This window comes from Patiria miniata, unplaced genomic scaffold (genome assembly GCF_015706575.1).
Source record: "Patiria miniata isolate m_02_andy unplaced genomic scaffold, ASM1570657v1 HiC_scaffold_2, whole genome shotgun sequence".
NCBI lineage: Eukaryota > Metazoa > Echinodermata > Asteroidea > Valvatida > Asterinidae > Patiria > Patiria miniata.
Genome location: NW_024037058.1, coordinates 7048186 through 7192364, shown reverse-complemented (window position 1 = coordinate 7192364; position 144179 = coordinate 7048186). Strand labels below are relative to the sequence as shown.

Below are 144179 nucleotides of genomic sequence, written 5' to 3'. Positions count from 1 at the left end.
TGGATGTAGGGGCTATGCATTAGGGCAATACAATTTGTTTTTTTCTCCTAACACATATTCAATTTGTATGTTTGTTTTAAAGTAAAGATTAGTTTTTTCCCCCCAATTTTTGATGTTTGCATCCCTCTGAAAAAGGGCTTTCATTTTGCGCATAAATTAACCCGGGCCCTTCGAGATCAGAATTTATATTGTCGGGCTGCAAACAAATTTAAATTTTGTAAGAAATGTTTAAATATTCGTCAGTGGATTTTTTTGGTTCATAATTGAGTAACATACGGTATTGCTTTGAAAATAGCAATTGAACAAACAAATCTATTTTTCAGAATGAAACTCAAAATAGCATGGGGAAATGTAGACATGAATTTATCAGTGACTTGCTCAAACGAAATGAGGATGTGAAGAATTTGCTCTATTTCTAATATATTTCGATTTAACACTAATGATGTGCAGATTTTATGTGGGTGAATAGGTTGATTATTTCCATTGATTTCCACTGTGAAAGACTTTGTGGAAAACCTCAGTACTTAGTAGTAGCTTTGGCAAATTGTGTTGTGTTGGGTCATGTTGAGTTATGAAATTTCATACTGTAATGTTTTACATTTACGATATCTTGTATACATGTACAGGTACTGTTCACCGTTTCTATATTTCAGTATGTTGTACATGTACATATGTATGTATACGTATATATCCCATAGCCTATAATTAGCGTGGGGGAATAGAAAATAGTCTTATTCCTTCATGATTGTACATGCCATATGGCAATTAACTTAACATGTACAGTGTACCAGTATATTAGAATATTCTACATGTATAGAAAATATGTGTACAACCTGACGAAACTTCAAAATTGCATTTTTAGTTAACAAAAAATAGTGAGTGGGACGTAGCTGTGTTGTACAATGTAATAGACCTATGTATATCATGCTTCCACCATTTTATTCATGTTCCCTGTATCCAGTAAAGGTACAGAATGATCAAGTTTGTGTGCAAAAAGGAACCAGACTATTTTTCCCTCCAGCCTCGCTTTGGTTACATTGATCGGAATGGGAAAAAAATCAAATGGCTGCAACATGATAAATTGGCCCGGACCACTCAACCACTCATCAACCATGAACATGATGAAACAACAAGATTGGCTACGACACTAGTGTGTTTGCTCCCTGCATACATTGGGCATGATATTTATGGCTTTTGCAGATATTTGCTGGTAATTTTATTCCAAGCTTATTACATGTATGCGTGCATACAGTAAGTGCTGGTTGTGTGGTAGACATTGCAGACATATACTGGTATACATTGCATGCATTTTGTATGAGAATTAAGATTTAAAAACAGCAGTTGGGAGCCTGTCTGAGTCCAGTGATAAAGTGTACGAGTACAACTCTTTATCAGATGTTACATTCCAACTTTGGTTTGAATAATCAACACAGTTACATGTATACTGTACATCTTTATCACAATTTTGCCAGAAGGAATCATTTTACATGGAGTTTAGTGTCGTTAAACCCAGTAAGCTTTTCAACAGTAATTTTTTCGCTCACTTTTTGGATAGCTGCAAATGGTCCACTCTACATACATTCCAATATAAATGAAAACTATTATTTGTATTTTCAGATTTCCATCCGGACAACTGAACTGAGGCCCAGGTTCAACCGACTCCAGGTGTTATTTTGGTAAAATCTCCCTACTTGTCTTTCCACACATTTGAACGTTAATGCCAGTGAGCAGTGCGTCTGGTATCATGGGAGAATTTGTCGGCGGGAACACAGTGGATCGGTGGACATGCCCAAACGACAGGCAACTGGCTCTCCGGGCCAAGTAAGTAAATTCTGCAAAAAAATTACAATTTAAGTAACCCTCCCTCTCTGCATGCTGGCAAATTGTACTACACCATCACAGCACTCAAAATCAATCAAGGCAGGGATTTGTTTTGGCATTTTTGTGTGTGTATGTATCATATGGAGCTGTCTCCATGTAGTAAAGTGTAATTAAGTAATTGATGGTTTTCTGTTTTTCCCCCTCCTTTTTACCACCCAAAATTATGGTACGGGCTGTCGAAATAGGGTACATGTACATGTACGTAGGGTAACCAAAAGCAGAATTAATATTTTTTTTGGCCTTATACATGGAGTTTAATTTATTGTCCAGTATGAGTTCAGTATTGAAGGAATTGATACAAGGTATGTAATATGTGTACAGTGTAATACAATGTAATACAGTGTAATGCCATGTATACAATGTAATACAATGTACAATGCTAATGGGTGAATTGTTTTCCCCTTTTGTGTAGGCTGGGTTCTGGTTGGTCCTTCCACACCTCAGCCGGCAGCAAATACAAGAAGAGCGATGCCCTAAGCAGGGAGGAACAAGAGACGATCCTGAATGTGATTGAGAGAGCAGACAAACTAGAGACGGCAGAGCAGGAGAGGATAGGGTAAGACAGTTTCATCCTTTGAGAAAAAAGAAAAGAAAACACTCTCAACCCCCCCCCCCCAAAAAAAACACCATTAAACAAAAAAATTAAAAGAACACAATTTTAAAAAATACCAACAAGAATCAAAAATTTGAATAAAAAAGTATTTCCATACATTTTATTCACCCTAACCCCCAGGATTTGTGCTAGTCTGAACCATCCTCATCCTGCAAAATCCTCCAATCACCAGCATGTAAAAATTGGATTCAGCATCAGTCCTCCAAAATCATTTGTTTCATTTCTTGAATTTGTTAATTTGAGGGGTGACCATTGCCTAACATCCGTCAAAATCCTCCAACAATCACTGTTAATGGGTTGATGTATAGTGTCGATGACATTCAGAAGCAGTATGGATAATATCTAGCATAATACAGGGCCGCATGACTGAAAATAATAAGGCTAGGTACAGCCTACAAACTCAACACATTGCATCCTTCAAAATCAACCTCAGCCTTAATGTTAATTCTCCAAAATCCCATTAAACTGCCTGGAGGATAAAGGTGGAGTTGTATTTGCTGTTTTCAGTAGATTCTTTTTTTTTAAATCACTATTTTTCTAGCAATACAAAAGTCATTATTTTGAATGAGACTGACAAAAACATTGACTCACATTTAGCTATTGAATTATTACTTTATTATGCAAATTTTGAACAACTTGGGGCCTGGCAATAATTGCGTTCTTGCGGGAATAGGCTGGTTCTTGCCCCGCAATCAGTATGGATAATGTGCGGACCGCAATCACCAAAAAGTCATTTTTAATTGCAATTCTGTATAGCCTCTGATGTTACACTTCCCCCCGGAATGACTCGCCGGTTATTTACACAACGATTCTTCGTCACGGGCGAAGTGACGAACTAAAAGGCTTAGGGGTTGCTCAGCCGACACAATTAGGTTTAATGTGAAAACAGATTATTATTTGACCGCGGCTGGGAGCGTGCGGTGCATGCGGGCGATGCACGCGTGGAGACATTAAGCTTCCAGACATGCCAGACAGTCGGTCGGGATAATGACTTAATGGAGCCCGTTATAATGGCCTTAATGGGAGAGGGTTTATGCAAAGTGCACTGTGAATGACTTGGAACATTAGAGGATCATTTGATATGATCATACATTCATCAATACCTAAGACAATCAACATACCCATTGGTAGGGAGGCTGTCAGTAGCCAGTTTCAAACGGTTGATAACGGCTGGCTGTTCTTAACTCTTTCAGTGCCCGCGAAATTCGAAAAGTTTAACCCCTAAAGTGCCCAACTTCGAGCGTTTTTGTTAATTGTTCAAAATTCTGTAAAAAAAAAGTAAATAAGTTTTACTCACTAAATTTGTTGTTGTTGCTCTCTGGTATATCCTTGATATATTGGAAAGTCAAAAGTAGTCACAAACATAGTGATACAACCTGAAACACTGGCCTGAACACAGGGAAATTCCGCACTTTTTGCAGAAAATACGAGATTTAGTGCTGCGCCCTCTCGCAAGAACTTTAATGAAAAAATAAATACAGGTCGTACATACATGCATGAAAATGGTACCATTAGAAAGAGCGAGAGCGCCCCCTTTTGATAACATATTTACTCTACCTCGTACATGTACGAGGTTAGGCAATTTTAAGTACGAACATTTAAGAACATTACCTCGTACATGTATGAGGTTGGCGCTTTTGTACTAACAAATATACCTCGTACATGTACGAGTTTGGCACTGAAAGAGTTAAAAGCTTTTCCAGTGTCACATGAAATTCGGACTCCCATGAAACCTGGTTCCAATAAAATCCTATGAAATCCGGTACGACTTTTCGCGAGAGGGCCATACCATAGCGTGTGTGTGCATCGTGTCAACTCTTGCACCCATTCAAGGATTTGCCCAATTACAAACCAACTACATGTACGTGTACACACTGGTACGGGCATTTTTAAAAATGTGCTTTGACGCATTGGTGGAAATGACCTTCTTTTATTGTTTTCTTCACAACAAAAGCGTGCTAGAATGAATAATATCACAGGGAGTTTAGTGCCATAAGTATCTTTATTAAAGTGAAGTACATGTAAGAATTTAAACAATAATTTGGTAGGTTATTTTTTTAAAAAGCTGCAAATATCTATTCTTCCTATCCCTAACAGTCCTGAATCCTCCAATTTCAATATAATTTTGCACACCCCCTAGGGAGTTAGGGTTTTAAACAAGTACTCCCACGTTCAGTTTTTTGAGATATCACTTTACAAATGTACAGTGGAACATGTTGCATTTGAAGTATGCTAAAAATGGCGCAATCTGACTGACAAACACGTCCCAAATGCCATGTTTGTCCTAGTCGCAAGAAAAACACCTCTGCTGAAAAACACATGGCGCGTCAGTTGGTGGTCGCCTAGCAACGGCCTGCGTCCGTTACCATGGACAGATAGTCTGACAGAGGTTATTGGACATTGATTTTGTTCCTGGATGTGAAACAAAAACAACATTTCCCCAATTCTGTCTTGGGATAAAAACTGTTGCTGCGTGTTGATTAAAAAAAAAACCCACACACACACACACAGATTTTGCCGAGATGAACAGTTTCACATTGACAGCATATTGTAGATAATTGCATACATACATGTACAGGTACCATAACTTAGGGTGTGATCCCTGGCTACATGGCAAATTATACAAATCATGAATGTTATGAGTGGTATGGTAAGAACAACCACACCTGAATTGGTCAGAGCCACCAGTAGTGTGACAATGGAACTTCTATTTGGGCATTTCCACACTAACGGGGTACAATTGACTGCAAATTGGGGATTTGAGAGGGGGACACTGGAGGTACAGCAAAGCAAGATATTTTGTTCAGTTGTTTCCTGTACATTCCTGAGGCCTTAATGATCATGTGTACAAACAATACAGAAGACTATTCATATTTAACTATTCTATATTGTGTACAAACAATCTAGAAAACCTTCTCTGTACCGGGTACTTGAGAAATTACAGGGGTCATCGTAAAAATTACGTACGTAACAAAAGACAGAATGTTTGCTACAAATTGACACGACACTAATTATCATGTGCATGAATTCACCCAAATGTCATCTCATTCATATTTATAACCCATTGAGGAGTGCTAACACTTTGTAACAGCAACAATAAACACAATTGTGTCTTTCTTTAAGACACTTGCATGTATAGGTAACGTACGTAACGTGGACATGGAAATGGCACGGAAATGCAACTTTTACACGTGGCAACAAAATGACTTCTTTACAAACGTCGTCAAATGTTAAAATGCAATTCACATCCAGCAACAATTTTGAAATGCAAATTTCGTGACTTTAGTGTTTGATGGAGAAAAACTGCCCAACACGTGTACATATATACACACATGTAATGGGGCTTTTACTTTTCGTATTGGGTCATTCCGTGTCAAATCAACACGCTTTTGGACCCGACCCCCACAGATTGAAACGATATTTGGTGTGTTGATTGGCCTATATGAGAAACCCCCAGAACTGAATTTTTTTGTAAATTGACTCGTTAGTTTTTGAGATACGGGTCAACGAACTTTTGACTAATTAGCATGACCTCCGAACTTTAAATACTTGTATCTCAAAAACTATAGCGCCTACAAAGCCAAGTTGTACATCATATTAAAGCTCTTTGAATGGCCTCCATTTCATAAAATAAAACCAAAATCGTAGCATGAAGTGCAGAGAAAATGCGTAACAAAATGACCTTTGACCTCGAATTACGAAAAACAATATGCTTCAAATTTTGTAATTATTTTTCAAATGTTAGTTTATGATGTCAGCAACAATCTTAAAAAAAAATTGGGATGGGCGCTCTTAAAGTTTTTAGGTTATGATTTTTTGAAGAAAGCCTGTCCATGAAAAAGTATGCATAATATTAAATGTACATGTATGTACATGTACATGTACATGTATACTTGTACTGTGTACATGTACATGTGCACATTTTACCTGTGCATCATGTTTGCCCTTTACAACCATATAGTCTCAACTCATATATATTAAGGGCAGAACAAAATTACTTATAAAAAATATGTTATACCGGTCTACGTTACTTTCATTTTTCGCTCAACCAAAGTCTGTGTTGCAGTGTTCATCTCCTCGGCGGAGATCTTGTATACGCGTCCTGTTTCAGTGAACGGTTCCACTGCTGTTAATACATCCTTGCCATGAATTACAAGTGTGTCTGGTCGATAGGGGAACTTGAAAGATGGAGATGGCCCATGGGGATGAAGGAAACTCAGTTCCACTTCTTGGGATGCTGGAAGGATCTCCTGAACACATGCTAGCCACCAGTAACAGTCATACATCACTGTAACATACCCCTTGATATCTGCAAAATCAATACATGCAGTTTGTCCATGGACTTGGAGACAAACTGGTTCCTCCCTTGAGTCTGAGGAGGAGGAAAAATCATGCACCTTAATTTTGTCTTTAGACATCGGACAAAAACAGTGCAGCTTTTGTGTTCCTGGAATGGTACGTGCAATTTGGAATCTTTGCCTGAGAATATCCGCTTCATTCTTGTATTGCTCTGTTGTTGCAAAAGCGAAGTCAATACTAACGGAGAAGTAGCAAATTCATACAGCTGCCATGGGGTCATAATCTGCTGATCCAAAGGTCGCTGGAGACTAGCTCTTGCTGCAAGGCGTTTAACAGTTTAACACTTGAAACCAAAATTCATACAGTGGATGATTTTTTGGATTCCTTCATGGCTACTCTCCGCAAGTTACTACATCATGACTTTATTGCCAAACAGCAGAGTCACTTTCTCCAGCACACTAAAGACAACATGGAACCAAGCGAAATCTTGGTCATTGCAGATTTTGCAGAAAATTACAGTTTTGTAGTTCAGGATGCTGCCCAGTCATTCCACTGGAACAATCTACAGGCTACAATTCACCCCTTGGTGTGCTACTTCCAACAAGAAGGCAAACTTGATGAGCACCTAAGCTTTGTCGTCATCTCAGACTGTAATACCCATGATACTGTGGCAGTACATCTGTTCCAGAAATTGCTCCTTCAATTTCTCACTAATAAGATTGGAAGTTTCAAGAAGATATTGTACTTCTCAGATGGTTGTGCTGCTCAGTACAAGAACCTCAAGAATTTCATCAACTTGTGCCATCACGAAGAGGATTTTTGTGTACCAGCTGATTGGCATTTTTTTTGCAATCTCCCACGGGAAAGGCCCATCTGATGGAATTGGAGGAACTGTTAAAGGGAATATACATCATTTGCTTTTGCTGTAATTTTCAGAAATGGTTGGAATTAGGGGGTTGGAAATATAAAGCAAATATAGTTACACTGACTTTTTGGAGGTTTTGGGTTCGAAAATGCTATAAAAACCAAGAAAAACGATCATTTTCCTGTAGTCTGGTTCCCTGACTCCATATAAGAAGAAACAGAGCAGTTTACATACATTGGGGAATTGTAAGGTTAGGGAACCAGTCTAGCTGGCTCGTACCCGTTCATAGGTTTGTAATCGATTGTAAACAAGTGCGATGGTCAATTGGGGCCAGTATTTGAAAAAAAAGCCAGTTGTTTCCAACGCTGATCGGCCGATCAGCGTTGGAAATTGATACAAAAATAACACTTTTCTTGAAAATGACAGTATACCAGGTGCCATAATTTTACAGGATGCTTTAGACTGTCATTTACCAACATCCTATTAAGGTATTTCGCAAAAACTTGGTAGTTTTATTTTTCGATGTTTGCAAATGTTGTATATTCCCTTTAAACGCCTTGCAGCAAGAGCTAGTCTCCAGCGACCTTTGGATCAGCAGATTATGACCCCATGGCAGCTGTATGAATTTGCTACTTCTCAGTCAGTATTGACTTCGCTTTTGCAACAACAGAGAAATACAAGAATGAAGCGGATATTCTCAGGCAAAGATTCCAAATTGCACGTACCATTCCAGGAACACAAAAGCTGCACTGTTTTTGTCCGATGTCTAAAGACAAAATTAAGGTGCATGATTTTTCCTCCTCCTCAGACTCAAGGGAGGAACCAGTTTGTCTCCAAGTCCATGGACAAACTGCATGTATTGATTTTGCAGATATCAAGGGGTATGTTACAGTGATGTATGACTGTTACTGGTGGCTAGCATGTGTTCAGGAGATCCTTCCAGCATCCCAAGAAGTGGAACTGAGTTTCCTTCATCCCCATGGGCCATCTCCATCTTTCAAGTTCCCCTATCGACCAGACACACTTGTAATTCATGGCAAGGATGTATTAACAGCAGTGGAACCGTTCACTGAAACAGGACGCGTATACAAGATCTCCGCCGAGGAGATGAACACTGCAACACAGACTTTGGTTGAGCGAAAAATGAAAGTAACATAGACCGGTATAACATATTTTTTATAAGTAATTTTGTTCTGCCCTTAATATATATGAGTTGAGACTATATGGTTGTAAAGGGCAAACATGATGCACAGGTAAAATGTGCACATGTACATGTACACAGTACAAGTATACATGTACATGTACATGTACATGTACATACATGTACATTTAATATTATGCATACTTTTTCATGGACAGGCTGTCTTCAAAAAATCATAACCTAAAAACTTTAAGAGCGCCCATCCCAATTTTTTTTTAAGATTGTTGCTGACATCATAAACTAACATTTGAAAAATAATTACAAAATTTGAAGCATATTGTTTTTCGTAATTCGAGGTCAAAGGTCATTTTGTTACGCATTTTCTCTGCACTTCATGCTACGATTTTGGTTTTATTTTATGAAATGGAGGCCATTCAAAGAGCTTTAATATGATGTACAACTTGACTTTGTAGGCGCTATAGTTTTTGAGATACAAGTATTTAAAGTTCGGAGGTCATGCTAATTAGTCAAAAGTTCGTTGACCCGTATCTCAAAAACTAACGAGTCAATTTACAAAAAAATTCAGTTCTGGGGGTTTCTCATATAGGCCAATCAACACACCAAATATCGTTTCAATCTGTGAGGGTCGGGTCCAAAAGCGTGTTGATTTGACACGGAATGACCCTATTATGTTTAAAAAATATTTTTTAGAATGATCATAAATAAGCCAGATTTTAACATGACAAACAGAAATAACTGACTTGAACAGTGAGGCCTAACTTATTTACATAAATGTTATGTAGTTCACTTACAGTAAAATTTGTTAAAAATCTGCAGTAAAATTTGTTAAAAATCTGCCATGAGAGTCAGTCATGTCAGTGCGTTGGTGTCTTGGCCTTTCAGCATATTGTGCAAATTTACACTGGTTCTTTCTGCTCATAGTGTTGTATTCCTGATCGCCCACCCGTTTTGCAATAACAGATTATCTCTGATGTGAGACGGTTCATGTATTAATGTAACACAAGCTTGGGCCTTACGTCAAAAATTTTCTTCGCCTCCAAAATCATGAAAATTAAAATATATCATTAGGCCAAGAAAAAAAAGCTGTGTTTCCTATTGAAAAAATAGTGGATTTTTCCCCCCTAAATTGTGTACAATTTTTTTTTGCATGCATTCTTAATCAGTGTTCTAGCCAGGGTGAAATTATAGCGTAGGGGTAATTTTGGGTCGGCGACTAATGCGAGCGCGGAGCGCGAAGCCCTTACGGCGTGGGGTCCGGGGCCCGCTGAAGGGCCCCGAAAAATTTTGGACTCTAGATGCTCTGTGGTGCAATCTGAGGCGATTCCCTGCCACTTTCCCCTGATTTTTTTTAGCAGAAGTGTTTAAAATTATAAGAAATTTTGTTTTATTTGTTTCAATGATTAATACTCTTGCTCCTGTAAAGTTTCTTCTGTTTTCAAATTTTAGATTACGTTTACAATATATAAGTTGTTCCAAGATCGATGCTTTCTGATGTTTAACCATTTTTAGTATAGTTCCTCAATGTTTTATTAAAAATTGGGATTTACTTTGTCAATATTATTATTAAGTGTGAGAACAAATCGCATGAACATTTCATATTTCAAGAAGCCTTGTGTTGTGTAGCGCTGCCGTAGTAGCAGTAGTTCCGATTTTAAATTTGTAAAAAAAAACATCCGATCGGCAGGGAGAGAAATTGTAAAACCATGGAGGTCTCAGACATAAAAAGTCGTCGGCGATGGCAATTTTAATATACTACAACACAATGTGAAGAAGAAATCTCATTTTTGTTATGTTAAAAATATAATTGTAGATAATGACGATGAGAAATAATAACCGGGAATTGCTTCCTATCCCGGCCGCGGCCGGCCCCGGCCGGCCCGGCGTGCGGGCGCGGCGCGGGCCAACCCACACCGGCTACGCCGGCGAACTACGCGACCAAATTTCCCTCAGCATTTGAGAAAGCTACGCATTCGTGGAGCGCTAAAAAACTTGTTTTGTTGCAATACTTGCTGATTGGTTTTGTCCTAAGAACAAACAGATCCGTTTTTACTACCAAACTTATTGAACTGTTAATATCAGCAACGAGTAGTGTAGTCAAAAATCCAAATTTTCGACAGCGACATTCTTCGAGAAGAATTCTTCAAATGCGGCCATCTTGGGGGGACGGATCCATTGATATCGTAGGGGTGCTTAACCTTTCTTTGGACATCGTTTCTCGAATAAATCCTTTATGAAAATTATGTTCCGACGTTGAAGGACTTATTTTAAAACAGTTATTTGTTTCGGACTTGATAAAAAGTATTATTTATAATTTTGAAACAGTTAAAATGCTTGTAAATATTGACCTTAGAAAAGCACACCCGATAGCGCAAAATGGTGTGGTCCACCTACGTCTTTACGGAGCGCTGTACTTGCACAGCACAAAACAGCACGTGCTTATTGCTATCATAGCGAATGCGTGTGGCGCAGCATCACGGTAGGGGTATCGTACGGGGTACGTACGGCGGGATCGTTGTTTATTTTTCGCTGTGTCGTACGGCCAGTGCGCAATGCTCAAAGTCGCTGCGCTTGTATACGAACAAACTGCAGATATTTTTTTTCGCAACCAAAATTTATAGCGTAGCGGTAGCGTAGCGGCGCGATTTAAGCGTAGCGCTTATTTCCGAAAGCGTAGCGGGTGCTAGCGCTATTTGATGCCTGGCTAGAACACTGTTCTTAATATCAGTTATATGTGACATATATGTGAATTAACTGTGTTTACTGCATTGCTGTATAGGCTTTGCTGTACAGTTGCTGACCAACTTACAAAATCTTAAAAAAATTAATATATTTTTAATGAATTGTGTAGGGACTGGTTTTACGAAATTTTCAAATTTGATTGCAAGAAAGAAAATCCATGTTTTCATTTTTCATTGCAATGCAATAAACTTGCTGTCTATGAAATTTAGGCAGTAAATTTTGGTGACGCTGAAGAGTTTTTTTAGATTTTCCATAGTACTTTCCATATTTGTTTCAATAGAAAGAGAGCAGATGTTCCTTTTTCAGTATTAAATGTCATTACATGTATAGAAAAATTGAAGAAAAACTTTTTTTTCATGCATCAAAAATACATGTACCGGTATAATATATAAATTAAATTGCAAATGAGTGCTTCATAAATGAACCGTCAGGAAAACATGTTGAAAATTTGTAAGACTTAATAACACAAATGTTGCAAACACAGATCATAAGCAGTTTCATGTTTTCTTTAAAAAAAAAAAGTACAACCTTAAGTGAAAATTTGTGTAATATTAACTACATGTACATATACATACAAAGTACCGGGATGCGATCATGTACATGTACATGTACATGTACAAATGTACGTACATGTACCCTACATCTAGTGTGCATGTACTACATGTAAATTATGCGAGAAGCACTCTGAATACCTTTAATTTAATAAACAGACAAAGCCAGCTCGGATGTTTGGAGTGCTGTTTTGTTTGCAGTAGTGTCAATGAAGCAATTTAATTGTTCTATCGCTCATTTAGTGCTTTTGTAGACTGGCGACACTGCCTAGTACAAATCAATAATGTAATTAAATTTATGCACTCGCTGTACCAGATTCATCCGCTGCACACGTGTGTACACATGATGTTTTCACGTTCTGTGTACATTAGGTGTTTCCCCCTGCAAACACATTCATGTATTTTGTCTCTTTGCTTCAGCTTAGGGTTGTGCTGAATATACAGAAAATAGAATATCCAATTGCCAACCGAATATCCATAAAGCATTTTTTTAAATGGTAATATACACTAGATTTGCTTTTGCTGTAATTATTAGAAATGGATGGATTTGGGGGGGGGGGTAGTATTTTATAGCAAATGTTGTTACACTGACCTGTTTAAAAAGTTTTGTGTTCATAGATGTTCATAGAAAAAAAATGATGTTCTTGTAGTCTGGTTTCCTGACGCTATTTCAGACAAGTTGGAGCAACTTATAGATGTCGGGGAATTGTCAGGGAACCAGACTAGCTGGCTTGCACCTGTTCATGGTTGTGTAACCGATTGCCAACCAAATAAGAAGTAACTAAATTTGATAAATTGGAGGCAGCATTTGAAAAAAAATGTAAAAAAAATTGGACGACGGTCAGCTGACCGTCGTTGGAAATTGATACAAAAATCACACTTTTCTTGAAAATGACAGCACAACAGGTGCCATGATTTCACAGGATGCTCAAGACTATTATTCACTTACAGTCCAGTAAGGTATTTCATAATAATTAGGTAGTTTCGTTTGATGATGTTTGCAGTTGTTGTATATTCCTTAGTACTGATTTGAAAAATATCTTTTGGAGCTATTTCAGGTATTTGATGAAATATATAGACTAACCATATTTCCCCTGCTGTTTTGGTTAAATATCTCTCTAGGCGGCTCGTGGACAAACTGGACAACATGAAGAAGAACGCGCTTGGCAACGGATCAGGGAAGTGTGTCCTGTGTGGGGACGAGTTTGGTCTGCTAGGTGCTTCGCCGCTATCCTGCCATGATTGTTATAAGGTACAAAGAGATCCTAAGCAATTTTGTGGACCTACGTAGAAGAAGAAAATACCGTGTCCCGCCCACGGGGCTCTCAAAACAAGCGCCCTCTCTTGTTGGCGCACCGAGCCCATAGCTTGACTAGCCCAGTGCTGCTCGCGACTGGTTCTGGCCTACATTTTGTGTTTTGTTTGGAAAGAAAATGTGCCAAGCATTCTTTGCTGATAAGCAGATCCGTGTGGTTTATTTGCAGGAATATTGTCCAGTAATTTTTGTGCTTTGGTCCCAGGTTTTGAGCTTATTAATATTTGATTCAATGACTCATTAGATGCTTTGACAATCCCTTTTACGGGCATGTTTTAGATTCATCATCATCATCATCATCATTTCCATTTCATGTCATTTTTCCCACGCTGTGAGGTGAGACATTGTCTTTTGTTAATGGCCCTGTTCCACATAGTCTGATATCTGACATCTACATTGGCGAGGTTTGACAGGCTGAGGTCTTCTGCCAGTGTCTCATCCCAGGTCTTCCGTGGCCTGCCTCGTGGTCTCGGACCAACTATTTCAAAGTTCCATGATTTCTTCAGCCAATGGCTTTCCTCCCTTCTTGCTACATGATTGCTTCCTTTTATTCCTATCTTGTCCTATAATTTACCTACGTGTCATGTTTATTATCAAATTTATGGCATTCAGAAATTAAAGTTGCAAAGATACATGTACATTTTGTGCATATCACCATTTTAAGTTTTTGCTTTTTTTCTGTCATTTTTAGAAATTTAATATCGTAAGCTTAATAAAGGCGTATAAGATCATTTCCTATTGTGCCTTTTCGTGCCTTTTCGTGCCTTTTGCTTATTCCAAATAATAACACCACTCAAAATCCAAATAAGAATTTTCAAAACCTCCTGTATTTGAGATAAGTGTGAAAACCCGTGCACTACCTTTTGATCACGAAACATGATTTTGTCAATTTAGCACTCAGTCAAAATCAATCAATTGACTGACCATTGGAAGTCACCTACATGTACCTTTGTTGATTTCTTCTAAATGACAACAAGCCGTACGAAATAATTTCATGGAGTGTTTAGTACCAGTACGATCTTTAATCCAAGTAAGCTTTTTAATAATAATTTGGTAGGTTACTGTACTTTTGGGATGAATGCAAATGATTTATATGCCTTTAATTTGTAACTACTAAAGATGTATTTTCAATGTATGTTTGTTCAATTGGTAAATTGCTAATTGTGGATAAGTGTTCATGAATTTAATTCTAGCTTCACAGACATGCTGTAAAAATTGAAAAATGTTATTGATGAGTTAAAATAAAAATATGTTTCTACCATACAGGCTGTGTGCACAAAGTGCGGAGTAGACACAACCAACAGTTTCAAGCACCCGATTCTGTTATGCAAAATATGCAGCGAAACGAGAGAGGTAAGACGTCAAGTCCAGATGAAAAGATTAGGAGTGGCCTAAAGTACATGGTTGGGATATTTCAATATGTGAGGCGTTTTGGGAAAATGAGACAGATTTGGGCGCAGGCGTAGGCCTAATGGAGGAAAATTCAAACTACACAAAACTGAGTGGGGATAATTTGTTTTCAATTTTCAGATTTATTCATATTTGTAATCTTTGATATTTCTACTACTACACATATGTTGTTTTTTTTTGTTTTTTTTTAAATATTTTTATTTCCATTAATTACAATATTGCAAATAATTATGACAATGTTAGTTATTACAATGTTTAGAAAGTATACATAAAACAATCATAAATGATATACACAACATTGGTTTTGATGTACTACATGTATATAATGTATGTTAGAACCATAGGTTATAATATATCTACACATAATATATCTACATAATATCTACACATATCTACACATATAATATATCTACACATATGTTAAAGATATAGTATAAAAGATGTGGAATAAAAGTGTTTTTAAGGAGAAATAATTGTCCTTTTTTACGAATACAAAGCTCAAAACTTTAAAGACCTTTTCCTCAGTATTTTCCTTTTTTGACATGTCGATAAATGCCAATTTTAAAACAGTCATACCTTGTCAATGGAATGTCTGATTGGAGTACAACAAACAGTATTGTAAGGAGAATTTGATTCTCTTTCCTAATACCTGCAAACCCTCATTTGACCTCTGCTCAGTTCTGTCTCATTTTGCCAGAATGCCTTACATATTCTTTCCCTGGTAACACACAAAAAAAGAAAAACAAAATGCTTCTTTGCAATTGATTTGTCGCATGAATCTTTTTCACGGCATAAGTTGGCCATTGTTTTTTTTTTTTTTTTAAAGTACATGTAACTTTTGATGATGGCTGTCTAATTTTTTTTTTTTTTTTTTTTTTTTTCAAACGCAGTTGTGGAAGAGGTCAGGAGCCTGGTTTTTTAAGAGCCTTCCAAAGTACGTCATTCCAGAGAAGAAGATGGACCAGTCTCGATTCCTCGGCAGGAGAATCGAGACCAGAAAGTCTGGAAGAAAGTCTACAGTCGGTAGAGTCAACAATACGTGGAACAAAGGTGAGAATATAAATTAGTCTTTGTTCAAGACAGAAATTGTTTTTTGTGCACCTAATGCAGCTGCAGCCGATTTAGGGAATGGCATAACGCCACTTACGGACGGAACATTTTTTTACGTTGCGCCACATTTCAGTCATGATGCATTTCAATAGCCTCCATAGCGACAATAAATAATTGACAGGATTCAGAACCAAAACACAGCTAGTTTTTTTTTAGTGCCCTTGCATATTTTTAAAAATCTTTTCCTGTCAGTTTCTTAAATTAAACAAGTTGTATTTAACTTTTCATTTGAAGCAATCGATTGCCAATTTTGTTTGGGTTTTTTTCCCAGACAAAAAGAAGTTTACCTAGCTCTGTTTTGCTGAGAGATACCAAAGATTTCAACACCATTCAACAGAATTCCCGAAACGAAATAACATGTACATATTAGTAAAAAAAAGGGAAAAACCCCTGATATTTTGGTTACAAATATGTGGAGAATCTGGCAAAGAAACCATATGCTTACAAATGGATACCAATGTACATAAACATGTAATGCATGGACATGCATAGCATATAGCACTTACAGAAATTTGATCCATGAAACAGGTTAATATTTCTTGCACACATGCATCTACAAGGAACGTACATGTATTTGTGACAAGCAACGATAAATCTCCAATGCGTCACTCGCGCAAATTGAAAAAAATGTGTCTCAATACCCCGTCGCAAACAGGAAATTTGTTGCTGTCACACGAAGACAAGTTGTGACGGCAATTGGGATTTATACTCTTGCCCCCGGCAGTGATAGCCGACATACTATCTTCAACTAATGGACGAGGAGTAATATTTTTTTAGGGCAAGGAAGAGTTTACCACAGAGATATATGATCCAGCATCGGCGTAATATTTGTGATTGGTTTCATCTTGTTTCTTTAAAAAAAAAACTCCCTCTCTGACTGGCAAATTCAGCAAAGCCAGCCCAGCAGTCAAAATAAATAAAGTGACTGTTTATAAGTGACTGTAAATAAACTTAACCGTCCCAAATCCTCTAAAATCCTCTTTGCAAAACGGAGGATTTCTAAACTATGTATTATAATTACACATATAGGCCTATCTAGTATTTTTGGTCAAACTTTGATCAAATTTCTCAACGCAAATATTGCAACTACATGGTGTGAAAATTTGTTATACAATTTTCAATGTTAATTGAGTGTCACAAATGTTTTTTTTTCTTCAAAACCTGATGTGTGACGTACATTTACTGAACGACCCTTTAATACCGAAGCTTCATTTTAAACGAAAGCATCAAGTGGAACGAATTTGTAATAGATAGGTGCCCTGCATGTCAGGCTTCATTGACCACATGCTGGCAGATTGATGAGATGGGAATCAATACATGTAAACCTACCGGTATGGTAGGAACATGCAGGTTATGTGTACATATTGTTCTTGTATGTGTTGTACGGGAGCTACAATGTACAAAATGTTTAGTACAAGTGTCAGAAATATTTGAATATTTGGCCTTTTTTGTGATTGTAAACAAAAGTTAGAATTTCTTTCAAGACTAGATACATGTTTATGCCTACTCAAAACTGCCTTTTTTGTACCTTCAAACATATTTTTCTTTTTTTCAATTTGTAGAGCAAGCTTTATAATTGGACCTTGCATTGACTTTTAACAATTTAAACACCAATTTTTGTATACAGGTAACAAGGAAATTGACTTTAACAAAGAATAAGTTGAAAAAAGAAATTTGTTAGATTTTTTTTCAGTTGAATGGGGATGTGAATATGTAGCTTTAGAAAACAAAAACCCTGACTGAATGGCTTGTAAATTAATTTGACCTTCTCATGACTTAAGACCAACATTTGGACCAGAAATCAATGTAAAATGTCACACTTGAAACAGAAAAAGTGCGGCTTGAATTTATAGGTCATTTTGATGCTTAATATGCTGTTGTGAATTTTGTACATGTACCGGAATGACTTGAATATTTTAACAGAACTACAGTTTTCTTATCAGCCAGAAAAACAATCTCCAGTTTTGTTCAGCTCATTCCCTTCCCTAATGTTATAGTCGCCAAGAAAAAAAACCAAGAAGAGTCAACGAAAAAAATATTTCTGTCGCATTTGCAAGACTGACGTGTTGACTTCCTAATGGACAATACTTGATCATCCAGGCGCTGAAAGCAAACAGAAATTGAAATGGCTCCTGGCTATGGCACGCTAAAATGTTGGGGGGGGGGGGGGAACAAAGACCTGGGGCATTACGTCTCATGATCCACCATGGCAACCAATCCAAGACGGCCGACATGAGGAATTACATGTATGTCACATGATCCCACCGTGGCAACCAATCCAAGATGGCCGACAGCCGGTCCCCAAATGCATTGTCCCAGTTTTCATTTGCACTTCTGCAATCGGTTGCAGCAAAGAGCTGGGAACCAGCATTTAATTCCAGGTACCCTGTATTATGTCGTTCCGTTTGATCGGGCAAAAACAGGGATATGAAAACGACAGATCTTGGCAAGGTGCCAAACAAAGATGTCTGGATGGTTACAGACACACAATTTTTTGAATGCCTCGGGCAATAATGTTGGGTTTTTGAAACAACGGATTTGTCTCCAGCTTTGACTTCAGGAGAGGTTTTTTTTTAGGGAACATGGAATCTTGAAGTACAAATATATGTATGTGTATCCATAGCTGGAGACAAAGTCCAAGTTTCAAAAACCTCCTTAAAGGCATTTGCTTTTCATGCATGTTGTTTGTTTCCAATAATAACACCACTCAAAATCCAAAGAAGAATGTTCAAAACCTAACCTGTTGAAGTGTCAGCTTAGTGGATATTACACTTTTTGAGAAAACAGTGAAAAATCATGCACAACCTTTTTCATCCTGAAACTCGATTTTCACTATAACATGTTGCACTCTTTATATCCAAAATCGACAGATCGTTGGAAATCACCTACATTTCTTGATTTCCTCTAAAAACAAGACAGATGGAATTATTTCACGGGGTGTTTAGTACCAGTACGATCTTTAATCCAAGTAAGCTTTTTGATAATACTTTGGTAGGTTACTTTAGTTTGGGGATAAATGCAAATGATCCTACATGTACATGTACATGCCTTTAAATTCATGGATAACTTTTCAAGGGGGTTACATATGTACATGTACATGTAAACAAGACCCTTGATCATAATTTGGTTTGAGAATGTGCAGAGATAACCCGCCCCTATCTTACATTTGAAAAAGCACTCTCTTAAAATTCCATCTTCAAGTAGGTACATCTCACTTAAAATTGTTCAGACTTGTAAACGACTTTGGCCATTGAGTTTTCAATTTCCGTTCGCTCTTTCAGTAATGTTTTTACAAGGACAAGGTGTGAAATTCGTACATGTACGTACATCAAGATTATTACACACAAAAAAAGCGAAATTGACCCTAACTCCCAAGGCTTTTTTGCTATGATGCAACCTCAATCCTGCAAAATCCTCCAAGTTCCATTTAAAAATTGCATACAGCCTCAATCCTACAAAATCTTCCGAGTGAATGTGGTTCTTGGAGGGGTGTCCCACTGCCTCAATCCTGCAAAATCCTCCAGCAATCACTGTCAATATTTTGAGGCAGAGCCAGTGACATCCTGGAGCTGTGTGGAGGATTAAAAGTATAATCTAGGCCTAAATTTATGCACGGCTGGGCATAAACACCACATGGTCCGGCCCAAGACCTTGACACAGTGCATCCTCCAAAATCAGCCACACCTTTTTGCCATACATGCATAGCCTCAATCCTGCAAAATCCTCCATTTTGCAAAGCGGATTTTGGAAGATTTGGGAAGGTTAGGGTTAAACAAATTGCCAAAATACATTTAATGTAAAAAAAAAAGAAAAAGAAGAAATTGGTAGTGTCCATACAAGGGAAGGCCAGCATATGGGCTCCCTGCTCTTGACTGACTCAAAATATTCCACCAGATGCGAGAGTTTGTTACATGTCAAGAGTTAATTCAATGAAGTGTAAAATGCAGTGACACTGCAAATAAGTTGATTGATAAGGGAACGTGCACACTCCAGCACTGCCCCGACATTGTTCGCGGGCGTGTACATACATACGTACGTGTACAAGTGCATCGGTGTGTAGACAGTTAATGCCAAAGCTGTTTAAACACTTCCATTTTAAATCTGAAAACAGGTTGAATATATTAGTGCTGGTGTGAAGGAACGTGTGATACCTAATCCAGAAGACAAGAATTGCAAGGTTTTTTATGATTGCGTGTGTGCCATATGTGCAGTAGGCATTAGGGGTGTGCACGGGTAGTACGGGAATTGGGTACCCGCTTGAAAAAAACTACGGGTACCCGTTAAAGAAACCAACCCCAAAATTTAAATCTCAGAAGTTGCTGTACAGATCGTCCCTAAAGGTCTGCACGATAATCTACTCTATGTATCAGTGCATCGATACAGCAAGATAAAAGTGTGTACAGTGAGCTCAATAGGCCTGCATGTAGCATTAATTTGAATTTTCGCAAACATAAACGTGAATGTGTTTTGTTTTCCTATGTTGCCTGGTTTTCATCTTGACAATTCTCCACAAATGACATTCAAAACATTTCTTTTTCATTGTCTGAGAAGTTACCAAGTATAAACAATAATTTTAAGCAGATAAAAAAAAAATTAATAAATAATAAAAAATAACAACAATAACAACAATAAATTTAAAGTTACCAAGTAATTTGTAAAGTTGTTTGGATATGGAATCGATTCCTGACATCAACGGTCAGTTATTGGGTACCTGGTTCCGATGCACAGCCCTAGTATTAAAACACTTGTTCATTAATACTGTACTACTAACGACAGGTACCAGACTGCTAGTCTCAGGCAATTTTTCGTCAGATCAGCTGATTTCCTCATTTTTCACTTGGAAATTATGCCATTAAAAATTGAAAAATCAATCATTGAAGGTGGTTTCAGGAAGCGTGTTCCGCAGGCAAGCGTTTATTTTCATTCGTACGTTGGCAGTAGAATCCAATTACCCAAACTCGGCCATATGTGAGGTGTTTTGGCAAAATGAGACGAACCTGGGCACAGGCCATAGTGAAGAAAAATGCAATAAAAAACAACTGAGGATAATTGTTGTTTTGATCTTCAGATTCATTGGTGTTTGTAATCTGTGATATGTGTATTACACATATTTTTTAAAAATAGCATACAAATTTTGGAATAAAAGTGTTTTATAAAGGAAAACAATTTTGGCATCTTCAATTTTCACGACAACAAAACTTGAACTTCAAAGGCTTTTTTTTCCCTAGTATTTTTCCTTTTTTTGAATTGTCAATAAATGCAAACTTTATACAGCCATAACATGTAAACGGAATGTCCAATTGAAGTGCAATAAACAGGAGAATTTTATTCTCTTTCCTAATAAACCCGCAAACCCTCATTTCGACATCTGCTAAGTTCTTGCTCATTTTGCCAAAATGCCTCACATATGTTTCCTCTGTTTTTCGCAAAATATAGTAGCCACTGTACTGAAACTTCCACAGGTTAGTTTTTATGCATCGTACCTAAAAGACAGTGAGTGATTTTGTCGCTTCAAATCCCTTAAAGGGAATATACATCATTTGCTTTTGCTGTAATTTTCAGAAATGGATGGAATTGGGGGGTTGGAAATATATAGCAAATATAGTTAACTGACTTTTTTGAGGTTTTGGGTTCGAAAATGCTATAAAAACCAAGAAAAACAATCATTTTTCTGTAGTCTGGTTCCCTGACTCCATTTAAGAAGAAACAGAGCAGTTTACATATATTGGGTAATTGTGAGGTCAGGGAACCAGTCTAGCTGGCTTGTACCCGTTCATAGGTGTGTAATCGATTGCAAACAAGTGCGATGGTCAACTGGGGCCAGTATTTGAAAAAAAGCCAGTTTTTTTCCAACGCTGATCGGCCGATCAGCGTTGGAAATTGATACAAAAATACCACTTTTCTTGAAAATGACAGTATACCAGGTGCCATGATTTTACAGGATGCTTTACACTGTCATTCACTAACAGTCCAGCAAGGTATTTCAAAATGATTTGGTAGTTTTATTTTTTGATGTTTGCAAATGTTGTATTTTCCCTTTAAAATGCACAAAAAGCTAATGATCTTACTCTTAGAAGAATAAATTATAGGAATGTGATAAAAAAAAAAAATTGCAATTGTTTCTTTGTTTTGGAAGCAGGGATTCCCACTAGAAAACGAATGTTCTGATTACAACCCCGCAACTTTGTTCCACCCCCCTGCCCCTTCGCTAATGTGACAAATATTTGTTTCATCAGTCTGCGTCACCACTTGCTCCGGGGCCTTCTGGGAAATCACGACGGCCCGCTAGATCCAATCCCTTTGAGTCTGTTTTGTAGCTTGTTTTTTTGGTGCTCGCTGTGTCTGTGTGGGACGGGCGTAATCTCAAGACGGACTCGGTTGTAAAGAATGAATACGGCCAGGGGAAGTTGAGTTTGTGTTTGTGGGATCATGTCATCCTGAATTTGTACTCAAACTTTGTAACAAGGTTTATTGATTGTTATTTTGGCCGGCCTAGAACCTAACTGACTGACACCCTAACAGAATTCAACCTTTCAAACCCCAACGGCATATTTTGTTGGAATCTGTCAGGATGGGTACAGTACCCCTAAACTGGCAGTCGTTTACATTGGTTGGCACACCTCCAGAATCAAAGTCAGAAATATGTGTGTGCAGTTTCCCATATGGTGTTGGAATTTGCAAGAGGAGGAAAAAATGTCGTTTCGTACTTCACACAAATGCGAATGCAAAGCGAATGTGACGTCTGGAAACATTCGCTGCGAAATTTGGCGGAGTTACATGTACATGTATGCATTCAACGTTTGCGAGCTCACAGTACAAAAAGTTGCCTGGACGTCACAAATTCGCACTGAGTGCAAACTGGAAATTTTGTCTGTATGAAATACGGACTCCTAGTGAAGATAATTAGAACAGTGACAGATCATGTGCGAGGGTAAGAATCCTTATAAGAGCCCAGATTTGATAGGAGTCCAAATTTTATATGACACCGGTCTTTCGGGTTAAAAAGATAAATTGATATAACGAGAAAAGAACCTCCAAGCAACAACAACAACGACAGATATAGTGACAAGCTAGACTAGCCTACCTATAACTCCATTTTTCATTGGTGTGGCCCGAGTACATTAGGAAGATGATTCTTTTGGCTGTGTTTGGATCAAAAGTGGCTGTTACGGTTGTTGATGGCGGCTCTTGTAGTATCAACATCTGAAAGAGTATGAGGGTCCATCAACAGGGAAACGCACCGACAAACAAACAGATCAAAGGATGAAAATCATGATTAGGACGACCACTCTAAGGATTTCTCAAATTTCAAAGGCCACTTTGTAAAGAAAACGACTTTGATGCCTAAAAAGGTTTTTTTTACTTCTGGGAGAGAGGTTTTGCAGAAAACATAATGTTAATTACTTGATGACGTACTATTATCCATGGATAAAGATAGCTTTATTGAGTAAATACCCAAGAATAAATTTGAATGCATATAGGGTTTGATATTGTTCTGCATTTTAGAATGTGATTTGTTCTTTTGGAAAACCTTATTTTTCTATGAGGAGATTATGCAAAACAAGTTGGCAGTTGGAGGAGGAATTCAAAATGGCTGGAAATGATCAAATTTATAATGATTACTTTAATAAATATGCTTGTGTGGAAATATGTGGGATGTTTGAATATATGCCATTTGTTTTTTAGGAGATAGAAAAAAACATGTTGACAATTTCAAGATGATGCCGTTAGACCAAAGAATAAATTTGAGTGTGTGTGGGAATTTGGGAAGTTTGTGTATTTTTTTTTAGGGGATGTGAAAACATGCTATTGATTGTATGATAGAATGGTAGTAATAGAAATAATAAAGTGATAACATTGTTAAGTATTATCATAACTGTAATACCCAAAGAATAAATTTAATATCAAATGAAAGTGGATTGATAAGCCGCACTTTAAATTAAAAATAAGTCAATCAAGTGATTGTGTGAAAAAAATGATTGTGTAAAAAAGATCAGTTGTAAGCAAATAAAAAAAATAAAAAATTTCAACTTTATAAAATCACAGTATAAAAGGATGTTTGACGGTATTTAGATTGAAGTATAAATGAATGTATGAAAGTTTATTACATCAGAATATCGATCTCAAGACTAGGAAAGTCTATTAAATCTGGTCTCAGAGCACACAATATTCTACTTAATTGATTCAGAATGGCTATTCACTGGAAGTCATGTCATGCATCTGTTCTACACAAGGGTCCAGACTTGGCCCATTCATTGGGCATAACGGGGTAATCCTATATGATAGCACTGCCCGGCTCACAAGTGACAGTCAGTGAGTCGGTCGGTCGGTGAGATAGGCACAATAAGGCTGGCCCTCTGGTACCAGCATATATGTACATTGTAAATGCAATTTCTCAATCGGCAAGAAAATTCGGACAATCTCTAGTTTTTTTTTCTTCTTTCTTCTTCATTTTCAGCTGAGGTCAGCGAGAGCGAATCAGAATCGTCGAGCTCGGAAGACGAAGTCAGCATCGGCCGGAAGAGGAAACCCAAGAGGGAGACAAACACAGGTGGGTCCTATTGATTTATCGCATACAGATCGTGACCGCAATTTGCAACGCGTAGTTCATTCACACAAGGCAGATTTTGGTAAAAACTTTGCAATAAAGGGGCATTCTTCCATCATATGTGTGACATAAAATTGGGCTCCTCTGATTTTTGAAGCTTTACTCTTTGTTAACTACATCTGACATGTTACTTTCACTGATTCACCAGGTAAGTACTTTTTACTCCCTACCTCAGAGTATAGTTTCTACTTTCACAAATTGTGTCAAAATATTAGGAGGGGTCATCAAAGTCTGGTCACGTGTGTGACATAAACGTACAAATGTTATGGGGCCCCTATCGGAAATTCACACTTTTCTCCAAAGTTCTAAGGACACACACACCATTACTAATTTTAGAGTAAGACTAGTCCTTTGTGATAAAAATGCATAAACAATGTTCACCCTCTGCCTTAGTTTTACTAAATGGGAATTGTTCTGTGGTCACGTTTGTGACATTTTGATCGGTCATGTGTGTGACATTTTATAACTAAATTTATGCTAATTTATGCACGGAAAGACCAACTTATGAAACATCTTAAGAAATTTGCATCTTGACTTACTAGCAACACTTTAGTGAACAATCATTTGTATTACATCACACAAAAAACTTCTTTTTCCCCCGAAATAAATTTAGTTTAATTTCTGAAGAATCTCCATAAAGAAGATGTACAAAATGTAATTTCAAAGAGAACTAATGATAGATCTTTGGTATATCCATGCATTGTGCCATATTTGATTCACAAGTGACAGTCAGTCAGTGGTACATAGAGGATTATAGTCTGGTTCCCCTTTGACCAGTAGAAATTAAAAATTCTGACAAATGGTACCCCTTTAACGATAAAATTCCAGTCTACGAGTTCAGCAGCGCTGTACATGTACATTGGACACTGTACCCATTTGTAGACACGGTCAAAAGCTGGTAATTTGCTTTTTGCATGAGAGAGTATGTGCCACATGAGAAGTGATGCATGGACTGCGTCGGGAAAAGACATGCGTCACAAGCTAATTATGGAGAAGAAAAAAAATCGCCCCACATATGAGACTACCTCTTGTCTGATCTGTTGTGTTTATTTGCAGGTCTAGCAGCTATCAAATGACCTGGGTTGAAATCAAATTCTCCTCAGTAGTTTAGTGGATTGTGTTCAAGTTACCTTACTTGAAAAAAAAATATTCTTGAAGTGCACCTTAGTGTCCCATATTTTACCTTCAGTGCTTCATGTAAATCTTCCTATACTTGTAGCAATCGCAAACAAGCTCGAAATGATCTCCGAAGGTAGGCCAAAAAAAAAAAAATATTCGGTCTCTGGTCAGACCAAAGTTCCGGAATTGACACGGCCACGCGGCTTTTTTTTTTTTTTTTTTTTTTTTTTTTCCTTCAAGCTTGGATTGTACAGACAAGGTGGGGTACTATTTTGCTTTTTTGGTGTCCTCATGTACATTGGTGTCCTCCATAATTTGCCTTGGTGCTCTCGATCATTTGCCTTGGTGCAATTTCCCATCCTTGGTGCTCTTTGGTAAAAAAATTGAGGAGGTGCGTTGGAGCTACCGCGGAACATTTTTGGAAAAAAAAAGATCGACGCGCATGATTAAAATCGACGCGCGCGCTGACCAGAGACCGACTTATTAGTTTTTTTGGCCTTACAGCCCAACTGTAGACCTGCTGTAGCCTAAGTCATGTACATGATGTAAAAGTCTGTTCCTGTAATGTACAACTATTCACACATGGTTGTGGCTGTTAATTGAAAAGGATTCTCATTTGTTGGTCAGTCATATGTCAGTTGGTGGATGGAGTGATTTATAGCATGTGAAACAACCAATTTGTGTGCAGCATAGTGCGGCCCCAATGCGAAATGAGTGACCTCCTGACCCAGTTTTCCATGACTGTAATATTAATAAATTTGTATCTGGTCAGTGGAAACCTGAAGCAGGTGTTGTTGCGAGGGCCCAAGGGACAAGGTTTTTCATTGCCATAAAAGGCATTTGCTGACATTTGTTACTAACCAACAGAGAGACATGATCATTTCTAGAGCTGCTTTCCCGCAGCTAAAAACCTAACCCCTTGTATCTCTCTCAGTAGCTTTTGTACAGGCTGGTCACCAACTACCAGAAATCCCTATGGATTACACCGTATAACTGCCAAAGCCTGTTTAAGTGGTTTGATAGATAGGGTGACCATTAATACTGGTACAGCTTGTGTAGCAGCCATTTTAACCTGACAATTGTACCAAGATGAGGCCAGTTTACAGACCTGTTAAAAATTGTAACGTGTTAGATTTTAACGTGTTAGATTTTAAGTCAATTCTTAGCAGGAATACATTTTCTTCTCACTGTCTGAATGAAACCCGATGCCGTATTTTACTTCTTCCCCCGAGGCTGCACATACATAAGATGTTTGTTCGCCTTGTTTCTGATTGATTAATTGTATTAGCGGAGACGAATCGACCTTGTCACATTGATTCTAAGGGGGTCGGCGTATTCACGCCAGTGGAATTTTGCAGCTGCGTCGTCGTCGTGCCTTGGCGTCAGTTCCTTTTTAAAAGGGGGGGGGGGGGGGGGGGGTTGAGGGGTTTCTTTGTTGTTCTTTATTTGAACATGTCGAATAATGTCCCATGACAAATAATGTCCCATGACACATGTGAAATAATGTCCCATGATACCGTACATGTCAAATAATGTCTCATGACATATGTCAAATAACGTCCCATATGGCAACAAAATCCCGAGACACATTTCAAATAATGTCCCATTTGACAAATAATGTTGCGTGACACATGTCAAATAATGTCCCATGACGAAAATGTCCCATGAAAAATAAAGTTGCATATGACACATGCCAAATAATGTCCTATGTCAGATAATGTCCCATGCACATGTCAGATAATGTCCCATGTCAAATAATGTCTCATGATCGAGACATGTCAAATAGTTTCCTATGTGAAAAAATGTTGAATGGCACATGTCAAGTAATGTCCAATATAATATGCCATGTGTCAAATAATGTCACATGGCATATGTCAAATAATGTCGCATGGCACATGTCAAATAATGTTCAATAATGTCACATGGCACAAGTCATATAATGTCCCATGACATATTACTGGTATTTTCCTCAAATAATTTCTTGTCAACTTGTCAATGTATGGATATTTTGCTCATGTAAATTTTCTGGTTTTTTGTTGATTCATTGTTCTTGCAATACATGACAGTAAGTCAAGGAGCAAACTTTTCCACAAATGATTTCAATAAAGCAAATTTTGGGTTCACAACTTGAACAGAAAACCCCCTAACCAAAGAGTGTGTTCCTAAAATGACATCACACAATGTCACAGCAACAGCGCCCTCAGTTGTCAGGAATAGTATGGAACATTTTAAATGTTTAAAACGTGCACTTTTCCAAACAATTTACCAAAAGTGGATGTCAAATAGTTTTCATACATATTTAAGAGAAGAAGAAAGTTGCATAAAATATGTTCCAAAGTAAATTTTGTGTCATGATCCCTTTAAAGTTGAAAGCATTCTATGCCAGCATATTTTGCCGCGAATGTTTTTGTGTTGTCGTATGTCCTCCTAGACTAACTCTCACTAGGCAATACAAACATGAATGCAGAGTCGTTGACGTCACGGCAGTTATTCACACTGTGTTTGGCAAAAGGTAAATGCATAACGGAGGTGCATTTCGCTGCAAATGTTTTGCTGAATTTGTCGCACATAATGTCAAAGATTAACAACCTTCAGGAAGACGACATCATTTATTGTACAACACCTGAATAAATCCCCGTCATCTGATTGATGGGTCGTTGATCACATGTCAATGAATTATTTTTCCAACTCGCGGCCCGGCCGCACCTCAAAAACAAAAGTTCTATTCCACGGTAAATAGAAGTTCCATTGCATGGTCACATGATTGGTGGCTCTGACCAATCAGATGACGAGGATTTAGTCAGGTGTTGTATAAAACAAATAGGCCTAATGTGTGTTCACATTCGTGCAATGAAAAGAATAATTACATGATGTGACATATGGAATGTTCCATTCCATGAGGCGAAGCCGAGTGGAATGGAACATTCCATCTGTCATCCAAGTATTCTTACCATTGCACTCATAAACATTGATTAATTGTCTACTATTTTACTGTTGCATCTCGAAAACCCAAATATTGTCAATATACATGTACGGTACGGTACTTCAAAATTTCCTTTCAGTTCCTTATCAGTTTCATTATTAGGTTTTTTTTAATTTAGCGGAAATCGCATTTTCGTGTTGGCTGTCATAATAATCAGCTTTCCACTGCGGTATCGATCGTTATCGAATTTATCAACGTTGTCAGATTAATAAGAAACCAAAAACGGAAATGGATTGTTTACACTTGAGATAAGAGTGAAGTGCATGGCAAGGACGGAATAATTTAGAAAAAAAAAAGTGAAGAGGAAAAATTGGATTTTACTAGGGTTGTACCGAATATACCAAATATACGGATATTTGGTCATCAGCTGGATATCCCACAGCAATTTTTTTATTCAAATATTCAAAAGTGTCAAGCTGGGTTTTTTTAAGTTTGAATTGTATTGGTTGGCTCAGGTTTCATTGGATGTCAGATTTTGGACTGATGAACATTTACTGATGAACATATTGTCTGGCTGGCAAGCGCCTAAACCCAAGTCTTGCACCATGGTGTCGAAAAGTACCGGTATACTGCCACTAACTGCTCTCTCACCCTGGTACTAGATCATTTGCATGTTAAAAAATCTTGCACATTACAATTAGGTACAAAATGGTCTGGTACCTAACCATACTTTATAACAGTGTTTGTTTCTGTATGTGGTGTCCAGGTTACAGACCTAATTGCTTAGTGTGAAATTGGAAACGCATGATTTTTTTCTCCATAATTGTAGTTTTATAATCTTACCCATCAAACATGGACAATTACATTTTATCTTCAAGCAAGCTTGAATCCCCAATCCTGATTGGTCAGTCCATGGCAACAACAGTGTGATATACAAGTAATGAATGTTTAGGAGTGCAATGGTAAGAATAATTTCATGACATAACAGATGGAATGTTCCATTCCATATGTCACCGATTATTCTTTCCCTTTGGCATGTTTGGTTCTTTTCATCTGATTGTCAGCCACCAAAAGTGTGACCGTCCAATGGACCCCAGACCATCATCTGGGGTCAAGTTGTAAAATAGGCTGAACATGTAAAATTGGTCTCATTGCAAAAGTACAAGTCCAATTTGAACCAACTTGGGTCATAGATGCAACATGGCAACCTTCATATGATAATGTCAAAGGTCACATACCAAGGTCTAATGTCATCTGAGGTCAAGAGGCTGAACGTGTAAAATTGGTCTCATTGGAAAAGTTGAAGTCCAATTGGAACCAAACTTGGGTCATATGTAGCTGCAACATGGCAACCTTCATACTGATTAGTCACTCTTTAAAGATAATCACGAATGCTGGCGAGACACATGGTTTCGAGAACCATCTTCTTATGTGATTTAGTCATTTTAATTTTAATTTTTGAACAAAAAAAAACAGATGACAACATCAGCATTGGCAGCAAGAATGGCACGGGCAGCTCCATGTACGGCAATAACTACATGGCGGGGAGTCGGACCAGCATTGGCAGCGCTGGATGGTATGGGGGTGCTAGCACCACCGAGAGCAGCCACGACGCGGCGAGAGACGAGTCCGACAGTGAACGCAGCACGCTCGGAGGTGAGTTTGGTGGAATTTGTATCCGTCGCCATTTTTAGTGTCACAGAGATGTAAATTTTAAAGGGGAGTTTCAAACAGCGAAGAAAGGTTTTCAGTCCAAACAAAATTTAAAGTACATTTTACCAGAACTCAACTTTAAATTTAGTTAAGCAATAAGTATAGATCATTGGACACTCCTGAGGCCCCCTTCAATGGAGAAACCACTGTGCATGCTATTGTACAAAGCCAGTGCCCCGTGACGGAGTATCTGAACAATAGCAAGCACAATGCTTTCGCCATGGAAGGGGGCCTTCGTGATAGAATTTAAAGTGGTCTGTACATTGCTTATGAAATTACATCTGCGAAGGGTAGACCCTATATTGAAGTCGCCCAACAATAATGAGTGTTTTCTTTTTACTCCTTTCGACATTTATTTCAGACAATGGTAAGTTAGACATTTTTTGAAACAAAAAACCCCCAACTTTTGGAACCTCCTTATTAACACTTATAAATGCTTCCGTTGGCCCCCTTTTAAAAAATTATTTGCCGAAGACAAAAACAAAACTTTTATTTCCAATTAATTTAAAATGATTAACACCATTTTTGATATCAATTTTTAAATACTTTTAATCAGTTCACTTGGTGCTGGTACACAATTTGAATTTCATCACGTTTCTGTGGTTGATTTGAAATGTAAACTGTTTTTTCATTGTTGGGTGGTGGTTCAAACTAAAACTTTCCTAACATTGGCGTATAATAACATGAAAAATGAAGGGTTATGTTTAAATATTATTTTATATTTTACCATTTTCTGATTTTGAATTATAATGGCATCTTATGGTGGAATTCAGTTTGTTGCCGTAGCAATGCATGCATGTAGGTGCAGGGAGCACTCAGACAGTTTCAAATTCAAAAGTATTCATTATTAATAAGTAGTGTTAACATTGATAACAAAATCTTTGGGTATAACTTATTACATTATTTGTTATCATGATCTCCCTTATTTTTGTTGTTTCATTTTTTTCAATCACGTTTATACTCACGCACGCACCTTCACCTTGCACCCATTGTGATACTTGCACCGTTAACCGTGCAAAAAAAACGGCACTCTGGCCCGACAGAACGCAGTCGCGCCAGTTCGGTTCGCTCCCTCACAAGCACTAACGTCTCCAACTCAGGTAGGACGGCATGGCGTTGATTTGGCATGTCAAAGAAAAAATGAATGAAAGAAAAAGAAAGAGAAAGAATTCCCCTGACTTGCAAAGTGCTTGCTGCCTAGATAGCAGAGTTGTTATCAAGTTGTCACAAGTCAATCAACAAGTCAATTCAATCATGTTTGTCATAAGTCACTCGCAAGTCAACCGGTAGTCAATCACAAGTTAATCTCCAGTACGTTATCAAGAGTCAATCACAAGTCAGTCGTTAGTCAATCACAAGTCAACCGTTAGTCAATCACAAGTCAATCACTACTCAATCACAAGTCAATCACAAGTTAATCACTAGTCAATCACAAGTCAATCATTAGTCAATCACAAGTCAATCGTAAGTCAATCACAAGTCGATCATAAGTCAATCACAAGTTTGTCGTAAGACATTCACAAGTCATCACATGTCAATCAAAGGTCAATTTACAAGTGAATCATAAGTCAATCACAAGTCTTCACAAAAGTCAATCATAATCAATCAAAAATCATCACAAGTCTATCACAAAGTCAGTCACGTGTTAGTCACAAGTCAGTCACGTGTTAGTCACAAGTCAGTCACATGTTAGTCACAAGCTACTCAAATGAACTGTGACAATGACATTCCTTTCTCATTGGAATTGTGATCTGACTTGCAATTTTACTTAAACTGGCCTGTGATTGAGTTGTGATTGACCTGTACAGTAATTCACATGTGATTGACTTGTGATGGACATGTGATTGACTTGTGATGACTTGGTTACAACTCTGCCTAGATCTCTCCCAGACCCCGATGCTACATTGGTAGTCATAATAGCTTCTGATTTCTTGTAGATTGGCTGTAGATAAACGATCTTCCTTTCTCTGATTTATAATAGAAATTATTTTGTGCATTTGATCCTTTTGATAAACCCTCACCCCCAAGATCTTTATGGTATAGTCTCGGTCCAAGACTTTATTTTACTGTAAAGCCACCGCAGCGGTAGAGGTCACCATCATCAAGATGAATCAAATCCAGTGTTTGGAACGTTGGCAGTGCTATTCAGGATATTCCATGCGTACCTTGCATGTGCTGTATTCAAGTTAATGCACAGGGGGAGGTGCGCTCAAAATTTTCTGGGTAGCGCTGCCAAAGTTCCCAAGAATTGATTTGTTGAAAGCGCCCTCGTCTATATAACAACAGCAGCTTGTCAGGGACTGGATGCATCTTGTTCCATGACTATTGTCAAGGCATTCTTCCTTAATCCTTTAAAATCCTCCACGGTGTAGGAACCCAGTGGCACCCTCTTTGTACCTACCAAGTTTGAAGGAGCATTAAGCCCCATATGTACATTTAAAGTAATAGTTGCTGGGCTCTACCTTCTTCAATCCTACAACATGCTCCAAAAACCTAGATTTTGAAAGATCTAAGAGGGATAGGGTCGAAGCTCCCTGATCCTTGGGTATTTTTTGGACAAATCTGATCAATATTCCATGTGGTCGTATCCATGCAAAGCATTGTGGGATTGAAAGGGGTAGTCACTTCGGGTGGCAGACCAGCAAATAAACTGCTATAGACCTCAGTGATAAATACCCCCCACTTCTCAAGATCAGGAAAAATACTCACAACTCTCCAAGGTGTTTGAGACACACATCAAATTAAAGCTCTAAAAGCAAAAACATTGAGGGCATACAAATCGTGATTTGGCCCGCGTTGGTAATTGTTTATGTTTATGCATAAAGACATGTACCGGTAGACTCTATAAATTTGGGGGAAAAAGGGGGCAAAACTTGAAAAATTTCTGAGAAAACTCCTAGCAGTCGACTCACATATCACTCTGTCTACCTCCTCGGATTAATTCAATTATTCATTCCTCTACCCGCCTCCAAAATTGTCAGATTTGATCAGTAGTGTTAAAATTCACATGCACTCAATTCTAGACTTACACAATGTAGAATCCAATGTCCAAATTAGTTGGCTGCGGCTAGCAGTTAACACACGCCTGTCTGGAAACTGGCTGCAGCCGCTACCATAGGCACGTGTGTACTAGCTGTAGCCACGTAATTCAGACATAGCCTAAGTAGCAGTAGTGTAGCCATCTTTTGGTGTTAAAAGAATCTTTTGAAGATCTCTTAGATTGTAGCCTTCTGTAACCTGTACAAATGTTTCCCAGTTTTGCCTGAAAATAAAAGAAATGGATTTAGTTTTTTCTTTTTATCTTGTTTTTTTTTTTTTTTTTTTGTAATTTGTATGAAACCTCACTATTAGATAAGTGATGACTATCGTACCGGTTTTGAAATGGCACTAGTTTTTCTTGTGCTTTTTGTTTGGTTTTTGGTTTTGTTCAAATGCATGAAAAATAAGTCTGGGCTGTTTTCTAAAAGAGAAAACTTCAATTTATACAAGTCTTAAGTTGATGTGATTTTTTGTCAATTTTTGTTGAATTTATTTGTCACTTAGAAAAATTTAAAAATTGAAAAAAAAATTCTGTGTGAAATATAATGATATTTTTTACACAGAAAAATAAAGCATAAGAAAACATTATTAGTGATGCACAGAACAAAAACATATGACATGCAATCTAGATTTAAGAATCAGTTTCATTTATTCAGTTTTGTTTAAGCTTTAGTCACATCTACTAGAGTTTAATTAGCAAACAGGTGTTGAATTAAACAGTTTTGCTGGAGTGAATTTTCCCTCAAGTTATATGCGCTGTGGTTAGAATAGGTCGGCCAGCTGTTGCATTTTAATGAAGGGATAGAGTTTCAGTTTATCGTCCGGAGTGCACAATGTGGGTGAAACTCCTTGTTTAGGATGTGCATGAATTTAGGCATACTGCATTAGGATACCAGGTGTGAGAACACTTGGCAAGTTGACACGCATGTATAAACGTACATGTACGTGTAAAACCTAGTAACGTGTAAAACCTAGTAACGCAAAAATGATGGTGTGAGGAACGTGATTTACCGGTATGTCTACATGTACCAGTACATGTAGCTGGGTTCTAATAATAATGTGATGTTTTCCGGTGCATGTGACTACACGATGATTGTTAAAGGGAATGTACCTCATTGGCTTTTGCTGCAATTTTCAAAAATGAACTATTTGAGGGGTTTGTATAATAAATCAAATATTGTTACACTGACATTTTTGAAGTTTTGTGTTCGAAAATGCTGAAAAAGCCAAGAAAAAAGAAAATGTTCAAGTAGTCTGGTTCCCTGACTCCACTAAAGATGAAATGGATCAAGTTATAGATGCCGGAAAATTGTAAGGTAAGGGAACCAGTCTAGCTGGCTTTCACCCGTTCATGAACATGTAACCAAAAGCAAACAAAATTTTGACGGAAAAAAATGGTAAATTTGGAGCAGTAGTTGAAACTTAGTTAGGTTTTTCCAACGGTGGTCGGCCGACCACCGTTGGAAATTTATACAAAAATACCATTTTCTTGAAAATAACTTCACACCTGGTGCCATAATTTTACAGGATGCTTTAGACTGTCATTAACCAACATCCTAGTAAGGTATTTCGTAAAGACTTGGTAGTTTTATTTGTTGATGTTTGCAAATGTTGTATATTCCCTTTAACCCTGCTCATCTGGCCTATAAAGCATTCCTAAAATGATCTCAGCTCCCGGAGAGTATGCATCTTGATGCTGCCATTTTTGTGCATATATGTATTAAAACCAAAAAAAACCCTCTACCCTCGCAGGCCACAAAAATGAGTGAGAACCTCTTGAAGTATTTTGTGTTGTTGACATCATACTCTGTGTGAGAAATAAGCAGCACGTTGCTTACTGCTTGACTTTATGAAGCATTTACTATTCATCTTTCTGGTCAATTGTTAAATACAAGGTGAGCAAATAAGTATTGTTTTGTTTATTTCCCTGCCTAAATACATATGAATATGCAGAATCCTATGTATGCAGTAGATCGTAGATGATTTTTTTTTATAAAAACGACTTAATAACATTGATTTTAGCAAGTGGCCGTTGCAAAAGAATACAGAAACACCTTTGAAAGATCTTGGTCATATTGTATTCACTAAATTGATGAATTTCAGTCATTTTGGTGGTAGCTAGTCATTTAACAAATATTTATATTTCAAACTCTGGTCAAATGAGTGAAATTAAGAAATTGTTATATGTCTTGCAAATTGACTAGCAAAGCCAAAGAAACAGACACCAACAGTAACATGTTTTACTGAGTCTGCCCTTCTCATTAAGTCAGTAAGGAAAATCATTAGTTTTTTTCGACAGTGACATTTCGCTGTTTGTCGAGTCGTCATTTGTGCCGGGTAATTAAATCAGGCGACGTTTGATGAACGGAAGCAAACTGTTCATTTCCTGTATTCTTCAATCGAGGAGAAAGCATTCGAGACGAAACAATGAAAAGGGCAGTGGGCGACTTGTCAGAAGTGATGATGCCGCCAGTCCAAATTCATCTTAATGTGACTGTCACCCCCCCCCCCCACCGTCTCAAATTATCAGATGTCCCTGCATGCTGTTGCCATGACTACTGATTGGATTAAACATGAGAACGTGAAATGAACTTTAATATATACATGGTCCTTCCTCCCTTAGCGACAAGGATGATGAGGATGATGTGTTGCTAAGCAACGGGATGGTCAAATACATCTAAAGTGCATTCATAGTAATTTTACCCACAGTGGGAAAGCAAGAAGAAAATAATAATAAGGTCAAGAAGTGGAATTGTGAATTTGAGAACTTTGGAGGTGGGACGTAAAAATGAAAAGTGCAGGGCCCTAGGGAGATGAATAACATACGTGCAGTACGTTGAGTTGGACTTATTTTAATAGTTTTCTTGCATCTTGTGTAGTAAAACTTAGTCAAAAACTGCATGCAGTTCGTAGCATTGTTACTTCAAGAAATCTTAAATTAAACTATTTGTTACAATAAAGATATAAGATTATGTAAGATTAACATAAAGTATTAAGGGTCTGGAGCCTGATTGATGCAATTCATGTACATGTTCAAAAAGTATTCTAGACATATTTTTTTTCTGTAGAAGTTGACCCGTGTAATTGGTACCAAATAGCACTCCTTAATAGTTTGGGAGATTTTAGTATGGAAATGGTCCGTCTAGTGTTTGCCATGTGTTTGTATTTTAGTGATGAGAATCTGAATCTCCTAAAAGCTATCCCAAAATTTGTTATCCACATTTCTTTTTGAGTGCTGATTCTTGTTTCCTACTCTTTTGTGGTTTAAGTTATCTTTTTTCTGTTCCTCATGGTTTTCTACCTGGCTATACATTAGTTTTTATCATCTTCATCTCCATCATTGTCTTTTAATTTATCTTCGTTTCTATTTTGGCTCAGTCTCCATCTCTGTCATTGTCTTCATCTCCATCTCTGTCGTTACCTCTGTCTCCATCTCTGTCTAAGTCCCCATCTCTGTCATTGTCTCTGTTTCCAACTCTGACTGTGTTAATATTGTCTCTGTCTCTGTCTCCGTCATTGCCTTTGTCTCCATCTCTGTCATTGTCTCCATCTGTCATTTTCTCTGTCTCTGTCATTGTCTCCATCTCTGTCTCTCTCTCCATCTCCAAGTCTGATATTGTCTCTGTGTCTATCTGTCTCCATCTCTGTCATTGTCTCTATCTGTCATTTTCTCTGTCTCTGTCATTGTCTCTGTCTCTGTCTCTCTCCATCTCCAAGTCTGATATTGTCTCTGTGTCTATCTGTCTCCATCTCTGTCATTGTCTCCATCTTTGTCTCTCTGTCCATCTCCCAGTCTGTTATTGTCTCTGTCTGTCACCATCTCTGTCGGTCTCCATATCTGTCTGTCTCCATCTTTGTCTCCATCTCTGTCATTGTCTCTATCTGTCATTTTCTCTGTCTCTGTCATTGTCTCTGTGTCTGTCTCTCTCTCCATCTCCAAGTCTGATATTGTCTCTGTGTCTATCTGTCTCCAACTCTGTCATTGTCTCCATCTGTCATTTTCCCTGTCTCTGTCGTCTCCGTCTCTGTCTCTCTCTCCATCTCCAAGTCTGATATTGTCTCTGTGTCTATCTGTCTCCATCTCTGTCATTGTCTCTGTCTGTCATTTTCTCTGTCTCTGTCATTGTCTCCGTCTCTGTCTCTCTCTCCATCTTCAAGACTGATATTGTCTCTGTGTCTATCTGTCTCCATCTGTCATTTTCTCTGTCTCTGTCATTTTCTCTGTCTCTGTCATTGTCTCCGTCTCTGTCTCTCTCCATCTCCAAGTCTGATATTGTCTCTGTGTCTATCTGTCTCCATCTCTGTCATTGTCTCCATCTGTCATTTTCTCTGTCTCTGTCGTTGTCTCCGTCTCTGTCTCTCTCTCCATCTCCAAGTCTGATATTGTCTCTGTGTCTATCTGTCTCCATCTCTGTCATTGTCTCTGTCTGTCATTTTCTCTGTCTCTGTCATTGTCTCCGTCTCTGTCTCTCTCTCCATCTCCAAGTCTGATATAGTCTCTGTCTCTGTCTGTTGCCATCTCTGTCCCTATCTCTGTCCCTATCTCTGTCCGTCTCCATATCTGTCTGTCTCCATCTTTGTTTCCATCTCTTTCATTGTCTCTATCTGTCATTGTCTCCGTCTCTGTCTCTCTCTCCATCTCCAAGTCTGATATTGTCTCTGTCTCTGTCTGTCACCTTCGCTGTCTGTCTCCATATCTGTATGTCTCCATCTTTGTCTCCATCTCTGTCTCTGTTGTCCCTGTCTCTATCTCTGCCACTGTTTCCATTTCTGTAATAGTGTGTGTCTCCGTCATTGTCTCTGTCTCCGTCATTGTCTCTGTCTCTGCTATTGTCTCTCTCTCTGTTATTGTCTCAGTATCTGTCTCTATCTGTATCTCTGTCGCTATCTCCATCTCTGTCTCAATTTCTGTCATTATCTCCATCTATGTCTCCATTTTTGTCTCTGTTAATATCTTTGTCGCCTCTACACTTCTCTCCTGTCTCCATTTTCATCCTTGTCTCTGTATCCGTCTCTCTATCTTCATCTTTGTATTCATCTGTCTCAGTCTCCATCACTATCTCTGCCTATATCTTTTTCTCCAATTTCGATTTCCAATTGTGTCCCTTTCCGTCTGTCTCTGCCTGACTCCATCGTCATCTCTGTCTGTCTCTATCCCCATCTCTGTCTCTTTTTCTGTATCTGCCTCCATCTCAACCGTGTCTCCTCATTTCCCCCATCTGTCACCACTTTTTAATGCCATCATCTTATCTTCTATCGCCACTTCCATTCCCTCATCCCCATGAATCTTTGTATACTTTCCTCATCTTTTCTTCTCTCGTCGGCCCGTGAATTAATCCTCTTCTCCCCTCTCAGATCTGAGCCGCACCAGCTCCGTCCGCTCTGGCGGCAGCAGCGGCCCAACGGCCCCACTCAAACCGGACCAAGAGGAGGAAGACTTGGACCGCGCCTTCACCCAGTTTGGCTCCGCCTCCCAGACCAGCTCGGCCCCGCCCAGTACAATGGGCGGCGGCTTCGACTCGCAGGATTACAGCCTGCCGGACGCGCTTGGGTCCAGTCCGGATGAAGGAAGTACGCATTTGTGTACCATGCCGTGGCAATTTTTGTATATCATCTTCTTGTGACTAGATTTGGCCGTTTTTGTTGTCATCTTTTTGTGACTAGAGTTAGTATGTACATGTGTAATTGCACGATGTCGTGTTTTGTTGAATTTTGTTTTCATCTTTCACAATAAACACATTCAACATTTAATATCACGAGGAGTTTTACAAGTACGAAGGAAATTTATTTTATAATACCTTTATGACAAGTCAAACTGAGGAGAGGCGTTTAACTGGATGTTTTGTTTTTGGTAATTTTTTGTGCAGTCTTTAGATGATTCTGTTGAACGAGGGTTTGTAAAATATGTGAAAATGTGGCTTCCGACTTGCAGACATGTCACAACATGTTTTGCAGTGATTTTTTTTTTTTTTTTCGAAGTGAACTTCTTAAATTGCAAAGGTCGTGTTGCAACTTGTCTCAGAATTTTTTTTTTGGGGGGGGGAGATATCTGACTTAATGCCAGCGGCTGATCAAGTGTTATTTTATTAGAATAGGGCTGAACACATTATTAGTTAGTCATACTGTTTTTGTCTTAGAATCAAGCAAGACTTAAAATTTGATTAATGTTCATATTGATGCATTGCCTACATGTATATATATGAACGTGACTTTTTGGGGGACATTGTCAGAGCATGTCAACAAGTTGTTTATCTCAACATTTAAAGATATCCCAGAACGTCAATACATGGACGTTGTTTTCAACATATTTTTTGGCCTTGATTCATATGTTTCATATGATTGCGACGTGTTCTGTATAGTAGCCAATATTTTTTTTTAAATATTGTAAAACTATTGTTGCAAGTGTAAAACAATCAGTGATCCATTTGTAGATGAACATGTGTACCTTTGTGTTATCTTGTAGTGTTTGATTGATGATGTAAATTTTTCTCAAAAATCGTGAGAAATTTGTGCAGCATGTGGGTAGTCGTTTTGTCTTTAATTGTGGCTCTTGCAGTATGTGTAAAAATTTCCTGAAATGATCTTATCTTAGTGTTTACATCTTTTGTGTATGGTTCTTTGAATTCCGGTTAAGACCATTTTCTTTTTATTAAATGCTTATTCTACAATTCTGGGTAAGAATTTACGATCGCCCCAGTTAACGCGACACGCAATATAAACCAGTCCCTTTACGTATTGGGCACCACCAAACCTGTGCATTCTTTAGCAATCCTTCAAAAAATTGTTAAGGCTTGCCGAAAGCCAATATAACATTTGCATCAGTTTTAAAAAAGTAGACATCGTTAATTAATGTTGTGCAGAGTTTTTATTTTTTATTAACAGACATGCACAACCTTTTTGCCAGTTTTTGCCATAGCTTTTGCCATACATTTTGCTGTAGATTTGGCAACTGATTTGGCCATACATTTGGCCATAGTTGTGGCCATAGTTGTGGCCAAAGCTTGGCCATAGTTATTGCCATGGATTTTGCCATAGTTTTTGCTGTCAATTTTTTGCCATAGGTTTTGCCGTCATTTTCATCAAGCCTTTTCTTTTTCACTTTGCTTTATCTGTATTTGGCCACATTTAATACTGCATGCTTTCATACTTGTGACTTGGTCGGAGAATAGCAAACCAAAGTTGTAAATATTGAAGAGCAAGATTTTACCAGCAGAAGACTACTTGAACCATCAATTAAAAAAACACACCACACATTTCCTATAGCATTTCAACTGCATACATGTAGTATTTGTTAGGCTGCTCATGTCTTGTCAATTTGGAAATACAAATGCTGGGGTATTACACTGACTTTTTAATTGTTTCATCTCTGTGTCTTGTTTTCTCTGACCAAGTCAAGTTTTTGCTAATTGCACCATTTCTTTTGAGCATTCTAAATATCCTATTTGTGATACTTTAGGTAAGTTGACAGATTTGATATTTGTTGATGTCATTGGTAGCTGTTAACTATTAACTATAAAACTAGAAACTCGTCTACAAACTTGTCTTTCAACTTCGTAGGAAGACATCAGACCTGCAAAATACGATAAGACTTGTGAAATGTGATAGACAATTTTACCCCAATATTCTAAATAATAGTAATATAATGTGGCGCTTAAATAGTGCTTGATACCAAAGGTCTCAGAACGCTTCACAATTATTACCCCTGTTCATCAGGCCATGTGACACTTTTTTTTTGGCAGTGGCCCAAGATCAGCTCAATCTGATCTCTACTCTCACAGGTACCCAGTAATACTCCTGGGTCCAATTTCATAGAGCTGCTTAAGCAGAAAATTTGCTTAAGCACGAAAAAACATTGCTTAGTAAAATTAGGTTACCGGCCAAAACTCCATGTGATGTACATTGCTTGTGACTGGTATTTAGCTGTTGTTTACTTAGCATAACAATCGCATGGAGTTTCGGCCGGTAACCTGATTTTATTAAGCAAGACATTTTTGTGCTTAAGCAAATTTTGTGCTTAAGCAGCTCTATGAAATTGGCCCCTGGTTGGAGAGAGGCAATTGTAGTAAAGTGTCTTGCCCGAGAACACGCCACCACATTCCCGATTGGACCACAACACTCCCCAAAAAGCACTCAAGCAAATACAGGCTGGGCTAAAACGTGTTCTGGAATGTTCACGACGAACGCAATAATCAATGGACTGACGTGTTGTCATACCTGTACAGTTGAACAAGTTTTACCAAAGCCTTTAAATTGTGAGCTTTTTTCACCCTAAAGGTTCTTTGGGAACGTTGGAGTTTTCAGTACTGTACGACGGCGTCAACAACGCACTTCACTGCACCATCCACAAGGCATCGGGCCTGAAAGCCATGGATTCCAACGGTCTGTCAGACCCCTACGTCAAGCTCCACCTACTGCCCGGAGCCACTAAGGTAATTGGTTAAAATGACACCTCATGTATATTCACGATCCAATTGGCTGATTTCATTGGTCAATAACGCTTGTTATTGATCATCCACAAGGCCTCAGGCCTGAAAGCCATGGATTTCAACGGTCTGTCGGACCCCTACGTCAAGCTCCACCTACTGCCCGGAGCCACTAAGGTAATTGGTTAAAATTGTACCTCATGCATATTCATGAGCTAATCGGCTGATGTCATTGGTCAGTAACCCCTTCATCTACGGAGTTATTTATACTTAGTTGCTATGGTATTTGGATCCGGATCGGGAATTTCCCCATGTTTTTAACTTCCACAGGTTTTTTCCGGGTTCGCCCATCCCGTGATCAGTAATTTATGCCTTATACTTGAATGTTTAAAATGAACTTGTGTTGTACACATAGCTTTATTTCTGTAATATTTCTGAAGTACTTGTATTTGTACGTATTACTGTTCGTCGTATGTTTCACCAATGTACTTTTCCTTATGAGTTTAACTTGACTTAACATTATCTAATTTGTAATGTGTGCAGGGCCCCAGTGCATGGAAACCAGTTTTTAAACTGGTTGGGCATACCCTGGGTAAAGAAATAAATAAATGTATGTGAAGCTACTTTTCCTGCCGAGAGCGACCAAGCTCATTGGTTAAAATGACCTCATTCATATTCATGAACCCATCGGCTGATTTCATTGGCCATTGGCGTTGAAACCTCAGTTTCGTTCCAGATTTTGGAGTAAACATTACAGAGAAATGTACCCAAACTGAATCTGCAGCCTGTAATTTTCCATAATATGTGGAACGTGCTCTTTAACGTGTCATTCCAATTTGGTTTACTTAATCTCTTCTTGTTTATCAAAGACCAAAAGTATGAACTAAATTGCCATTTTTTTTCCAAACTTGCCAGTCCACCAAGCTTCGCACCAAGACAGTCCACAAGACTCTGGACCCCAAGTTCAACGAGACGCTGACGTACTACGGAATCACCGACGATGATTTGATCAAGAAAACACTCAGGTAAGTAGAGAAATTGTGCGTCGACTTTTGAAGTAGCAAGCTCAAGTTACTGCCTTTATTACTTCTGTCCTAAAATCACAGTTTTTACAAAATCGTGATAGAATACACATGCAGCACGGTTTCAGGGAATTATCCAAAGTTAGTGGTCAAGCCGATATATATATTTGTTTGACGTCATCTGCACATTGTCTTAATTCCACCTAATTATGGCAATTAAGTTTATTCAGCAGTAAAAAGAGTGGAAAGTGAACCCAATTAGTTTCCCTTTTTTATTGGATAATTTGTAATACAAATTTGTTGTGTGTGTGTGTTTGTGTACATGTACAGGTATGTTGCCTTTATATTTCTCATTACAATGGTTTAATTATTTAACCTTGTTATGCATGTACATGTTGTAAGTGGGGATCTCTACTTAACAAGCAGTGCTTTTTGGGGACCCCCACCCGCATTTACTCTTTTCGAATAATTATTGTGATACCGAGTTATTGTTGTATGACATTTTGTCTTGTAATGTGGACAATAAAGTAAGTAAAACTTGACGTTCATTTGCAAGGTTGTAAAGCATTGCAAATGGAGTTTAGTATGAAGAACTTTGAGATTTGCGATCCTATGACGTAAATTATGTTCAAGAGCTTTTTTTAAGAAGAGGCTTCAAAATTTTACATTTAGGATATTAATTTAACACTCCTTTTGACAGTCAAAAATTCAATCATGTTCCCCTACCATGCCTTTTACACAGGCTAGTCACCAACAGTCAGATCATATTTCAATAGGCATTGTGACCACAGTCAGATTCCATCAACAGACAAAAGCATGTGACTGGTAGGCACTTATAGCTGACTTATACTATAGCTGGCTTATCAATCTCCTACCAGCAAAGCATAGTACATGTATAAATAGGTTTCATAACAGTCACAGCCAGTCAATGAATCCTGCTTTATGAAGGCAGGGAGTATTCAACGGTGTGAAATAGTCACTTGGTTTATTTTGACTGCTAGACTGGTCTAAGATCTTTCCCTTCTGACATCAATGCTTTTTTTATTCCGACTCTAGACTCTCTGTACTGGATGAGGATAAGTTTGGTCATAATGACTTCATCGGCGAATACCGCCTACCACTTCGGAAACTGACGCCCCACACGACCAAGAATATGAGCGTCTACCTGGAGAAACAACTGCCGGTAAGTCTAACATAAGCTTGTTTAACATGATCAGGCAGCTTCTAAGTTAAATTTTTTTTTTCTTTTTTTTTTTTCGTGGGAACTTTCAGCGAAACTCACATCTTGCAACTTTTCGACAGAATGATATGTAAGTGTGTATTTATCTGTAGTGTTTATCCTAAAGTGAAATTTGTTGAATCTTAAATGCACATGCCAAACAGTAGAAAACCAGTTCTCTTCCTGCATGTAGCTCTAAAATATTTATTGTAATTCTTGCGAGAGTAATTCTTTGTAAATTCTTGCAAGAGTATGAGTGCAAGTATGATTATGAGTACTTTGTCATACGTCCGAGTACGAGCACGGGGAGTTTTTTCTTGCGAGTACGAGTACATTTTCATGAGTACACCTATGAAAAAATGTACACGAGTACGAATCTGTACTTTGTCATGAGTGCGAGTCTGAGTACGAGTACAAGTACAAGTAATTTTTCTTGTGAGTATGAGTACCTTTTAACGAGTACGAGTACCACAACAGTGCAGTTAATAATCAATCCTGGTAAAATTGCTAAATAAACATTTCCTGTCTAAAACCAAAATCTGTTGCGGACAAATGAGACACCTCTTATGCTAATAGGTTCAGCGTGACTCTGGAACCATCTGAAATTGGTGTTATTCACTTTTGACACACTGTTTCATAAATACTCTTATTTTTTTTCCCCAGCTTGAGAAAGACGATGAGTTGATGGGAGAGCGAGGCAAGATCCTGGTATCGCTCAAGTATCTGAAGGGGAGCCAGCAGCTCGCCGTCGGTATCCTGCGCTGTGCTGGCTTAGCGGCCATGGATGCTAACGGTTACTCCGATCCCTATGTCAAAGTGTGAGTACAAGTCTCAGACAAAAACTGTTAAGCAATTTCAATCGAGTAACGAATAACCATAGTTTGACTAATTACGCTATTTTAATTGATTATTTGGAGCCAGCTAGCCTTAGATGATTGCATCAGTGGTTACCAATAGCGTAACACCAACCAGGACAAAGTCGATTTGAGACATATGTGTTTAAATGTTGCACAAGAAATCAACTGCTTGTGTAAATTTGCCCTGTAGTTTTACCTGATGCAGCTGTTACAGACTAGTGGTTTGGGTTCATGACTCGTAATCAGAGGGTCAGGGGTTTGAATCCAGCCGCTGGCACCCTGGTATTGGATCATTTGCATATTCAAATGTGTATGCAAATTAGGAATAGTCTAATGCCTGGTTGTGCTGTAATCAGCATTTGTTTTTGTATGTGGTGTTTGGGGTAAAAAAAAAAAATTCTTCGCCGCATAAGTTCCGATTTTTTTTTCAAAGTTAACATGTTACAATCTTATCCAACCAATATGCATTATCATGTTACATGTACATATAAATAAGCAAAACGGAAAAAGGAGGATTGTTTATGAGTTGGAACCTACGTAATAATTCACAGCGAACGTTAAAATGCGTCCTACACGTTGGAAATATAAACACCAAGTACATGATATAAATATATTACTTTGCTATTGCTGTATCCAATCAGAATACAGGAAGAACATTACCCATCCAGGGGTTTCTATTGGAAACAAGGTTGAAATTGAAGTAACCCCTGGGGACGAGGGTGAGCTGCTGGCTATACGTTGTGTCCTTGGGCAAGCCACTTCACCCCACTTGCCTCTTTTCACCCAGGAGTAATATGTGATGGACTGGCATCCCATCCAGGGGGAATAGAAATATTCTCTGTCGTTTCTTACCATTGAAATCGGAGATGAACGCTGGGCCATATTGGCTTGTGACAGACTTTTTGAATTTCAATCTATTTGACTATTGGGCTACTTTTCTCAACATTTATCGTTTGGCACTGAACATGATCAGACACAAGGTGGCGCTGTTCATAGTGATCAATCTCACAATCTTTTTTATAATGATGGATTCCCTTGCGCATCTCAACAGGTATCTGAAACCAGATGCAGGCAAGAGGACGAAACACAAGACTGCTTGCAAGAAGAGGACGTTGAATCCTGAGTTCAATGAGGTAGGCATTGTCTCCATGCATTAGTCTGCATGACTAACTTTCATCTGAATTCATTTACACAGGGTTCCAGGCTGCTTTAAAAAATGCCTGGAAAATCATGGAATTTTATTTTCATTTTCCAGGCCTGGAAAAGTCTTGAAAATTGGTAAAAATGACAAAAAGTACGGAAAAGTCAATTTATTTTCAATTTTAAACTTTGTATAGTCTTAAGTTAGCATTGGATATCTGCTTTTTATACCTGACAAAATGCGACAAGTTTCGCCAATATAAGCATATCGTTTTCGAAAGACATTATTGCTTTGTTTTGATGTTTTTCTGTTTCTGTTAAAGCACTTTTAACAGACCGAGTTCAACAATTCTGATCAGTACAGAGATGCCAACCATTACTCTTTTGGAGTAATTATTAGGATTTTGAGGCATGTTACTACTGTTGAAAATCCAGCTGTTACTATACGCCAACATTGTGGTTACTCTGAAAGTACTGCGGTTACTCTTCAACTTGACTGTTGTCCTATGTATTTACATTAGCATTACTCTTTGCAGGAAGAATCATTACTATTTTGTAGTCTGTAAAGTTGGCATCTCTGTCAGTATTTCGATGAACTAGGCTTGAGTTTTCATAATATGGTCATGGAAAAGTCGTGGAAGAGTGATTGAATTTTATTATCCTAAAGATGCAGGAACCGTGTTTTACGATAGTTCCTGCAGCACAGCAGTATGAACATTGCAGTGTCTGTCATATCTCTTTCTTTGTCACCGTTTAGGAAAGACTTGTGCATGCAGTTAATAAGACCTCAACTCTGATTCCTGTTTTATTATTATTATTACTACTATTACTGTAATAGGGCGACAGGTTTTGCGAACTCCGTCCACAATAGGGCGATACACCTTATTGAGGCGACAAAATAACTGTCGCCCTTTTATGAAAACGACCCTTAGGACAAGGAATTTTGCTGTCGCTAACCATCTAGATCGATTCCTCATGGTCCAATTAGTATAAATACTAAATTTCGTGGAAAAAACATAAGGTAAACTTGGGTTAGGTGACAGTTTAGGTTTGTGCACAAGTCTATGGGAAAGTAAATATTATTATTATTATTATTATTATTTTTTTTTATTTCTTCTTTAGGAGTTTCATTATGACGTCGCCCACAATGATCTGGCTAAGAAGACACTGGAAATAGCTGTCTGGGACAAAGATCTCGCCAAGCACAATGACTACATAGGTAAGCAGATTTAGTATGTTACGCGTCTCTTATTACATCGTGCCCTTCTCATCCCAGTGAGTCAATCTCTCATTGAATCTTACTGTTCTCATTCCAGGGGGCATTCAGCTCGGCATCAATACCAAAGGCGAACGCCTGCGCCATTGGTTTGAGACCCTCAAGCACACGGACAGGAGGTTCGAAAGATGGCACACGCTCTCCGATGAAATCTTTACGGCGGATGACTGAAAAAAAAAAAACCAGCTAAATCATCCAAGAGCATGCTTGAAGGATTGTTGTAGCAAAAAAAACCTTAGTTAGTTTTAAGATCTGAGAAATTTATTGTGTTAGCAAGGTTTTAATGTCAGTCCCTGTGACAAATTTCCTAGAAACCAGTTCCGTGATGATGTAACATTCCTGAATTAAACGGTTTTGTACACAAACTGCAAAGAAACAAAAAGAGCGTAGCTTCTTAAAAATAGCCCCTGGACCTATAAAACAGTGGCTATATTACACAGTTTACTATATTCATCTCATGAGTTTAAAAGATTCACAGAATTTAAACCAGTGGAAATCTGTCACTGTTAAATCTATGTAGTTTCATCTCAACAATTGAACAAGTTACACAACTCAAAATATAAACCCACCGTTATTCAATGCACGGTATTCTTATTTTTACATTTGCCACCATAAACGTGACCTGAAATTATGCAGAAATATATTACAGGATGAACAAAAGCGAGAAAGTCTTTCAAGAAGCGAATTACAAATTTTGACACAAATTGTGTGAGCGCAAAAATGAGGTGTGGTGCGTGTATTCTTGCAAATTGTCTCTATTCGCTTTAAATTTAGGGGAAAAAATTGGTGATATGCATAGTCAGCGAAAGAAAAAAGTGACTTTTGCTTAAACTTGTAAAATGATCTTAGCATTCCACCCTCGTAGATATCATGTGACCTCTGATGGTCGTCAGGGGTCAATGAACATTGCGTATCCTATTTATAGATAACAGGATGATTAATTATTCAAAACACCAATTTTTTTTTAACCAATATCGAAATTTTGAGTATTTTTGCCATGATATGAATTTTCAGATATGTAGACATTTCAGATTTGACCTCTGATGACCTTTGCGGGTCAATGAACTTTGTATACTCTGATTGCCTTTATTTATCATGTTTCATCTTCCAAATGCCACTTTTCCATGTCCGAAGTCTAATTAGTGCAAAAGGAGTGTATTTTAATTATTCTACAGCATGTCATGAGGTCGGACCCCAAAGAATTTTTTTGCATGACCTCTGATCGGAATTTTCCTTTTTATAAGGGCAGACGCAGGCGCAACAGAATACAAGAGGCACATCGGCCAAGCATGACTCTATAACAGTGACAATTTGGCTTGATAAAAAGGTTAAAAACGTGGTTATCCAAGTCGATCTGGATACAACAGAGTGTAATAAGTAAACGAGTGAATATTGCTTGACACGTACATTTTCCATTACAAAACAGACCGTCAGATTTCTATTCCAATCTCATCATATTGTGTCTGCCAATAAAACAAAGAGAGACGAGGTCAGAGGTCACCAGAGCTCTCAGAGGTCACCAGAGGTCTGATATGAATTGTGCCCACATCTGATCATTATTTTCATTGTATGAAGACGTATGACATAGACTTGGGTCATAGGAGAGTTAAGGTTTGAAGAACAAAAGTTGTGAGTAGAGTATGTAAATTCATTGAGGTCACCAGAGGTCAAATATGAAATGCCTCTATATCTGAAAATTTTCTTAATGGCATGAAGAATCAACTTACAAAGTTTCATGCTTTTTATGACAAATTGCACAATCCTTTGGCATATTGGGGCTATGCCGCACCACTATTACATGTAACCCGTATGTAATAAAGTACTGCGATGTTTCAACTGTTTGCAAGTTAAATACCGAAGGTTTGAAAACATTTTTAATTATTTGTGCTCTGTATGTTTAACTCAAAAGAAGACATGAAAGATCGTGTGAACTTAGCTCCTTTGTTTTATAATTCGGGTTTCGTTCAAACGTTTGGGGACATTTGTAAACGGATTTAGAATGTTTTCGTTTACACGAGTAAATGTCACATCCTTACAAATACAAAGCTAATCCCTCCAATAGAAGATGTGTTATACACCACGACAAACTGTGGACAATTTTCAATGAAAAAATATATATCTGGACAAAACAGTTCCTTTTTACGATGTAGATTTCAAAAAAAGATATTGGGTAAATCTGCAGCTTTTTCAAAGTAGTATTTAGAACTACTAGATGTGCAATTGTTGTTTAGTAAGGAAATATAGGGTATTAGTTGTTTTTTTTTGGCTTTTCTGGACATCCAAAAAAGCCTTTGTTTTTTATTTTTTAGAGATTTTATTCTTTTTCTTGTCAACTTATTTTTTATTGAGATAAGCAATGCTCAAATTCGTGAAATAAAAATTGTAAATAATAGAAATTCTCTAATTAAAAAATATCTAAGTGCTCTGTGTAGCTAAAATAGTAAATATATTTACATGAAAGTCTATTATCAGTGAACAATGTATGCTGTACTAAAGTAGAAAAACATATATATTTATCTTCTAAACTGTAAATAATGTATTTCCAGAAATTATACAAATTATGGGCGTCTATCTAAAAATCCCAGAAATCTATATAAACTGTATTCATCAGAAATATATTAATTGTGCAACTCTATATATTCATTAATGATTTATTGATTGGAATTTCAAACAACTGATTGATTAATTTAGTAATTTATTGAGAAGACAGAAATTGAGGAAAGCCGAGTTATTCCAAATTTCATTCCAGGAAAGAGTGTAATATTGATTGATCGATTTTTCAAGTTTAATATTGATTAACCTGGTAAGATATATTGATTGATTGGATCCACTGTCTGTAGACAAAATGCCAGTGGTCATCGATATAGAATTGTGTATTAATTTATTGATCAAGTGATTGATTGACAAGGCAATTCTGAAGACTTTGCCAAACAATTTACTCTTTGACTATTTTTGGTTGAAAAGCACTTTTTTGAATGAGCCAAAATATATCGGCCACCTTTTAAAATGAAGTCAAATACAACACATATTCTGACTCTTTAGAGTCAGTAGTACAATATTGTTAGATACTTCTCGTCATTACTTCATATTTTGGCAACACGCCACGGAGCAATATTTGCTATGAGGACATGCCATGTATAGCGGCCAAGTTCAAGTTCAAACAAGGGTGTGTACAAAAACAATGGGAACCACTGACGCGTATACCCGTCCACCGCTGGAGTTTCGGGGTGGAAAGCTTGACAATTTAACATGTCACTCATTCCTATGAACATACATACATGTATCCTCCGACGTTAACTGGTCTTAAACGCAACTGCACAAGAACTTGGTAAAAGTGTTTTTTGGAAAAGAAAAAACAACAATTTCAAAAGTGTTGACGATAAATGATCAGGTGTTTTGGGGAGTCTGTCAGAACGTTTGAAGAAAAGAAGAGAAAACTGAAATTCAGAATGTTCACTGCTCGATTGCTATTTCAGGGAAAGATCTAATCTAGAGATTCTACACCATAATTCACGGAGATCCCTACTTCATGTTAAGCAGTGAAGGGCCAAAATGGTGCCCATGATATTGATCAAGAAAGAACCACACAAATGACCTATCGCCGTTTGTGAGTTAGCCACGCCCCTTAGACAACCCTATGGAAATTTTGTACACCAAGTTTGGTTTGTCTCAGATTTTGCGCGTTCCGTGTCCATTTGTATATCAAGTAATTGGACAATATTTCACAAGCTGTGTTGATGTGATTCCAAAGCGATTCTACCGAGATAGGTCAATTTCATATTGATGTACGCGCACACAAAAATAGTACGAAATTGTCAGAAATTGTAGCTGATTTTTGTTTTTTGCCACAAAAGTTCAGTCCTATTCATAAATTATCGCTGCTATTGTATGTGCATGTTTTGCAGATAGGCCTGTGTGACAAATCGGTCCTTTCCAATTTTTATGAAGTTTTTTCCTGTTCTCTTAAACTAACTTATCAAACTGTGACCAACACGGTACTGATAGGTCGTGTATTAAAAAAAACAGAAGGGTTCGGAACGAAATCGGGTAAACTGAAGCAGATAACGTAGTGTTTTTATTATGTACATGTATGTATTATGACTTGAGATGTATTAACCCACTTCTTGACTGCGGAGGGCGCTGTTTAGTTGGTTTTTTGGACAGTTATGATACTTGGAAACAAAAACGTTAAGATTTTGTGGTTGTGCGCCTCAAAATTTAAGATTTTTTTTAGGTCATTAGCAAATAGTGGTGTTAACAGTATGTGTTCAGTAGCTTTTTTACCATTTCCCTAAGAAAACTTTAAATAACGTGACAATGTTTTTGTGCTTATTTATTCTTGAAAAGTTATTAATAACTGCTGAGATATTGGAAAACTAATTTACAGCAACTACACGTGACGTATTTTATATAAGTCATTTAATCCACCTTTTAAAATACATGTATGTGACCATTACCGATTTTTATTATATTACCGAAAAAATGGAAGTTTAAGAGAAATTTCAGCTACATTGTATAGGCAGGAAAAATGCATTTGATGCTTATCAGATTTTATTAACTAGAAATGTAAAATACGTTGAATGTGAACCACCTTTAAAATATCTTTTCTCCACCAAAACAATATGCCACCGCAGAGAAATAATTTTAATTATAAAGAAATAATTAAAAATTAACTTGAAGTAGGTTAAACTGTAAAATTAATGTAAACAGCCAAAGTTATTTAAATATTGATATCGGAACATCCAAAAAAAACCTTTTTGGAGGGGTGCGTGTAAAAAAAACCCCACCAAACCCTAACAGCCATTAGGTAGGGTTTTAAAAGACCTTGCTGTAAAAAAGAGTATACAATTTATTCTTAGTAATTTAGCCAAATTGATGTTTTGCTTAATTATGTCATAAAAGTGGGGGCCCTGAAAATCGGTGGCCACTCCCCAAACAGCTGCTGCACATTGAAATTGTCCTAAAAATGAAAACTAAGAGGCAATCGTTTGTAATTTATTCCCTTCAAATCAATATCGTGTATGTGATATCCATCCCTCTACCAACATTTTGTCCAGCAATGTAAATAAAAAAAATCCAAAATATTAAAGTGATGATTTGTTTTCTGTATGACATAAAATAACTGATATTAAAAGCTCCAGTTGAGATATTTTTGTAAAGCAGCAGCTGTAAATCAGATCTTCGGTAATAATCCAGCATCTACGGTAACTTTGTTATGTGATTATCTCAGTGTTATGACCCTCAGTGTTATCTCAGTGTTATGGTTAAAATATAATATTCATAAATACCTAAGACAGTTTATCCATTTCTATTGGTCAAGAGCGCATCACGTGGCTGGTTTTAAACCATTGATAAAATACTGGCTGGTTTTAAACGCTTAATTCCTTGCACCGCTGTGTTCTGCGCCACAGCGCAGTACATGCCACATAGCGCAGTACATATGCCACGGTACATGCCACGCGCACGCCAAGGAGATTTTTTAGCACAATGTGTGTGAGGCACATACCATAGACATGGCCAGAGCGGTGTCTCACAAAACATGAAGTAAAATTGTTGAACAAAATCGTTGGGAAAATGTGAATTTTTGACTTGTTTTGACTTTTTGACTGAAAGGTATTTATGAATGGGAATACATACGTACTTGGCCGGTATTAAACAAGTGCGTTTAAAACCGGCTTGGGCCTGGTTCGTGATTTATCTGCCCATATTTATTCCCTTAGTAGTTTTACTGAGATGCCCCAAAGTAGTGTTAATTTAAGAGTTGTATTAAGAAAGATGTATTCTGCACATAAAATAAAACGATATTCAGTGGTTCTTTGGTATAATATAAAATATTTCAGAAAAGTTGCAGAAAGTGGATTTTTTTAATGAAAGATCTGATATTTTTTCTTGAAATCTTTGAAGAATCTAGCTAAAATTTGATAGTAATATCATGTGATTTGAGTGTGCCAAAAGAATGAATGTTTCACATTTTTTTGTGGAACTATTTCACCTGTTTATGTTATCTTTGCTTGGAAAACATGATTAAGCAGTGTTTTAAAAAAAAGACATTAATGTGGCCTTTCCAATATATGCGTGGTTGTAATTATGTGCATATTTAAATGAGGCAATTTGAATATTAAGGGTGGGGAAATATCTGCAGCCAACAAATGTGCTTATAATGTGATGTCTAGACTTGCAATATTCTTAAAACATGGAGGAGTTGTGTATTATTTGGGTCAATCCAATAATTTGGGGTCCAACTATTGTGTGTCCCTCATATAAGACTTAACCGAACTCAACCCATCAAAGCCCAACAGCAGGTTTTGTTGAAATCTGTTGGGATAGGTATAGTACCCCTATTAACATTGGATTTGGCATACCTCCAGAAAGTCCAACAATGATACTTGCATGGCAAATAACACTGGTCAGTGTAACACAGACACCAACAAAATCACACTTTTGGACCCCAAATTTAATGGAATGAGCCACTTCTAAGTAATTCTGAGTGATTCTGTACTAGGAATAGACCGATCCATTATACTGATCCATTATTAGCCACGCCCACTGCACATGTGGGCAACAGTCACATATGGTCCATATGCGCACATCTTAATATTCAAGTCAAGACTTCACATGACATTTTGTGCACTGATGTCCGAAATTAATCATGGCTGTGATTGGTCAAAACATCACAGGGTGGGCATTAGTGGATCCGTCTATTGAATTACGTCTCATGATTATTTGATGAACAGTAGTTCAAATGTATGTCATAAAACTTGCATGTTTGTAGTTAATAACTTTCCACATGAAAATAAGTTACTATTGTTGTTGTCATGGTTTGGCCTTGTATGTGTGTCGTAACTTTGTGCCGAACACTTTCCAGTAGATGAGCAATTGTACAAATAAAGTGCACAAACATGCCGGAAAAAAGAGGAATGCCTAGTTTGCCTATCAATAATTTGTCTTTGTTTATGCTCCCTGATTAAGCCAAAGGGACAAATGTAAATAATAAATAATAGATAAATTGGCCTTACTTGTTCACATTTCTCATCATTTCTCATCATTTCTCATCATTTCTCATCATTTCTCATCATTTCTCATCATTTCTCATCATTTCTCATCATTTCTCATCATTTCTCATCATTTCTCATCATTTCTCATCATTTCTCATCATTTCTCATCATTTCTCATCATTTCTCATCATTTCTCATCATTTCTCATCATTTCTCATCATTTCTCATCATTTCTCATCATTTCTCATCATTTCTCATCATTTCTCATCATTTCTCATCATTTCTCATCATTTCTCATCATTTCTCATCATTTCTCATCATTTCTCATCATTTCTCATCATTTCTCATCATTTCTCAATGTACTGGGCCGGGCACGCTGGCTGGCTGTGCCGGAGGCCTGGGCCGGGGCCTGGATTTCGGGGGCTGGGCCGGGGCCTGGATCCCGGGGGCTGGGCCGGGGCCTGGATCCCGGGGCTGGGCCGGGGCCTGGATTTCGGGGGCTGGGCCGGGGCCTGGATTTCGGGGGCTGGGCCGGGGCCTGGATCCCGGGGCTGGGCCGGGGCCTGGATTTCGGGGGCTGGGCCGGGGCCTGGATCCCGGGGCTGGGCCGGGGCCTGGATTTCGGGGGCTGGGCCGGGGCCTGGATTTCGGGGGCTGGGCCGGGGCCTGGATTTCGGGGGCTGGGCCGGGGCCTGGATTTCGGGGGCTGGGCCGGGGCCTGGATTTCGGGGCTGGGCCGGGGCCTGGATTTCAGGGGGCTGGGCCGGGGCCTGGATCCCGGGGCTGGGCCGGGGCCTGGATTTCAGGGGCTGGGCCGGGCGCTGGGCCGGGGCCTGGATCCCGGGGCTGGGCCGGGGCCTGGATTTCGGGGGCTGGGCCGGGGCCTGGATCCCGGGGCTGGGCCGGGGCCTGGATTTCGGGGGCTGGGCCGGGGCCTGGATTTCGGGGGCTGGGCCGGGGCCTGGATCCTGGGGCTGGGCCGGGGCCTGGATTTCGGGGGCTGGGCTGGGGCCTGGATTTCGGGGGCTGGGCCGGGGCCTGGATCCCGGGGCTGGGCCGGGGCCTGGATCCTGGGGCTGGGCCGGGGCCTGGATTTCGGGGGCTGGGCCGGGGCCTGGATTTCGGGGGCTGGGCCGGGGCCTGGATCCCGGGGCTGGGCCGGGGCCTGGATCCCGGGGCTGGGCCGGGGCCTGGATTTCGGGGGCTGGGCCGGGGCCTGGATTTCAGGGGGCTGGGCCGGGGCCTGGATTTCAGGGGCTGGGCCGGGGCCTGGATCCCGGGGCTGGGCCGGGGCCTGGATCCCGGGGCTGGGCCGGGGCCTGGATTTCAGGGGCTGGGCCGGGCGCTGGGCCGGGGCCTGGATCCCGGGGCTGGGCCGGGGCCTGGATTTCGGGGGCTGGGCCGGGGCCTGGATCCCGGGGCTGGGCCGGGGCCTGGATTTCGGGGGCTGGGCCGGGGCCTGGATTTCGGGGGCTGGGCCGGGGCCTGGATCCTGGGGCTGGGCCGGGGCCTGGATTTCGGGGGCTGGGCTGGGGCCTGGATTTCGGGGGCTGGGCCGGGGCCTGGATCCCGGGGCTGGGCCGGGGCCTGGATCCTGGGGCTGGGCCGGGGCCTGGATTTCGGGGGCTGGGCCGGGGCCTGGATTTCGGGGGCTGGGCCGGGGCCTGGATCCCGGGGCTGGGCCGGGGCCTGGATCCCGGGGCTGGGCCGGGGCCTGGATTTCGGGGGCTGGGCCGGGGCCTGGATTTCAGGGGGCTGGGCCGGGGCCTGGATTTCAGGGGCTGGGCCGGGGCCTGGATCCCGGGGCTGGGCCGGGGCCTGGATCCCGGGGCTGGGCCGGGGCCTGGATTTCGGGGGCTGGGCCGGGGCCTGGATTTCAGGGGGCTGGGCCGGGGCCTGGATCCCGGGGCTGGGCCGGGGCCTGGATTTCGGGGGCTGGGCCGGGGCCTGGATTTCGGGGGCTGGGCCGGGGCCTGGATTTCGGGGGCTGGGCCGGGGCCTGGATTTCGGGGGCTGGGCCGGGGCCTGGATCCCGGGGCTGGGCCGGGGCCTGGATTTCGGGGGCTGGGCCGGGGCCTGGATTTCGGGGGCTGGGCCGGGGCCTGGATTTCGGGGGCTGGGCCGGGGCCTGGATTTCGGGGGCTGGGCCGGGGCCTGGATCCCGGGGCTGGGCCGGGGCCTGGATTTCGGGGGCTGGATTTCGGGGGCTGGGCCGGGGCCTGGATCCCGGGGCTGGGCCGGGGCCTGGATTTCGGGGGCTGGATTTCGGGGGCTGGGCCGGGGCCTGGATCCCGGGGCTGGGCCGGGGCCTGGATTTCGGGGGCTGGGCCGGGGCCTGGATTTCGGGGGCTGGGCCGGGGCCTGGATTTCGGGGGCTGGGCCGGGGCCTGGATTTCGGGGGCTGGGCCGGGGCCTGGATCCCGGGGCTGGGCCGGGGCCTGGATTTCGGGGGCTGGGCCGGGGCCTGGATTTCGGGGGCTGGGCCGGGGCCTGGATCCCGGGGCTGGGCCGGGGCCTGGATTTCGGGGGCTGGGCCGGGGCCTGGATCCCGGGGCTGGGCCGGGGCCTGGATTTCGGGGGCTGGGCCGGGGCCTGGATTTCGGGGGCTGGGCCGGGGCCTGGATCCCGGGGCTGGGCCGGGGCCTGGATTTCGGGGGCTGGGCCGGGGCCTGGATTTCGGGGGCTGGGCCGGGGCCTGGATCCCGGGGCTGGGCCGGGGCCTGGATTTCGGGGGCTGGGCCGGGGCCTGGATCCCGGGGCTGGGCCGGGGCCTGGATTTCGGGGGCTGGGCCGGGGCCTGGATTTCGGGGGCTGGGCCGGGGCCTGGATTTCGGGGGCTGGGCCGGGGCCTGGATTTCGGGGGCTGGGCCGGGGCCTGGATCCCGGGGCTGGGCCGGGGCCTGGATTTCGGGGGCTGGGCCGGGGCCTGGATCCCGGGGCTGGGCCGGGGCCTGGATTTCGGGGGCTGGGCCGGGGGCCTGGATCCCGGGGCTGGGCCGGGGCCTGGATTTCGGGGGCTGGGCCGGGGCCTGGATCCCGGGGCTGGGCCGGGGCCTGGATTTCGGGGGCTGGGCCGGGGCCTGGATTTCGGGGGCTGGGCCGGGGCCTGGATTTCGGGGGCTGGGCCGGGGCCTGGATTTCGGGGGCTGGGCCGGGGCCTGGATCCCGGGGCTGGGCCGGGGCCTGGATTTCGGGGGCTGGGCCGGGGCCTGGATCCCGGGGCTGGGCCGGGGCCTGGATTTCGGGGGCTGGGCCGGGGGCCTGGATCCCGGGGTTGGGCCGGGGCCTGGATTTCGGGGGCTGGGCCGGGGCCTGGATCCCGGGGCTGGGCCGGGGCCTGGATTTCGGGGGCTGGGCCGGGGCCTGGATCCCGGGGCTGGGCCGGGGCCTGGATTTCGGGGGCTGGGCCGGGGCCTGGATTTCGGGGGCTGGGCCGGGGCCTGGATTTCGGGGGCTGGGCCGGGTCCTGGATCCCGGGGCTGGGCCGGGGCCTGGATGCCGGGGGCAGGGTCGGGGTAAAGTCGCCTTGGCATAGTCCCAGATAGGGTCCTGGTCCTGTTAATTTCAAATAACTATGAAATCCAATGATATTCACTTGGAAAAGTGGTTTAGGTACCCTTTGTTTCTTTATTTCTGTTTAGTCCGACTGTCAAGAGTTATATAGCAATTAATTTACTTCAAACAGTAAGCTGTGAGTGTCTTGCATAAACTTTGATATTGGTTTGCAATAACAGGCTGCACGACCATCACGATTTGTTGGTAAAATAGGTCATTTTACTACTCTCTGCCACAACTTACGCCACCTCAAATCAACACCGACCACACTCGTGCCTTAGTGGATGTCAGTTCGTAAAAAAAACGTGTTATCAACAAACTACGCACATCGGACACTAAAGCGTAAAAGAACAATTTCCGTTATCATTAACTGACATGCAAACATGTTGCGGCAATACAATTTGGAGAAAGATGCTTTGAAAGGTTTGACACAAATTTAATCCATCCGTATACTTGTGAGCTTACACACAAATTTGATTAAAACCTTTTTAACTGATGAAATTAAGATCAGTGTCAGTTCGTGAAAACGAAAATGTTCAGAGTGCGCGTACATGAAGTGCTGCCGCATTAATATAACGTGGTTCAGTTCGTGGTGTCGGTGACAACATGATTACAGAAGTGCCATAATTTGAAACTTACACAGCATGAAATTGTCTTAAGTGAAATTTTGTGAAATTGTCTTAAAGGGAATATACAACATTTGCAAACATCGAAAACAAAACTACCAATTGTTTACGAAATACCTAGGATGTTGGTAATTGACAGTCTAAAGCATCCTTTAAAATTATGGCACCTGGTGAAGTTATTTTCAAGAAAAGTGGTATTTTTGTATAAATTTCCAGCGGTGGTCGGTCGACCACCGTTGGAAAAACCCAACTATTTTTCAACTACTGCTCCAAATTTACCATTTTTTCAGTCAAAATTTTGTTTCCTAAATGTTCATGAACGGGTGCAGGCCAGCTAGATTGGTTCCCTTATTTTACAATTTTCCGGCATCTATGAATTGATCAAGTTCATCTTTAGTGGAGTCATGGAACCAGACTACTTTAACTATTTTGTTTTTCTTGGTTTTTCCAGCATTTGCGAACAAAAAACCTCAAACATGTCAGTGTAACAATATTTGATCTAAACCCCTCAAATAGTTCATTTTCGGAAAATTACAGCAAAAGCCAAAGATGTACATTCCCTTTAAGTGAAATGTTGAGCAATAGTGGTGCGGCATAGGTCGCTAGAGGTCAGACATGAATTGTTCCCACATCTGATTATTATTTCCACTGTATGAAGATCCATAACATAGACTTGGGTCATGAGCGTAGGTTTGAAGAACAAAAGTTATAAATACAGTATGTAAAGTTCACTGACCTCTGAAAGGTCACCAGAGGTCAAATGTGAAATGCCTTCATATCGGAAAATGTTCTTCATGGCATGAAGAACCACCATGCGAAGTTTCATGCTTTTATCACAATTTGCACAACTTCCTTTAGCATACCGGGCTATGCCACACCACTACAACCAATGGGCAATAAATTGTGGCGCATGTGGACTTGCGCCATTGCGTAAAGATTCGTGAAATTGGCTGCTGGAGGGCCAGATGTAAAATTACAAGTTTGATGCATCTACTATGGCATTTACAAAAATTTGAAAATGAACTTAAATTTAAAGAATGTACCTAGTTCCCTTTACTTTCAACCCTTTGGGCAAGATTAAATTGCAATCATAGAGCTTTATTAAATTACTAGAGTGCTAACTCTTCATTCTTGCGCGCGGAGAAGCTTTGAAGCCGCTCTGGTTGCAAACATTTTGAATTTATGTGCGTGTTTGTAGAACACGATCAAAATAGATGGATTGAATTTTAAAAGTGTACTTTAAATGCAACGCACAAGTAGAAGATACGCAATCAACCTAAGCACGTCATGACGGTTCAAAAAAACTTCATGCCGAAAAGCATCTGCAGTGGAGGGACACGCACACGTCGGGCTGTTTGTGTAGAGCAAAATGAAATGCTCATTTTGCTGATCGTGCGTTTTGGTTTTTAGAGCATCGGCTTCGATGACTCACCGGTATCCAATACAAACGTAGATTTGCAAATAGCCATACAACAGCCGTACAAAATTTCGAGTTTTCCCATAGGTTTGTGCACAAACATGGATGCACCGATCAGGCATCACTTTGTACATCGAGTTAGCGCTCTAGTAATTTAATATAGCTCTATGATTGCAATTCGTTCTTTTCACGCTCCGCCATTGGGCATGCACAGCCTCCATCTGGCAACTTTACACAATAAAAATAGCCGGTTCAGTGCTCTGAACCCCGACACGGGAATCACTGAACCGGCTATATTTCTTGTGTAAAGTTGCCAGATTGAGGCTCTGCATGCCCATGGCGGAAGTGTGAAAAGAGCGAATAGACGTTTTTTTTTCTTCAAGAAAACATGACTAGTAACTCTTTAAGGCCAAAAAAAAAAAATCTCCGGTTTCTGGTATGCGTGCGCGTCGCTGTAGCCATGCGCGTCGGCAAAATGAAAAAGTTTTTTTTTCAATGAAAGATGATGTCTCAAAACCGCCAAACTCACTGGTTTGACTGGAATCCTGCTGCTGCACAATTTTAACGTGTTTTTAGATTGGGTTATGATCGAGAATAAGCTTTATGTGGCCTCTCTGGACTCCCATATGTTTGCACTAAGTTTAGTCGAGCACCATTTGCAGTCATCAGCCGACATATGAAGCAAAAAAATCAGGTAAAATTTTTTTTAAAACGCGTCGCCGCACCACTTTTTGGGCAAGCTCCATACCAGAAACCAGAGACTTTTTTTGTTTGGCCTAAAGGGAAAATACAACATTTGCAAACATCAAAAAATGAAACTATCAAATTATTTTCAAATTCCTTGCTGGAACAGTGAATGACAGTCTCATGCATCCTGTAAAATCATGGCACCTGGTATACTGTCATTTTCAAGAAAAGTGGTATTTTCGTATCAATTTCCAATGCTGGTTGGCCGACCAGCGTTGGAATAAACTGGCTTTTTTTCAAATACTGGCCACAATTTACCATATTTAGTTAGTCAGCATTTGTTTGCAATCAATTACACACCTAACAGGTACAAGCCAGCTGGACTGGTTCCCTGACCTTACAATTCCCCAGTGTCTATAAATTGCTCTGTTTCATCTTAAATGGAGTCAGGGAACCAGACTACAGGAAAATGATTGTTTTTCTTGGTTTTTACAGCACCTACAAGCCCTAAACGTCAAAAAAGTCTTCGAAACAATATTTGCTATATATTACCAACCCCCAAATCCATCCGTTTCTGAAAATTACAGCAAAAGCAAATGATGTATATTCCCTTTAAGAAGGATAATTTTTTTTTAAGTTTATAACTTTTTAAAGTTTGAAGAATATCCAGGAAATTTAGGAAAGCTATAAATATTCAAATATCTATACATGGAACCTCAGAAATTCTACAGATATTAAAAAGATTGTCAAATAAATCACAACTGAACAAAGATGAAACTGGCAAACTGCAAACGTAGGGCTAAATAGATCAGTTTGTAAAAATGTTCAATGTAAAAAGGTTAAAATAACAACTTTTGTTTAAAACACAAAACAAAAATCGTAAACAAATTCTGCTACATGTATTGGAAAAACCCAGGTCCGTGGGAGTCCGTAACAATGAGTGGGGACTGTCTCACGCGATCAGATAAGAGAATCTGATTGGCCGCTTCACGCCCGGTTGCTATGGGTCGTTCTATTAGCGCGGTAGGGTATTTGGCATGGAGCCAGTTTCCTGCAAAGGCAAGATTCGGGAAGCCACATTCTTTTGGAAAAGTCGCGGTTGGCCGGTACTTCGCAAGTCCCTTCTGGTAGGACGGATAGGTATCCGCGCCGTCGACATGGTACGCGAGGACTTTAAAGCCCCTCTGAAAAATCTCAGGGAAAATCTCCCTGACGGTCGGCGCGACAAAGTTCCACAGTTTGTCATCGGGAATCTTGCCGTGTTCCCACGCGAACATTTGGAACGCGAGCACGGATCCACCGCTCTTATTGGCCCATTGTGCATAGTCCTCGTTGATCATGTGACACTGGGTGATGATAGTGATTGGTTGAAAGCTAGGTGTCTGAACAATGGCGGGGTTGTAGTCACCCTGGAGACGTTTATCGAACCACACCGTGAGGATCTTGAACGGCGGAGCCAGGGGCAACTTTGCGAGGTGCTTTTCGAGGACTTTGTTCAGACGGTCGCGAGTGGACCTGTCCTTCGCATCCTTCAAAAGCTGGAGGGAGTTCCTGAAGATAGTTTTGGTGCTATTGAGGCCTGCTGCCAGAATCACGTGATCGTAGCTTTCCTTTGGATGTCCCGAGTCGGTCACGATTTTACCACTCTTGTCAAAGATGAGGCTGTCAACAGACGATCCCATTTCAATCCTAAAAAAAAAAATTGAAATCATAAACAAGTCTGACCAAACATTGTATTCTTTTTTAAACATAAGGTTGAGTAAAAAATTGACAAGTGGGATCTGAACCTGGGACCTCCACAACCCATGATTGCCCACCACGATTGAGTAAAGACCTATGACTTTATCTTAAAGATTTTTGACCTGCTGACAGTGGTTTTGCCCTGCAATGATGTAATACATGTGCATATTACATGTACATATCTTCCTGCTATTAGCTATGTGCTCTTTCTAAGGGCCGATGCATACTAGGCGTGAACACAAATCCCTGATGTGTTTGCAGGAAGTTTTCACGCTTCAAATTTGGTCAACTTGAGCGCACTGCAACTCCGGCGAATATCGTAGGAAATGTTTCATGACGTCAAATTCACTATTCATTTGCATGAAGTATGAACTGGCCTTAAAACAGACCAAAAACATTGTACCTCAAATAAAGACTTTGATCGCTTTGGGAGTTATTAAAAAAAATTAAAATAAATAATTTATTTAAGGAGCATTTCTCATTTTTAGTGGTGCGGCAAATAATTTATTTAAGGAGCATTTCTCATTTTTAGTGGTGCGGCATAGCCCCAATATGCTAAAGGATCGTGCAAATTGTGATAAAAGCATGAAACTTCGCATGTTGGTTCTTCATGCCATGAAGAAAATTTTCAGATATTGAGGCATTTCATATTTGACCTCTGGTGACCTTTAGAGGTCAAAGAACTTTGCATACTCTATTCATAACTGTTGTTTTAAAAAATTCACTTTCCTATGACCCAAGTCTATGTCATATGTCTTCATGCAATGAAAATAATGATCAGATGTGGGAACAATTAGTATCTGACCTCTGATGACCTTTGAGAGGTCAATGACCTTTGTAAACCTGTTTATTGCTACAAAATTTGTAAGATTTGTTCTTTAAAACCCATTTTTTACGACTCGTGTCTAAATGAAAGGTGTTCATGCTATAAAGAGAATTTTCATATATAGGTCATTTCATATTCAACCTTTGGTGAACTTACGAGAGGTCATGAACCTTTACAATAGCCTACATACGAATATTAATAAGATTTACACAATTGCAAATGCCACTTTTTTTTCATAATCCAAGTCTAAAACTTAACTCTGTGACATTAAAAGAATTTTCAGATGTGGGGAATCATATTTGCGGAGTGATACCCTTGGAGAGGTCAATGAACTTTGTATATCTTAGTTGCTGTAATTTATCATATTTATTCGTCAAAACTCCATTTTTTGTGTGACCCAAGCCTCAATAGTGCCAAAGAACAGTATTGCACATATTTCTTTATAGTCATCTTTATAGTCATCAGAATCAGACCCCACAAACAACTTTGAGGTGACCTTTGACCTCGTTTCTCCTTGTTTTATTGGCAGACGCAATATGATGAGATTGGAATATAAATCTGTGGGTCTGTTTTCTAATTGGCAATGTACATATGTCAAGCAACATTCACTCTTGTGTACTAATATTACACCCTGCTCTATCCAGATGGACTTGGATAGCCACGTTTTTAACCTTTTTACCAAGTCCAACAGTCACTGTTAGAGAGTGATGCTTGTCCGATGTGCCGCTTATATTCTTTCGCGTTTGCGTCTTCCCTCATAAAAAGGAAAATTGAGATCAGAGGTCATGCAAAAAAATTCTTTGGGGTCATGACTTCCTGACATGTTGTAGGATAATTATTAAAATACACTCTTTTTGATCTGATTAGACTTCGGTCATGAAAAAAAAAGGGCATATTTGGAAGTTTAACATGATAAATAACGGCAATTAGAGTACGCGAAGTTCATTGACCTCGTAAAGGTCATCAGAGGTCAAATATGAAATGTCTACATATCTGAAAATGTATATCATGGCAAAAATACCTAAAATTTAGATATGGTTAACAAAAAAGTGGTGTTTTAAATAGTTAATCCTCTTATTATCTATAAATAGGATATGCAAAGTTCATTGACGCCTTGAAGGCCATCAGAGGTCAGACATGAGATTCCTACATATGAAATTCTTTTCATAGCATAAGCCACTTAACATTATGACTTGGGTCTTGAAAAAAATTGGGGTTTAAAGGGTAAATCGTATAAATAACTATAATAGTTAGTGCAGTTAATACAAAGGTCATTGACCTCAGAAAGGTCATCAAAGGTCAATTGTGATTTTTTTTTGCATTTGGTCTTTCTTTACATTGTATGAAGACTATACATAGACTTAGAACATAGGAAAATGATGATTTCAATAACAATAGGTATAAATAGAGTATTCAAAGGTCATTGACCCCTCAAAGGTCACCAGGGATCAGATATGAAATGCTTCTTTATCTGAAATGTTTTGATATGAAATGCTTCCATATCTGCAAATGTTTTGTTATGGTATGAAGACCTCACATTTCATGCTTTTATCACAAAATGCACAATTCTGTCCCTATATGCCGCACCACTATTTGTAAAACATTTGATCATTCTCGATTAGAAATTTTGGAAAGAAACCTACTTGACATCGAGTGAACGAAGCTTGTCAGCCCACGGGTTGATGATGGCCGTCGCTTGGTTCATCTTAGCTATATCTCGATAATCAGCCTGGTAAATGGAAAAAAAACAACATAAATGGTATTAAAAACTTCTGCAGCCGATTTCATGCAACTATGGGATGCACACACGTCATGTTCCTTCAATTAATAGAGTTACCAAAATGTACGCGTGCCTTGTCTTTAAGAACGTGTGCAGCATGCGTGCGAACGTGGCAGAACCGCATTAATGGATTCTAATTCTGGTCGCCTGATTCCGCAATAGGCATTTTTATGCATTGACCGCAACACACTAATTGCCCCCCCCCACCCCTCCTTGAAAAGCTTTGCGCCACCCTTCTTTGTAAAAATCCTGGAATCCGCCACCGTCAAGTAATTAATTCTTTTTTACCTGAGGGTTGCTGACGTAGAACATGTGCGAGAAGAGGAACATCTCGGCAGCGCTGAACGTGGACTTGTCCTGGTAACTGGCCTTCATGCCGGGCTCCAGGACGATGTCATAGAACCCACGATGGATGTCAAACATGTCCATGTACTCGTCTGCAAGGTGTTATGACAATTAGAAAAAAAGGGATTAAAAGTTTGATGGAACCAGCATTTGTGAGGCTTTCTTGCAAAATGAGACAGAACTGGGCAGAGGGCAAAATGAGAATTTGTGGGTATTAGGAAAGAGAATCAAATTCTCCTGACGGTGCTGTTTGTTGCAATTTAATTAACCCTAACTCCCAAGCATAATTTACTAGGAATCGTACCCATTCAGGCAAATTCCAACACTCACATGGGAAATTGTACACACACACTGTTGGACTTGAGGTATGCCAAACCCAATGTAAAAGACCATCTGTTTAGGGGTACTGTACCTATCCCAACAGATTTAAACAAAACCTGCTGTTGGGCTGTGATGGGTTGAGTTCGGTGAGGGTTAATCGGACATTTTAATCGGACGACTTTCATCGACATGTCAAAAAAGTAAAACATTGTGAAAAATGCCTTCAAATTACTACTGTTTTGTAGTCATGAATATGATAGATGCTTAAATGTTTAAAACAGTATACAAATATTGAGTGACTCAGAGTGGAACGGTAGGAATATTATCGCAAGGTAAAATCTGGACTTTCCCATTTCACGAGGGCAAAGCCGAGTGAGCTGAAAAAGTCCAGATTTTACCGAGCGATAATATTCCTCGCATTTCACAATTTAAAGCCACTCAATATTTAATTTTTATAAATTAAATATAGATCCTTGTCATTTGATATTTGAACTTTTATTTCAATACAAAATTGGTGGAAAATGTATTTCTCTATTCCAAACCACCCATTCACTAAAATGTTTGAACCCAACGCTGTAGCGCTGGCTCTTTGGAACAATACGCGCTACGCTGAACGCCTACACCATCATGCATTTGCACACAAATACCGCGTCATGGAACAAGGACGATCCTTTTAACTGTTGAATAGTAAATCCCAATCCCATGGGCGAATAGGACTTTTGGAGCCCCCGCGTGAATGGGAGCAATAACAAATGTCACGTGATGTGAGTTCCACCAATCAAATGACAAGGATCTGTATGCCAGTTGTATAAATTGTACTACAGCCTGTCAAAAAAAAATGCAAGCAGAAACGGCCTCTTTGTCCTTGGACTATTGAAAAATGTTTCATGATGCTTATATAATGTTAAACCTGGGATATTCAGCTTTCAAATGCTATTTGTTTTATCGATTTTGCTTTTGCCAAGCCAGAGATATGGTCCGTTGAACACAAACACTCAAAAATCAATTTGTGCCACTTTCTGTAAGTTGATACTATAAACAGCAGTATTGCCAGTATCATACACATGTATGATCGTGCAGAAAAACAATTAGTAATGAATAGGTGAGAAGAAACACTTTTGATTTTCATATTATAATGTTCTTTTCATTATTTGTAACACACTCTCCAAATCATCATAATAAAAACATATCTTCTGGAATTGCGAACCTCAATTGAAGTCGGATTTGAACAGGTGCCATGTCTTGTCATTATTAGGCCTAACAATGTAGACAGTGGCACAAATTGATTTTTGAGTGTTTGTGTTCAACGGACCACATCTCTGGTTTGGCAAAGGAAAATTGATAAAACATTTGAAAGCTGAACATCCCAGGTTTATTATTATTATTATTCTGGTTTATTAAACATTGTATTTGTAGCCAGAGGCTAAATTGTCACAATGCGTACAAATTAAAAACACAAAATCAGAAATCCAAACTTACTAAAACATTTACCATCATACATACAAATATCAGAATACAGTACATGAAAAAAATGAGTTAAGATTTGCACATCGGAATATAAGAAAAGCGCACTCTACCAGAATAGTACATGATAAAAAAAGGAGGTTTTTTTTCTCCTTTTTTTTCAGAATGCAGTACATGAATAAAATAGGATTTTGTATTATTGTAATTTTTTGTTACATTATACAAGCGTCATGAAATATTTTTCAATATTCCAACGACACAGAGCCCGTTTCTGCTTGCAGAATTTTTTGGGGGGACAGGCTGTAGTTCATTTTTTATGAAGGGGAAGGGGGGGGGGGTGTGGAGGGAATAGATGAGCGAGAGAGGGAGGCATCGAGGATCCTACCGAAGGAGATAGAGTCCCATCTCTTGAAGTTGGTGTCATGGTTGTAGTTGATGAAATCCCAGGCGCAGCGCAGCCACAGAAGGATCTCCATGATGTTGAGATTGGGGCTACGGAAGATCATGCCTTGAGGACCAATAGAAACATCAAACGACAGCATATAAGTCTTATGATTATCCATTATCAATTCGGGCGATTCACAATGCAGTGCGCCACCAAGAGTTTGCCACAGAGAGTTCATTTTTCTCAGTGCATTGTGGGAGATGGCCGACAAATTAACAGCGTGGGACATTCAAAATTGTTCGTTTTTCCGGTCAGTAGTTCCATAAGCATATGATTTGAGTATATGTTTGCCCTTTTCTTTTCTTTGTATCAATATGGTGATTTTTGATAAGGCGGCAGAACGCTATGCCCATATCTATAACAAATTAACTCAAATTATCTACTGACACTCATTCAAATGGGGCCATGTTTTTTCGACTGTAACCTTGAAAAGTTGACTCTCCATGGCAAACTCTTGGTGGCGCACTGCATTGTGAATCGCCTGAATTGTATCACAATGTGTTTATTCACTGATAAATCTATAATAAATAAGGTTGTCAGGCAATTTCGGGCACTACGTAAAAAGCAGGGCGGTTTCGGGCGCTACAGTGCTAGAAGACTTCTGCATCAATAACCCTAACCCATCTCAATCCTTTTAAATCCTCCTGGCGGTTTGGAGGATTTTGGAGGATTGAGGATGAATGGTGTTTGTGAAACATGAGGATTTTTGAGGATTTAGGATGAAGGATGTTGAAGCACATGAGAATTTTGGAGGATTGAGGATGAATGGTGTTTGAAGAGTGTTATTATTTTGGAGGATTGAGGATGAATGCATTTTGAGAGGCAGAACTGTCTCACGATTTTGAAGGATTGAGGCACTGAGTATCTTTCATTTAAACATAGGGCAACATTTTGGAGGATTTTGGAGGATTGGGGATGGTTCCTAGCAAAAGGGCCTGGGGTTATGGTTAAAGAGGTTTTAATTGCTAGAAGACATCTGCATCATTTATATACATAGCGTAAGTCAAATTTAAGTTTCTGAAAAGCCATTTTTGAAAAGGCACGATTTCTGTCAAAAAATAATTTAAAAAGTGTATTTCTTCAGACATCTATGCTTTTCCAGACAACTGAAGCCCCGTTGCTGTGATGTCATTCTGGGAAGACACTGTTCAGTTTAGGGGTTTTCTGTTCAATATGTGAACTCGAAAGTTGCTCATTGAAAACACTTTTAAGAAAACGTTGCTCATTGGCCTACTGCCAAAAAGCATACACAACAATGAATCACCAAAGAAATGAAAATTTACGACAGCAAAATATCAAAAATTCTAGAAACCTTTTAGGCTGAAATAGCTGTAACCTTAAGATTCTGACATAACACCACAGCTTTTACTCATATCAGGAATATAAAAATTTGCAATTAGCATGAAAAAAAAAGGCACCAAAATACAGAAATTAATATATTGCATGGGCACTTTATGTGTAAGCCTAAAGCAACCAATGACTGTTTTTAATTTTTGCAGTTGTTCAGCAAGAAAACTGCCAAGGAAATTTTATATTTTTTTGTTAAGAACAAGTTACAAAAAACCTGGGAGTTCCTCATTGTAATGTTTATTGATCCTTCTACAATATTTAAACACAAATTCATAAAAATATCCTCCATGCGAAAAGCCACCTCTTCAACTGTTTGTCTGAATACAACCTGGGCATTATGACCAGTAAAGAGAGATTTTTACATAAACTATGTTTCAATGCTTATAACTGCTGAAATAAAATGTTGCTGCCAAAGTCAATATGCTGCCAGCAACAATTTTTCCTTTGTTGGCAGGGGGGACCCAACTTTGGCTCAAGGGGGTGGGGGGGGGGGGGGGGGTCGGCTCATGGTGGGGGGGGGGGGGGGTGAGAGTTAGCAGGCATGAGCTACATTTTTCTGCATGTTTTTCATCTTTATATGCGGCCAAAGGGGGTGGGGGTAGGGGGGGGGTAGGGGGGTGTAGGGTCTAGACCCTGTGACATACCGGCAAGATTCAATGGGAATATGCCGTGGCTGTACATGCGTTCCGGTTCGTACTTCCTGTACACCACGTCGTGCACCTCCCAACGGCGGAAATTGTCTTCGACGCCCAGGCGATGGATCAATTCCCAGGCACTGTGGAAATTGTGGAACCAGGCTGAAAAGAAGAATAGCCAAAAAACCAAAAAGGTTCAACATTACGTCGAAGATTAGGAGTCCAATTCCCAAATGATCACCTACAATCTCGGGGTTGAATACACTGAATATTTGAAAATTTGTTTGTCAACCAAATATCCGACAGCAGCCTTTTCAATTCAAATATTTGAAAAGTGTGTGTGGTGATGATGAAAAAACTTGAAGGTTGTGCGGTTTATTGTTTGTAACATGCCACACTTTTATTGAAATTCAATTTCGCAAATTATTTGAGAGCTTCGATAAGAAGAGAATTGAGTCTCTTCTTTAGGGAAAAGCATGAAGTCCAACCCAATCACCTTGCATCCCTCTGTCAACGATAAACGTCTGTCCGAGTTTCTGCACCGGCTTGGATTGTAGGTAGACGCCTCCCAGGGCAGAGTCCGCTTCCCGCAACGTCACCTGGTACCCGCGCTCCGCCAGGTCCAAAGCCGCAGACATGCCGGCAAGGCCCCCGCCTATCATTTGAAATACGAAAAAAGGATTGAATTAATAAAACTGATTGGCAGTTGGGAACTATGTTTTAATACTTTTCATATAAAAAAAAATATAACATTACTGATTTTTAAGATCCAAATTTACAACTAACAATGTCCTGACTCATTTTTGAGAGATTTCCTTTAAATAAAGCATACTTTGCTGTAGGTTACACTTTTACATTAAAGTTTCTCTCTTCATGCTATTTTCGAAATTCACCCAAAAAATAGATTATTAATTTACAATTTTCATATTTGCTAGCGGTACAAAAGTTATTTACTTGAGAATGAGACATCAAACCAAAAATATCCGTCCACATTTAGTTGTGGAATAATTACTTCACAGATTTTGAATTATTTGTGGCCGGACAATAATCAGACCTATCTTTTGAAAAAAATCCAAATTAGAACAAAGAAGTAGGTTTTTTTTCTTGTTGAAATAAACAATACAAAATGAAAAGTCATCACAAGAAAAACGAATGAAATGTTGAAAAGTACAGGTAAGACAACTTTAATAAGGTACCATCAAATGTGGGAACTCATTATACAAATACAAAAAGACACTGATGGGCCTAACTTTAATCATAATATTACCATGATCCATTGTTTTCAAGTCAACAGTGACTATCAAAAGTGTGGACATGAAAAGCAAACGTGTAAACACTTTCTTAGTTTTCTAAATTCATACAGTTTGTCCCATATTGCTTATACAATGGAAAATATGCAAACGGTGATATTCTCTTGTATTATTGGGAGATAAGAATCACACTGCAGTCAAAGGAAATTATCAGTGGTGGGCAGAACAGACTATTATAAAATTAAAATTTATCAGATGAACCAGTATTTGCTTTTTTGGCGAGGTTTCATTGTTCAATTATTAGGTTTACAACAGCTGCAGCAGTCGGTGAAATTTAATGGGAAAATGATTTTTTGGCACCTCTTTTTTATATGGGAAAAAATAACCTGAACAATGCTGATGTGTGATGCTGTAATACTAAATCGAAGTTCACATATTGCCTATTTGTTAGCAATAAAAAATGTTTTTGTATGTATGTCTGAATCATTTTCTCAAGCCAATCTCATCAATGAAATCCATTTGTGAGGCAAAGATTAACGCAAAAATATCTAACAAAGTCCTTCTCTGGGTGATTTTACTTATGCAATATTAGATTTACTTCATCAGCAAAATGATACGAGCGCACTGCATGCTTCAATTTTTTTTTCTTCAAAACTTGAGAGAAACATTTCAACATCGTCTGGCTTAAACCACTCATCATGCAACCCCTCAGGGTCAGTTGACTAGTTTGAATAGAAAACTTTGAAGTTTCAATGGCTTTATTGACTGGGAAAGGGGTGTGGCCAGGGAGTTGCATGGGCGTGGCCACTATTAATGGACAGCCCCCCAAAATAAATTTGATAATTGTGTTGTACGTGTATGGTGGCAATTAACCCTGATGGTCATTACTGACGTGGAAATGGTGTGGCCTGGGTGTGGCCTGGGTGTGGCCTGGGTGTGGCTACAGAAGCTTCAAGACTTACCAACTATGAGAACTTTCTTGACCACACCCTCTGGAAGTCGCTCCGGATCATCTGGGTTAGCCGGCGTAATTGTCCTGGGGGATTTTGGGATGCCTACCAGGAGAGTTGCTACAACAGCAACTACAAGGATAAAAGAAGGAAAAACACATAGTAAAAAAAATCTTTGTCTCGTGAAATACAAGCAACCTTTCTAGAATAAATAACCCTTCAATAGAAGACCATCAACCTGTTGACATTGCCAGTATTACAGCCTTATATTTAAAAGCTTTTCCAATATTTGTAACCAGGTGATGAAAAAGAGAACAAAAGAGCAAGACTATGATGTGAAGAACAGTTATTGACACATTTCAAAATTTGCAGGTTATTTTATACAATACTGTCATTATACCAACTGAAAAAGAGGCATTAAATTTTTGTTTTTTTATCAGAGGTAAATATTTTACTTCCTTTCTTTTTCTTTTTGCTAGTGCCAGTAAATATATGTATCTCCAGGCAAATTTTGAGAAATAGATGAAAGACCAAGTAGGCCTTTTGTTGGATTGGCACTCGCTTTAAGAAATTAGAAAAAAAAATAACATTAAATTAATACGAGGTAAACAAACTTTATTTTCGGCCTGAGGCAATTCGTTTTATCTGGCTTTCTGGCCACAGGTGCATTGGACAAAGAGTCTCAATTAACGTTAGTGTGTATTTTTGATAACATAAGATATGAAATTAGTAGATGCTTCTGATAAAAGTGCATGCCAAAATTTTCTCTTTATACTACAAACAGTGGGGAAATTATTTTTTACTATACTAATTATTTTGCTCTTGTCTAAATTGCTTAAACCTACCCAAAACCCTCATCACACAAGTGCAGGATTTAGAAGGATTGAGGTTATATGGCACACATGTATCAGTTGATTTTGGAGGATGCACTGTGTCAAGGTCTTAGGCTGTACCTTGTGTTGTTTATGCTCAGTGGTGCCTAAATTTAGGCCTAAATAATACCTGAAAGTGTCTGAACTGCTTCTGGATAGCATCAACACTGCCTCAAAATATCAACAGTGATCGTTGGAGGATTTTTGCAGGATTGAGGCTGTGTTCACTCCTCCTCTGAACAAATTCAAGAGCTAACGGATGATTGTGGAGGATTGAGGCCGTGTAAAATTTAGTAGGATTGAGGGTGCATCCCAGCAAAGAGGCCTAGGGGGTTAGGGTTAATTTATAATGAATATGTTTGTAAATCTGTTCCATTTCATGCATTTTCCTTATGCTACAATGAGTACGCCTAATGGTTGGATATGTGTAATTTGTAATTTCCTTTTGGGACCAATATTACTGGGCTGCAAAACAATGTTGCTATAAAAAGCCACATGTATGTGCATTGGCTGGGCACCAGTGACTAGAAACATGCATGGCATGATATTGAGGCTGGTATCCTGTTTTTCCTACACAATTATTTTCTGTCTTCAACAAATTTCTGATTATATGGGGTCCTCTTTTAGGAATTCTTTGTGCATCATTCAGAGTTCAGAAAATTCACAGGAATAGGTTTTATTCACAAGTCGGCCATATTAAATTGAATGCGAGGTAATATCTTCATTTTTGGAACTTGCGAATAAAAATGAGTGCAATGACATGAAGTTAATAGTTTAAAACCGGTTGTAGTACATATTACAGGAAAAACAAACCTCATTTTCTATGAAGGCATGACATTATCTACAACTATAAATATCAGTTGGTTGCTTCAAGCTTTTTGTCTCTGTAAAAGTGACTTCAACACTTCAGCTACCCATCCCCCTTCAACAAAATCTTCCAACATTTAGCACCCCCTCCCCCTACACAAAATTTGCTTTTTCTGTATTTTTCTAGAAATGGATGGATTTGGGGGATTAGAATTTTATAGCACATTGATACACTGACTTATTTGAAGTTTTGTGTTCGTAGACGTTGGAAACACCAAAAAAAAACCAATCATGTTCTTGTAGTCTGGTTCCCTGACCCCACTTAAATTTAAATGGAGTAATTGATACAAATGTTGTATATTCCCTTTAAACGTGTTAACACAAATTCATTCATTTATTCGTTCATATTTGTTTAAACCAGTTCACAGCTAAAAGCTGAATAACATGGTTATTACATGTACACACAAACTGCAAAATTACACACAAATTTTGGATTTCAAATCCTCATCACCCCCTGTTACAATTCCTGGCACAACTGGATTGTACCATGGAGGAAGACTTCCTCCATGATTGTACTGAAACATGATTGTACTGAAACATATTCAGGTTCAAAAACATTCTTATTCTTATACAGCTTATACTAGTTTACAACAAAAACAGTACTTACCAAGAAGAATGATAACGACAGTTTTGTATGCCATGTTGTTGAATGGAGATCACACCTCGATTCAACTTGGCTTTCAGTCTGGCTTCTGCAGACTCACAATGAACACAAAGACCGAGGCAGACCATGTGCTAATGTGCATCTGTGGCTGGGCTATAAAAAAAGAAATCCGAGTCTTGACAGCGGGAAGCCAAGGTCAGAGATCATTGTCAGACTAAGCTGTGTGGTTGGCTTTATAGTATGAGCATAGAGCTAGTATATAAATCTACTCAAGGACTGTATACAATGTGATATTCTGTTTCCAAGGCTGGATTACAGGGGAATTTTGGGAATGGGGAACAAGGACAGGTTTTAGTGGGAGTGCCTCTATGGCTATAACCAACCACACTTGCACTTATTTTAAATGTTTGGTTTTTCATTTTGGGGAGGGAAATTAAATAAATATACAAATAAATATATGATATGAACCCTCCCCACACTCAGTACACACACAATGCCTAGGTATGCCACTGCACGAAATGGTCAATAGGAAAAAAATGTATTACTCCACAATGTTCTGCCACAAACTTAACCTTAATGTTGGAAAGGGACCCACCTTTCTTATATCCAACCTCTGGCATCCACCCCCCCCCCCCCAAAAAAAATTATACACATATTGCCACTTACTGGCAAGTATCACGCTCACCTAAAATTATAATTATGAGATAATGTATCCAACATCATAATCAATCGGCAATTGTGTAGTTATAGGCTTATATGGGCCTCTCTTTAGTTTTAGCCAAGTTAGAGTCAAGAGTATTTTTCTTACCATTCCAAAATGACTTCTGCAACCTATTCTTTTAATTCTAATGACACCATTTTGTGTAATTTTATTGCGAATCTTTTGGTAGAAAATGCAATTTTCTTTTTTTTTCAGTGATGCCTTGTGAATCAGCTTGGTTTTGCAAAATTACAGTGTTTATAAAAACTACAAATACTTGCCTTATCTGCTTAGGTACTGCCAGTGAATGAAGTAGGCCCCCAAAATGTTGGGCCTTGGAGAAAATCGGACAGCATGATGCCTTAAAAATGTGGCCTTACAAGAAAGCAATATCATGAGCAACACTAGTCCTTGTTGTCTATGGCCCGCACTATGCAGCGCATACAGTCTAAGAGTAAGAGTCCGCTGCAATGCGGGCCACAGCGCAAGACAAACACAATTCTTCCTCACAAACGAATTAAACTCACTCTTTTGTCCACCATAAGCAGACTGCGCTTCCACTCTCGTTTTACATAATGATGTCGTTATGCTGCTGCATATACGTTAAAATCTAGCAAGACAATAGTCTGCACAGACAAAAGCATAAAACCGCAAGCTATTTGTAATTATTGTAGTCAAGGCGCGCATTGAACACTCACCTGTTTCAGCACGTGTTAACAGTCGGGATGAACATTTAAACACACGTTCCGCCGTCTCCTCTGTCAATGACGATTAAAAATGGTCTGAATTCGACGACAACAGGATGCGAGTCCGTGGGTAAATAAACACACTGAAAAACCACAAACCTTTTTAATCTTTTGTGATTTTTTCCACCGGTACTTGCGCTTCGTGCATGTCCGCGGCGCTAGCGTAGGCAAGGTCAACGACACAAAGCGACCTTTTTACCGTTATATAAACCGTTCAATTGTGAACTGTTTGGAGATACCGCAGTGAATAAATAACCTTAGGCCTATAACGGCAAAGGTTATCGGTTATTTATGTTTTGAGCAGCCGACTCACGTTCATACGTCGTTAATAAATGGCGGGAAAAGTCGGGTTGCCATAGTAACCAGTGTTCATTTTTTTTACTGCTTTGGTTTTTTGAGGTGTGTTTTGGGCTCGTCCACTTTAAAAAGAAAAGGAAAAAAAAGACGCATTTCATCCAGGATGTACACGTGTGTTGCAAAAAAAAATACTAAAGGAAGAAAATATATATTTGACATTATTTTGAGGAAATGTATTAAGAAATCATGAATTTATGTACAGTTTATTATTTAACAACGCGCATGTGCTGAGACCGCTTTCTTTTACTTTTTTTTCGTGCCGTGCGCAAGGTTTAAGAGGTTACGCCTATACCGTAGCGCTTCAAAAGCATGCATGGATATGAATAAAATCGATGTCTCCTCTAAAGAGAAGACTTCAAAGTAAAACATTTGAAATAAAAATACCAACTTAAAAGAATGGCCTTTTTTTACTCGACAAAAGAGTCAACTTCCCAATGTAGACTCCCGTACGGTCACACCCTCAAATAATCCGTTTTAATGTAATTCAAGCACATATACTTATTAAACTCACTATTAACACATCAATAATTGTTGCAATGGTTATAAAATGGTTTTATTCATCATTCGTCTCTATTTACAATTAAATTTTCATGACTGTTGTATGCACAGGAGATGACAAAACACATTAAAGTGGCATACCCCGTGAACATTCCAAATAATTATGTAATTTTTTCTCCTATCGAATTATAATGGAGTGTTTTGTTTTAATGGTAAAAATTTACTTCATTTCGATTTTGGGCGTCTAACCCTCTGAAAAAGGGCTTTAATTCTGCGCACGAAGGAAACCTTCCTGCGAGAGCCGAATTATTGTCTGGCAGATAATTCGAATTTTGTGAAGAAATGATTCCATAATTAAGGCAAAAAAAAAGTCTCCGGTTTCTGGTATGCGCGCGCGTCGCCGTAGCCATGCGCGTCGGCAAAATGAAAACGATTTTTTTTTTCAATGAAAGATGATGTCTCAAAACCGCCAAACTCACTGGTTTGACTTGAATCCTGCTTTTGCACAATTTTAATGTGTTTTTAGATTGGGTTATGGTCGAGAATAAGCTTTATGTGGCCTCTCTGGACTCCCATATATTTGCACTAAGTTTAGTCGGGCACCATTTGCAGTCATCAGCCGACATTTGAAGCAAAAAAATCAAGTAAAAAAAAAAAAAAGCCGCGTCGCCGCACCACTTTTTGGGCAAGCTCCATACCAGAAACCGGAGACTTTTTATTTTTGGCCTAAACGTCAGGTTATTTTTTTTTCGTTCGATCATTTTGCACCCAATTGCATTTATCAAGTTATTCACTTTTTGAATGAGAAAGTTCGATGTCTCATTCAAAAGTTAATAACTTTAATATTGCTGGGGAAAATGCAATTAGATTGGGGCAGTTCTGGTCCACACAATGGGCTGGATATATGCTATACACTGGCGTTACGGGGTTACTACTCCTACACGATAGCACTGCCAGACAGTTAGTGAGGAGCCCATGCAGGCTTGGCCTCTGGAACCAGCAAAAGTGAAAAGGCTTTATGACTTTCCCGTAGCTTCAAGTTTCATTGAAGTCCTTCAAAATGGGTGTGAGTGTGTGTGATCGTTCCGGTGTGATAGCGCCCCCTGTTGACGCCATCTGTTGACAGCCGCGAGCCCTACTTGGCACTGTCGTATTGCAATTTATTTGTTCCATTGTTTGTTCAATTTCTACACCAAGGGATAATATAGGGCAAGGATGACTGTAGCACTTGGTGGGAGTATAGCTATTAGAGTGGTTAGATAAGTGTGCATTCACTTGGAACTAATGACCAAAGACGAGGCTGATAACACGCAAAAATTTATGAGCACATACAATATTGAACCCACTGTCATTGACAGTAGAAAAATGTAAGCTATTAATGGAAGTACATATAATAAGCAATTTAAAATATTTAGTAATTTAGTGCATATAATATTTTGCATAGTGGTCTCTACTTTTAAGAGCGTGCTTAAACTGCTGGCCGTGAGTTGCACTTTCAAAAAAAATAAATTATCGTCAATATTTCGTCAGGAGATGATGTTGGTGTCATTTATTTGCTCAAGCGTTCGGCCGTTCCTACGCAACAGCATGTTTCAATACAGGGCTCATTTTGTTCGGCAGTGTACTGTAGATTGGTATAGATTTTGACCTCTGATGCAAAGTGTAAATGGGAACACGAATTGGTACATTGGGTTAAAAGCTACAATTGAAAGCAATTGTCGGTGTGATGGTAAATATCGTCGGCTTCACGAGCCATATAGCGCGCGAGGTTTTCTCAACTGGGATTATAATGTATGCTAATGCAATAATCTAGGGTGATGTCGTGCAGTGCGTTTGAGGTCGTAATGCTAGTGAGCGGTGGTCGGAAGTACTCGCCTACAAGTAGGGAGGAACTATCGGACTCTAGACGGGAGAAGATGATGACTGTGCGCTATGCTGGGACGGGTTAGTGCAAGGTCCTGGTGATTTCCATCTGCGGATTCTGGACGGGGACATTTGGAATATAATCACAAGGTTTTTGCCGAGTGGCGTTGTGTGGAAAGCCGCTCGTGCGGTGTGTTTCTTTTGGATTTGGAGTATCGTGCCAAGACAAGTGCTTTGGATCATTACAGCCACTTCAGTGTGGCATGATCGACATCGGACGAGACATCAACCCTCGTGTACTGGTTCGATAATGTAATCACACCCAAGCTCTCTATAGTAGAGGAGTGTTGTGTGTATGACGAACCCATGTTGCCGTCAGTATGCCACTCAAGACCAACAGCCTACAAAGTCACCGACAGCTACTGGAGGGCTCGGCGGGCGCGACGGCGCTGAGCCCCCGCGGGCCCTCGCCGCTCCAGACTCGCTGCCTGGGTGGAGTCATGAAGACCTCTTGTTACTCGACCAGCAAACCCCAGGCCAGCAAAGAGGACCTGGTGCTGGAGAAGGCCGGCGTGGGCGATCGCAAACTGGCTCTCAAGCTGGATCGATTGGATCGGGAATCCAGAGCCCACATGAAGATGAGGGAGAGGGAGGAGAAGCAGATGAGACAGATGTGCCGCGACATCCGCAAGCACCGGGTCTTTGACGACTCGGCCGTGGGGAGGAAGGCCGATTCTGCCGGCGGGGGTAACCGCTTGCTCCCGCCTATCCCACCACCTGACAGTAGTCCTCGGAATATTCGCCAAGTTCGCAGCACACCCAACTCGCCCATCAACAGCAGAAAAGCTTGCTCCAGTGCCAGTCCATCGCGGACCACGGCATCAGGTGGCGATGCCCTGACAATCCCTGATTCGGGTAAGGACGGGGCTAGATTTCGCATCAGGTCGGCTGGGCCGGGTCTGAGCCCCGCTGTGCTCCACCACCGATCCCGGTCCACCTCCAACCTGCCCGGAGCTGCCGGTACCTCAACTCCCACCTACGGCGCGCCTGCCATCACCGTCTACGCTTACAAGGACGGGAAGAGACAACAATCAAACTCTGATCTGAGTGATAGCTCACCAAACACTCCCACCTCCCCATCCTCTCCTACCCCGCCGAGTTCGTCCAAGCAGCGGCCGTGGGAGAGGGGCCTTACCCCTGCCAGACGGGCTCGTACCCCAGGCGAGCTCGCCAAGGTCCAAGGCTCCATGAGCTACCTAGCTCCTTCTGTTAAGAGTGCTCTACGATCGTCCAAATCGGAGGACAACCTATTAACGGCAGGAATGGGAAGGAGTGCAGAGGATCCTAGATTCCAGAAACTGACCTCCTGCCTAGTTGGTACAGACACTAGCTCCGTGTCGCCAACAGATGACAACCTGGAGGAGAGAGATGGTAGAGGCAGGTCATCCTCTGTCGAAGCTCTAAATCAAGAGATGGTTGCCATCAGGATAACGAGCAGCACACCCACCTTGCCCCACTCACGGAAGGACTCCGGCCAGCACCACCCAGTGCCTCCCTTACCGGGCCACCTCAAGGAACCTGGGGGCTCCTTGCCGCCGCTCAAGGCCCACAACCCCCGCACTGCGTCGCCGCGGATTCTCATCAACACCAGTGTGTCCCATCTGGAAGGTCATGGGGGAGTCGTGACTGAGGAGACGGTAGAACTCGACCGGGTCAGTCTCGCCGGGGCTGGTGCCGCCCCTAAAGAGCTCATCGCCCTCGACACGGGCAGACTACACCCGAATGTCTCGGACGAAGACATCAGATCTCCGCCATTTTATGGCAAAGCTCACAATCCCGACTGGTAGCGCTAGCAAATTCCTTGTGATTATAATTATTATAAGAATGTAGATTTTAAAACTGCAAAAAAAAGAGACAAATCTATAAAACATTATGCCTACATTATACTGTCATTGTTTTTTTTTTTTAGGGCCAAGTAACAAGGGGTAATGTTCATAGCCAACCAGGAGGCAACCAAACGCACGGAAAGCTATTAACTGAACCGTGATAAAAGAGAAATTTTTCCCCAATAGCTCATGGAAACGCCTTTAAACATTACAGCTAATTATAATTTGCCTGCAATTTTTTTCTTGGAAATTGCCCGAAACAATTAAGTTGCATGTAAATTGCCTCGTTTGGCAGTGACACAGCCTTGAGACTCAATGAGAAACATTAATTTATTCAAATCATAAAATATATACTTCTTATTTATTTTTAAAAACTGTAAAGTAGCTATCCTGATATGGGAAATTAAAAACATTCCGTTTCCAGGAATCAAATATTCTGGCGTGACAACTCATTTAAACAAAATTTCAGATGATGATATCATTTTGTCCAAAGCACTTTCAGTTCTGAAGAGACAAGGTACCGCGAATTTTAAATTATTTGGATCGAAATTACTGTTAGCCATTTTCCATGGACCGTTTCACATCACAGACACCGCCATTTCTGTGATCAAGTACTAATTTTTTGGGACGTTTTCATTGCAGATTATGTCCCATCATGCTGCAGATACAGTGGCATGATGGGACGCATTTTCAATGAAATGCCCGTAAGGATTTATCACGTGACCACAAAGATGGCGGTATTCGCAAAACGGTCTATAAGAAATATGGCTATTGTTATTAACTCGTATATACTTCTCCAAATGTGCATTAATATAAAAACAACGCAAAATTGAATGAATAATGAAAACAGATGACGAAGGAATTTATAAATGCATTCTAAAAGACCTGAAGTCTTTATAGGGTTAATGCAAGTTTGCAGGCTCACAACAACGAGTAGCAAAGAAGTGTTTTTGGTTTAAATACGAAATAATTATATTCAGTGCATGAGGACTTAGGAGAAGTTTAAGTTGATTGTTCCCCTCTACTGAAACGCGTTCCTGAAGTTAAATGAGAATTGGTGTTGACGTCAATTCCGCGCCAACAAGCCTGTCACGTGAGGTAGAGAGAACGGGAAATGATCGCTAAATGAAAATTAAACGAAATTTATCCAAATTGGCAGTAAACGCGTTTAAAATCACAGAAAGATGTATTCCACTGAATAGCAGAATAATTCGTTATTACCTGTTAAAAAGGGAAATTTTAAACTTGATTTGTTCAACTAGGAATGGTGACTCAAAGAAGACGTTTTATGTGAGAAAAATATTCATGATACACGATCAGATTTGACTAGAAAACAAATTTAACAAGATGTTACGGCACGTTGGCCACAAATTTCAAATAGATTACATTAAAATTAACTATTTAAAAATAATTATCATTGACTGAAAATTTGTGACGAAAGGAATCTACTTGGTATATGTCTGGTAGAGCAAAGATGCCGAAAACAAGAACATTTGATTTCAGTGATACATAATACGCAACAGAACCTTATTAATTGGCAGTATAGTGGACACTTTTATCATGCCGCAGTTGCAACGAAACTATCACAGCATTGATTCGTCACCAATTTTTCCAATTATTCGAATTTTTCAGTTTCCAACATTTGTATATCCCAAAGCAAGCACAGCCACAAGGCAGATGCGTAAACATGAACCCTTTTTGACATTTCGGAAAAGATTTAAATGGCAAAATTGATCCAGTTTCCGCTCGTATTTTACTCCCCTTTTCAAATGCCAAACAGTTTAACTGTTTCCTTTTATTTCGCCCAACGGCTTGTCTTTATCAACTGAAAAATTCAGCCACGAAAAAAGGCTGTATTTTACGACTCGCACGCAGTGCGGTGCCCAGACGTTAATGATTAAATTGTTAAAACGTGGCATTGCACTGTTTTATCCAAACGCACTGTCATATTAAGCATTGCACCAAAATATTTTATGTAAATGAAAAGTGTAACGTATGAAAATTGGGTGTTTGCTTTTGGCGTCGAAAGCAGCTATACGGGCGGGAACGGGACTAGAAGCGATCGATCGTGGAAATGATCTACAATGCTGTCGTTGCTAGGGCGGCCATTTTTATTTCAATCAATTCAGCTCAGTGCCATGAAAAAAAAAATATTTTGATTCCATCGGTTCATTTCCATTCTTTCCAGATGTTATGGTGAGTAAAAAAACCCGAAACGAAACCCAAATGGCAGGACCAATTTTCGAATAAAGTTTTGCCTGTAGCACTTTCAAAATCCAGGATATGAAAGCTAAAGCAATGACCATTCTTTTAGTACAAGAATCATTCAAATCACTCATGTACTTTTCAAGTTTTGAACACAAGCCCCGTTTTTAAAGTTCTGTCCACGGATCACAAAAAGGTAAGTGTTCTTTCAGCAAAACGAAATAAATTCACATGCATCCTATGAGAATTGTTTTCGTTTTGCTGAAAGAACACTTACTTTTTTGTGATCCGTCGACAGAACTTTAAAACGGTGTTTGTGTTCAAAATTCCGTAACTTGAAAAGTACATGATGAGTGACTTGAATGATTCTTGTACTAAAAGAAAGCTTAATGACTGGGCTTTATATCCTAGATTTTGAAGAAAAAAAAACGTGCTAGTACAGGCAAAGCTTCATCCAAAAATTTGGTCCTGCCCGGTTTCGTGGTTTTTTTACTCGCCCTGTATATGGGAAACCGTTTGATACATTTCCGTGAAGCTAGCTGCTTTCTAATAAAAAGTCCCGGGCCAAAAAAATTGACCTGACATTTTCTCCTGGTCAAAATGACACCTTTTCCTGGTCAAGATTACACCTTTTTCCCGTCATTTTGACCAAGAAAAGTATCAAGTCAAATAATTATGACCCAGTTTCTTTTTCCTGAGGGAGGGATCGTTATAGTCCAAATCTCGTACATTCACGGGTCAATGTTTCATGGGCGGTTTTCGACGAGATCTGAATGTGAGACAGCCTTTAGGCCTTTAGGCGGTATACAGAAATACCGTAAAGAAAACAAGGAATTAGAGAAATAAGATGATACACTGTACTACCGATGTTCACCAAAAATGTTCATCCCTGGACAAAATAATGTTCATCCGTAATTATTTCCAAACCCTCGACAACTGAAATAAACTGAAACACTTCAATGACAAAGTGGTAAAACAGGAACAGTTTGTAACAATCCGACGATACAATATTCTGCAATAGTTACTGTCTGGTTGGATGTCTATGCCGTGTTTATGCAGATGATGCTAATTATGCAAATGAAGTTGTATTTATGCACATTAGGAGAATGACCTTTAACCGCGGGCAGGTGGGAACGGTGTCAACGTCCCACGGACAGATTCTGACGAGTACAGGAAGCGATATCGCGCCGACTCGGATGTTACACGCCTAGCCTCCGCCTCGAGGCGTTCAGGGCCCACCTGGCGCATCTCTTTGAAGGTTGGCAAATTTATCGATTCCCTCGATTCGCAAGTGAAATCTTATAGAAGCGATCTTCGAAAGTGAGAATAAACATCACTTGGGGAGCTTAGTAAAGCTGGTCCCTGAGTGCGCATAATTCTTTTCACTTAATTCAGAATGGCTATTCACTGGAAGTCTTTTCGTGCATCTGGTCTACAAAATGGGCAAGATTTAGCCCATTCATTGGCCTTACGGGGTAATCCTATCCGATAGCACTGCCCGACTCACAAGTGACAGTCAGTCAGTGAGATGGCTCCTCTCGGACCAGCATCAAGTGACATTTCCTTCTGACTTCTGCCCCAAAACGAACATCGCCATCATTACGCAGAGAACAAATTGACTTTCAAGGGCACTGACAGGCCGCCATGAAGTTAATGAAATTGAAAATAAATGTTTAATAAAGTGTGTACTCTGTAAAAACGTGAACTAACAAAAATACGGGAAATTGTTTGTTTTAGCTCTTACAATGATCGACAGGTGTTTTTAAGACGAGCGTCCAATGTTTTGTGTATCAACACAGCGTTTAACACGCGAGCTTAAAAATAAGGCAGTTTGGTATTCCAACTGCGCATGTGCACATCAACATTTGACAGTTTCTTTTTCACTTTGGGATTAAAATTGCAGATAAATGCAAACAAGTCTATGGGGCAATAGCATCTGTTGTGTCCAGAGTTGTCGGATTTTTTCTTACTTCATTAAAAAAAAATTTCTTCAAATTTACTATTTCGTTAGTACCGCTGTGAGTTTGATTTGACACGGCCGACTGTGAGCACGCGCAGTTGAAATATCAAACTCACTCATTTAAATCGGCTTGTTTCAGTTTGAAATTACAGAAAACGCGGGATTTTCTAAAAGAAAAAGAAAAAGAAAAACAAATCTTTTAAAGTAACGTTCCAAGTGAAAGAGTGGGCGACCGTACCGTGATAACGCGCATCACCAATGCGCAGCTACGTCACACTACCACGCATGCGCCTGTCGTCGGAAGGCAACTTATGCACGGCACATACTCCGATATTGAAAGTCAGGCAGTTCCCGCGTATTTTTCAGTATAAAAACATAACCTTTAGTATAAAAACATAACATTTCGATTTTCGACATAATATTTTTGGTTTGTTTTGGATTCCGTGTAGCATTCTACTTTGATCTCATGCACCATTTTTAACAAATTTTCAGCAGTTTTTTTTTATCTCATAACTTTTAAAAAAAAAAGTAGAATAACATTGATAGAAATGAGAACAGTTTCCTTCCAGAGCGAAAGCAGTTGAGAAAAATGTGTCATCCATGGCTAATTCAAAGCAATCAAACCGGCTACGTGTACATCATAGTGATTTGAGCACAGAGAATGGCTTGAACGTTAAGGCAGTGTGTCGTTTCATCTGCTCGTAAAAAAAACCACCCAACATGACCACTCACTTTAATACAGACGACAACCAAATGCACGGCTGATTCAATTCAGGTTGCCATGACAACCTGTCTGAGCGCTCGATCGGGCTAGTACAAAATCCCTTGAAATAATGCCATCCGGTCTCCACGTTCTTAACCAGACAAGATAGAAAACAAATTTCCACGTATTTCTTTTTTCAGGGAAAAGGTGTACAGAAGGGAAAAGATATATTCGTCCGCTCGATCGAGGTATAAGTCATGAGTCTGCCTACTGCGCAGTCAACAAGTCTGATCCCCCCCCCCCCAACATGTCATTTTCGAGAGGGTTTTATCATTTTTCGTATTGCATTATGCATGCGGTTAGTCCTCGGGGCATTAGGGCTGCGCATTTTCGAATAATCTGGTATTCGATTATTCCCACTTGGACTTGATCGAATATTCGATTCCGAAATGCGGCGATGAAGTAAAACATGAGGATTTCCGCGCACCTGTGAAAATGGACAACAAGCTTACCAGAATAAAAATATTACACGGTACTTATTTATTTATTTATTTCGTGTTATTTGACCAGGGTAGCCTCATCAGTTGTCAATGAACTGTTCTCCCTGGGGCCCTTACATAAAGAGCAGGCATTGGCTGATATTTGGCCTATTTTAAAGAAGGAATTTGTGCTAATATTCCTCATGGAAGTTCTCAAAGCATGCACAAAAGTGGCTTTCAATAAAAGTGTGGCGTTTGACAAACAATAAACTTTGGAACGTATTATGATTAACATAACATCATGGATGTTATCATCATCTCCCCGAGACCGCTCACATTGTTACCTGAATCGAAACTATGCTATTCGGATATTTGATTATTCGGTATATTCGGCACAGCCCTGTGGGACATAGAAATCGCGGGCGCCTAATACCACTCTGTTGTGATTTGTGTTTGTCTCGGTTTTAAATTTATTAACAATTCAAGTGTTCGGTGAAAACAAATCTGTTTGATTACTGGCTTTAATTGAGTCCAACGCAAACATCCTTCAGCGAAATAGCCGATAAATCAGTGAATGTAATTACCAAATGTTTTCTGAACACTCCACCGCACTTCAAAATCGGCTTCTTGCAAATAAGACTTGGCAGACGTATTTGCTGTGCATGTTCGTTATAACTCATCACTTTTGCAGACAGCACGGTCCATATCGAATGCTATAGACCATGACTTTGTCAAGTCACAGGCAACCGCCAAGCAACCCAAGCTTGTTATTAACTGGCCCACATTAAACAGTATAATGTCAACACTTTTACATTATGTGTCGGCCATTTTGAAAAGCGAACGACTTAGGAAGACCGTTCGCCTTTGTTAATGTTGCTAACGATTGTGAATGTTACTAACGTTTGTTAATGTTGGTATAACGTTCGCCAAAGTAGGTGGCGAACAGTTGGTCCCATGCACTTGTGCAAACTTTGCCAACGTTTTCAAACGTTAGCATTGTTCGCGTAAATGGAACGCAACCGTGCTGGACTTGACGCAGTTGAAGTAAGCTATATAGATAAAACATATCTCTATTTCTAATAGAGATGTCTCTATCTCCAATACTGATATCTCTATTTCTGATAGCGATATCTCTATTTCTAATATATCTCTAATATTCTAATAGAGATATCTCTGTTTTTAATAGAGATATCTGTTTCTAATAGTCTAATAGAGATATCTCTGTTTCTAATACACATATCTCTGTTTCTAATTCTAGAGATATCTCTGTTTCTAATACAGATATCTCTGTTTGTAATAGAAGTATTTCTATATTTAACACAGATATCTTTATTTCTGACAAAGATATCTCTGTTTTAATGGAGATACCTCTATTTCAAATAGAGATATATCTATTTCTACTAGAGATGTCTGTACATGTATTTGAAATAGAGTGATACATGTATCTCTAATTCGAAATTAAATGTTAAATTTGCACGCCATTGGAGGATTTACATCCCTGCATACGAAGCTCGCTTGCCAAGCTGTTTTTGCTGTTTCCGCTGTTTCCTTAATTCCCTGAGCAAACCTCTGTGCTTTAGCAGTGCCATAAAAATGGCCTCATGTCTTGCAAGATGGTCAAGTAAAGATATTTGATTTTTCTTTTTACAAGGCATTCCCACAAATTTTGAATAGTAATGAATACACATATTTCAATAACAAATTAAAGTAAGTAATCGTACGGTGGCCTCTAAAGTCATGACATGCCAATACGGGATTTCATTTCCTGTTCAAACGCTGAGAACAACATACTTTCATATAATACATGCCGTGAACACATGTGCTAAATTTTACACAAACAGACATATGTTTCGAAAACAATACTGGTCAATTTCTTTTTGATAAAGCCCCTGATACATCAGCTCCTTTACGGGCGGGTTTTGGCCTTGACGAGCCATGCAGCGCACGTAGATTACGCTCATCCTTCGTCTAATTAATTGCGGCCCCGCGGTTAGATTTTAACGCACGGTGTAGCATGGATAATGCGCGGAAGCACTGGGCATACGATACTGCATACAAAATTACTTGTCTCAGTGAGATTTTCAAAACTTCGGCTTAGTTACAGTTGCGTTGTCTAGGAGATTCTAGTCCCCTTATTTGGGAGACGCTGGCTCAATTTAGGTAATTCTGCTTTAGAGAGCACATCATCCTTTAACATGAAGCGAAAGTTAAGAGCATTTCCATTCGGTTTTGAAATTGAGGCTCCCTAAAGTTAATATAAATGGAGGCACAAGCTGGAGACGACGCCGGGTTTTCGAAAACATTTTTCAATACATGTACACGCACTTATGATAAATGGGGCAGGTCATCAGGGGGAAAATTGTGATAAATTGAGGAACAGTTCACGGGGGTCGGGACAGAGGTAGGTGGGTGAGGACAGATGAAGGTTGTGAGGAGGAAGGAATTTTGACAAGGACTGAGAAAGCTTTCTAAAGAGAGAAAGATTATTGGATTTTTTTTAGGCGGAGTTAGATGTAGCAAATGGCATTTGAGTTGCGTGATGGACACAGGATTTTAATACGAAATATGGGTAAACGTGTTAGGTGTAGTGTTCTTAATTAGAAGGGAAATAGACGAGGGAAGGGAAATGGGGAAAAAACAGCCTGTTAAGGAATTTTTCGCAATTTTGGAAAAGTCTTAATTTTCCCATAGCGAGAATATAGTAGTAGTTGCCAGTGGAGTAACAAAAGGAGTAACAGGTTAAGATAAAATTCCCATTCATAAACACCTCTCGGTCAAAAAGTCAAAACAAGTCAACAATTCACACTTTTCCTACGGTCGATTTTGTTATACTATTTTACTGCATGTTTTGTGAAGCAGCCTCTTGCCATGTCTTTGGTACGTGCCTCGTGCGCGTAGTGCTAAAATTCTCCTTTTATGGACCAATAGGAATGGGTAAACTGTCCTAGGTATTTATGTATGGATATTGGAAGTCAAATATTTTGATTCATAACAGTGGTGGGCAGCCGTGTTAGTCAGACAGGAACACATGGAAAAGTAAGGCACTACTTAAAATGACTTAACAAGAAAAGAAGCTTGCATTTAAGCTTTCGTAGCTTTCTTAATTTCGTTTTCTAAGAGAAGTGCAAGGTTGGGTTGAAAGCGGCTGCACTACGTCATTGCTTATTATAGCAACCACCATAGTAACAATGCAGAGCCTCACTTTGTATGAGCCTCAATTTGTACACACGCGACAAAACGTTTGAGCAAGCATGTATGATGGAATTTTAACTTTTTTTAACAAAGGATCAAATTAAGGGCTTAGATCAGTTACAAATATATATCTTCAGACAGAACAGCAACAATCGCTGTAAACAATATTGCTCAAGAACACAAGAATAATGATTCTCTGTCAACCCCAGACTTTATGATACAAAGGACAACTGACAACATCACGACGTAAGTCTATAGTGTTCTTTCTTTATGGGCAACAAATTCTCAGAGGTTATTAAGACACGCCACGACGCTTGGTGGCAGCAGATACCCGTCACGTGTTTCCAAAACTACGACCATGTCTCAAGCTTCTGATTCAAAAAGTCAGCTTCTTGGGCTTCGACGGAAAAACCCAAGACCGTACTTTTAATTTAATACTTTGATGGTGTGCTTGCGATATTGATTCATTGATTTTCTTTCAAAAATAACAATAAATCACCGAATGTTGGTGTTTTCACGCCCTATCTGAAAGTGCATGCTCTACAATACATTAAAAGGATCGAAAAAGACTCCCGCTACTTTCAGAGATGTCCATTAACAGATCATCTGTAATGCATGCACCAATTATTTAAAGTGTTCATGCGATGATTTTTCACATAGGAACACATTATGTGCGACCTTCTATTCCTCTTAAATGCATGAAAATTATTTTCTTTGGGGGGGGGGGGTAATTTCATTGAAAAGTGCACGTCTTTAAACAATTAAAATTGTCCATACTTTTCCAGACAACTAAGGGAGCTGTTGATGTGATGTCATTCCAGGAAGACACTATTCAGTTGAGGGGTTTTCTGTTCAAATTTTGAACACAAAATTTGCACACTGAAAAAACATTTCTCAGAAAGGGCTGCCATGTACTTAAACAACAACGAGTTACCAAAAAAAAAGAAACATTTACGACAACAAAATGACCACAATTCTATCAACTTTTTGTGCTGAAATAGCTGTAGCATTGAGGTTTCTGCAAATCCGGAATGACATCACAGTTTTGCTCATGAATATGGAAATTCGCATTACCATAAAAACCAAAAAGGCACTAAAATACCCTTTAAAATGGTAAAACTTATATCAAAAATAACAAAGGTCCATTTCCTGATTTGCAATGAAAACATTATTGCATGGGCCTATTAATAGAAAACAAATATCTGCTCTTATCCAGTGGCCGCTAATTTCACCGACCGTTATTTTCGTCAAGTGACATAAATCCCGCCCAAAGCCCACGTCAGCATCGGGACTCGAATGGAGACTACAATTCCCCAAGCGCTACTGTTATTGCAATTTTCCTAGGCACGAGGTTTTTGCAGTCAGATCTGCGGACAAACATACTGTGAGCGCGGACACAACCCAGGGCGCTAAACGATGAAGTTAAAGGGGTATTCTGCACAAATTCAATTCGGAGGTCATTTGAAATGTCATCAAATTAATAATCAAGAAATTGCTTGAGGCCTTCAACAGACCTTGTGTCATTATTTTAATATGGTATATTGGAATCAAAGTTTTCCTGAAAAGCGCCCATGGCACTGTAGCTCGCAAGCCTGCCGAAACATGTATAGAGAAGACAAGGAAAAAAATATGTAATGTAACACTACTAGTCTACATCTTCTTCTCTTTCTAGGCTTTTCCAAGTATCCGAGCTACAGTAGGGGTATGCATTTTACGGGTAGTACGGGAATCGGGTACCCGGTTGACACCCGGGGACCCGTTAGAAAACCCAATCCCAAAATGTAAGAATCGGAATCTGCTGTACATATTGTTCATAAAGGTTCGCAAGGTGGAACTGCCACATCGGTGCGTCAATACAGCAAAATACAAGCGTGTACAGGCCTACAGTGATCTCAATGCATGTAGCTTCACGGTGTCCATTGCACTTTCGCAATCCGTCATTAACGTGAATCTGTTTTGTTTTCCCATGTAGCCTGGTTTTTATTTTGAAAGTTCCCCACAAATGACATTCAAAACCTTTCTTTTTCATTGTCTGAGAAGTTACTAAGACTAATATGTTGGTTACGGATACCCAATCCCATAATCTGGAACCGGTTCCTGACATCAGCGATCGGGTACTCAGCCCCAAGCTACACCGCCTGCATGTGCACTTAAAATGACCCTCGATACCAACATGATTTAAAACAGATCAAAAGAAACAACTTGTTTACATCAATATAAAGAGTTTTAATCAATATGTCCTCAATTTGAAACTGCCGTGTCGGGAAAAACGGGACTTTCCATCCAAACCAACAACTAGTGCGCGCACCTTTAAACTAGAGGCAAATGAAACAAAATTGCCTACGTGACCATAGCGCATCTTCCAACCCTGTTTTGGCTAACCTAAGACTCGGCGCAAGTTGTTTTGATAATTCCGCAGTGACGTCTGAATCTCTCATAATGTGTGCTAGGAGAATTGATAGGCGGACAATCCCCTGATTTATCACAATTTTGTTTTTTTCCAGCGCCGTTGTAATTTCTCTCCGTGGACGGGGTTTTGGATTAGAAGTGAAGATTTTTGTCCACCTTCTATAGTCATTCCCTCCCGGACGCGATTATTTTTTTCTGTAAACAAGCATAGTCACTGACCATAATGTGCATGCGTAAGTTGTTACGGGCGTCGTCAAGGAATAAAACAAAATCAAATGTTCTTATATTTCGCTAGGTATGTCAAAAAATAGCAACATTAATAGTATTATGTACCCCTCCATCTACAATTTGTAGAGAGTTACCCTTTACGTCAAAATCTATCAGGTGACAGGTTTTAACAGGTCTGTAAACTGGCCTCATATTGGTACAATTGACAGGCTGCAGTAGGTATGTTTAAGGGTACCGTGCCTTGACTGACATTGATAGATGTGGTGGGTCAGCACTGGTGAGTGCCTGTCAATGATGGATTAAGCTCAGTAACAATGAAGTCACAAAAGGTTCACTCATGCATTCCAGTCAAACAAAGGCATCACTCTTTAAAATGGCTGCTACACAAGCTGTACCAGTAATAATGGTCACCCTATCAAACCACTTCAACAGGCTTTGACAGTTATACAGTGTAATCCATAGGGGTTTCTGGTAGATGGTGACAATCCTGTACAAAAGCTATTGAGAGGTAGGGGTTAGGTTTTTTTGGACAGTTTATGATAGTTATAAGTATATGAGGGATTTATCAACCACTCGGTCCCGTTGTCGCTTCTATCTTCGCCAGGAATATCAACCTTAAAAAAGTCATCTCAAATCATGAGTTACATCAAGTGATATGTTTCACGCACGCGTGGTTTCAGTCAGTGGCTATACCTGGTTACAGAAGAAAAATTGCTTTCCGGACCTGAGTGCGCGAAAGGACGAGAAGTGCTGACAGAAAGGAGACAAGGGACGAGGGGAATCTACGGCTAGGCACTGATTGATTGAAGCCGGTCTGCCCCAGGCGGTGATGTGTGCGTGCACGCACGTGAAACTTCAGCCTGTCAAAGCGCGCGCCAGGCAGGTAAGCACCGGGGCTTGAGACCGTTGAAAATCAGTGGCGTTGCAGGCACAGAAAAACATTCCCGGTATAAAGCTGTCAGGTTCGGTGTTTTGATCTGCCGGAGTATATGGGGATAATCTTGGCTGACATCTAACACGAATTAGCCTGGGATGTCAGGGAATAAAGGCGATCTGATCTGTCAAAGCAAGGGATAAGTCGCTAAGGCTTTTGAATAATAATCCTTTATGAAATTGATAGGGGGACATGACCGCGTGGTCTATGGGTTATACGAATCACATTTCCAAGTAATCTCATTTTGCATTGTGGGACATTATTTCTTTCAAGAATAAAAAAAACAATAAATATTTTCCATTTATAAACGTAAGAACTTTCAATGCTTACGCTATTTTTTTTAATCAAAGTTCCTATACAATAGCTTGGAGCAAACAAATCCGCTTTGATGGTAGTTTTTGAAATTCGTATATTGATCTAAATTTTGCCAATAAAAGCCAAATCTCGTCTTAATTATTTCTATACCGTTTGGGAAAACATTTCCCCGCCCCTAAAGTGGGAGGCTTATTACGATTCAACTTTAATTAACTTTTCAAATGCAATTAGTTACAAACACGAAGCGTTTATATAGCGATGACACTGTCCACAAAAACGGATGTCGGTTCAAAATTAATACAACACAACTAATCCAACATTACTGCAATATAGCATTACTTGGATTAATATAAGAAGTCAGAGAACGATCAGCGCTTTGCTGTCCTGATGACCTCAGATCATGGGTCAACTCATTAGTACTCATTACATTTACATACCAACCTCGTCCCCAGAGGTGACTTTATTTTCAACCTCGTTTCCATTAGTAACCCCTGGTAAGGAAACTTGCTTCCTGTATCCTGATTCGATACAGCAATAGCAAGTAATGGTTTTTATCGTGTACTTGTATTATCTCCAACGTGTATTATTACGTAGTGGTGGGAGCGTACTGCTCGTCACCATAGGAACGAGGTTGACTTATTGCTTTGCACGTGTACGCGTACTTCAGAACCCCTGGCCAATCAGGATACAGAAAAGGACATTTTGTCCAATTCACTTTATTCACTTTCAGATGTATAAGTTATTAGTCTGGTTCCCAGACCAACAGATCTCATACATTTTGTATGAGATCAGGTTTTCAGTCAACAACACAAATTGAGACGGGAAAAGATTGGCACAGCGCCAACCAGACACCTGTCGCTATATTCATCATTCCGTATAGCACACTGTCGAGGCGAAGGAAAAATAAACACGACTCGTGCGGAGGCCAAGTCCAATAAACAAAAAGAGTACCTTCGCGCAAATTACACGATTTGATTTATTACGCTGGAAGGGGACATTTTTCATGCCCCACTTATTCCTTAACCCTTACTCTCTGAGGGTAGTTTACTGCATGTCAGTTGGTTATGCCAATGCCCTCCAGCTGCAGTTATTTGGCAGATAACAAGTCTTAACAGTGAAGGCTCCAATTGGCAGGAGTTGGAGGCCCTGGAGGGTGCCTGATACTGACCAGCTGGGGGCACTTGATTGTTATCAGAGGACTCTCATTGTTCTCTGTGGCATGTATTGGAGTGCCTGTCCAGTTACCCTTGAAATGACATGGCAGATATTGGAGGGCCATGCAAAAAACATAGGAGATTTTCTTGAGGCACATATTGGCATGCTTTGGAGGGTCTAGTAGGGTAAGGGTTAAAGGTAGACTACATCATTTGCAGCTATCCAAAAGTAACTGACGAAATTATTATTGAAAAGCACACTTGGTTTAAGATAGTAATGGCAATAAACTCCCTGTGAAATTATTCTTTCTGGCAAGCTGTCATTTTGAAGAAAACAATGAAAGGTCATTTCCAACATCCGTTAGTAGTTCTTTTTGTATTCGGCGAAGCCGTGAACGGGTGCGCGAATGCGTTGACAAGACGTACACGCGCGCGCGGTTGCTATAATTTGTCGGTTCAGTGCGTGACATCGCGTAGCTGCAGTCGGCTGAATGAGAACGTGTCCCCGGACGCTGATTTCGAGCGCAATTCAAAACATGACTTTTGAATTGAAATCGAGATCCTTGAATAATAGGCCACAGGGTACTTGCACGTTTGGACAATAGAATTCCATGACATATACAAAGTTAAACGTTTAAAATAAATACTTTTTTTACAAAAATTCCGTCGCTGGGCATTGTTTGTACAAAATTAGCATGCACAATGGTTTCTTCACTGAAGAGGGCATCGTGGGTGTACAGTGATCACGTGAGCGTACAGTGATCACGTGAGCGGATTCTTATGTGTGTGAAAACAAGTGCGACTGCACAATGAGCTCTGGCTGTCTTACATGAAAGTCTTGCATGAAATTATACAATTATTACGCACGATCACTTGGTCGTGATTGTCAATTGAAATAAGGATTTCCCATTTGTTGCAAGTCACAATGCAAAATAAGAGTGACCTTCATAATGCAACTCTGTCCTCTCCAGTCGTACGCCCTGTAGACTCATTAAACTGACGCAGGGGCAGAGGTAGGGGTGATGTATAGCGACAGGTGTGTAGAAGCCCCCTAACTTCCTAAGTTTGTAACGCACAAAAACACCACGTGACTATAACATTACCGCACATTATCTTGCCTCCAAATACACAATTTTCAAAAACAACTTCAAAAATTGTCACAAACATTTTTTGTCAAGTATTTAATGTTTTTTGTTTGCTTTTTTCTGGACAGTTACAATTTGGTACTTGCAGTTTTATGGGTGAGTTAGGGGGTTCGTTTTTGGTCACTTGTTTTGGGGGGACCGACCGACCGACACCCGAGTGACTTGTAGAAGCTCTGTTGCCAGAGCTTAATAACAGCATTGGGCCTATAAAAAAAAAACAATTTATAGATTATTCTCGACTTTATGTGCGGGGAGATAGTTTAATATTTACCTAGCCAGAAGGCCTAGTGCCCCTGACGAAAGTAAAAACATTCCAGGCAATATTAAAAGACTCTAGAGCAGGACACACACACACAAAGCGCGGTAAAAAGAGTAGCGGGAGGAAAAAACTCATTCTTATTATCAGTTCAAATATTTGCTTGCCGCGGCGAGGTCAAAATGAGTCCATTTCCGTGAGCGACTGGTTTCCCTTTATTGTATCGGGTTTCCCCCTTTCATGTCGGGTGAAAAATGGGACTTATTTCCTTCGCCTGAGGAGGAATATTATTCCGAAGCACGACTCATGCTGTATCAGTTTTTCGGATCCGGATCCGCGTTCGCGCGATTTTGTTTTTAATGTATCGGGGAATATATTTCAGTGTAGCCTGCATGCTGTAGACGTGTTCAAGCCGCTGAATCTTTATAGCCGATTATCTCTAGTTTGCGTTGTGTCATGGTAGAGTTTTCAAATTGCGCACGATTAAGACTGTATAACTTAAAACTCTAATCCCCTAAAGCTGATTTACTATAGGAACCTTCCTCATCCTTACAAATCCCAACACCTTGTGCTATTAAACTGTACAAAACAGCTGGACTCCACCAAAACCTCGTGTTGGAGTTTGTCTGGATGGGGATCGTTTTAAGGCACAACAGAGAACAGGCCTATGAGGGAAAATACAACATTTGCAAACATCAAAAAATAAAACTACCGAATCATTTTGAAATACCTTGCTGGACTGTTAGTGAATGACAGTGTAAAGCATCCTGTAAAATCATGGCACCTGGTATACTGTAATTTTCAAGAAAAGTGTTATTTTTGTATCAATTTCCAACGCTGATCGGCCGACCAGCGTTGGAAAAAACTGGCTTTTTTTCAAATACTGGCCCCAATTGACCATCGCGCTTGTTTGCAATCGATTACACACCTATGAACGGGTACAAGCCAGCTAGACTGGTTCCCTGACCTTACAATTCCCAATGTATGTGAACTGCTCTGTTTCTTCTTAAATGGAGTCAGGGAACCAGACTACAGGAAAACGATTGTTTTTCTTGGTTTTTATAGCATTTTTGAACCCAAAACCTCAAAAAAGTCAGTGTAACTATATTTGCTAAATATTTCCAACCCCCCAATTACATCCATTTCTGAAAATTACAGCAAAAGCAAATGATGTATATTCCCTTTAATGTGATGTAAATTCGCTCTTTTCACGCTCGGCCATAGGCATGCAGAGCCAAGCCTCGATCTGGCAACTTTACACAATCAACCGGTTTAGTGATTCCCGTGTATATACTCAGAAATCACTGAACCCCGACGCGGGAATCAATCAACCGGCTATATTTATTGTGGAAAGTTGCCAGATCGAGGCCGTGCATGCCTATGGCGGAAGCGTGAAAAGAGCGAATAGGGCTCAACTTTACAGAACGGTTGAAGCTGAAACTATCTATGGTTGATGACCCATGCAGAATCAACACAGAAAGGCATTATGTCACACCGCAGTGACCCAAATAACGGCAAAATACACGCCATACGCAAAGGGCGATACCAAGTTTAAATCATTGTATCTAAGTTGTCAATGGACTTTTTTCCTGATTTTGTCATAGCCCCGCCCACCTTTGATTTGTGCACAGTGTTTGCTGTGACCAAGTTTCACCGAGGTTCTGTGGTCATGTGACTTAAAGTCGTGATCTGATTGGTCAATGCGCACTGTTTGTTTGATTAACATGAAGGAAGGGTCACAAAGGAAGTTACTGTTTTTCGATAATTATTACCGATTTGTTAAGCAGCGAGATTTCACAGCATCTCGTATTAAAAAAAGACATGTCCTTCTTCCCGTAAAAGCTGTCTGTTCTCAATGTTTTCACGAGATTGCCAATTTAAATGTTGTCCCCGAATCCATTCATTCAAACACCATTGAGCATGCCATCACACATGTGCCAAGTCACCAGACTATTTTGTTTTAACGATTTCAATGTTTGCCTTGCTTTCAGAAAAAAACACACATTTTGACAAGACATGACACGTGTTTCTATGACACGTTATTCATTACAGTACAAAAATATTTAACAATGTATTATTTTGTATAGTTGCTCAACTGCTTAAGACCTAAAAGTGCCTGTGAATAACCCGTCGTGATACGCAGTTGGCGCGATGAGAAGTACGCTACGCAACTCCCCTTTGTGAATTTTACGCCAACGTGAAGGTCGTTGTTTGCTGTGGTAAGCCGAGCGTTAACGATTTTGCCGCGGGCCATACTTTGCAGCCTTCAAACACGGCTGGCGGGATTCGTAAATTCACTTTACGGTCGTGCTTGAATACAGCAGTGTCGCTATGCATGGCTGCGGCTTGTCAGTGTAATCCACCAATGGCAACAAGTCGTAGCCGTAGCCACTAAGTACTCAATGTGAATAGGGTCTTTTAGCTATGTCACATTCAATGTTATTGCTCACATGATTGGCTAAACTCTGTACGGTCAACACTGCAAAATAAAACAAAACCCACGCACTTTTAACCAATAATATGCTCTAAAAATCAATGCATATTCAACAGGCACCAGCTCAGCAAATCAAATTACAGGGAAGGAAGGCACGTCATTACAATGTATATGGCAACCAATACGGTAAAGCTGGTACCCATCGCCCGATCAAAGGCACCATTATATGCTAATTTTGGCTGGTCCCATGGGGGGATGTGAATTAGATAGTGAATTAGACTGGTTACCTCTCTCAATGACTGACTGCCACTTGTGAATTAGACTGTTACCTAGCTCACTGACTGACTGCCAAATTGTAAATTAGACTAGATACCTATCTCACTGACTGTCAAGTTGTGAATTAGACTGGTTACCTGACTCGCTGACTGATAGTCGCTGACTGACTGTCACTTGTGTATTAGACTGGTTAACTATCTCTCTGACTTTTTAGTCACTCGAAATCATTGAATAGAAACTTGTGCACTCTGGGATCAGCTGTACTAGGCTTGTGTTGTCTGGTTTCAGTCCTTATTGGATATACGTACATTGGTGACCTAAATTAAAACTTTTTTTTTGTTTACCAAAAGTGACCTTTCGAGTCTACCAAAGGCCCGCGCAAAATAAAAATAAAATGGCATAATGCACATGATATTGGCCTATAACTACATGTATTTGAATATGGATTCACATATACATGTACAAGAAAATGAATTCATACATGTGAATTCATACTGTCTCTATTCTATTTCCTTATTTCTGAGAAATTTCATTTCGAAATTGTCAGGAGTATACGATTTCAATACCGTATAGAACAAACACACAGTTACCCGCTAGCTGTACGATATCTGCCCACACGCCGGCCTGTTACGGGTACAGGACCGCCGCCAACATTATGATAGATGGTTTGTAATTTATAGACCCTCTCTCGGCAATTTCTAATTTTGTGGGTCTGCCGTGATAGCTAAACAGATGACAGCCCCCCAAGCATGATGGATCGGGGATTTGTGTGCAAGCCCTCGTTAAAATGTTTTGCGAGAAGTTTACTTCGAAATGCAACTCGCCATTTGGCCTGTAGTCCTGTATTAGACAATCGGTTTGTTCTTACACTCGTTTTGATAAAAGATAATGAACAAACCGCCCATGCTTTTATCGTATTAACCTTTTATGTCAATCTGGGGTGAAAACCAGAGCTGTTTGGAGAAGGGAATATATTTGTTTTACTTCAAACATAGGTCTCTGTTGTCGGCGGTATATTCAAACACATGGCCGGGAACCTTTAATTTTCTTTGTGTCCGGTGTTTTGAGAAACTCGCTACGTTTAACAGAGCTTGGTCGTTAATTGGCTTTTGACACATACACAAAAATGTACTTTAAAAGTCTCGATATCAAGTGGAGTGCAGGTGACATTAATTAAGGCCAACATGTTAATGCGTTCATATTTTAACTGCCGATATTTGAACATGGAAATTGGGATTCAAAACTAGGCCCTTTTACCGTTTTGTGTTTGCTTAGTTTTTATTCGTGTATTTATTTGTTTTGTTGGTCTGTTTGGATATTTCAAATTAAAGGTGTTTTTTTATTATTGTGTTCTTGTTGCTTTTCTCAGTGCTTTTTGTTTCATTTGGAATTATTCAAAAAAATATTTTGGAGGTTGGGAATAATTTTTGTGCAAATGGAGGCTGGCATCTTTTTTTTTAATGGACATGAAATTAAACTAAATTTGCAACAAATCTTCGCAGTTAAAATTTGCGGGTTAAACTTGGAGAGAGGAAAAGGATTTGTAATTGTTTCGTTAATTTGCCATAAACGGTTGAAATACTTTAAGGGCAAAATGTCGGCTACAGTTTGGAAGATTTTCGGGGGATTCTTAACACATAGCCCCGCCCAATGAGCAACAACTGTCAACGCCATCTACAGCATTATACAAATAATGAATGTTTATGAGTGCAATGGTAAGAATAATTTCATAAGGTGACAGATGGAATTCGCCGAGTGGAATGGAACATTCCAACTGTCAGCGAATGAAATCATTATTTCCATTGCATGTGAAGCATTCATTCTTTGTTTTATACATATATGAATAAATCCTCGTCATCTGATTGGTCAGATCCACCAATAGTGTGACCGTGCAACAGAACTTTTATTTTATTGTGGTGCAGCCGGGAGGTGGATTGGGAAGAATAATCCAATGACATGTGTTCAACGATCCACCAATCAGACGACGAGGATTTATTCAGGCGTTGTATAAGATCGCTTAATCTGTTCCCATAAAGCCATTAAGTAAACCACACACAAAAAAAGGAAAGTGTTTTCAGAAGTTTATCCACATTGTAAATCACTCAGATTTTGTTCACCTTTTCACGTCAACTAAAGTCATTACCAAGTGGAACCGACTTCCGTTTGTTTATCGAAGCAATTTCCACTGCGACCGTGCGCTCATTTGGACTTATTAGCGCCGCACCATTTATCATTATTACATCGGCAATTCAAGCAGGCTTTAATGGACAGGAGCTATGCGGTGGAAAAATTTTGCATCCCTGTGTCAATAAAAAGAACAACCCACGCGATTGCCATACAGCCTATGCCTTTTCAATAATTGAGTTAGTGATTACTGCTCAATAGCGCTACTAGGCACACGATAAGGAAACGACTTAATTAAATAATTATGCATGGTTTATTTTCCTCGTGGCTACACGTGAGTAGTGTATCGGGTGATGAGCCATTTCTTATATGCCATATTTGCCGCTGAATATCCCCCGTTGGGCAAAACATAATACATCGACAATTGAAGTCCTTTTTTTTTTTACCTGGACTCACTGATGACCCCTGGTGTGCCTCTGGAGGGCGCTGTTTCTATTCTCTAATTAGAGAATTTGAAATAATTATCGAAACGCACCATGTAGGGGAAATGATTAATCAGGTTAACTTCATTAAGCAATGAAATTGACTGGAGCGGGGTTGGAACCGGCGACCTCCGGATTACTGTTCCGGTGCTCTACCAACTGAGCTATCCAGCCCTATGTTGGCGGTTCCCCATTTTGTCAGTGTCTTTGCTTAAGGGGCGCTAGCAGTCAGAAGCCATAAATCGTATATGCCATGCAGCCAGGGATCACGCCCAAAACACGATGATAGCATCATTAGCAATGCTAAGAACCTGGGAAAGAGCAAACAGGAAGCACTCAAAAGAGGATACGACCGTCAAATATTTTGAAATAGTGTCAACAACATTACTGTCCAAACCCTTATCCATAAATATTCAAAGCCTCCCAACGAATCTGACAACTGAGCTATCGCATTAACGACCCCAACTGCAATTTCCCCTTTTTGTATATACATGTAGGCCTGCATGTACATATACTTACATGCTAAGATTGTCTACATGCGTTCACGTTTTAAGTCATTTTCGAGGTGAATACCCTCAAATAACATGACTGCCCTTTTTTGAACTGTCGTGTTTGGATAGTTTCTTTTTTAAGAGTGCATTGTATAAAACACGAAGTTAAAAGGTTGCAATACCTCTGATTGAAAAGCAGAAAATTTAGCCTCGCGAATACCCTCATAATTTATTCACAGTCCTGTAACGTGACTGTCACGTAGGTTTTATTTATAGAGTGCATATTTGTATTAGACACGAAGTTATAAGGTTGAAAAACCTTTGACTGAAAAGTAGAACATTTAGCATCGTGAATACCCTATACTAATTGTGCATATACATGTAACATTACTGTCCTTTTTGGATTTTTTTTATAAGAGCTAAACATTTGACATAAATTTGACTGAAAAGTAGAAAATTTAGCATCGTCTAGCGCCTGATGAAAATTGAGGGTAAAATCCGTTCAATCGAGACATTCACATTAAATAGCATAAATCAGCAGGATATCTGAAATTCAAAATCCTGACGAAATGTGCAAATTTCGATTTAAAAAGGGAAAGAAAATTATACCAAAACAAAAGGATACCGGTGAAAAAATTAACAGACAAAAACGAACAACCTTTTTTCGATTGTGAAATTAACTGAAAAGAATATCATATTCCTCATGCAAAAACAAAAATCAATTAATTAACATGTTTCCTTCAAACATGTTGGAACATGTTTCATTCACAGACATGTTCCAACCCCCGAAAATAAATTGAACTTGCCGTCTAGAATTTCACGAACACAGATTTAATATGGCCAAAATTTGACAAGTGAAGAAGAGGTAGAGAGAGAAAAAAAACCACAGAAACATTGAAAGTAGATAAAAACGTCAATGCGAAGCCAGAACGGCAACTCTTCAAGTGTTTGTCCATGGCATTTTCGATCGCTGCCTCCACGACTGCGAAGCTTGACGAAGCGAGGACAAACAAGGCTTTTCTTCAGCGGGTGGAACGAGCCGATTTCCCCGGTCGAGGTAGGCCCGGTGAGACGGTTAAAAAAAAAGGAAATCGGAAGTTTACAGAGAACAAGTTGATAGAAACACAAAGAATGACCGTGACGGCGGAAGCAACAAGAGGAGTGCTGACGTCATCGTGACGTGCGCCGATGCTATAAAAAAAAACAGCAGTGTTTATTTTTGATGTTTAATTTCTCGCTGGGGTTGCCAGCTCAGAATACCGATAGAAATCTTCTCCGAAGGCAATGAACCCCTTGTACTCTTTTCCCGAAGTCTTCCTGTTTACAATAAATTGCCTTCCGACTGAGAAACACAGTAATGAAGATTAACCACATACCACACAAGAGATTCACAATCACAGAAGGAAAAAGGCTAACATACTAATTACATCTTAGACATTGGATTTCTCAGAATCTCATCAGCATACGGCTGGTGTAGAAGGCTAGTTATGTCGAGTCAAATAATGACCAAATTTCTTTGCTATCGGCCGACAAAAACAAATCCAACACTAATTGCAACTGCGCATGCTTTCATATACAGGAAGGACTGGTTTTTTCCTCATACCTCGCGCTCAATTCGCTTCATCTTTTTTACTTCTATTAAAAAAAACCTCCTCGATTGCCCGCGGTGGATTACAAAGCGGAACACTCGCTTTTTTGAAGAAGGCAATAAATAAGAATTTGAGAGATGAAAAAAAAATTCTGAGTATCGAAAGGCAAATAGGAGTTAATAACGCGGCAGGCCGGACAGACGCGGAAAGGCTAGTAATAAATAATCATTGCCCACTAATGGAAGAATGGTGTGTTTTTCCAACTGCCTGTATACAGGTACTGAATTCTTTATGGTTCGTGCGATGCAACATAAGCAGTATCTCCTGAAAGCAATTTAACGAGGCTTGGCTTGGGATGAATTATTAGTCAGGGGATAGGATGGTATGGTGGCTACAGGTGTTAGTGGGTTTCTTTTACACTACAGAAAAGAATTTTGCTAGAAATTGGTATTTTGGGGGGTATTCCTTCTTGTATGTATAAGAAACGTTACCTCAACGGAGTCGGACTTATCTCACTGACTGACTGCTGTCACATGTGAACTGGACTAGTTACATATTTCATACCTCATACCAAGTGTTACTTGTGATTTAGACTGGTTACCTATCTCACTGGCTGACTGTCAATCGTGAATTAGAATGGCTGTCACATGTGAATTGGATTAGTTACATATCTCACTGACTGACTGTCACTTGTGAATTGGACTGGATACCTCCCCCACTGACTGTCACATGTGAATTAGACTGGTTATCTATCTCACTGACTGACTGTCTGACTTCACATGTGAATTAGACTGGTTACCTATCTCACTGACTGACTCCCACATGTGAATTGGACTAGTTACGTATCTCATACTGACTGTCACATGTGAACTGGACTAGTTACATTACTCATTGACTAAATGACATCGTCAATTGAGAATTCGACCGGTAACCTATCATACTGAATGACTGTCACTTGTGAATTAGACTGGTTACCTATTTCACTGACTGACTGTCACATATGAATTAGACATGGCTACCTATCTCGCTAACTGACTGTCGATGTCACTTGTAAATTAGACTGGCTACATATCTCAATGACTGACTGTATCTTTTGAATTATACTGGTTACATATCTCAGTCACTTGCGGGTTAGACTGGTTACCTATCTCATTATAATATGACTGTCACTCGTGAATTAGACTTGTCACACAATCGACTGTCACTTGTGAAATAGACTGGTTACCTCTCTCGCTTACTGTCACTTTTCAATTAGACGGTTTACTACATATTTCACTAACTGACACTGCAGACTGTAACTAGTAAATTTGGCTAGTTATATCGGACATAGATGTCTTTCATGAATTAGACTTGCTTAAGTCGTTCCTCTTATGGATTTTTCATTTTCATCAGGTTACCACTACAGATTATTGCCATGGGATTATTGCCATTACGATTTTTTTTTTTTTGGGGGGGGGAAGTAATTTTGACATGATATACAAAATGAACAATGAAATAAAAGCATATGCCAATTAAACAGCAACAATAGTGATTCCGTAGCGTAAGGCAGGGCTTTGTAGGCTAAAAAAAAACACATACAAAACAAAACCAAAAATAATTAAGAAACAATCTACTATAAAAGACAATCACCGTCCACAAACCGGCTCTTCCTTAAGACAAAATAAAATCCCACGAAACTACTGAAAACGCAATTATCGTCCTTCGACAGGATTCACAGAAAAAGAAAAAACAATTTCATTATACCTCAACCACAGTGATTTCCCCCAGCCTTTCGTTTAACAAGAATCAGCCCAACTCCCGTTAATTTTTAAGTAATAAAGTTTTGTCCTCGCGTATGCCAATTTATCACCTTCAAGGATGAGGCGGCATCCACGGCACGCGATCTGGAAAGGGATCTCCTTCGGTTACAGTTCAAACTCACGCGATAGATTCTTAATTGGACCGAGGCAGTGTGCACACAACGGGTATAAAGGACTGAAATTGGTGCTAGTCTTTGCTCAAGACGAGCTAGATGTATCTTTGTTTACTCATTTAGTGTACGCACGTCCCTTCCAAAATCATTAGTAGGCTCGCAAGTCTGGAAGAAAGACTAGAACCCCTCTCCTGAAATCAGATCAGTATCTCTCGGCCAAGATCCAAAGCGTAGCAACCGAGAGATTAAGAATGATCGATCTATCAAAGAAGTCAGCATTTGCTAGGGAAAGGTTGAATAATCAAACAAAATTCCGCCTTGACCCAAGACTAATACCGGTCGAAAGATATCGGATACGCCAAGATCAAAGCGTGCGTGACAGCCGAGAAGTAGGGAATGTAAAGGGTGCAGACCAGTAAATACATTCCCACAGGCACCATTGATAAATATTCCCACTTCAATAAAATCGGGGAAAATACTCAAAAATCTCACAGGTGATCACGACAGACATCAAATTAAAGCTTGAGTTACCCTCCTTCACTTTCTGTTCAATTTTTTTGTGGGGTTAACCGATGATTTGGGGGTGATTTTACCCTCCAAAAAATGATCACCTACCCCCAAAAGCAGTCCTGAAGCCCATCACCATTTTGAAAAATGATCCCTCCACTCCATTGCAAAACAGAACGACTTTCTGGTCCAATTTCTCGTAAATAAAAATTCAAAGGCCGCTATAGATCTGGGACCAAACTCTCAAATGTAGGGCCACAAAACTCTCTATGAACCCTCCCTCTATAACTGACGACTAGGAGAGAGTTAACCTATCCGTCAAAATCCATTTGGTAACAGCTTTAACAGTTATGTAAACCGGGTTCATATTGGTACAAAATTATTGACATGCTGGGGTAGTTTTGTTAACTGAGGGTACCATGCCTTGACTGACATTGATAGATACGGTGGGTCAGCACTGGTGAGTGCCTGTCAATGATGGATTAAGTTCAGTAACAATGAAGGCACAAAAGGTTCACTCCCAGCAAAACAAAGGCATTGCCCTCTAAGATGGCGGCTATATGTAACTTGTAACAGTATGCAAGGTCACCCTATCTATCAAACCCCTTCAACAGGTTTTGACAGTTATGTGGTTTAATCCATGGGGGTCCTGGCAGTTGGTGACCAGCCTGTACATAATGCTATGGGAGAGGAAGCGGATAGATTGTTTGATGGTTTGTGAAAGTTCTATCAGTATGAGGGTTAAAAGAAAAAAAATTAACAGACGATTAATCTTAGTTTGGCCGGCGTAGATAATTTGGGGTCATTTACATTCCCAATAGCTTTGTAAGGAACTGGTGTGCGAACAGAAAGCACATTACAAAATTCCGTCTTGAACTAAGACTAGTACATATCACACACCTATAGATCAGAGCTTGATTTGACAACCGAGTAGAGAATTTTCGAGTGAAGGCGCTAGAATCTTTAGAACTAAAATGGCAGACGAGCGTAAGGGAATAATGTATTTAAATCCCGGCTCGAACCGAGACTGATATCTAAAAGATATCGGATACGCCAAAATCAGAGCGTGAGAGAGCGCGAAGTGGAGCATGTTCAAGTCGGCGTCTACGTTCATCAAAAGTCATCAGTCAGCAGGAAGTCGTATTAACCCCACGCCGTCTGCACCGCCGAAATCGCCCACGACTTATTGGCGCGAACCACGGTGTTTTATTTCGTAGACGGAGTAGCTTTTTTCCCGCCCCTTTTCACCGAAGTATGGATTTTTTTCATTTGTGCGGACTTTAAATGCGGGTAACTCGAGTTTTCACCATTATTGTGAGCTGCATTATTCCAGACGAAGAGAATTGTCAGATTTGACGGAGTTGAAGACAGAAATTCAACTTGCTTCCAAACGGACCACAAAAATTGTTGGGGTCGGCTTCGTACGACTGGAAATCAGTCAAATTAACTCGTTTTTCATGTCAGGATCGTTGACTAGCAAATCTACGGTGAGCCCGAATCTCTCGTCGAACACTAAAACGAACAGCGTTTCTTTTTCGTTATTATAATTATACATGTATAGTAGATTTCTCAGTTCGCAGAAACTTCGCACGAACTAGAGGAACCAGTTGCTTAAAGGGTCCCGCAGTCATTCATACTGCCATGTACTGACATAACAACGAATCAGCAAAGAAACGAACATTAACGACAGCAAAATATCCAAAATTCTAGCATCTTTTGTGCTCAAATAGCTGTAATATTAAGGTTTCTTCACGAAATGACATCACACATTTGCTCATGAATATGGAAATTTGCATTAACATAAAAACAAAAAGGGCACCAAAATAGGCCTACCCTTGAAAATGGCAAAACGAAAATTAAAAATAAGGTTAAATGGGACAAAAAAAGTGCGTTTTCAAGGATTGCATTAAAAAAATTACATTGCACAGGCCCTTTGCATGAACTGTATTGCGATAAACGGTGGCAAACGACCAATGTACATCTTCAGGAAGTATTATTAATGGCAATGACCACAAGCTAAACTAGTGGGAAATAAACCTCTCTTATTTGCGACAAAGCCTCTTTTAATTGAACTTGAATTTAAAGTAATTACCACCTGGCGCCACTGACGTCAAAAGTGTTTCTTTAGAATCTCTCTTTAAAACAGGCGTTGAAATATTGATTGCCCAATCACGCACTATATTGTAGTCTTACGCTTCGTCTCCAAATAATTCCCTATATTACTTCGCGCGCATCGTGCACTGCGCAGTATACGCAATAGATAATTCGCACAGAGCCTCTTTTAATTGACCTTGGACTTTTTAATTACCACCTGGCCACTGACGTCACAAGTCTCTTTTGTATGTTTCTTTCTAACAGGTGTTGAGATATTGACTGTCCAATCACGCACTATGTGGTAGTGTTACGCCGTGTCTACAAATAGTCCGCTACATCAATCTGCGCATCGTGCACTTCGCAGTACGCAGTAAATAATTCGCAACAAAGCCTCTTTAACTGATCTTGAGATGAATACATTATCATCTGGCCGCTGATATAACAAAAAACTGTCCTTTCAAACAGGTGTTGAGATATTGACTGCCAAATCACGCACTATGTTGTAGTCTGACGCCACATCACAAATCCGGTTCGTTTGTAAAAACGTCATACACGCGCGCGCGCACCACTGATTACTAGCGCCCATTGGATAAACACTGAAGTTGCGTTAGCTTCCGGTTCCAGTGGTTCCAATGCTACTTAATGGCCAGTGGGCGTGGTTTATATTGAAGTGACGTCACACTAACGAACCGGATAGTCCCCAGTATCACTCCGCATTGACCACGCGCGGTGATACCTAATGGTGTCGCAGAGAAAAGAAAATCTCTTCAAAATGTGATATTTATTTATACAGAGTAATCGTTTGGGAGAAAAGGCAGATGTGTCCCATTTATCATTCTTCCCACTCAACACTTATTCATCTTGAACTTTCGACTCGGAAACGACACCATACACGGGAGAGATTTATTTGCAATGCCGGGAAGGCTAAATATCGCTTCAAGCGGGAAAACAACAAAGAGATCGAGCCAGAGAAAGCTCTTCAAAGTGAAATCGGATCTTTAAATTAAAATTACCTCGAACTGCTGACGTTGTCGTTTGTTTAAAAAAGTGGCAAACATTGATCACCGATGGAAATTAAAAAACAGCTAATGTCGTTTGGTCTTCTTTTTTATGTGTTTTCTGTGCACGTCATAGTACCTCGGTTTTCTATATAGGACTTGGTATGCGTCTGTCTACAGATTAATTAAACCCTAACCTTCCCAAATCCTCCAAAATCCTCTTTGCATATAAGTGAAGGTTTTCGAAGGATTGAGGCTGTATGGCAAAAAAAAGTTAGTTGATTTTGTAGGATTCATTGTGTCAGGGTCTAGGTTGTACCTTGTATTGTTTATGCTTTTAAGTCATGCATAAATTTAGGCCGAGATAATACCCGAAATCAACCGCACATTGCTTCTATATCATCGGCAATGTGTCAACGTATTAACAGTGATTGTTGGAGGATTTTGCAGGGTTGAGGAAGTGATCGCCCCTCCAATGAACAAATTCAAGGAAAAAAAGGCCCAGGGGGTTAGAATTACCTTAAACCTATAGATGTTGTCTTTTTCCTTTATCGTTTAAGATAGTTGTGCACAATGCAGATTTTTAATGAACGCATTTCTTGATGATTGTATTCAGACAGCATTCAAATACATGCCCTAAGTTGGTTTTATCTATTAAATAATTAAGGTAGGGCATTCGATACAATTGCACTGGTCTGATGTTTTACAGACAGCATTTAAAGGTATGTTGCACCATTTGCTTGAGTCACATTTATTTCGTTTGAAGCAACAAAATAGCTCAAAACTTTTTAAGCAGGGTGCATAACTAACATGTTGATATTTCAGCTCAGTGGATACTATACATTTTGAGAAAATAGAGAAACTTATGCACAATTTTCTTTTGGTCTCGTAACTAGATTCCATTGCTCACGCACGTAAAACTGTGCCTGCTCGCATACCTTTTTAAAAACCACCTTCAATGATTGTTTTCTTCTGATCCGATACCATTTCAGGCGGGATAATTTCACAGGGTATTTGGTAGCATCCCTACCTTCACTGTGAGCATGGTTTTCTCATTAAATCGGTAGGTCTGTTTCCAAGTAATTACCAATGTTCCTTCGTGCCTTTAACTAACGGCTGGTGAATCTCAACTGTTTTTTGTTTTGTTTTAATACGTCTGCTCATTGAAGTAAAAAAAAAAAAACCCGTATGGCTCATTAATTGCGAGTTTGATTTTTCTTTTTATTTTGGCATTCGTTCTCGTGTTGCATGGACTCGGGAAGGACAAAGGTTAATATACGTCAATACCATATGCAGTGACGAGGACAATGTACCTCAGCGAGGTTGTCATAATATTGGACTGGCATGGCAAGCCACAAGGGCGAGTAAAATAAAATCAATTTGATTTTATTATTAGCTTGTGGACAGATGATTTTCAACGGTCAGGGTCGTGCAATATGCAACAGGCTGCAGTACGGTGGAGACTGGCAACTTGGCATTGCCTATAATTGAGCAGGAGTAAGGACCGTGAGTAACAGCTTTGTGATTTCATTGGTTGTTACGGTTATTACCGTGACAATTCTGCAACCTGATTGGGCAATTCCTCACGTACGCGCGGACGCGGAATGACGTAGTTCGCCGCGCGCGCGCGAATATTAAAATTAAGCTGACCCCGCGTTTAGAGGTCATCAAGGCAAGGAAAAGCTTCCTACATTGGTCGTCGCGGTCTCTATATTTATATCCAACTTTTGGAGTATGGACAACGATTTATACAAGGAATGGTGAATATATCATTCAAATAAGGGGGCAAAAATATCAATATGTGCTAACCAAAGTGAGTTTATTTGTAGGTACTTGGGTTCAATGACATCGTTTTTACTCAAAATTTAGGGTATAGATAAATTTTTTTAATTGGATAAGGCACATTATAAAAAGTAAGATGACCCAAGTAACTTAAACTGTCGGTACTAGTAACACTAATATGGGGATAAAATACAACTAGTTAAAAGTTACTTTTTAACAAAGGTCATTTTGGCACCTTATCAGGATTAATGCGGGAAGTCAGCCATTATGTTACCTATGAGGTGACAAGATCTTATTTTGTTATGGTCAACAGAGGGCGTTATAGCCCGCCACAAATAGAGTTGTTATCTCAGTCCATCCGCTCTCAAATGTGACAAATGTACTCCTGTGAAAAAAAAGACATTCCTTTGACATTGTTTCACTGTTTATCCTCGTGACCTGACTTGTGATCAGAAGGTCAGGGGGTTCAAATCCAGCTGCTGGCCATATGTTGTGTCCTTGGGCAAGCCACATTACCCCAACATGCTACATAGCTCCATGATGCCACTCACCACCCAGGAGAAATAAAATGAGCAGCAGCATTATTAGCCGACTCGTGACCGTAGTTCAAAACCAGTTGCTGGCAATAGTCACTGTGTCCTTGGGCAAGCCACATTGCTCCAACTCGCTTCTCTCAACCCAGGAGTATACATGTATACTGGCATTAGCTTGGAAGTAACCTGCGATGGACTGGCATCCAATCTCGTTTCATGACAATGAAACAATACAAATAACCTCCTAATGAGCCACAATGATACATACACTTTATGTTATACATTTGTTTCGAAGACTTTTAGTTGGCACACCCGTAGCACACTTATTTCATGGGCAATCTCCGAAATTTGCGGTCCGCTTTTTTCCACTTTCAATACACTTTCTTTTCTGCCATGCCTTCTAGGCTCCACTCCGCTCTCCACTCGTCAGGCCCTAACAACGATTGACCTATGACCCAGCCCGCCATCTCCAGCTCCGCAATGAATTGTGGGAAGAGGTTGTCGCTGATCAGGCCCGACAGCCGGACTGCTTCCCAGCAGTCATCGGGGGTCATGTGACTTCCTGTCGGAGCAGACAATTTGGGTTTTTTTTCGATTCAGCTTTTGGATGACAGGGCCTCGTTAAACTAAAGCGGCGTAGATGCTGAACGCTGGAGTTTTGTCAAGATGTGCTTTGTACATACATTTCATTACAATTTACGATACCATAAAATCACCTCTGTAAACAATTTCATGACCGTAAAAAGTTACATTTAGATCAACTACATATTTGAACATCAGAGATTTTTCACCAATTGTATTTCAAAACCAAAGTCGCCATCCAATTGCAATTTCATTTTAATGATACCAAGTTGAAAAGCAATTTTCTTTTTCAGAAAAATTATCATCCAGAAAATATTTCAATCTTGATAAAGGCATATTAAATGTACTTACCCTTGGCAAGAAGATCTCTGATTTCGTGATAGAAGACTGGCTTGATCCCTAAAGGATCTGATCTCTGTGGAGAAACAGGTTAGGAAATGATTTTAATTTGATTATGATTAGGATCACTTTAATTCAATGGACCTCTGTGCATGAACACCGGATGGCGTTTTTTTTACCACTTTCAAGAACCTATAGAGGATCGGAACTTACTGCAAGAGTGTTCTCGTTTGTGTGCTTATGTGCGATGTACGCCCAACTAATTGTTTTTCTGAATGTTTTTCTGAATTTACCTGTACCTGACTTTCTCGCTGCACATGTTTCGTCGCATGTTGTATGATCTCAGCTTGGAAGCAGGCCTTGATGACATCATCCGCTGAACAGTCCCTATGCAGCACTATATTTATTGACCCTGAAAAAAAAAACCCAAAATAATCTTATTGGGAAAACAAGACAACGGAAGGCTAGTCAAGTGTTGGGGAAAAGGTAGTCATTACACAAACTTCTTTAGTTGAGGACTGTGATAACAGCGAATTTATTCCACAACAATGAAATTAATATGCGCTGGGATTACTGAACTGGGCGGACGGGTAGGCAGGCTGACTGACTGAGGAACTTCTCACGGGCCGGGTAGTATATACTAGTTGAAATAGGAAATACTTATGAAGGGAAACATTTGGTCACGCATCTTGATTTCAGAAATATAAAATGACTATAAATGAGTAATAACACCGCAGAACAAACTCTGCTGTACTGAGAAAATTTCAATGTCAAATGATCAATGAGTCTTGGAATGCATGGGTAACAACCTGTGGACAGCAAGGTCAGAAAACAATACACACAGTACAGGCACATTGTGTGCATGTTCTACATAACCCCCGAGGACCGACACACAAAGGGAGAACAACAGATCCTTTCAGTCCTCGGGAGTTGGGTCTTTTGTTCAAAACGGTCCTCTGTAGTAAGTTTGTGTGCTTAGTCTATGGGAGAGTGTTATATTACAGGGACAAAGGGAAACACAAAGCATTGTCCTCGAGAGTATAGTAAAACAAGAGTGTATGTGGTTGTACCGGTATGTATGTACAAGGAAAAGCTATGAGCAGTGTAGTGTAGAGCAGTGTAGAGCACAAATTGAACAATCCGGAGGATTAATACAGGAACTTTAAATGTGAAAAGCTTAATCAAAGTTTTATATAATTAAAGAGTAATAATTAACTAAAATTTAAGACAAATTGATATAAATTAAAAACTGGTAATATAAAAATGCTACAAACACCAGTCCCTTTGTACACAAAATTCTATCAATTGATTAATAATGGCTAAAACCAGTGTAATTCACAAGTGACAGTCAGTCAGTCAGTCATAAACAAAGAAACAGACATACACAAGGAATTTACAAAAAAACGAGGAAATTCAAAACTACACAAGACTAATTTACAGTGTTTTTTATTTGTAATGGCCTTCATGAGAAGTAAAAAATGAGGAAATCAGCAGATCCGAGGAAAAGCCTTATGCCTGAAGAAAACAACAGGGTGGTCTCTCTGGCATCGGCAAAAGAAATGTCCCCATTGAGGAAAACAGAGCAAGAATTTAAACCAATGCCCAATCATGCTAAGCTGATTGTTGTCTCAAATATGTGTCCTTTTCAAACCAATATAATTGGTTCGCTGGGCGCATGCAAAAGAGTTCCATATGTTTGAATGATTTCTACCTGTTTGTCTGTTGAGGCCGATTAAGAATTTTTGGTTTCTGTTGCTATAGAGACACTTTTCCATATCTGGCGACCTGTTGAAACAAAGAGATAAAAAAAAATTTGTTACGCGTCACTAACAGATCAGTGTTGCAGTTCAGTCCAAAATTAATTTTTGAAGGTGTCGTCCAATTATTCTACATGTCCGGGCAATACTACACTTTGGTTGACCTCTGAATTTGTTGAGACCAAAAAAAAAAAAAAAAAGGAGAAAATTTGAAAAAGGTTGACAAAATTAAAAGTAACTTTCAAGACTACCTTTTGACAAGCCAACCGAACTGAACACCCAAGTTGACACGCAGTGGCCGGCTAAGTCCTGTGGCAGAAAAAAAATTCAGAAAATGTTAACAGTGAGAATACAATTCCAGAATACAATTTTCAAGTTGCAGAGTTACATTTTTTGCTGCTGTAGAGGTTGCTATTGACAAGATGAATCAACTTTAGTCTTGAGAACTTTGGCACCCTGACCCGAGAAATCTGAGCATACCTCGCGCGCTTTAAATACAAGATCAAACCTGTGCATGAGCCATGCTCAGAAGTTCTTGGGTTGGGTGCCAATGTTCCCAAGACTCCATTTGATTCATCTTGTCGATACCGCCCTCTATTGACAGGGGATGGCTTGACTATGAATGAAAGGTGCTGGAATCAGCTACATTAACCCTAACTCCCTAGGGATTTTTGCTAGGATGCAACCTACAAAATCCTCCAACTGCCTTCATGTCAAAATTGCATACAGCCTCAATCCTGCAAAATCATCCGTTATTTCTTGAATGTGGTCCTTGGAGGGTTGACCACTGCCTCAATCCTGCAAAATCCTCCAGCAATCACCGTCAATGTGTTGAGGCAGGGCCAATGACATACTGGAGCAGTGCGGAGGATTTCAAGTATAATCTAGGCCTAAATGTATACGCAGCTGAACATAAGCAACACAAGGTCCGGCCCAAGACCCTGACACAGTGCATCCTCCAAAATCAGCCACACATTGTTTGCCATATCGCCTCAATACTGCAAAATCCTCCATTTTGCAAAGAGGTTTTGGGGAGGATTTGGGAAGGCTAGGGTACAGGGAACAGAATCGCAATCCAGACTTTGGCATATGACTACTGTCACGCATGAACTTACTCCATACGACCGGTTCCAGTGCGTTTGCGGCGGCCGGACTCATAATGTGACTGTCCACGGAGCCGAGGTGCTCCTGGCAGACGATGTGCAACCGGGATTGATTCAGCGTTTCCATGACGACGCAGGTAACGGCCCGGTAATTGGAGTAAAGATGGAGGAACGTGAACAGGAAAAAGAGGAACCATGTCAACCTGCATGAAGGGAAAAAATAACAAAACCTCATGGTCTGTGGGCCAAAGTAGTCTTAAGGCGAAGGCAAGGGAATTAGTTTTTCAACCTCTAAACACTGAAGGAAGCTAAGTATCGACTATCAACCAGCGAACCATGTTATATTTGTTTTATTTTACCTCATATACATTCATCAAAGTTTTGTCAAGTTACGCATCAGTTATCTCGCTTACATTGGATTTCCGGCCACCATTGGAGTAAGGAACAGACCAACCAACAACGCCGCCAGGTTGACTAACGTTTCCTGGATGAAAACAAGCATAGACAAATCCCTGTCAACTTTTAAGAAAATGTCGTAACCATAAAAAGGAAATCTACAGGCAACATTTTACAGGAGTGAAAAGGTGTTCAACCTCATAAACCACTTGACAACGGGATTATTTTTGGCCAAAAAAAAAGAAGATTTTTCAAAAAAGACATAAAAATATATTGGCCAAATTGTAAAGTCAGATCAAACTCCACATATGTGATGCGATCAAGCTAAATGAGTCGTTTGTCGACCCTGGTCAAAAAAAGTTTTGTTACAGATTTGAAAAGAGCACAATCTCAGCAGGCTGCTCTGAAAACCGCATGCTGATACCATTTTTAGTTCAAAAATTATAAAGTCGGAACACCAAGAGATGTGATGAAGTGATGTGATGAAGTGGCCCTATTTTGGCCTGTATCTCCAAATGAAATTTCCCGACAAACAACTCATGTAGCATGATCGCATCACATATACTGACTCTTGAGTGTCATTTGTACCATATTTTTACGATACTTCTCATTGTAACTTCATATTTTGCAACACTCCAAGGCCCCGCCATGGAGCGATATTTGCTACGACGACAGGCCGTGTACAGCGGCCAAGTTCAAGTTCAACACGTTCCAAATTGCTTGGCCATGGCTTAAGATTACATACGTGTCAATAGGAAACAGGTGTAGCCGCTACAGCCGCTTCCCACTGACATGTGTGTAATCTTAAGCTGTGGCCAGGTAATTTGAACGAGGGCGCAAGACTGACCTGACTTCCGTCTTTGGCACTGACGTCGGCCATGTTGTCTCTCCTGGCTTGGTGCAGGGTCAGTGCCGCCCTCGTTGCCCCTCCAGCCACGCCCACAATAGACTACCCCCAACAAAAAAATGGAAGACATTGACAATAAGCCACTCAAGAATTGATGATTTTCAATAGGATAAATACAGGGCCCAATTTCATGACGCTGCTTAACAGTTAGCAGAAAAGCCAATTTTGTGCATTTTTGAACAACCTCAATGACCCCTACATGACCTTTGACCTCCAATTTTGGAAGAGTTGTCATGAACCCCCCACCCAAGGATCACTCCATCCAAGTTACATTAACATCCATGAAATTCTGTAGTTAAACATTTGATGCATATTTGAACAATGACCTCTAATGACCCCTACATGATCTTTGACCTCAGTAATCCGATGAGGAATTTACGGTTTATGGTCTACATCATTTAGGACGGGTAAGTCTCTTCCCAAAACCTTGTTCAGGCAACACAAAAGAAGTTTATATTTAGAAAATTCACAACAAAAATAAAATCACCATTTATTTAATACTCTTAATAACAACAGCGCACACATGACAAAAACAAATTCATATACACAAATATTATATTCATAAACAAATGTATTCATACACCAATGTTTTTGGAAGTAAAATATACACCAAATACAAGTCTGGCACATGCAAAAAGGCACACTCTTACAAGTATATGTCTCTTGTCCAGCAAAAGTAAAAGGTTAAGTAATAAGTATATTTCTCAAATATTTTGTGTTTTAAATGTTTTGGGTAAATTACCTTGCAGACTCCAGAGATGCAGGCAATCGCTGTGAAGTATTTCGGAAATAACGGCGACACTAACTCAATGCAGATGGCTGTATCGTTCAAAATGTCAGCAAATAACCTGTAAAATAGAACACAGCAAGACTCAAACAGGCAGTGTCGTAGGACTCGAGTCCAGGACTCGGACTTGAGTCACATTTTTCATGACTCACTCGGACTCGACTCGAGTCACATTTGAAAATGACTCGGACGCGGATTCGACCACGATGACTGGGACTCGAGCTTGGTGACTCGTGTCACATATTTTCATCAAAATAGACAACATAATGTTACGTATTTGTGCGACGGAGGTACCATTCTTTTGACTCCATCTACAAAACAAGGGGCCGTGGAAAATCGTATCCAGGGGCCGCGCACGAACGCCTAGCCCCTGCACGACGAGCGGCACCAGGGCCCAGTGTCATGCCAAAAAGTGTCCGGAACCAAAGAGTGTCGCATGAACAACTGAGAACAAGTGACTCGTGACTCAGACTCGGACTCGACGTTGGTGACTTCGACTACAACACTGCAAACAGGATAAAATGTCTTCCTTCTTCTATCTGATTAAATCCACATGGAAAATTTCGCGCGAATGTATGTAAGTGCTTTTCAACCTGTAACCGGGGACCCCCTTTAGGAGGCCACGCCCGCCAGTGAATTGACACAAACTCAAAAATAAATCAACCACGAGAAAAGACATTTTGGTCTCAGGAAAATATCATTAATTCCCTGTGCAATCACAAATTGATATTACACGCCCCAAGTTAGCATAGCCACAGAAAAATATATAAACAAAGGTAAAGGGCCACGCCCATAGTAAATAGAAAGTCAGCTTGGCCAGGAGCCCAGGAAGCCCGACATAATGTACCAAATAAATACAAAGAAAGTACGCTTGACAGACGGCGGGTACAAATTATACAGAACTAAAAAAATAGCTACAGTCCGGCTTGGGTAGCAAAAACTAAATACAAAATAAAGAACCGTCGCCCGCCAGGCTAACCAAGTATCCCCAGCCACTCTGATGTAAGGAATGCCTCGCCCAAACCATGCCATGGGCCTTTATATACTGCATGTGTATTCAAGCATTGAATACTGACTGCAGTCTGCAGATCCTTTGTTAAGACTTTGATAAGACGCAAACTAATAGCTCCATGAACTAATTAAGGCATACCAAAACCTGGGTGGGGTAGCAAGGCTGACCCTTACAACCCATACAAAGTTAAAGTAATGAAATACATTCCAAACTATCATTAAGAAAAATACTTATCATTCAAACAAGTGGCCACTGACAAAAAGCCAGACACAATAGGCCATCAGCCTGGGGGTTTGGTCAGTATCAAATCAGGGCATAAATGATTATAGTGCGCATGCGCAAGGTATGCCGCCCCTAGAGTGGTAACAAGCATTTTGATGGACATTTTGAAAAAAAGGGTGATAACACCCGAAAAGCTGCCACCGATGCAATGCTGTCACATATTTTTCAACTCTGGAGGTGTATACCTTGCCAAAAATCGCTATAACGATTCCCCTCATTTGATGAGGCTGATGGCCAACAAACCTTATCGGGAAATCAACATCAACCATGAAAGAATGAAAACTTGTAATCTTCACAGTTATCATTTTTGAATAGGTTGGGTTAGGTTTTAAAGATTCAAGAAAATGAATAAAACAAAGTATCTTACCTCCACCTTTTTGCATCACAGTCAAGACTTGATCTGTTAAAAAATTAAATGTTACAATAAAAAAAGGTTTGTATTTAAAGGGAATATACAACATTAGCTTTTGCTGTAATTTTCAGAAATGGATGGATTTGTTGTTTTTTTATAGCAAATATTGTTTGAAGTTTTGTGCTCGTAGTCGTAGATACGGGAAAAGTCAAGAAAAACAATCATGTTCCTGTACACAAAGCCAGGTTTTTCCAACCAAAATGTCTTCTTCCAAAAACAAAAACAGGGATTTTGTTTGAAATGTCTAGTCTTTCGCGTGAACAGATTGCTGATTATTTAGGCAAGACCCTGCCTATTGACTTCCTAGATTTTGACCAATCAGCGGGCGCTTTCTATATCGAGTCTTCGGTCATTCACCCGTTGCACGTCACATAGACAATGGATTTTTAAAAAAACATGTTACGCGCTCTGTATCATGTTACGCGATATGGGGCTGGTTGTTATTGTATTACAAAGCACTGCATTCGAATTGACCAACCAAACCATTAAGTCCTGATTTTGGAATGAAATGACGTCACAATTTATTAAAGTCAACTCCGACTGGCTGGCGCGCGGCTTGCATAAATTTGCATGTCAGGAGATGTCAGACGTTCTTTAGGATTTGGCTCTGTGGATAATGGGTGATACTCAGACTAACCTCGGGTCGTACGATTTTGCTATAAAAAAGTTGATAACTTACCCCTGGTACCATGCAAACAGTATCCGGCCACACATCCCTGTACCATCTGAAAGACAAATTATGCAAATAACAAGATTTGAAATATTTAATCTCTCTTTGTGTTATGTGCTTACTTTTTCAAAATGGTTTTAAGGTTGGGTGGGTGGGTGGGTGGGTGGGTGGGTGGGCTGGGCTGGGCTGGGTCGAATTGGGTTAGGTTGAGAAGGCTTGGGTTGAGTCAGGTTGTGCTGGGCTAGGTTGCATTGTGTTGCGTTGTGTTGGGTTGGGTTGGGTTGGGTTGGGTTGGGGGTGTGGGATGGGTTGGGTTTGGTTGTGCTGGGTGAAGGTTGGGTTGGGTTGGGTCAGGCTGTGAGTGGCTGGGTTTTGATGGATTGGTAGGCTATAGTGGTGTCCCTAACGTGGTGCACTTCGACGTTTACCCCGACTTTCCACATCAGTGTTGCCAAACTTCTTTGTTGACTTCAAATTCATTCAGTGAAAAACTGGTACTTTAATGCTTCCTATTTAACCTCTGTGAATTTAATCCGAAATTCAAAAACGATGGCGTCCAGAAATTGGGCACAAATCGGCTGAGTTTTCCCAACTTGGCGCACTTGAATATTAAAATCTCGGAAAATTCCAAATTAACATTTAAGAATTTCTGTAAATGTGATAAACCATTATTATGTCTACTTTCATACCCAACTAGAAGTTTGTCAGAAAGTTATTTTCTAATTTTTTGGGGACATTTTCAAAGAGTTCACTGTGCACTTCGAAATAAAATTGGAAAACCAAGCCAAAATAAAATTCTTTCTAACTTTGTAATGAGTAGATAAAGTTGTGATTTATGAACGGGAGTGTTTTGAACTTGATGAAATTTCACTCTTAAAACTTTTACTCTAGCTAGGTGCTACAGGCGAAAAATCAAAGGGGCCGCGCCACGTTAGGGTAGGCCTACATCAACAATAATGGGCTTGCCTGCGCTGCTTGCGCAAGCCTGAACTGGCTTGAATTGAATTGGTTTTAATAGATTGGGCCAACTATTCCGGGCTTCGTACCTTTCAACAGCCACGTAATTGTTGCTGCTGCTGCCGTGGCTGTTGAATCACCCACGCCTACTCCCTTCAGCATGGCCTGTGTGGCCAAAGTGCCAGTGATACTGCTGCAAAATGCCTGCAAAAAGAAACAAAGTAAGAAAACTGAATAGGCCTAAAATAAGTTTATCAATTTCTACAAATGCACTTTTTGTTAGTTTGTTTTGAAAAATTACATGAACATTTTAGCAAACCTGAATTGTGTCCCATATCTGGTACTCCAGGTAATCTTCGCTGACGCTCTCAGGGTAGCCTTGGGGTAGAAACACCGTCTGAAATATTAACATTGACTCAACTCATTTCAAAACTTTTTGACATTCACATTGCATCATGTGTATGATTTTTTTCTATGAGTGACAAACAAGCAATGCAGTTTATGCACAAACACACACAACATACGGTAACCAGTCAAACTGTTAATTTGTTTTTTCTTATCATTGTTTTCCTGAAGAAATCACAAAATCCCTCATAAATTCACCTAAATAATTCACAGAATATAAGAAATATAATTTTAAAATAAAATTCAGCTTTTTAAACTTTAGAATACTAAAAGCAGAAATAATCTTGAAATTTCTTTCAAGGTACCAGTCATCAGGCCCAGAGGAACAATTGTGATTGGTCATTTTGCAGAGGTGAACTTCACTTTCCTTGATTCTGATTGGCCAATGGGACAATCTCAAAAGATTCCCAATTTTTTATATTTTCTAATAAGGCAGTGATAATTTTTTTTTTTAATTTGTAAAATTGTCTCTTTATTTGTTTTTAACAAGAAAAATGACAAATCGAAGGCCTGGATATTCTTAAGGCTGATTTTCACAAATTGTGTAAAATGGAAGCGTCCATTCCATCCGCCATCTTGGAAAACCAGGGCAAAAAGCAAGAAGCTGGACGGGAAACTATTTTAAAAATATATTTTGTTTCCTTACCCTAAACGTCTGGGCAAGTGACTGGAACGCTTGGTTTTTGCCTCCGTCCGAGGAAACCTGAATAGTTCCATCGCTTCTCCTCAGGTACCTCAGCGGACGGGCTCGAGAGCTGTAAGACTCCCTGCAAACCAGACTGTCCATCATCTTTTCGAGTTTTGAGAAGTAGAAAAAACTAAAGATCTTTAAAAAATAAACCTCTGTTAACTTTATTTGCTGCCCTCACATGTCATCTTATCGCCAGACGAGCTGGAGAAAATTCCAAAAAATTCCTACCACAATTTAGTAAGTGCGCCCTCAAGAGAAACGACCTTTCTGGATGCATGCCGGCAGCTGGTATATTTCCGGAGGGGACATTGTGATAAGTTAATTCACCTAAATTAAAAGCATGAATAGTCAATATAAAATTTATAAATTAAACACAAAGAAATGTTAAACAGTATTTTTTCTTTTTCACTGTAAAATAAATATAAATTTGAGACTTTTAAACACGAATTAACATTCTTGAAAAAGTAATAAGGTTTCAACCGACAGCTGTTTTATGTACCATTTCTTGCGTATATTTAAACGTGCGTGATTGAAGTTATGAAAGCATGGCCGCTATGATTTCGTACCGCTTGTGCAGTACATTGTCAGGTAATTATATCTCCATGTTATTGCTTTTGTGTCAAAATAATAATATGAATTTCCATGACTTAGTTTACTGCATAATTGTGTTAACCAATTTGTTAGTTAATTTTCATCATGAAAGCTGCCATCGCAGTAAATTTTGATGGTTGGTTCTGGTTGTCTTTCTCAAATTTTTGCCGTCTGACATGTCTGGTTTCCTGACCTGCATGAACTGACAATATTCGACGTCAGGATCGTCTCGGGACCAGACTACCAACCGAATGGTTCTCGGACTTTATTTACCTTCCTCCATGATTTACCTTGACTTGAATGAGATCATTAGAAAAAATGGAAATGTAATTTTTAAAAAAAAAGCAGGATTTGAAAAGCAGAAGTTTACACATAAATGTTTGGCACAATTGCAGAATACCCTGCCACTCGATCTATGCACCCCGTACATGCCGTAGGCTCGTAGCCGTCCGGCTACGGAGTCACGGTTGATTGCCCTCAAATAAACCTTCTCACTCTCAGCGCTACATGTATGTATTGCGTCATGCTCCACTGCAGCACTCCCACTCCGTATTCACGTAGCCATCAACAGGGTAGTTGGTTTGGACTTAGACCCGTGAACGTGGCGTTGTATACAACGCCACACGCTTCCCTCGGGTAAATACAAGCGAAAGCATTCTATCTTTTGATATAATATAACATATAATCATGTTTAATTTTGCCCATAGGTAAAATCACTTATTTGTTGGGCTTCCTGTGAATTTACGCGAGTGTTGGATCTGTCCTTGCCAAGAAATTTGATGTAAAGTACGGCACAACTTTGTCACAACGAATGTTTTCAAAATGATCAGAAAATCAAAGACAGGCATGACACTCTGGTACCCCGAGGTCCCCATGCGCAATACGGTAGGAGTATCACCAGTGGGTACCCAACTAAACGTCTTACATGGCAGGATGACCCTAATACCATATAAAATTCTGCTAAATCCACTTCGAAAGACTGCCAAATCACCCAGTAAATATTGTTGTTCCATTGTGAAAGGGTTTGTTTCAGGTTTCTTTCAAAAAAATGAAGGTTTTTCAAACCAAATGTGCCATATTTCTCTAATCTTTTTCATTTTCCTTCATCTTCATAATTCTGCCGAAAAAAATATTCTTCTGATTTTCTGTACAACTCATTTTTGTATGCAAATAATCTGTCAAATTTAGCCGAAATTCGGCTAGAACGGTCACTCCATCTTAGTAACCGCGGATTACAATAGACTGTTTTCACTATAGACTGAAGCGTGGCTATGTATATAGCCACGTTCACAGGTCTAGTTTGGACTTAGAATTTTTTCAGCAACTCCCATTACTTTTGTGTTGCTTCGTACATGTCGTAGACTCAAGCATATAACTTATAAGGACTCCCACTTCGTATCCGCGTAGCCGGCAACAGGGTAGTTGGTTTGGACTTAGAATTTTTTTCAGCAACTCCCATTCATTTTGTGTTACTTCGTTCTCAAGAAGACCCCCACTCAGTAACCGCGTAGCTAGCAATGGACTTGAATTGTTTCTTTTCCATGATTCCAACCTCATAGCCAGAGATTTTAGGGGTGTATTTCCGAGTGGCGGGGTATTCTGCAATTACTCCAAATGTTTAAACATGTTAAACGTTTAAATACTCCAACCATGCCAACGTTAAAATCCCTTTACAAATCTTCCAAACCCATGCCATGTAAACTTTAAATTTAAAGTCAAACGAAACCTTTAATGTTACTTTTTCCTGGACATGCTATTGCTATCTTTAAAAAATCATAACTTGAAAACTTTACGAGCGCCCATCACAAAATTTTCCAAGATTGTTGTTTAGGCCTACATCATCCTGTTCTTAACCTAACATCTGGAAAAAAATACGGAATTTGAAGCATGGGTCATTCCATGCCAACTAAACAAATGGTGCACACCATCACCTCTTGGATTTTTTTCTTTTTTGGTGTACTGAAAGATACTGTAATGAAAATAGCCCTTCATCGTTACCTTCCTCCCCACCTTCTATTTTTGGTTTAGCCTGCCCCTCTCATCCATCACACCCCCTGAGCTGAGTGTGTATCAGTCCAGCCAGGCATGCAGCATCTTATTTGCATAATTCTATTGTAAGCCCCATGTGCATGGAATTTGAACTAGCCATGTGTGCTTCAGTCTGCTGGGTGCTGTGCTAGGGATAGGTTGTCTATGGAGGGCTGGGCAGGTTTTGCCTGGGCGTGGCAAGGAAAGGCCTTGATGTAATGACTATGTAAGTTGTAGTGCATGACAACTTAATTAAATCCCCCCTGGGTTGGGAGTAGAGTTATGGTGCTTTTACCATAAGCTACCCCACTCACACTGACCATCACCGAGCCCCGCCCTTTGTAATTTCTCATAATTAATTGTTTTCCTTGCATTTATTTCTACAACAAATTCCTTTATTCTTACTTTAATTAAAGAACTTAAATCGTAGTTGCCCCTAAAATTAGAAGTAATTAGTAATAATTAGTAGAAATAAGTAGACGGATCTTTCTTAATAAATTTATTTACTTGAAGCCTAAACATCTTCTCTCTCTACCCAGTTATTTGTTTGTCTCGCTGCGGCACCTGACCACGCTACAATTGGTGGCAGCGGTGGGATTCCTTTTTTCAGAGAAACAAAGGCTCAAGTGTTAATCGTAGTTTAAAATAAGTTTAAAAACATACTAATATTCAAAATCTTGTTCATTGTAAGGTAGGCGAGGTTGAATAACTTAAATGCTGGGGTTGGAGAGGAGATTGACTCCGCCTTAGTGTGTAAAAATTACTTTTAAAATAATTGTGGAGAAAAAAAAGGAAGATTTGCGTGCATTCTTCCAAAGAAAGGGCGATTTGACTCCTTGCTTTTGTTAGTTTTGTTAGTTTTGTTCCACCAGACATTAACATAGATGAATGTTAATGATGTTTGGGACACAGAAGTGGCCAGTGATTTTAGGCACCAGTCATTTCGATGGCGTGGGTTCGAATCCCACCGCTGCCACCAATTGTAGCGTGGTCAGGTGCCGCAGCGAGACAAACAAATAACTGGGTAGAGAGAGAAGACGTTTGGGCTTCAAGTAAATAAATTTATTAAGAAAGATTGGATCCGTCTACTTATTTCTAGTAATTACTTCTAATTTTAGGGGCAACTACAATTTAAGTTCTTTAATTAAAGTAAGAATAAAGGAATTTGTTGTAGAAATAATTGCAAGGAAAACAATTAATTATGAGAAATTACAAAGGGCGGGGCTCGGTGATGGTCAAGTGAGTGGGGTAGCTTATGGTAAAAGCACCATATAACTCTACTCCCAACCCAGGGGGGATTTAAAAGTTGTCATGCACTACAACTTACGTGGTCATTACATCAAGGTCTTTCCTTGCCACGCCCAGACAAAACCTGCACAGCCCTCCACAGACAACCTATCCCTAGCACAGCACCCAGCAGACTGAAGCACACATGGCTAGTTCAAATTCCATGCACATGGGGCTTACAATAGAATTATGCAAATAAGATGCTGCATGCCTGGCTGGACTGATACACACTCGGCTCAGGGGTGTGATGGATGAGAGGGGCAGGCTAAACCAAAAATAGAAGGTGGGGAGGAAGGTAATGATGAAGTCCTATTTTCATTACAATACTTAGGAGAAATGCAAATTCCGAAAATTTGGGGTCTCTACGACTTTTCGTTCTTGCGCAACAGCATTTTGAAATTTGAGGTGGGCGGGGCCGGGCCCGGGCCAGGGTGAAAAGTGCGTTGCGTCACGAAATTCAATGTTTAAAGGGCCATATATTTAAAACTATATCCCCAGACATTTCAAACTTGGTAATCTGGGCTATTTTTTTGCTGTAGATTTCAAATATTTAAACAGAAAGAAGGTAGCTTGTTTCATTTTTAAGTTAGAGGGGCCCCAAAATGGCCCAAAACTCATCTGGACCAATGTTCGGGGGGGGGGGGGGGGGGGGGGGGGGGGTGTTAGTCAAAAATTTAACATATTTTTTTCACCAAATTTTTTGCCTGTAATAGCCCCCAATTGAAACTACTGGTTCATTAACATACAAGTACACGTACATAGAATAACAGCAGTCGGTACATAAAGAATAAGTTGGGTATGAAACTTAGCTTACATTTGTACATGTAGACTTTTGATCAGTTGATATAATTGTTCACAGTTTCACAGGTGAAATTATGCATTCCTTGTGATGTAGTTTTGATGAAGTTGAATGAGTTGCATGATGGTTGGCTCACTAAGTTTGTTTTGCCTTCCACCGCTATGTAGAAGTTCTGGTGTTGGTACGCAACACAACACATCAACAAATGGAATGTTAGTTTACATTTATCCTCTCTTTGTGGCCAAAAGAGAGTATTTGTTGATTATATTAACTTCATTGAATGAGATATAGCCCTTGCAAAAAGCAAATTGTTTATTTTTACGATAACTTGACCCCCAAAAAACCAACGTCAAGTACGTGTACTTGTATGTTACGGAACCAGCATCGTAAGATATAGACTCTTTATAAAGCCCAGCTATCCACTGAAGACATTTAGACACCAACGTGAAGTGGACATATACATCCTCATGAAGTTGTGATACATCTTCTACAATAGCAATGTACCAAACATCATCATAGACCACACAAACATTTTTCCTGGGTTGAGGTCAGCTACTACAATTGGTGCATGATGAGTTTGAGCATTCATGTAACTCTTTGGATGAACTAGGTTTCCCCTTATCTATAATGAAAACTAAGATCAACTCAAACTGAATCACTTCTCTTTGGTTCAGGTTAGTGCTACACTATGCTGTGCAAGTGAGAACTGGATAATACTACAAACATGACATGCATGCTGTGTGATGAGCACATGGAAAGAATAGGACTCTCAAGTCATTTAACCTAAATTGCATATAATGCACATGTAGGTCTACAAGCAACTGTTTATTGAGCAGGAAATGGGTAGTCTTGACCCAAGTCTTTCAACAGTCGGGGGTTTTTGTTGTGCTGGTTTCGTAAAATACAAGTACATGTACATGTACTTGTATGTTACAGAACCAGCATCGTAAGATATAGACTCTTTATAAAGCCCAGCTATCCACTGAAGACATTTAGACACCAACATGAAACTTTTCAGAGGACTTCACTAAGGACCAACCTCAAACATATGTGAAGCAAAATTTGGTGCAGAATGTCTGATGTTGGTTTTTGGGGGGGGTCAAGTTATCGTAAAAATAGACAATTTGCTTTTTGCAAGGGCTATACAAATGTATCTCATTCAATGAAGTTAATATAAGATTTTACATGAAAGTACATGTAGTTTGGGGGCTATTACAGGCAAAAAAATTGGTGAAAAAAATATTTTCAATTTTTGACTTGCACCCCCCAAACAATGGTCCAGATGAGTTTTGGGCCATTTTGGGGCCCCTCTAACTTAAAAATGAAACAAGCTACTTTCTTTCTGTTTAAATATTTGAAATCTACAACAAAAAATAGCCCAGATTATCAAGTTTGAAATGTCTGGGGGGTATAGTTTTAAATATATGGCCCTTTTAACATTGAATTTCGTGACGCAACGCACTTTTCGCCCTGGCCCGGCCCCGCCCACCTCAAATTTCAAAATGCTGTTGCACAAGAACGAAAAGTCGTAGAGACCCCAAATTTTCAGAATTTGCATTTCTCCTAAGTATCTTTCAGTACACCAAAAAAGAAAAAAATCCAAGAGGTGATGGTGTGCACCATTTGTTGAGTTGGCATGGAATGACCCACATATTGTTTTTCGTAGTGCAAGGTCAAAGGTCATTTTGTTACACATTTTCTCTGCGCTTCATTGTATGATTTTGGTTTAATTATGAAATGGAGGCCATTCAAAGAGCTTAAATATGATGTACAACTTGGCTTTGTAGGCGCTATAGTTTTGGAGATTCAAGTATTTAATGTTCGGAGGTCATAGTTAGTAAAAATTTCGCTGACCTGCAAAAATGTAAAGAACCAAACTACAAAAAAAAAAAAATTCAAGTGTGGGGGTTTCTCATATAGGCCAATCAACACACCAAATATCGTTTCAATCTGTCCAAAATCGTGTTGAATTGACACGGAATGACCCTTTGGTTACTTTTAATTTATTCTCTAGGTGTTCGCAGCAGTCTCACCCAAGGACTGCTGGACAGTGCCATCAGAGTAAGTTGCAAGAAATATTTAACAGTATCTAACAAAATATTAGTAACGGTTGTTTCATACTTAAACTAAAAAAAAAAATTATTTGGTCTCTGGTCAGACCAAAGTTCCGGAATTGACGCGGCCACGCGGCTTTTTTTTTTTTTTTTTTTGCTTTTTTTTTTTTTTCTTCAATCTTGGATTGTACAGACAAGGTGGGTACTATTTTGCTTTTTTGGTGTCCTCATGTACATTGGTGTCCTCCATAATTTGCCTTGGTGCTTTCGATCATTTGCCTTGGTGCAATTTCCCATTCCTTGGTGCTCTTTGGTAAAAAAAATTGAGGAGGTGCGGAAATAGAGGGCGCTGTTGGAGCTACCGCGGAACATTTTGGAGAAAAAAAAGATTGACGCGCATGATTAAAATCGACGCGCTCGCTGATCAGTGACCGACTTATTTTTTTTTTTGGCCTTAGCTGCATACATGTGGCTCAAAATACTGGACGTCCTCCATATTGTGAGCCGCACATCGGTAATGGCAACATGTGGGGAAAATTTGTTTTGAAGGGAATCAAAATTCGGGACTGTTTTTTCACAATGGAGTATATTTACCTAGTTCATGTAGTTAACCCCTTAAGGACGGGGTGTAATGGGGACATTCCTCCACACATAGAGCAAGTGGCCCGCATGACTGCACAGCCTTTGTGTGGTAGCGGGACTGCACAAAAGCAGCAGCTGTGGAACTACCCACTAGCCGTGTGCCACGGCATACCACAGCTGGCAACTGCATTCCAATGAGGATTAGCGGCCGCGGCCATGACCGCTTCCCGTGCGCATGGGGTTAATAACCGGGGAAAATCAAAAGGTCATTGGTACATGACCCCTGACAACTTCAGCAGTCATTGTTGGACGAACTCCCTGAAAACTTCGCCTGAAAATCACAGGATATCTAGACATCTACAGGAACAGAATACAATTTTTCCTGCGATATATATAAGTAGACATTTTGAACCTTCATTGTCACTGAATTCAAATAACAAAAGCTGCCCATACAATCTCACATCAATGTACATTTGATGTTAAAGGGAAAATACAACATTTGCAAACGTCAAAAAATAAAACTACCAAATCATTTTGAAATACCTTGCTGGACTGTTAGTGAATGACAGTGTAAAGCATCCTGTAAAATCATGACACCTGGTATACTGTCATTTCCAAGGAAAGTGATAATAATAATAATAATAGTGGCATCTTATTAAGCGCAAACAGGTCCATCACTAGGTGACGCTCATGGCGCTATACAAAGAGTAAGCACAAACTACAAAACTTAAATGACAAAAATTATAAATGACAAAAACTACAAATTATAAATGCTAGGTTCAAGACATATGAATTGCAAGGTGCAGGCCGAAGAGGAGATTAGGATGTGAACAGGTAGGTTTTGAGTTCTTGTTTGAAGGAGATCGAAGAGGGAGCTTGACGGATAGAGAGGGGTAGACTGTTCCAGAGAGTGGGGCCTGCGTGAGAGAAGCTGTGGTCACCCCAAGAGTGTCGGGATCGAGGAACTTGAAGAAGGGAGGAGTCTGATGATCGAAGCCTGCGTGGGGGGTGGTATGCCTGTATTGAGTTTTGTAAGTAGACTGGTGAGGAGCCATGGACTGCGTGGTAGACCAACAACAGAACTTTGAAGGTGATGCGTTTGTCAACGGGCAGCCAGTGAAGAGACTGAAGGACAGGTGTTATGTGACATGCTTTCTTGGTGAGAGTGACTAGTCTGGCTGCGGAATTTTGGAGGCGTTGCAGTTTATTTAGCTGTTGTTGAGGGAGGCTTACAAATATGGAGTTGCAGAAATCAAGGCGTGAAGAAATGAGGGCGTGGACTAGTTGTTCAGTTGCATTCCGACTCAGGTACTTGCGAACAAAACCAAGGTTGCGAAGTTGGTATCTGATTGACCTAGACACATGGGAAACGTGGTCATGGAAGGACATATTGGTGTCGAAGATGACACCAAGATTGCGAGTTTTGGCAGATGAGTAGATACTGCTAGTACCCACTTGTACATGAAAACCCTTCGTATCCACCTTGCCAAGCATTTGCTTTGAGCCCAGAAGAATGAGTTCAGACTTCAAGTGGTTGAGTTTTAGACCGCTAGAGTCCATCCACGTGTTGATGTGTTTGATGCATGCCTCCAGTTGTTTTGCTGCGGATGACATAGCAATGGCAGATGGTGGGAAAGAAACATACAGCTGTATGTCGTCAGCATAACAATGGTATTTGATGTTGTGCGCGTTGATGATATTACCTACAGGTTGAAGATATATTGAAAACAAGAGAGGACCACCGACTGATCCCTGGGGGACACCATAAGCAAGATGGCTAGCTTCAGACTTTGCATTTCTGATGCATACACGCTGAGAGCGATTTGTCAGATAGGACATGAACCACTGCAAAGCTGTTCCGCTGACTCCCAACGAGCATAACTGATCGATGAGGATACGATGGTCTACCGTGTCAAATGCTGAGGACATGTCAAGCAGAACAAGGGCTGTGATGTTTCCATTATCCATTTGTTGAAGTACGTTGTCCGTTAAATTTGTGAGAAGTGTTTCTACGCTATGATTTGAACGGTATGCTGATTGATTGCTGTCAAGTAGCGAATGTTCCTGCAAATGATCTGAGAGACGAGAGAATGCCACACGTTCCAAGACTTTGGAGAGATATGGAAGGTTGGATATTGGACGGTAACTCTGCAAGGAATTTGTGTCCATACCAGGTTTCTTTAATGTTGGTCGAACAATCGCTCTCTTTAGGACTTCAGGAACGACTCCAGTATCCAAGCTCACATTGATGATGTTAGTGATGACTGGGGTAATGGCAGACATACATTTTTTTAGAAGAGAGGTAGGGATCGGGTCTAACTCACATGACTTTGCTGGTGACCTTGCCATGATGTTGCGAACTTCATCTGTAGATGCAGGAGCAAGAGTGTCTAAGACTGCACGAGTTTTACGTGACGAAGATGTTTGATTGATGGCTGGCAGACTGGCACGAATAGATTCTATCTTGCTGGTGAAGAAGTTGCTGAAACGAGCAGCTAGATCTTCAGCGAAAACATGTGTTGGAAGAGGGGAAGGCTGCTTTCTGTTCAAAAGATCGCTTGCAACTCTGAACAGTCTTTTCGTGTCACCTGAGCAGTCGTTAATTCGTTTCAAGTTGTACCCTGTTTTTGCAGCACGAACTAACGATTGGACTCGCTGACATTGTTGGCGATACAACTGACGATGTATTTCAAGCTTGGAAGATCGCCACTTCCTTTCAAGCTGCCTACGAAGAAGTTTTCCATCTGCTATTTTCTGGGTGTACCATTGAGTATTTGGTCGAATTTTCACTGAACGTTGTTGGACAGGAGCATGTGTGTTCAAAGTAGCTATCAGAATGGAGTTGTAGCTGCCGACAGCCAGATCTGCGTTGCTCACAGTGCATTTCTCTGTGAATGACGCTTCATTCAAATCCTCGATGAAGCAAGCAGGTTGTATAGACTGAATGTTTCGTGACACAACAGACTTCCGGGCAGTTCGCATACTTGGAGTATGTAGGTTGCAAGTAAGGGCGGAGTGATCAGAAATACCACCGATTATGTCAATGTCAGACAGTCCTGTGGGGTCGATCCCTTTCCGTGAAATAAGCAGGTCTAGAGTGTGGCCACATATATGGGTTGGCTGACGGATGTGTTGCTCAAGGCCATATGCACTTAGAACATCACAGAAACCTCTGGCCTCAGGTGAAGTTGTATCAACGTGGATGTTGAAATCTCCGGAAATAATCAAACTGGCCTTCTTGAAAAGGTAGTTGTCCAGTACATCCGAGAACTCATTTAGAAAATCTTTGAAAGGAGTTGATGATCCTGGAGGTCTGTAGACGACGACCAGGTGTACAGCGTTTGAGTTCTGGATGATATCCATCTGTATCAGTTCAAAGGAACTGATATTATCAAGGGCTGGATGGATTTGTACAGTTAAATCACTCCGATATAGAAAGGCGACACCGCCACCTCGTTTACCTGTCCTTGGTATGTGCTTGAACGTGTATCCTCCAGGGTTGAGTTCTGCAATTACAGCATCATCGTCAGCGGATAGCCATGTCTCGCAGACACCAACAATATCAAATTTATTGTCGATAACAAAGTCAACGAAGGCGTTGGTTTTATTTTTCAGAGATCTTGCGTTGAGCATACAGAAGGAGGTAGTATGTTCTGCTTTCGCCGTCTTGTTTGCAGTAAGCTGCACTAGGTTACTTTGGCAACAGTTCGCAGATCCATTGTGTAGATAGTCCGGATGATATTCACCAGTGGAAAAAGAAGTTTGTCTTCCATAACCAATAATTACTGGAATCAAACTTTGGGGAGTTGGCCTCCTTCTGTGAATCCCTGCTTTGCAACCTCTACGAGATCGTCTGCGTAGAGTTGTGCGTTTTCGAGGGTCATCTGTCTTTGTGACGTCCACTGGTGCATGAATCATGCATGGTGTCCGTCTGATGTTTACATATGTGATTTTCCTGCATATCTGTGGCTGGAGTGGACATGTGGTGTAGAAATCAGGCCCTTGGTACAGGGAATAGAGCTCTGTAGGTTGGTACTTTAATTGAAGACAGAATGCCTGGGCAGAAGTCATCATTACTGTCCCTTGCTGACAATTGGCTAATCCATGTAGGTGTTGAGGCACAATGCATTCACCATGAGGATTAGGTGCAGGGCCATTGTAAGTGCTTGACTTCTTGATCTCTATTGTTGGTGGTGGTCCATTGTAAATGCTTGTCTTCTTGATTGCTGTTGTTGGTGGTGGTCCATTGTAAGTGCTTGTCTTCTTGATCGCTATTGTTGGTGATCGGTGTTGTGTGGAAGCTGGAGCGTGGGCTGCTGTACTGATGATCAAAGTACACAGCAATGTCCAGAAAAAGATCCCAAATATTCTCCAAAATGGGATCATATCACAGTAAGTTTGGCGAACCATGCTGATCAGCAGTTCCTAATCTGTATCTTGGTGTAAAAATCATGATAGAAATTGCAGAAGAATAGGTCGATCAAAGTCAGAGATCGGAGCCTGAAGTGGAGCTGCCAAATAGTAGCGCTGCCAACTTATTTGGATATTTTTGTATCAAATTTTGATATTTTTGTATCAATTTCCAACGCTGGTTGGCCGACCAGCGTTGGAAAACACTGGCTTTTTTTCAAATACTGGCCCCAATTGACCATCGCACTTGTTTGCAATCGATTACACACCTATGAACGGGTACAAGCCAGCTAGACTGGTTCCCTGACCTTACAATTCCCCAATGTATGTATGCTCTGTTTCTTCTTATATGGAGTCAGGGAACCAGACTACAAGAAAATGATTGTTTTTCTTGGTTTTTTATAGCATTTTCGAACCCAAAACCTCAAAAAAGTCAGTGTAACTATATTTGCTCTATATTTCCAACCCCCCAATTCCATCCATTTCTGAAAATTACAGCAAAAGCAAATGATGTATATTCCCTTTAACAACCATTTGTCTTTTCGTGGTTGTTGCAGAACACCAAGCCATGTCTTCTGCAGACGAGACACATCTCCAGAGTAGCCGCGCCACTCTATGCCGCCGAGGCCAAGGCGAAGTTTGAGCGCCGGAAGCCCCACGTCAATATCGGCACCATTGGCCACGTCGACCACGGGAAAACGTCGCTGACTGCTGCAATCACAAAAGGTAATGAGGCACTGAACATCTGACACTATATCTCTTTCCCATTCTGAAACCAATGAAAGCCCCCCCCCCCACCCCACCCCCAACCCCACCCTCCATCTAAAAAGGGAGAAACATCATTGTTATTGGTTCATATTAATGAGACTTAACAGAAACTGGTCCTAAAACATGTGCAAACCAGAACTCCATACTACGTGCCTACCAACTTTCATGACAGCCACACCTTGTCTGACCTGTTCTGTCAAAAGCAGACGTTTCTGGGCAGAGGTTGAAATTGAGATAGGGCCAAAAAGACGCTGTGGGGGTGATTTGTTTTTTTTTTACTTTCTAATTTTTGCATATTTGTAATCCTGAACATGTCTAAAATATTCTATAAACGTTTGAAACCCTAATTTGAACTCTAAATATAGTATTTTTGATGATTTGTACATCAGTTACAAGAAATGTCTGTTTGGTGACGTTTGTGGCCATTTTCTCCGTTGTCTACTTTTCGACACAATGAACTTCAAAGTAGCATAACTTTGCCCAGGAATGACCGGTTTCAAAAATTTTACCACATTTTAAAAAGGAAAATGCACATATTTTAACAATATGTAAATTCTCATGTTTGACCTTGTGCCCAGAAAAGTCTGATTTTGACGGAACATGTCACATATTAAAAAAAAAATGCATTTCTTTTCAAAAATTTCTTTGCTGAAGAAAGCAATGCAGAGCTTCACAAGTATGACAAGATTGGCAAAGCTCCCAAAAAGAGAAAGGAAAAAAGGGCCTGAATATCATTGAGATCAGTTTCTAATAATAGGACTCTATACAAATGTACAATGTATCTACCAAGTTTCAAGTCCATCAGACCTTGTCTTACATGTGCATGTAAATCACTTTTCATAATTATTGTACTTTCTGATATTACCACCAGTGCTTGCTGAGGAAGGCAATGCCAAGTATCACAAGTACGACGAGATCGACAAAGCTCCCGAAGAGAAGAAGCGTGGTATCACCATCAACGCAGCCCACGTGGAATATGAGACGCCTAACAGGCACTACGCCCACACTGACTGCCCGGGCCATGCTGATTACATAAAGGTAAGAACTGGGCCTTCCCTACTACTTGCTTCCCATTGACCTAACCTAAATAAACAAGAGTGGGGGCAACACTGCAAACCCCACTACCCCCTTCCCGCCGACCACCCCCAACTACCCTACTTCCGCCCCCCCCCCCCTACATTTAACTTCCGATATCGTCGTCTCAGCATTTTTCCATGTGGGACATTGATGAGTTTGAAAATGAATGTCGTGTGGACATTTTGTCCTTGACCTTATCTCCCCAGCCTAATTTACTAGGAACCATACCCATTCTGGCAAATTCCAACACCCACATGAGAAATTGTACACACACACTGTTGGACTTAGTTTCTGGAGGTATGCCAACCCCAGTGTCAAAGACCATCAGTTTTAGGGGTACTGTACCTATCCCAACAGATTTAAACAAAACTTGCTGTTGAACTTTGATGGGTTGAGTTATTGAAAAATATTTTGTATTTCATCGACTGGGGGCTTGATGTAGCAAGTTGATGTTGTTTTTTTCTCCAGAACATGATCACAGGAGCTGCTCAGATGGAGGGGGCTATCCTGGTAGTGGCTGCCACCGACGGACAGATGCCCCAGACCCGCGAACATCTGCTGCTTGCTAAGCAGGTAACTCAGCAGATCAGTAACAATAACAACATCAAACAACAACAGCAACAAACAACAGACAACAACAATATCAAACACAACAAACACAAAGATCCACTGCCCAGGTGTACTTCTGCTTGGAAGGCGCAGTTGTAGTAAAGTGTCCTGCTCAAGACCACAAACCATTCACCAACACACATGAATCAGACACTGTAACCATTAAAACATGGTTCTCCACAATTATGTTAGAGGGGGGGAAAATACCTGTTTTTCAGATCTTGCACAGACTCATACTACGGCCGGGGCAGCGTTTTTAAGGGTTGGCTAAAATATTTCAATCGGTCCCTGAAATCCCTGCTAAACCTTTACCAAATTAAATGTGAATTCCCATCATTGTTATTCAGATCGGAGTGGACCACATAGTGGTGTTCATCAACAAAGCAGACGCGGTGGATTCTGAGATGTTGGAGCTGGTAGAGTTAGAGATGAGGGACGTTTTGTCGGAGTACGGCTACGACGGCGAGAACACACCCATTATCATCGGGTCAGCTCTGTGTGCGCTGGAGGTGGGTGTGTTTACCTTATCTTAACCCTAACAGAACTCAACCCATCAAACCCCAACGGCATGTTTTGTTGGAATCTGTCAGGATGGGTACAGTACCCCTAAACCGACAGTCTTTTACATTGGGTCGGCACACCTCCAGAATCAAAGTCAGAAGTATGTGTGTGCAGTTTCCCAGGTGTTGGAATTTGCCAGGATGGGTATGGTTCCTTGTAAATCATTCTAGGCAGTAAGGGTTAATCAAAATAAAAACTCAATTTATTTACTAGTTTTCTAGCAAACAAAAGTTCGGAACAAGAAACAAATGATAAAATACCACATTTAGTTATGGAATAATTATTTTACAAATTTTGAATGTTTTGGCCTGAAGATAATTCTGGCGGGTCAGTTTGTGCATTACAGGCAAAAAAGTTATTCAAATTAAAGCCTTTTTTGTTGGAGGGATGCAGACACTCAAAGTAGAAAGACAGTTAACAGACAAATATAAAAAAAGGATTTTCACGATGAAACCAAATATCATATTGGAAGAAGGAGAACAAGTTAAACATCTGTGAAAACATATGAAATATTAAATCTACGTACTCATTTAGGAGATTTTTGCCAGGATTTAATAGCACAAATACAAATGAAGTGAAATTTTTGACACAATTCCCTGCAGAATAAGAGTCCAGACATTGGCGTCGAGTCCGTCAAGAAACTTCTGGAAGTCGTGGATGAGTGGATCCCTCTCCCTCCCCGCGACCTGGAAAAACCTTTCCTAATGCCCGTCGAACAGGTCTACTCGATAGAAGGTAAAAACTCTATGTAAAACGGTTATGATATCATGAAAACCATTTTGGTAATTCTACAAATTTAGGGTCCATAGTGTGACATTTTTTCCTGTCCCTGTTACCTTCAGTACTGTGTAATTTGCCATTTAACCAGTTAGCGTCGGAGGACGTGATAACACGCACTGGCTGTTTTTACACACAGGCATGGCTGACGGGTTAAGACGTCAAGATTGCCTCGACTCACCTCCGGATGATGTCTAAACATGCTTCTCCCTCGTGCCTTTTGTACACACACAAAGTCCGTGAAGTCTGTGGAGGCGGACTGTGTGTTGATCTTGAATTGGCCATTGGCAAGAAATATCGTAGAAATACTGTTAAAATGATACTGTCAGTATTCGTGGGGTTTGGCTGTACAGTGGAACGTCGCTATACCGAACACTGCCATACCTAACATTCGGCTATACCAAACATCATCCTTGGCTCCCGATTTTTGTGTACAAAACCAACTGAACATTGTTGTTGAAAACTGTCAACAGAAGAGCGACAAGTGGCTATTATTTCCCCAAGGCATAGAAGGGGAAAGCCACCCATCAATGTAGGTAGTAAGCTCAAAACTGTGTAATTACATAATTCAATAGTCCGCACATGTTCGAAGTTGTCTTTCAGTAACTTCCAGGGCGTGCAGGGTGAAGTTATGAAGAGTGCCATTTATTGAAAAGTGAGTACCGGAGCACCGGCAGCTTAAAATCGCTATACCGAACAATCACTATTACGAACATTTTCTGTGGATCCCACGATGTTCGTTATAGCGGCGTCCCACCGTATATCAGAAGTTGGCTGGAAAATGTTGCCTTTTGCAAAAAAAATTTTTTGCAAACAAAATCTAAAAAGAATTGTCTGACATTTGCATTTTGTTTTCACAGGAAGAGGCACCGTTGTGTCCGGCAGGGTCGAAAGAGGGTACATCACCAAGAATGAAGAAGTAGAGTTTATTGGGCAGGACGCCAAGATTAAGTCTGTTATTACAGGTATGAAGGCATTTTCAAAGGGGAGGCCTGCATTAAAGAATCGTGCAAGTGATTTGAAGTGTTATCCATACTCCACGGAAGATTACTTAAGCGGAATTCAAAGTGTGGGTGCTAACTCTATTGGCAAAAGTGGGTTTGCAAAAGTGGTTTTGCAAAACTTGAAGGGTTGCGAAGTTCAGAAGATTAGGACGTTACTCTTTTCTTCTTTTGGTTTTCTCTGCAGGCATCGAGATGTTCCACAAGATTCTTGACAAGGGAGAGGCGGGCGACCAGATGGGTACGTTGGTCAGGAACGTGAAGCGAGATCAGATCAAGCGAGGCATGATGCTGTGCCGACCCAACACCTACAAAGCAAACAACCACATCAAAGCACAGGTAGTTTATAGTCAGAACCTTAAAACTGCCAGAATCCTCCTTCCCTCTCTTTTTAGTTGCTTATGTCTCTCCGTTGGTTGGTTGGTGGGTTGGTTGGTTTGTAACAAATGTCATGGCAATCAATCAACTTGTCCCTTAGGCCCTTGCAACAACACATGCTTCAGGTTCATGGCCCTGTCACCGCCAGAATCCCCCTTCCCCCCTTCCTTATTAGCTGCGAAAAGCAGCTCTAGAAATGGTCATGTCTTTCCGTTGGTTGGTTGGTTGGTTTGTAACAAATGTCACGGCAATCAATCACCTTATCCCTTAGGCCCTAGCAACAACACGTGCCTCAGGTTCATGGCCCTGAACAATCGGGTCACCGCCAGAATCCCCCTTCCCCCCTTCTTTTTAGCTGCGAAAAGCAACTCTAGAAATGCTCATGTCTCTCCGTTGGTTGGTTGGTTGGTTGGTTTGTAACAAATGTCACGGGTATCAATCACCTTATCCCTTAGGCCCTAGCAACAACACGTGCCTCAGGTTCATGGCCCTGAACAATCGGGTCACCGTCAAAAACAAGATGTTTGTAATCAAACCACTTCACATTGGGGCTGCACACATATTTTGGTGTTCTACCTATAAAGACGCTTGCCATATGCGTGCAGATTATGCAAAACAATACTGCGTCTTGACCTGGAGATTCTGACCATTCAGCGGGTGCCTTCTATCGTGTCTTCGGTAACCCGCAGCTATTGACCAGTCAAAAGCTGTGGCCGAACTCTGACGTCACAAGCTCTAAACGTTGAATTTCCAAAATAGTCAAGAAAAGGGGAAGATTTCTACGCAACTCATTCTGCACGTACCTCACAAATTTTTTGGGGGGTGGGGCTGTCTTCCCCTCTGCTGAAACAGGCCAGAAAATATCCCTCGAAGCAATTGTTAATAGTTAACATTCTTGTCCTGTTTTTGGTCAGGTTTACATTCTCACAAAGGACGAGGGCGGCAGACACAAGCCGTTTGTCAGCAACTTCACTCCGGTCATGTTCTCCTATACATGGGACACGTCGGCCAGAATCACCTTACCTGAGGGCAAAGAAATGGTCATGCCAGGTACGTCTTCCAACATTTACATGAATCTGCAAAGATAAAACGTAAAAGTTAGCAAGTTTAAGAAATTCAAAAAAGAAATGGAGTAATTTACCTGCTAGCAGGATCTTTGTCAATGGCAAAAGAAATGTCAGGGTTACAGACAATTGAGTAAGGAACACACAAGCATGTATGGGAAGAAGGAAAAGCACAAAAGAGTTAAACAAGTTGAGTGGAGAAGGGGGGGGGGGAGGTGAAAAAAACAAAGGAGTCTAGAGATCAGAGGAGGGGGTCAGTTGTGAAGGGAGGGGATGAGGCAGGGAAAGGAACAAAAGAGTGTTCAGGTGTGTAAAGATCAAAGAGAGGGGGTAGCAAAGATAGGTGATGTTTCAAAAAGAGATGTTGCGATGAGAGGAGATGTTGCGAAGAGAGGGAATGAGGCAGGGGAAGGATCAAAGAGATGGGGGATTTGGGAAGAGGGGATGTTGTGAAGAGGGGGGATGTTGTAAAAAGAGATGTTGCAAAGAGAGGGGATGTTGCAAAGAGAGGGGTGTTGCAAAGAGAGGGGGTGTTGCGAAGAGAGGGGATGAGGCAGGGGAAGGATGAAAGAGATGGGGGATTTGGGAGAAGGGATGCTGTGAAGAGAGGAGATGATTGAAAAAGAGATGTTGCAAAGAAAGGGGATGTTGCAAAGAGGGGATGTTGCGATGAGAGGAGATGTTGCGAAGAGAGGGGATGAGGCAGGGGAAGGATCAAAGAGATGGGGGATTTGGGAGAAGGGATGTTGTGAAGAGAGGAGATGATTGAAAAAGAGATGTTGCAAAGAGAGGGGGTGTTGCGAAGAGAGGGATGTTGCGATGAGAGGGGATGTTGCGATGAGAGGGGGTGTTGCGAAGAGAGGGGATGAGGCAGGGGAAGGATCAAAGAGATGGGGGATTTGGGAAGAGGGGATGCTTCAAAAAGAGATGTTGCAAAGAGAGGGGATGTTGCGAAGAGAGAGGATGATGCGATGAGAGGAGATGTTGCGAAGAGAGGGGATGAGGCAGGGGAAGGATCAAAGAGATGGGGGATTTGGGAAGATGGGATGTTGTGAAGAGAGGGGTATTTCAAAAAGAGATGTTGCAAAGAAAGGGGATGTTGCAAAGAGAGGGGGTGTTGCAAAGAGAGGGGATGTTGCGATGAGAGAAGATGTTGTGAAGAGAAGGGATGAGGCAGGGGAAGGATCAAAGAGATGGGGGATTTGGAAGAGGGGATGTTTCAAAAAGAGATGCTGCAAAGAGAGGGGGTGTTGCAAAGAGAGGGGGTGTTGCAAAGAGAGGGGATGTTGCGATGAGACAAGATGTTGCATAGAGAGGGGATGTTGCATAGAGAGGGGATGAGGCAGGGGAAGGATCAAAGAGATGGGGGATTTGGGAAGAGGGGATGTTGTGAAGAAAGGGGATGTTTCAAAAAGAGATGCTGCAAAGAGAGGGGATGTTGCGAAGAGAGGGGATGTTGTGAAGAGAGGGGGTGTTGCGAAGAGAGGGGGTGTTGCGAAGAGAGGGGATGCTGCGATGAGAGGAGATGTTGTGAAGAGAGGGGATGAGGCAGGGGAAGGATCAAAGAAATGGGGTATTTCGGAAGATGGGATGTTGTGAAGAAAGGGGATGTTTCAAAAAGAGATGTTGCAAAGAGAGGGGATGTTATAAAGAGAGGGGATGAGGTAGGGGAAGGAGCAAAGGAGTGTGGCAGTGGAAAAACATCAAGGGAACTTGTGAAGAGATGAATGAGGTATGGGGGAAGGACGAAAGGAGTGTAGCAGTAGGTAAAGATCAAAGGAAATAAAGAGAGGGGATGGGGCAGTGGAAGGAACAAAGGGGTGTTAAGGTGGATAAAGATAGAATGAAAGGGAATGAGGCGGAGGAAAAAAGAATGAAAGAAATCATTTTTCTTTTTCCCAAAAAAAAACGATCAGGAGAGGATGTTAGCCTGACCTTGGCGCTACAGAAGAACATGGTCGTGGAGGTGGGCCAGAGGTTCACCCTGCGTGACGGCCGGATCACGCTGGGCACGGGAATCATCACCGAAATCCTCCCGCAGATTGAAAAGAGCTAGTGCAAGTTAGGTTTTGCTGTGTCAGAAAATATTCCCCTTTTGTATCACAATTGTGTTTTGTAATTCATGAATTAGGATTTACATGTTAAACATATTTCTGGAGTGTGATGAACTGGTCTTTACAATGTCAAGAGTTGTACATTTGTGCTTTTAAATTAGTTTTGGTAGTAAAGCTAAGGGTTTTTGAACAGTACAAGGTAATTCAGAAGCCTTCAGGCTGGTTCATTCTCAGCGCCAAAGAGAACGCTTATGTGAGTTTGCGACATCACGGCACTTGTTCGCGTAGTTTATGAAAAGCATTTGTGATATGCGAGCAGATTCGGTGATTAATTACGCAAAACAAGACTGTGTCTTGACCTCGCAATTTTGACAATTCAGCGAGCGCCTTCTATCGGGTCTTCTGTAACCCGTTGTTGTATTACAAAAACCTGTAAGCCATATTGACCAATCAACAACTTAGTCCATATTTCTGATCGAAATGACGTCACAATTTCTAAAGTCAACTCCAATTGGCTGGCGCGCAGGGTCCTACACAATGTGCATTGCTGAGATATCAGACATAAGTTGTGGAGCTAGGGCTCCGTTGGACAACGGGTGATGCTCGGACTACTTTTTGCCCTGCGAACTCGTGTTTGCCTGGCTTCGCATTCACATGAAGCATAAAGCTGCCTTTATGAAACCTAGAGGGAGAATATAAAACCTGTTTTACAGGTGAGAGGATAACCCCGCAATATTTCAGGGAAAACCCACAGAATCAAGAAGGGACAGAAAACCCAATCTGAATTTGATGGCGCGGGCGGGACTCGAACCCAGGTCACTGAAGTGAAAAACAAGAAAAATACTGCCAAGTTACAGTGGGAACGGTGGTAAAGATCATTTGATTACACTCTTATATCTTTTCATTTATTTTGTTTTTTTATTAAAAAAAAAAAAATCATAGAAAGGGTGAAAACTGAATACAAAAGTAAGTTTTAAATATCACACTGTTCAGTTTGTACCAGTCAGCTAATGAGAATAGCAAACTTACCTTTAAGAGACATTTTAAAATATTATTTAAGACAGTTCACTGAATTTGTTCCTCTTGCCCAAGAAAAAAAGAGTAGATTTTGGGGTCGAAGAGCAAGAGGTGATGTGTACAGAGACGAATCCACAGACAGAAGTTTTCTTTTTCAGAAAACGAGGGCCGTTGTTTGTCATAGTAAATGAAGTTGGTCCACAATTAGTCTTGAATCTGTAGAAATTAAAGTAGTTTTCCAGCCCTCAATGGCCTTGTTTGTTTAATGCCACTGATCTGGTTGTAAATGGAATATCCTTCAGACCAAAGAGTATCCGTCAAACTTTTCTGGAGAACTCTTATTTTCAATGTAACAGAATTTGTTGATGTACTTGGTTAATAGTAACCATCCTTAACCCCATGCGCACAGGAAGCGGTCATGGCCGCGGCCGCTAATCCTCATTGGAATGCAGTTGCCAGCTGTGGTATGCCGTGGCACAGGGCTAGTGGGTAGTTCCACAGCTGCTGCTTTTGTGCAGTCCCGCTACCACACAAAGGCTGTGCAGTCATGCGGGCCACTTGCTCTCTGTGTGGAGGAATGTCCCCATGATAACCCGTCCTTAAGGGGTTAACAAAAGTCACAATAATATTTCTTGTACATTTTCGTCATAAATTATACCAAAAGCCCACCGCACATCTTTTCAGATTTTACTAGTTCACCAGCTCACCGGATCACCAGTATGTTTTTTTTTACCGTTGAGGAAACTGGGTTACCTGCACACATGCCCGATTCTGTTTGATAATTGGTCACATGATGACCAGTCACATGATGACCAGTCACAAGATGACCAGTCACAAGATGACCAGTCACATGATGACCAGTCACATGATGACCAGTCACAAGATGACCAGTCACAAGATGACCAGTCACATGATGACCAGTCACATGATGACCAGTCACATGATGACCAGTCACATGACGACAAAATGGCAGCCGTCAATTTTGAATCATGTGACATGCTTCGTCAGTCTGATTGGTTAACATAAATATTGTGTCTGGTGAAACAGGAGTGCTGTCCGCACACCTTTCTGGTGACATCTGTTCCAGTGAAATCAGAAGCAAAAAAATCAAAACATGTTTGATTTCATCCGGTTACCCAGCGTACGGTCCGATCGGTTCGATTTTTCAGCACACACCTTTCCAATCTGACCTGAGGATCCGGCAAACCGGTAAAATTGGAAAAGTTTGCGGCGGGCTTTAATAAAGGAGACAAGTTAGATTAACCCCATGCGCACGGGAAGCGGTCATGGCCGCTAATCCTCATTGGAATGCAGTTGCCAGCTGTGGTATGCCGTGGCACACGGCTAGTGGGTAGTTTCACAGCTGCTGCTTTTGTGCAGTCCCGCTACCACACAAAGTCTGTGCAGTCATGCGGGCCACTTGCTCTATGTGTGGAGGAATGTCCCCATTACACCCCGTCCTTAAGGGGTTAAGGAGACATTTCAATGTCTCTCAAATGTCTTAACTCCTATCTAGAGGCAAAATTTATTGTCACAAATAGGCTAGATGGATTGCTTGTGGTCCAAAGCATAACTTTACCAAAATTCATGGGGGTAGGATAAGGTAAAATGGGAATTAGGCATCATGAAAGTTTGACAAATTTTGTGCACAACCCTATGGGAATGTACCCTTTTAAACATACTATTCTCGGTAAACAAAATAATAATAAGTATTACTGAAGAGAGCATGGAAAAGCTCTACCTTTATCTGCATTTGCCCTGATTTCTTCCTCCATGTTGCTTATCACAATTACACATTATTATAAGGTTAATGTATTCTATCTTGGATGCTGGCATAATTTTATGACAAGCACCATTGTTTACAGAGAAACCTAAGTTTGTCAAATTCATCCTACATTCAGTTTATGACATGGATTATGAAATTGTTTTACAAAAGCACAATGGTAGACTGTCAATAGAGACATTTGGATATTTAAACAGTAAAAAATATTACTGTTGTAAGAAATCTCATAATAAAAAACGCATAATAAAAAACAGTTTTATGGCAGTTGGAAAATTTCACTTATTTTATTCATACACTTCACAGTGATATATAAAACAATCAAAATCATGAATATTCAAAAGTGGGATATTTCTGGAAATAATATAACTTTTACTCTCAATTCTTTTGAATTAAAATCTCTACTGGCCTATTTGACTGAAATACTGCTACATTTTTGTCATTAATAATAGCTGTACTCCAAAAAATGTATACATTTTAACTGGAAATTTTTATTTCAAAAACGATTGGCAAGTTGATACATAATGTGATGGCTGTACATATATTTAGTACTGAGTTTATGGTGTACTCCACATGACAGAAAAAGCAGCTCATAATGCACTTTTCATTGAGGAAAATTACACAAATTGTGAAAATATTGTTCCATTTGAAAAGCATTATTATCCTCATACAACCCTCATCGTCACACTAATTACCGTCAACTGCCCTCTACTCCTTCAAAAAGCACTAAACATCACAAGAAAAAGAGGTGCACCATAGTAACATGAGCTAGAATGA

General features: G+C 40.2%; 5 protein-coding genes and 1 non-coding gene across 13 annotated transcripts in view; 2 read left to right on the top strand and 4 right to left on the bottom strand.

The window, feature by feature from the left end:
- The window catches only part of LOC119726214 (double C2-like domain-containing protein beta), a 58903-nt gene extending 4701 nt beyond the window's left edge, over positions 1-54202 (top strand). For 2 of the 6 annotated variants that reach the window (XM_038197818.1, XM_038197817.1), the window contains exons 2-17: positions 1618-1821; positions 2294-2437; positions 13233-13362; positions 14692-14778; positions 15726-15885; positions 24404-24496; positions 30072-30251; positions 30670-30675; positions 38703-38918; positions 41622-41776; positions 42686-42795; positions 43849-43975; positions 44675-44829; positions 45920-46001; positions 47131-47227; positions 47325-54202. In XM_038197818.1, the coding sequence (XP_038053746.1) occupies positions 1718-1821; positions 2294-2437; positions 13233-13362; positions 14692-14778; positions 15726-15885; positions 24404-24496; positions 30072-30251; positions 30670-30675; positions 38703-38918; positions 41622-41776; positions 42686-42795; positions 43849-43975; positions 44675-44829; positions 45920-46001; positions 47131-47227; positions 47325-47455 (1977 nt within the window). In that variant the 5' untranslated portion in view covers positions 1618-1717 and the 3' untranslated portion in view covers positions 47456-54202. Of the gene's footprint in view, positions 1373-1617; positions 1822-2293; positions 2438-13232; positions 13363-14691; positions 14779-15725; positions 15886-24403; positions 24497-30071; positions 30252-30669; positions 30676-38702; positions 38919-41621; positions 41777-42685; positions 42796-43848; positions 43976-44674; positions 44830-45919; positions 46002-47130; positions 47228-47324 lie in introns of all 6 variants that reach the window. The other 4 variants (XM_038197819.1, XM_038197820.1, XM_038197821.1 and 1 more) reach the window with 4 other exon arrangements.
- A 6855-nt stretch (positions 54203-61057) lies between these two features.
- Positions 61058-75827, bottom strand: LOC119726213. Of its 2 annotated transcripts, none has more exons than XM_038197815.1 (9): positions 75412-75827; positions 74017-74166; positions 71683-71802; positions 69967-70125; positions 69480-69632; positions 67426-67548; positions 65199-65347; positions 64774-64859; positions 61058-62253 (listed from the first exon to the last, which is right to left on the bottom strand). In XM_038197815.1, the coding sequence occupies exons 2-9, from the start codon at positions 74048-74050 to the stop codon at positions 61458-61460; spliced, it is 1620 nt and encodes a 539-aa protein (XP_038053743.1). In that variant the 5' UTR covers positions 74051-74166; positions 75412-75827; the 3' UTR covers positions 61058-61457. The 2 variants fall into 2 exon arrangements, with proteins under 2 accessions (XP_038053743.1, XP_038053742.1); XM_038197814.1 differs by lacking the exon at positions 75412-75827 and adding an exon at positions 74995-75157.
- A 24633-nt stretch (positions 75828-100460) lies between these two features.
- On the bottom strand, positions 100461-100533 carry Trnat-agu. The gene has a single exon. It is a non-coding gene; the product is annotated as a tRNA-Thr (tRNA).
- Positions 100534-109638: 9105 nt separating this feature from the next.
- On the bottom strand, positions 109639-120800 carry LOC119726209 (RUS family member 1-like). Of its 2 annotated transcripts, none has more exons than XM_038197808.1 (14): positions 120521-120800; positions 119789-119866; positions 119559-119673; positions 118522-118567; positions 117798-117830; positions 116092-116197; positions 115290-115391; positions 114460-114530; positions 114059-114249; positions 113195-113252; positions 112898-112971; positions 111480-111598; positions 111199-111262; positions 109639-110827 (listed from the first exon to the last, which is right to left on the bottom strand). In XM_038197808.1, exons 1-14 carry the CDS (start codon positions 120662-120664, stop codon positions 110637-110639), a joined length of 1392 nt encoding a protein of 463 aa, XP_038053736.1. In that variant the 5' UTR covers positions 120665-120800; the 3' UTR covers positions 109639-110636. The 2 variants fall into 2 exon arrangements, with proteins under 2 accessions (XP_038053736.1, XP_038053737.1); XM_038197809.1 differs by having other exon boundaries at positions 111486-111598; positions 120521-120799.
- Positions 120801-121049: 249 nt separating this feature from the next.
- Positions 121050-140644, top strand: LOC119726210 (elongation factor Tu, mitochondrial-like). The gene is made up of 11 exons (XM_038197810.1): positions 121050-121153; positions 127285-127331; positions 132874-133042; positions 133956-134122; positions 134630-134734; positions 135118-135279; positions 135934-136066; positions 136969-137073; positions 137297-137448; positions 138402-138537; positions 140468-140644. Exons 1-11 carry the CDS (start codon positions 121111-121113, stop codon positions 140605-140607), a joined length of 1359 nt encoding a protein of 452 aa, XP_038053738.1. The 5' UTR covers positions 121050-121110; the 3' UTR covers positions 140608-140644.
- Positions 140645-143405: 2761 nt separating this feature from the next.
- The window catches only part of LOC119726211, a 7292-nt gene continuing 6518 nt past the window's right edge, over positions 143406-144179 (bottom strand). The window contains exon 7 of the mRNA XM_038197811.1: positions 143406-144179. This exon is cut by the window's right edge and continues 926 nt beyond it. The gene's annotated coding sequence lies outside the window, so the exon portion shown is untranslated.

Excerpts from the sequence above, each read along its gene's own strand:
- LOC119726210 (XM_038197810.1), top strand. The coding sequence starts at position 121,111 with ATGGCCGCTATGATTTCGTACCGCTTGTGCAGTACATTGTCAG. Across the intron at positions 134,735-135,117 it reads ATCTGCTGCTTGCTAAGCAG|ATCGGAGTGGACCACATAGT; the intron begins GTAACTCAGCAG and ends ATTGTTATTCAG. Across the intron at positions 137,074-137,296 it reads GATTAAGTCTGTTATTACAG|GCATCGAGATGTTCCACAAG; the intron begins GTATGAAGGCAT and ends TTTTCTCTGCAG.
- LOC119726209 (XM_038197808.1), bottom strand. The coding sequence starts at position 120,664 with ATGATGGACAGTCTGGTTTGCAGGGAGTCTTACAGCTCTCGAGCCCGT. Across the intron at positions 113,253-114,058 it reads ACTGGAACCGGTCGTATGGA|GACTTAGCCGGCCACTGCGT; the intron begins GTAAGTTCATGC and ends TTTCTGCCACAG. Across the intron at positions 110,828-111,198 it reads CAGAGATCTTCTTGCCAAGG|GAAGTCACATGACCCCCGAT; the intron begins GTAAGTACATTT and ends CTGCTCCGACAG.
- LOC119726213 (XM_038197815.1), bottom strand. The coding sequence starts at position 74,050 with ATGGCATACAAAACTGTCGTTATCATTCTTCTTG. Across the intron at positions 71,803-74,016 it reads TGTCGTTATCATTCTTCTTG|TTGCTGTTGTAGCAACTCTC; the intron begins GTAAGTACTGTT and ends TTATCCTTGTAG. Across the intron at positions 70,126-71,682 it reads CAAGAAAGTTCTCATAGTTG|GCGGGGGCCTTGCCGGCATG; the intron begins GTAAGTCTTGAA and ends TTCAAATGATAG.